The 144,179-nt window shown below is 42.9% G+C and overlaps 1 protein-coding gene across 7 annotated transcripts; it reads right to left on the bottom strand.

Moving 5' to 3' along the window:
• Positions 1 to 23,834: 23,834 nt before the first annotated feature.
• On the bottom strand, positions 23,835 to 128,650 carry DDX4 (DEAD-box helicase 4). 7 transcript variants are annotated; one of them, XM_078852768.1, is made up of 21 exons: positions 128,583 to 128,650; positions 128,018 to 128,105; positions 119,503 to 119,566; positions 105,302 to 105,376; positions 98,579 to 98,629; positions 94,139 to 94,183; positions 79,580 to 79,675; positions 78,869 to 78,946; positions 73,586 to 73,627; positions 65,902 to 65,949; positions 65,752 to 65,796; positions 58,150 to 58,292; positions 51,991 to 52,143; positions 50,478 to 50,632; positions 48,410 to 48,539; positions 46,723 to 46,889; positions 45,891 to 46,036; positions 42,229 to 42,328; positions 34,557 to 34,827; positions 34,281 to 34,388; positions 23,835 to 24,587 (listed from the first exon to the last, which is right to left on the bottom strand). In XM_078852768.1, exons 2-21 carry the CDS (start codon positions 128,087 to 128,089, stop codon positions 24,504 to 24,506), a joined length of 2,073 nt encoding a protein of 690 aa, XP_078708894.1. In that variant the 5' UTR covers positions 128,090 to 128,105; positions 128,583 to 128,650; the 3' UTR covers positions 23,835 to 24,503. The 7 variants fall into 7 exon arrangements, with proteins under 7 accessions (XP_078708894.1, XP_073200059.1, XP_078708895.1 ...); XM_073343958.1 differs by lacking the exon at positions 128,583 to 128,650 and adding an exon at positions 128,518 to 128,570; XM_078852769.1 differs by lacking the exon at positions 128,583 to 128,650 and adding an exon at positions 128,227 to 128,458.
• Positions 128,651 to 144,179: the final 15,529 nt, after the last annotated feature.

Below are 144,179 nucleotides of genomic sequence, written 5' to 3'. Positions count from 1 at the left end.
TTCCTTGCTCTTTTTATTACAGTAGTGTCTGTAATTAGCCTCCCAACAAAGCAGTCTGGACAAGGCATCAAGCACTATCGTGCTTGTAGCCAGGTCTGTGTGCAACAGTAAAATCACAGCACTGCAGTTCCTCCATTCACCTAAAATTGAAAGAGCCATGGCAAAGGTGCATTCTCTGTCCTGACCACAAACTTCCCCTATAACTAATATTGGAAGCGTTCTACAGATTTAACCACTGACAGGAATTCAGTTTGGATGGTGCAATAATTTCTATCTGGAGAACTTAGACTTTTGATGTAATAAACCACTACCCGCTTAAGTCCTTTTTGTTTGTCACGGGATCCACTCACCAGTGTCTCCTGCTGGTTGTCCTGGGAATTAGCTCTGCCAACTTGCGCTCTCCCTCTGGTGGCGTCTTCCCCACATCCTCTCAGTCTGCAGCTCCACTCACTCCTGGATCTGCAGCCTCCTCTTCATGGCTTGGCCATCTGGCCAGGTCACCAAGGTTCTCCCCTTCCAGGGAATTCAGTCTTTCAATACCTGCTGGCTGGCTGGCATCTCCCATGCCCTGGCCACTCCCCAGTGGTGAGTAGGGGAATTCAGGCCCACCCTCAACAGTGGACCCTCAGCTCAGCAGTCCTGGGCTTTCCTCTTCCAGCCCTCACTGCTCCTTCCCTGGACTGCTTCCTACCACTGGTTCCACTCCTCCCCCTTCCCAGGGGGAGGCTGCCCTTTCCCAGCATCCTCTATCTGTAGCCCACTACCTGGCTTTATAGGACCCACTTGTTCCTGCACAGGTGAGCCTCTTTCTAATTAGCCTCCAGCCCAAAACTCTTCTGTTTGCAGCATAATTAGCTGACAGCACGCTCCTGATCTAATTCAGCTCCTGAAGGGCTAGTGTGGCAAACACCCCCCATCACAGTGTTCTTTCAAAACTGCCCCCAAACCATAAATACAAGCATTTGTGTCAAATATGAAAGGGGATTTGTAAGACATGTAATTGTAAGGTAAAATGGGAGCAGTCACAAGAGCCTTTTTTTTTTAAACTGAAAATGCTAAATTGCACACTGTTGACCACAGAAATGCTTTTCCGGTCTCACAACCTATGCAGTGGTTTTGCAATGTTGGCAAACCCACAAATAAGCCTTCTTGTAATAGGAGCAGAGTCCTATTCTGCACATCTGAGTGGGGAAGTGACAATTTCTGTACAATTTCCATTTTCTCTTTCCTCAATGGAAATTACCCCTTCACTGATTGTGTGCCCATGGTAAATATTTTTATAACAACTTTTCTTTGGGTTCAGTTTCAGATTGCCAATCTTAAATTTACCAAAGATTATTTGTGTATAAGTGCATCAGCTCTTGTTCAAAGGTTTTAGCATGCACCAAGGTATCATCTAGGCATAGCAAACTGGCTAAGAGGAGCTTGTCATGTAATACCCTCTCCATTAGCCTTTCAAATGTGTCTGGTACATTGCACAAGCCAAAAGCCAGCACTTGAAATTCCCACAGGCCTTGTGCTGCTGTGAAGCAGTTGTTTCACTGATCTTTGACTCAGTTTCTACTTGCCCACATTCACTTTTAAGATCCAGTGTGGAAAACCAGATTGGACCTGTCACAGCATCCAGGGTAACATCTGTTTGTGGCACTGGATAAGAATCCTTTAAAGTGACTTCATTTAATTTTCTCTATTTCAGAGTCTGGTGCTGCCACCTTTTTTCTTAACCAGAACTATAGGTAAGACCCAAGGACCAGTGGAAGGCTCAATCATGTGTTGCTAATACGTTTCCTCAATGGTTTGCAATGTCTCTTCCCTCCTGGTTACTGATAAACAATAAGGTGGTGGTTTAATTGTCCAGTTTTTCCCAGTATTTAAATGAATCATTTAAATGAACAGCACTGCACTGGAACTAGTCCAACAGAAATTCTGGGCACTCACTTGCACCCCCTTCCCCTTACAGTTTTACTCTTACAATTTATTAGATTCACTGGTTCATATTTTGTAACCATGGTTCTCCTCTCTCCCCCCCACCCCTTTTTTAAAAACTATTTATAGCTGGTCAAAAACCATTCAGCAAAATGGTCAGGAATCTGTTCTGGATCTGAACACAGAATTTTAGCAGCTAAGAATTGCTTGAGCTCTAGGTTGCAAAATGGATTACAACTACTCACCATTTTACTTTTGCTGGAAAGCTACCACAAAATGGAGCTGATTTCTGCCCCTGGAAACAATACAATTAGTTGATTGCAAACCAATTGCCTACAAATCATCTGCTTCACCACAGACAATTTGTAAGACTCCATTCCTGGTATTTATTACTACTATTAGCCATAATAAAATCCAGACTGATTATTAGCTAATGCACCATTTTGGCTATCCAGACTTCCGACTATCCAAATTCGAGATCCAGTTTTCAGACAAGTGCAGGTTCCCAGTCATAGTCTCCATCTGAAACCAATTAGATAGTAGGCTTTATCCTCTATTCGCTAGCCTTTTCAGCAGGTCTTATGCCTTAAATTTACGTTTAACCACCATGTGCTAACCCCATACCATTCACAGATCCTATTACACACGCAATAGTCAAGCTCATTACTGTTTAACTGCCCAGATCTAAAACTGTTGGGCTGATCTTTGTACTTCCCCACATCCCCCATTTCCTGAACTGGATGAAGAATCTTCATAAACACTTGTGATGCTCTGCCCTAGGCAGCCTTAAATTTATAACAATCCTTTCTGAGGCCAATTTTTTCCACAGTACCAGCACATTTAACTCAATTGCTTTCCTTAATTTTTGCATTATTGCCAATTTCCCTTGTTTAATAAACTGAAGTCATCACTTCTTCTAATCCTTCTAAAACAAACCAGATTAGAATCCCTTTTTCCCGCATCATACATATTAGACATGGAGCTGTATGTACAAGGTTCATGGCAATCAGATTCCATCTTTCTCACTAGAAACTGCCTACTCTTCTGGTGCACTGCTGCAAGGAGAGTCAAGTTCCATGGAAAATACTAGGGCCGCTCAAAGTGCCTTTGACCTCCTTTTGCTGAACCTGATCTGCAAGTCTAAATCCAACTGAGAGTGTATAAACTGTCCATAACAAATTAATCCTGGAAGTCCTTAGTGGAAATCTGGATATTCCAACAACAGAAGTCTCCTCCAGTCCTCTGCCAGTTCAGGTGAAGTATCTTCTTTCCCTCACCTCCTATCCAGTTTGGGGCCAGCTTAAATTGATGGCTGGTCCCAAACTGCACATCAAGAGTTTGTACCAGATCTAAACAACAAAAACATCAATTTCACTCTGAAGCTGCCCAGGCTCCTAAAGTCTGCAGCTCCAGAGAAGCTCCACTATGCAGACTCACCCATACTTTGCAGAAAGCGAAATTGACAAGAGTTGTCCAGACAGGCGGTCAGGGAATCGTCATTTTGATTTTTTTGATGGCAAATTGAGTATTTTTGGCAAAAGTTAGGTTTTCTAGTACAAAATTTCCATTTTGTGAAAAGGACATTTTTCATCAGAAAATCATTCAGATGAAAAAAATTTTGACCAGCTCTAATTCCATGATTCTACTGCAGGACAGAGTTAAGTTTGTTTGGGTGCACTACGTGGACATGTTTGGGTCACGTGGTCCAGGAGATACTTTTGTTCTAGTTTGTTTCTGCATTAAAATATATTAAAATACTGCTAAACAGTATTTTAATTTGATAGTGTACTCCAACATTTTAAATGTCTTAGGTTTTTTTTTTTTTAATAACTATTTAGATACTTTGCAAGCCATAAGCTCTTTTGAATCAATAATTTAACAATCGGTGCTGACCAAAATTATGGACTAAACCTGAGCTCACTATTTATTCAGACAAAACTCCCCAAGGTATCACAAAGTTCACGGTTTGGGCCTATGTTTTTATTTTTGTAAAGTCAGCAGCTGTATCCTGGATTTTGTCTAATGATTCTCTGTGCTGACAGATTTAATGTCTTGTTTTAGTTAGTACCATCAAGAATGGCTCAAGTCCTGGTCAGTGCCGAGCACTCTAACCAAATCTAGCAAAGTTTTGAAGCATGTGCTTAACTTTAAGGACTGAGAGTCATCCCTTGACTTCTATGGAACTACTCAGATTCTTAAAGTTAAGCACATATTTAAATGTTTTGCTGGATTGGAATAGAGTGTTAATCACATGACAGGATCAAATCCACAGGCAGTTAGTGAAATCAGCATAAGTTACCCAGGCTGTTAAATCTATTTGTAATGATTCAATGGGAAGAAATTAAGTCTTTTTTTTTTTTTTTTAAAGTGTCTCATGTCATTTACCAAATGGAAGCACTAGAATCTATCAGACTGAAGGACATAGAAACTAATACACTCAAACAATAAAATTAAATAGGAAACGTAGAGAAAAAGTACAATCATTGAAATCCGTACCAGAAACACGTTTTCTGGTCCACAGTGTGCACTTTGGCATTTATGACACAGCTACACAGTGATTTGTGGGAATCCGCTCAAAGGGGCAGACATCTCCTCCCATCCTGAAATTGTCCTACCTGCATGGTGGGCTAGTCAGGCTGGAACTGTATTGGCTAGGTTGCTGTTCCTGCAATGAGGGGGGAAGATGGTGACCTTGCAGGGGAAGGCCCAGCACACACACTCCTTTTCTCCACTACCCCAGTGATGTCCTAGCTGGAATATAGGGAGTGGCTGGGCCATAGCCTTGCTAGTATGGCTGCTGGATCATGGCTGCTGCTCCCCTCTGCCAATTATACCCTTTAAAGAGGGCAGACCCCCATCTACTAAAATTGGCTCTCATAGATCAAAATCAGTATCTGCTTGACAATTTTTATCCTAAGTGGTGATGAGGAGTCAATGAGAAGTTAAATAAAGAAGCAGGAGCAGGCCTCAAATATCACACAAAAATTTATGGAAGAACCAGGAACAGAAACCAAGTCTCTCACTCCAAGTTGTGGTTTAAAACAGTTTTAGCTGAGTTGGCTTGATGGGACCAAATAGTGGTTTTTAAAAAGCAAAGGCCATTGCCCAACATACTATGGGGGGTGTGTGTGCTTCTGGTCACATACTTTTGAATCATAGTTGCTAATCTCAAATTAATGCTGGGTTCCCTTTTCCTTTGAATAAAAATACTCTCTTCTTATAAGCAAACTTGTTGCTTGTGAGTGGGGAAGTACTGCCTTTTAGAGGCACCTAGCAGTGGTGTTTAGTTTTCCCAGATTACTGGGTGGGTGCTTGAGATGGTATGATTTCATATTGCTAAAAGGAAACCCCTGGATATTGAACCAAGAGCTTGTTGCTATCAGCTCTACCTGGCAGAAGGGTTACACAGACTGAAATACTGCTTTCCCAAACTTGGCATCAGACCTAGCTTCCATGTCAAAGGCATAATGTTTCACAAAAGTCAGTGGATTGCTCCACATTGCTGTTCTTCAGATCTCACATACTGGCATGTTCCTGAAGCAAGCTGAAAATACTACCTGACTCCTGGTGGAGAATGCCTGGACATTCAGAGCAAGATGCTCGCCAGCTGATATGGATCATGCAATGTATCTCCACATCTTGGAGATTCTCTGTGATAAGATGGCTTGGTGTTTCAAAGAGCTCAATATAGCCACAAAGACAAAGAGACAATCTGTCCCATCAATGTAACAGAGCAGGGTTGGAAACATCCAAAGTACATAACTTCTTCTCTTCTGGCATCAAGTGTAGCTTTGGGAAGAAGGATGGTAGGTTAATCGGTTGAATGAGATGAAAGTCTGAGACCACCTTAGAAATGAATTTAGAATGCAGTCTCAGAACCACTCTGTCCCAGTGAAAGGATGTGTCGAGAGATCTGGCTTGGTGGGGCTTGGAGCTCACTGACCCTCCATGCTGAGGTGATGGTAATCAGAAGGATCACATTGAGGATGAGGCGACATATTGAACAATCCAATAACAGCTTAAATGGAGGCTCCAAGAGTTTCAAGACAACGATGTCACAATCCCATGTAAGAGTTGGGTCTCTGACAGCTGGGTAAGAATGTAGGAGGCCATCTTGGTACTGTTGGATGTGAGAATACAGAGTATGACAGCACTGAAGCATGACAAGCAGATATTGCTGCAAAGTGGACTGTCAGAACTAAACGTTAGTCCAGTGTGTTTCAAGTGCAGTATATAGTCAAGGATCTTTGACTGGGTCCAAATTACCTTGGATTGTCCAAATGGAGAACTGTTTCCATTTGGAGGAGTAGGTTTTCCTAGTAGATGGTTTCCTGCTCTGTATGAAAATTTCTGAGCCTGTCAGGAACTTTGTCAATAGGGTTCAACCATCCAACATCTAAGCCATCAGGTCAATAACTGTGGTTCTGGGTACAGTAGACGAGTGTGGTTTTTTGAGATCATGTATGGGGGCAGGGCACTAGGTGGTAAGCCAAATGGACATCTACAAGATGCCTAGCAGCCAAAATGCCTTAGCCAGTTATCAATGTGGCTCTATGATGGGGCATACTGGGTCCTTTGAGGCCCCTGGCTGGAGTCCTCACAGTCCTACCACACGCTGCCCCACAAAAGGAGCAGTGAAAGTGGGTCCCCCAGGCCTGATTAGAAAGATTGCAGGAAAGCAGCAAATAAGAGTGCAGCAGGCTCAGTTAAATGAAGCTTCAGGGTCTGAGCAAGTCAACTTCTGACTGGGACCAGAAGGGTGAAGGAGGACTAAAAGGCTGTGAAACTCCATAGGTAAAGAGACTGGGGAGAAGGGACAGGACTGTGAAGCACTCCAGAGAGAACCCTAACTAAAAGGGGACAGACAGACAGCAAAGAGGCCTGAGAAATCAGGTCAGAGGCTGAGAAACTCTCCAGGCAAGGAGGTCTGAGAGAGACCCTCCACAAACAGGGAATAGAGAGAGGATCCAAGGCGGTGATGGGACAGAGTGGGAATCAGTTCAGGGAATGCAGCAGCAGCAGCAACTATTAAAGATAGTAGCAAGGGACTTCTATTTGTAGGGTCCCTGGATTGGGACCCGGAGTAGTGGGCGGGCCCAGGTCCCCCCCATCAGTCACTGGGGAAGTGGCCCTAAGCCCCAAGAAGGGGATAAGACTCAGTATTAAAAGCCTGAGAAAGGGACCAGAATTTAAAGCTGACAACAGAGAATCATGGAGGACAAAGTCTCCAGGGAGAAAGCCCTGGGGGGATTCTCTATACAAGGGCAGGCACAGACTTAGAGTTAGCCCAGAAGGGGCTGAGAACTGAGCCAGGGATGGGGCTAAAGACATCAACAAGGTTCAAGGACAGGCCCCATTGGACCTTTCACCCTGGAAGGGGTTCCTTCATGCGTTTAAGACTATGTGCGACTTAGCCAGAGGCAGAGCCACTGAGAACCTACCTAATAAGATTAACAGCCAACAAAGAGCACCGGGAGCACTCATGTTCATGTGATACTTGGAGAGGGAGAACACTGACCTCAGCCACAGTTGCAAGGCTGACAGGTAAAGTCTGGCAAGCAGCATCATATGCATGCATGCCATGTGGCCTAGTAGCCTCAGATATATATGCACCACTGCTATCAGATTGGATTATAGGACTTGTGTCACTGACTGGAGACTACAGAACCTATCCTCTGGTAGATACGCTCTCACTGACTGAAATTTGATCATAGCTCCTATAAACTCTGCTTTACAATGTCTGATGGTGTAAGACAAAATTTCTCATAGTTCACAGGAGTCTTACTTGGGAGAAAAGGGAAAAGATGTACTCTAGGGCTGCTGCAGTCTCTTTCTGGAACCTACCTCTGATGAGCCAGTCATGCATGTATGGTAGACATGGATTCCCGTTCTCTTTAAAGGCACTCCTATCATAGAAGTCATAGAATATCAGGGTTGGAAGGGACCTCAGGAGGTCATCTAGTCCAGCCCCCTGCTCAAAGCAGGACCAATCTCTGCCCCAGATCCCTAAATGGCCCCCTCAAGGATTGAACTCACAACCCTGGATTTAGCAGGTCAGTGCTCAAACAACTGAGCTATCCGGGCAGGCATTTTGTGAATAATCATGGTGCCATGGAGAAGCCAAAGAACAGTACTCTGTATTGGAAATAGCCAGATCCCACTATGATTCTTCGGTGCTTTTTGTAGGCTTGGTGGATGGCGCCATGGAAGTATGCATCCTGGAGGCTGAGAGCCACAAACCAGTCTTGAGCCTCACGAAAAGGGGTCAAACATTACACCATCTCTGGTTCATGATGGTAATGTATTTGTTTAGTCTTCTCAAGTCTAGGATAGAACAAAGATCTCCTTTCTTTTTTGAGATAAAAGAAATACCCTGAATTCTGGGGGCATCTTTTCCATGGCTCCTAGATGAAGCAACAAGGCCACTTCTGTTTGTAATGGGCTCTTGTGAGACAGTCCCTGAAGAGAACTGGGGAAGCAGGTGGATAAGGAGTAGAGAGAGAAACTGGATAGGAGAGCCATGGCAATGATCTATGAGCTATGGCTGGCTTGTTTAGTATTGGCTAGTCCAATGTCATTCCCGACAAGACAGTGGCTGTAATGGTAGTAATGTAACTGCCAGCAGGCCTTTCTGTGGTGCCATCCACCAATCTCAGAGGAGAGGGTTCTCTGTTTAAAGGTGGTAAGAATATTTGCCTCCAGAGTCTGAGAATGGAGAAGAGACATCCTTTAGGGCTGGTGCCAAGGTATACAGTGCTCTTGGTATAAGGATTCTGTACCAGTAGGTGCCTGGGTAGCAGAGATCACCCTATCTCTTTCAGAGATACATTTTTAGCTTGGGTGTTGATGCCAAAGGTTTATCGCCAGAGTTGGAGTATATATGGGAGGGGGTCTTCCTCTATGTCTCAGGCTGCTCCTTGTCACCAACCCTTGATGGAGCAGGGCTTGGTGCTTCTCCCAAAGCTGTAAGTAGTCTGTCCTTATGGGATGACATGGAGCTCTGCTTGGAACATCTGCCTGTGTTTGGTGTAAATTTCATTCCAGAGGTATCAGCAGCAGTGCCGGGGAGTCTTCTTTGGTGCCAGGTCTTTTCTTGCAGGAGTCCTCTCTGTGCTGGTCTCAGATGTCACTAGCCTGTTAGCTGGAGTGCTGAATGAAGCTGACATGTTCACCACCAGGACTATGGAGCTTGTCTCCACAGGACCCAAACAGACCTTCACAGATTACTCCAGGAGATGAAGCTTCAACCAACCATTCCATGATTTGCACATTCTTGCAGAGAATGATAGGCACAGTGAACACTGATTTGGTATGAAGGACTCTAAGGGCTTGTCTATACTTACCGGAGGATCAACGCTGCTGTGATTGATGCATCAGCGGTCAATTTAGCAGGTCTAGTGAAGACCTGCTAAATTGACCACCGATCGCTCTCCTGTCAACTCCTTTACTGCACCTAGAATCATAGACTTTAAGGTCAGAAGGGACCATTATGATCGTCTAGTCTGATCTCCTGCACAATGCAGGCCAAAGAATCTCACCCACCCCTTCCTGTAACAAACCCCTAACCTACATCTGAGCTTCTGAAGTCCTCAAATCATGGTTTAAAGACTTCAAGGTGCAGAGAATCCTCCAGCAAGCGACCCGTGCCCCACACTACAGAGGAAGACCAAAAACCCCAAGGCTTCTGCCAATCTGCCCTGGAGGAAAATTCCTTCCTGACCCCAAATATGGTGATCAGCTAAACCCTGAGCATGTGGGCAAGACTCACCAGCCAGACACCCAGGAAAGAATTCTCTGTAGTAACTCAGATCCCACCCCATCTAACATCCCATCACAGGCCATTGGGTATATTTACCACCAATAGTCAAAGATCAATTAATTGCCAAAATTATGCTATCCCAACATACCATCCTCTCCATAAACTTATCAAGCCTAGTCTTGAAGCCAGATGTCTTTTGACCCCACTGCTCCCCTTGGAAGGCTGTTCCAGAACTTCACTCTTCTGATGGTTAGAAACAGTGGTCTAATTTCAAGTCTAAACTTCCTGATGGCCAGTTTATATCCATTTGTTCTTGTGTCCACGTTGGTACTGAACTTAAATAATTCCTCTACCTCCCTGGTATTTATCCTTCTGATATATTTATAGAGAGCAATCATATCTCCCCTCAACCTTCTTTTGGTTAGGCTAAACAAGACAAGCTCTTTGAGTCTCCTTTTATAAGACAGGTTTTCCATTCCCCAAATCATCCTAGTAGCCCTTCTCTGTATCTGTTCCAGTTTGAATTCATCCTTCTTAAACATGGGAGACCAGAACTGCACACAATATTTCAGATGAGATCTTACCAGTGCCTTGTATAACAGTACTAACACCTCCTTATCTCTACTGGAAATACCTCACCTGATGCATCCCAAGTCTGCATTAGCTTTTTTCACAGCCATATCACATTGGCTGCTCACAGTCATCCTATGATCAACCAATACTCTGAGGTCCTTCTCCTCCTCCATTACTTCCAAGTGGTGCGTCCCCAGCTTATAACCAAAATTTTTGTTATTAATCCCTAAATGCATGACCTTGCACTTTTCACTATTAAATTTCATCCTATTACTATTACTCCAGTTTACAAGGTCATCCAGATCTTCCTGTATGATATCCTGGTCCTTCTCTGTATTGGCAATACCTCCCAGCTTTGCCTCATCCACGAACTTTATTAGCACATTCCCACTTCTTGTGCCAAGGTAATAAAAAGAATAAATAAGATTGGTCCCCAAACCAATCCCTGAGGAACTCCACTAGTAACCTCCTTCCAGCCTGACAGTTCACCTTTCAGTGTGACCTGTTGTAGTCTCCCCTTTAACCAGTTCCTTATCCACCTTTCAATTTTCGTGTTCATCCCCATCTTTTCCAAATTAGCTAATAATTTCCCATGTGGAACCGTATCAAATGCCTTACTGAAATTGAGGTAACTTAGATCCACTGCATTTCCTTTGTCTAAAAAATCTGTTACCTTCTCAAAGGAGATCAGGTTGGTTTGGCACGATCTACCTTTTGTAAAACCATGTTGTATTTTGTCCCAATTACCATTGGCCTCAATGTTCTTAATTACTTTCTCCTTCAAAATTTTTTCCAAGACCTTGCATACTACAGATGTCAAACTAACCGGCCTGTAGTTACCCAGATCTCTCTTTTCCCCTTTCTTAAAAATAGGAACTATGTTAGCAATTCTCCAGCCATACGGTACAACCCGAGTTTACAGATTCATTAAAAATTCTTGCTCCTGGGCTTTCAATTTCATGTGCCAGGTCCTTTAATATCCTTGGATGAAGCTTATCTGGGCCCCCCGATTTAGTCCCATTAAGCTGTTCGAGTTTGGCTTCTACCTCACATGTGGTAACATCTACCTCCATATCCTCATTCCCATTTGTCATCCTACCATTATCCCCAAGCTCCTCAATAGCTTCATTAAAGACTGAGGCTAAGTATTTGTTTAGATATAGGGCCATGCCTAGAATATCCTTAACCTCCACTCCATCCTCAGTGTTTAGTGGCCCCACTTCTTTCTTTTTCTTCTCTGTTGTTACTGTTCTTCTGTGTGCTGTTTCTGTTGTTACAAAGTATCGCTTTGAGTCTCTCTGCCTGAGTAGTAGTTGTTACAAAGTATTGCTTTGAGAACAAACTTCTTAAAATGTACTAACAATTAGCAGCTTGCAAGTTTCACACAGAGAGGGAGAGAAACAGTAAAAGAGACCAAAAACCAAGAGACCTCCTAATTAGTAATACCCTGCAATTTAAACTGTGGGGAATCAAACTCATTTGTGATTTTAATACAGAACTTCTTTAATATGATCCAACACTTCAATACCTGTACTCCAGTCATGACGACTATTCCATCATGTTTCTGTTATCCCCATAATATCTGGTTTCACTTCCTGCACCAGTAGCTCTAGTTCCTCCATTTTGTTACCTAGGCTGCTCGTATTAGTTTACAAACATCTTAATTTTTTTCTGTTTGGCTTTGCTTACATTCTTTACACAATTAGGCACAGACATTCTACCATCAGTATCACCTATTAGACTGGTATCTACACTGCCCTTCCTCCTTATGTCCATTCTCTTACCCACAGCTGTATCCTCTCTTACTTTGTTTTCTTCCCTCTTGATGTTCAAATCCAGCATGGAGATTACCTGGACATCTCCCAAACATGTCCCCCAAATTCCTAGTTTAAAGCTCTCTTAATCAGTTGTGACAGCCTCCATCCTAGAAATCTATTTCCCTCCCAACTCAGGTGAAGTCCATCCTGAAAGAGCAGTCCTCTGTCCATGAATGCTTCCCAGTGGCCCTACATCCCAAAGCCCTCCTTATAGCACCACTGCCTGAATAGGCAGAATCCCACTGAAGATCTCCTGAGCCTCAATTTCCTTAAGCATCTTCCCCAGTCTGGCATAGTCTCCCTTGATATGTTCCAGCAAGAATCTAGCCATATCATTTGTTCCCACATGAAGGACGGTCAGTGGATTCTTTCCCGCTCCCGTTAGGATCCTCTTCAGCCTCAGGTCCACAACCCATATCTTAGCACCCGGCAGACAGCACACCCTTCTGTTCTCTGGATCAGCTCTGGTTACAGGCCTGTCTATTGTTCTCAGTAAGGAGTCTCCAATCACCTAGACCCGCCTTTTCCTGGTGATGGTGCGATTCTCCGATCTATCCCCTGTTCCCTCTGGCTGCAAGTCCTCTCGATTCCTAGTCTCCGTTGCAATCCTCTGAAATCCATGCCTTATCCTCCTGGGGCTATTTGGTGTTGTCTCCATAGACTTTTCCCCTCTTCCTTCAGGACTAGCTGCTCTTTTCTTCCTTGCCCTCTCACCTTCAGTGACCACCTGCTGTGCCCCTTCATTTTCCAACTCCGCAAACCTGTTCCTGAGCTCTGTTTCTTCTGCACTAGCCCGTCTTTTCCTCTGCCTGGTTCCCTTAGTCACATGCTTCCACTGTCCACTTTCCTCATCCAGCAGTCTCCCCTCAGAGTTCTTTGGTCCTGCTTCCATCTGCAAGTCTGAGCTTTTCCCTTCAGCCTCCTCATGTCTTTGCTCTATCATCCACTCAAACCCTCTTCTAAACTCAACCAGACTTTCCACCTGCATCTCCAATCCTCAGATCTTTTCTTCCATCAGCTGTACCAGGTGGCACTTCATGCAGACAAAACGCTTTTCAGGTACTCCCTCCAGGATCCCATACATGCGGCAGTTTCCACATCCAGTCATCTTCATTGTGTCTTCCACTGCTTGGGTCACAACCACTGCTGCCTCTGTATCTGTCATAGCCTTCCCACCTAAGTCCTGTTAGTCTGGGAAACACAAACCAAAGCAAACCACCACCACCCACAGCAAAACAAACCCCCCAACAAGCACCAAAACACTGCCAGACCAGCACACACCCCCTTCACTAGCCTGTCTGTTCCTCTGCCTGGCTCTCTTAGTCTTCCACTCAAACTCCAGTTCACAGTTCTGTTTGCTGGCTTTTGTGCTGCTGCAGCTGTCTGTGCCACTGGCTGGATACCTTTATAGGATCCTTAGTCAGAGAAGCCCCGCCCCTTGTTAGGGCTCAGCTTCTCTCCCAGCATACTGCCCGTACCAGCCTCCATAAATACAAAAACAAATACCTACAAATACCTTATCCAACAGAATACCTTCTCCTCCAACAGAACTCCCACTCAAACTCCTGTTTACAGCTTTGTTTGCTGGCTCCTATGCCGCTGCAGCTTATAGAATTTTTCATAGAATATCAGGGTTGGAAGGGACCTCAGAAGGTCATCTAGTCCAACCCCCTGCTCAAAGCAGGACCAATCCCCAATTAAATCATCCCAGCCAGGGCTTTGTCAAGCCTGACCTTAAAAACTTCTAAGGAAGGAGATTCTACCACCTCCCTAGGTAACGCATTCCAGTGTTTCACCACCCTCCTAGTGAAAAAGTTTTTTCTAATATCCAACCTAAACCTCCCCCACTGCAACTTGAGACCATTACTCCTTGTCCTGTCCCCTTCTACCACTGAGAATAGTCTAGAACCATCCTCTTTGGAACCACCTCTCAGGTAGTTGAAAGCAGCTATCAAACCCCCCCTCATTCTTCTCTTCTCCAGACTAAACAATCCCAGTTCCCTCAGCCTCTCCTCATAAGTCACGTGTTCCAGACCCCTAATCATTTTTGTTGCCCTTCACTGGACTCTCTCCAGTTTTTCCACATCCTTCTTGTAGTGTGGGGCCCAAAACTGGACACAGTACTCCAGGTGAGGCCTCACCAATGTCGAATAGAGGGGGACGATCACGTCCCTCGATCTGCTCTCTATGCCCCTACTTATACATCCCAAAATGCCATTGGCCTTCTTGGCAACAAGGGCACACTGCTGACTCATGTCCAGCTTCTCGTCCACTGTCACCTCTAGATCCTTTTCCGCAGAACTGCTGCCTAGCCATTCGGTCCCTAGTCTGTAGCGGTGCATTGGGTTCTTCCGTCCTAAGTGCAGGACCCTGCATTTATCCTTGTTGAACCTCATCAGATTTCTTTTGGCCCAATCCTCCAATTTGTCTAGGTCCCTCTGTATCCTATCCCTGCCCTCCAGCATATCTACCACTCCTCCCAGTTTAGTATCATCCGCAAATTTGCTGAGAGTGCAATCCACACCATCCTCCAGATCATTTATGAAGATATTGAACAAAACCAGGCCCAGGACCGACCCCTGGGGCACTCCACTTGACACCGGCTGCCAACTAGACATGGAGCCTTTGATCACTACCCATTGAGCCCGACAAGCTAGCCAACTTTCTACCCACCTTATAGTGCATCCATCCAGCCCATACTTCTTTAACTTGCTGACAAGAACACTGTGGGAGACCGTGTCAAAAGCTTTGCTAAAGTCAAGAAACAATACATCCACTGCTTTTCCTTCATCCACAGAACCAGTAATCTCATCATTGAAGGCGATTAGATTAGTCAGGCATGACCGTCCCTTGGTGAATCCATGCTGACTGTTCCTGATCACTTTCCTCTCATGTAAGTGCTTCAGGATTGATTCTTTGAGGACCTGCTCCATGATTTTTTTGACTGGCCTGTAGTTCCTAGGATCCTCCTTCTTCCCTTTTTTAAAGATGGGCACTACATTAGCCTTTTTCCAGTCATCTGGGACTTCCCCCGTTCGCCACGAGTTTTCAAAGATAATGTCCAATGGCTCTGCAATCACAGCTGCCAATTCCTTTAGCACTCTCGGATGCAACTCGTCCAGCCCCATGGACTTGTGCTTTTCTAAATAGTCCCTAACCACCTCTTTCTCCACAGAGGGCTGGCCATCTACTCCCCATGCTGTGATGCTCAGCACAGCAGTCTGGGAGCTGACCTTGTTAGTGAAGACAGAGGCAAAAAAAGCATTGAGTACATTAGCTTTTTCCACATCCTCTGTCACTATGTTGCCTCCCTCATTCAGTAAGGGGCCCACACTTTCCTTGGCTTTCTTCTTGTTGCCAACATACCTGAAGAAACCCGTCTTGTTACTCTTAACATCTCTTGCTAGCTGCAACTCCAGGTGCGATTTGGCCCTCCTGATTTCATTCCTACATGCCCGAGCAATATTTTTATACTCTTCCCTGGTCATATGTCCAACCTTCCACTTCTTGTAAGCTTCTTTTTTATGTTTAAGATCCGCTAGGATTTCACCGTTAAGCCAAGCTGGTCGCCTGCCATATTTACTATTCTTTCGACACATCGGGATGGTTTGTCCCTGTAACCTCAACAGGGATTCCTTGAAATACAGCCAGCTCCCCTTACAGCTGTCTGGTCAAGAAGAGTAATGGGAGTCTAGAGTCAAGCGTCTCCTGTCAACATCACATAGGGTGGACCCCACGATAAGTAGATCTAAGCTACGTCGATTTGAGTTATGCTATTCGCGTAAGTCAAATTGCGTAGCTCAGATCAACTTTTCCCTTTAGTGTAGACAAGGCCTAAGCAGTAGAGGCAGAACTGTATCCATCCTTTAATGGAATAGTCCATCACAGCATGTGCAGAGATTGAACCATGCAAGTTTTAAGTACCCCATGTTGAGGTGTCCTGTACAAGAGTGTGTGTACAGTGGCGGGTCTGATCACCAGTCTTAAGTTCAGACAGATAGATATTCATGGCTGTCAAACAAATAAACTGGAGAGTTCTGAAGGTTTTTGAAGAGTGAGGTTTAGCCAAACTTAAGAACTAATGGGTCGGACACTTCTGCCCTGCTGCCATGGGTGGTAAGAGGGAATCAAGGGGGGGGCATGGCTGCTCTGCCATTTATGCCTTTATACAAGAACACAAGCCTCCATAGACAACTATGCAAATGATTCCAATCTTATATACATGAGCACCTACAGTGGAATGCATGACACATACTCTAAAGAGAATCTGCTTACCTACATCCAAACTGTTCAAACTAATATTTGAAACTAAATGTTTAGCACAATGGTACCAATTAAGCTCCAAACATTTGTGTCACCTGATTATCTTTTTACACGCAATGCTATGGTCTAATCATTACAATTTTTCAATGAATAATAAAGATGTGACCTGATGTGAATCCTGAATAGTTAATGTATTTTTCAGTTCATATAAAATATCTTTTTTAAACAGAGTAAATAGTTCAATCTACATAACTAAAACACTCTGTACAATATCTTCGTGGATACTACAAACAGACAAAAAAAAATCAGTCAATTTCTTCTGTTTCAGCATACTTCAGTCATCTTTTCAGAAAAAAATATATGAACAAATTACCCCATCTCCTCAGAAGAATGTGCGCATCCTCCATTTTGCTGATGGTAGGAAAAGATAAATAACATCACTTAAAGTTCACAGCTATTAATAGGAATTAGATTAGACATTCTATTTAAATCAGTTTTAGCTTACTCTGTTAAAAGGGAGGAAACAGAAAAACTATAGTGCAAGGAAGTCCCAAATTTATGGTGTTCAGGTGTAATCAATTACCAAGTAGTGCTAACAAATTAATGCTCAAATTGGTTAATCACAGTCACTTACTGGAGCTAGTACTGTCTCCAGCAGGTCAGATGCAGATTTGGGGCTGTATTCCACATATAGCATGTTTGATACAGGAAGATCACTTATCTGTACAGTAATTTTAGTTTGAGATGTTTTGTCCCTATTGGTGCACCAACATATGATGCGCACGTGACCGTGCACTTTTGATTGGATACTTTAGTGTCCTTAGATCAACAACAGCGCAACGGAATCAAACTGCCTGCTTCACTTCAATGTTTTTCCCCATTCATTTAATTTCGCTTTTGAGATTACACAGAGTTCTTCCTTCATGTCATTTCTTAATACCTGAAGAAGAGCTCTGTGTAGCTCAAAAGCTTGTCTATCACCCACAGACATTGGTCCCATAAAAGATATTAGCTCACCCATCTTGCTTAACAGCCTGAGACCGACATGGCTACAACTCAACTTCTTTTATCTTGGGTATTTCTATGCCCCCATTTCTGTTGAATCTGAGCACTTCACAATCTTTATTGTATGTATGCTTGCAATCCCATGTGAAGTAGGGAAGTAATATTTCTGAGGGGCAGCGAGACCAAGGGCCAGATCTTTAAAGATACTTAGGTGCCCAAAGATGAAGGAAGGTGCTTTTGAAAATCCCTATCGGCATCTTTAGGTGTCTAAAATACCTTTCAAATATGGCTCCAGGTGACTTGCGTATGGGCAAACATGTACGTGACAGAGCAGAGAACTTAATGTCAGTCTCCCACAAGCCACGCTAGTTCTTCCATTTTTTGCCCTCGCTGTAATTTTTTCACTTTTGTTCAATGAAAAGAACAAAAACCTACCTATATTTAAGGGTACTACATAACACACTGTAGTTTTGAAGATTAATAATATGACCCATGAAATAATTTTAGTAACACTGGCACAAGCTCTTTGTATTCGTCTGTGCTTGGAAACAAGCGCACACACGTCTAAATTCATTTTAATATTTGCCTAAACTTAAAAGTTAATTAGAAAGTTACAGGAAATGAAGCTGGGGCTCAGTTTTAGCAGAACAAACACCATTTGTATTCAGAGGACTATACATTCTTCGTATTTTACCCACATTCTGTGAATAGCTGGTTTGGTCTTATTGCTACTTAATATCTACAGGGAGACGGGCCAGTCCTTGCTTACAGACAGCCCCCCAACCTGAAGCAAATACTCACCAGTAACCACACACCACACAACAGAACCACTAACCCAAGAACCAATCCTTGCAACAAAGCCCGTTGCCAACTGCGTCCACATATCTATTCAGGGGACACCATCATTGGGCCTAATCACATCAGCCACACTATCAGGGGCTAGTTCACCTGCACATCTACCAATATGATATATGCCATGTGCCAGCAATGCCCCTCTGCCATGTACATTGGCCAAACTGAACAGTCTCTACGTAAAAGAATAAATGGACGCAAATCAGACGTCAGGAATTATAACATTCAAAAACCAGTCGGAGAACACTTCAATCTCTTTGGTCACTCGATTACAGACCTAAAAGTGGCAATTCTTCAACAAAAAAACTTCAAAAACAGACTCCAACAAGAGACTGCTGAATTGGAATTAATTTGCAAACTGGACACCATTAACTTAGGCTTGAATAGAGACTGGGGGTGGATGGGTCATTACACAAAGTAAAACCATTTCCCCCTGTTTATTCCCACCCCCCACCGTTCCTCAGACATTCTTGTCAACTGCTGGAAATGGCCAACCTTATCACAACAACTGGTTCCCCACCCCCGCTCTCCTGCTGGTAATAGCTCACCTTAAGTGATCACTCTGGTTACAGTGTGTATGGTAACCACCCTTGTTTCATGTTCTCTATGTATATAGATCTCCCCACTGTATTTTCACTGCATGCATCTGATGAAGTGAGCTGTATCTCATGAAAGCTTATGCTCAAATAAATTTGGTAGTCTCTAAGGTGCCACAAGTACTCCTTTTCTTTTTGTTAATACCTACCATAAGTTTTAAGATAGAATGTAACTCCATCTCATACAGAAAATTCATTGCAAAAAATGCAAAATCAAGACTAACCATAAGTAATATATTCTGGGGAAAGCGAAATCTACAGCAATAGAATAATCACTAGGTAAAAACAGAGTTTATGTGGTAGAACTGATAATATTTGATGATTTTAGCATACGTCTATGCTTCAAACTGGGGATGTAATTCCTAGCTCAAGGAGACATACTCATGCTAGCATGCTTAAAAATAGAGTGTAGGCATGGCATTTTAAGCAGCGGGAGGGGCTGGCTAGCCTACTCAAGTATATACCCACCCTAGACACTAGTCATGTATACCAGGGTGGGGAGCAGAACACGCTAGTCCCTCCCACTGATTGCGACACCCCAAAGCTATACTATTTTTAGCAAGCTAGCACCAAGCTAGCGCAGGTATGTCTCAAACTGGGTATTACAACCCCAGCTTGAAGTGTAAACATACCCTTAGTGATCATGTCTGTGGTGGTCAAGATCTGACCTAAAGAACATTCACACAACTCAATGGTCTTGATGAGTACTGCTTACTTGTGACAAAGGGATCATTTCACCAGCTCTATGCCACCAAGGGAATACCCTTGTTCCAAAGGAATTGCCTGGTGGCCAGTTCAGGCAAAGCTAGGGTAAAGAGTATACATAACCTAGAATGAGAGCCCCGTATTGTTCTCTTATGAGCCAGTATTCACATGGCTTTTATGGAAAGCCAGTTGACACCAGAAAAAGAAAAGAGCTGGCTTAGCAGCATATTTTGGAGAAGGAAAAATATATAACTATAAATCTCTTAATGAGTTTACAAAGAAAGACTAAACATTCCCCACTGAAGAGTGGTTTTTAAGATAATTGTTTATTTTATTATGGGTTGCTTTCCTGTGCTGCAAACAATCATGGAATGGACTATCTTCAAACAGAGAAATGAAATGTTGCCCGGCAAGGAACTTTGAAATTAAACAACTATTTTTAAATATTTATATTACTTTATTCCATATGCTTTTAAATAAATCTTCAAGTCTCTTACCTTAGTCATCCAAATTTTACATCCAAACACCAGAATTATCCAGATGGTGCAATTGCTGATCTCACACTCGTTCAATCAGACCTGGCATTTTCACTCAAGGCTGGCAAGAGGCTGCAGCATTGACCGTGCCTTTGCAGTAGATGCGGATGACAGCAGTTAGGAGTATTCCATGTGCTGCTGAAGCACAAGTAACATTTTGCAAGTGACCGAGAGAACCACATACTCCCAACCCAAACTATGTACTTCAGAACGCAGACCTCTTAGCAAAATCAGCAATTTTAGAGCAGCCAGAAGGGCTCGAGTTAGTAGCACTTACTGTTATTGTTTCAAAGAACCCAGGAAAAGAACATGCATCATTCAACATATTACTGAAGCTGGCCTGGTAGGATTGTGCAGCAACAGCCGGACAGGTGCATGCAACGTATCACAGAGCTGCTACTCTCAATGAAAATGAGGGGGTGAGAATTAGCACAAGTCACTGGATGGAGTATAGTCAACGTAAGAGTAAACCAACTGTTGTCTTGTACATACATTTTCATTGAAGTTGGAAACTTGGCAGTTGAACTTATAATTGGTCTAAACCAGGGGAGGGCAAACTACAGCTCACACGGGCTGTGTCCGTCCCATCAGACCTTTTAATCCACCCCTCAAGCTCTCCCCAGGGAGTGGGGTCGGGAACTTGCCCTGCTCTACTTGTCCGGTGCTCCCGCCAGGGAGCAAGGTCTTGCCCCACTCTGACACTCCAGCCAGGGAGTGCAGTCGGGGGCTTGCCCTGCTCCACCTGCCCGGCACTCCCCAGCCCGACTCACAATTCCTTGATGAGCGCCATCTTCCCACATGCAGAGCCACACTGCACAGGCTCAACCGGCACCACTTACCCTGACTTCACCATGCTGTTTCTGGGATCAGAACCCCGCCCCTACATGGCAGCACGCCCAATCCCCGAACCGCCATCCTCCTTGCACCAACCTCCACCTAAGCTGGCCAATGATCAAAGCCAGCAGCATCACAGGATACCGAATAGAGTATAATAGTGTAATACCCAATAGTGTCCGATTAGGAACCGCAAGCTCCTTCATCGATCACTCCCCGAAGCACTGCTCCTCCCAGAGACTCTCCTCATTTATCATCAGCCAATCACCTCACCCAGACCCTCCAGGTCTCCTATGGCCCCACCCTCAAGATTCTCCAAACTGCCATGGAGCTGCATCCATCCCAGCTGGGGTGCCTCTCCCTGTGGTGGAGCCTGGTACAGCTGCCTTGGTGTCACTGCTGGCAGGGCCCCTAGGAGTCCCTGGTACTGCCCCGTAGAGGTCCCCTGTGTGCCACACCCCACAAATCCCCTTCCCCCGACCTTGATAATTTTGTGAGCTTTCATGGCTCGCCATACAATTTCCATACCCAGATGTGGCCCTCAAGCCAAAACATTTGCCCACCCCTCATCTCAACCCTTTGAAAAAATACCATCCTTACTGCCATATGTGGGCCAAATGCAGCCTCCATTATACCCATGAATCATAGCCCTGTGAGCATATGACTCTAAAGGAAACTAAAGGTTTAATCTGACAAAAATTTGTGACGGCAAGACAAACCAAGGTTGTGCTTCAAGTACAATATATCTTCCTCTTAACAGAACTCTTACCTCACTAAGATTCCGGGAAATTATTTTTACCAGATTGGACACAAAACTAACAGCAAGGAAGGATCCTACAAAAACTCACACACTGAAGATACTACTGATTTTAGAATAATAGAGCTTTAGACACAACAGTTTTTCCTTTTGTTCAAAACACCAATCCTCCCCCTCCTTCCACTGGTTCCAAGAAAAAAACCCAAACAGGATTCTCAATTTAAAAAAAAACAACAACTGTGTTGTTACCCGAATGTGTTCAGAAATAATCAGCAGCTACTAGTTTTTCCATAGATGAGAAACTAAATAGTTTTATAAGGGGACAGAGCCAAAAACAGTGCAAACTAACTTTGTACAGAAGACGGTACGGTCTATGTAAGAGAATACCAAGTGTTAAATTAATAAAAGTTGTATTTCCTTTGCTAAAAGCAGGATAATCTTCAAAGGCTTAGGAACCCTGTTGCCTCTACAGTACTAACCAGACAGATGCTTTACCCAGCTCTGGACTCTATAACCTCTCCCAATTTGTTTATTTTGTAGAGGGTTCCTGGTTTTGACCAAAAAGGAAGAGTACAAGACATCTCTAACGATCAGTGTGAGACCAAGTATGTCTCTGGGCAAGTGGTATCTTCAGCTAGGTGCTATTTTTATATTTCTGAAAAGATGCCTGATGTTTTGGTTAATGCTTTTGATAAACTAGATATTTCCTTTCAAGACGTGTCTATTTGGGGAAGAGCAGTAAAAACTGAACACATTCCACAAAACCTTGAGGATTATCTTGGTTTTAACAAAGGAGGCATGATTTATTAGAGCATCATGTGTGAACAATTTGCAGTTTCAAGCCAGAATTTTGTGTCCTGATAAGATATATCAAGGAAGTTTCTGTAACACTGAAGCAATCCCGAAATAGACAGGACAAAAAAATTAGAACCACAAGTGTGCAACAGAAAACTAAGTTATAGCTAGTGAGCTGAGACAACAAAATTAAGAGATCAGGACAGACATTCCTTCTGTAAAGATACAAGGTGAATACACACATACAATCTCATGCCCCTTCACTTTTCAAATACCGACCTCTTCTAAATTGGCAATAAAGAAACCCACCACATTTGGTTAGGATAAACAGAACAAGGCTCAAAAGAAAAAGGTATATTTATGGTGAATTACCTTTTTCTGGTTGCCTTTGGTTGGTGCTTCTGTGGACTGTGGCCGTACTCCAAGCTATTTCCTGAAGTATAAGGTGTGCAGAAGACTACCGGCAGGAGGGTGTGGACAAGACCTCATTTGTTCCCTAGGGTCTTAGCTTTCATTTTTAAAAGTTAAGTCTGTAGCCATGGTTGTGAAGAAAACTTCCAAAATGTGAAGCAAATATATGTTATGCTGAGATGTCTGCCTCAATTTGCAAAGCACTTGAAACAGCTGAGGTGTGAACTCCCCCATTGATCTCAATGTGTGCACTTAGCTGCCAGGGATAAAGCTCTGTTAGCCATTTTACTGTATGCAAAACGGAAAGGAATATCACTGTTATAGCAAAATTTGCTAATATTCTGCACATTATAGGTCAGTGATGTATAAACACAAAGGACACAAAAATCAACTGAATCCAGAGCATCATTAAAGCAATCTTGTCTGGCAGTTAAAGCTCAGTTTCTTTTGTACTGCAAAGCAACTGGACAACAGGAGGGCAGACACTCAGTATCACCTTTCTAAGGTATGTGGTCTTGGGGTTAGCCTAAGTGTGGTTTACCCAGATGGTAACTGCATGAGCTGAGAGAGGAAAAATGGGAAAGGTTTGTTAAATCAGATTTGAGAGAGACATTTGAGAGAGAAAAAGGCCCCAGACAGCTGTTCCTTGGGACAGGGCAATGTTACTACTGCCCACTAAAATTACATACATTTCAGTCAACATGAAGGCAAAATGTTTAACATCTAGTAAAATCAAGATTTAAAATGTGAGTTTTGCTATTTTAAGAGAGAAGTTTTTTTTAAAAATCCCTGTGATCAGCTGTTTTGTAAAACAACTTCCCTATAGTCAGCCTCAGGATGGATCCATGACCTTTTGTTTTGTACAGAAATAGTGTGCTTAGAATACAACATGTGATGTTCAGTATTTAGCTGACAGACTTCATGTGTCGGAAATGGATATTATAAAAGCCTACATCTTAACAAAGTCAAGATAAAAGCAATCAGCAATACAAGACATAATCCTCAAGTTTTTATTAAGTATGTTTACAAGCAGACATCTGCAATAGCTCTTTACAGGCCAAAGTGACATGTCATCTGGTGTATACAGTATTTTACCTCTGACATATTTGAAAAGTTAAATTATTTTGCAGTTACAATTTTAAATTTAAGAAAGCCCTTTATAACAGAGTCTTCACTCTCAAAGCATCTTTTTGCAACGTTGTGTAGTTCACATACAGACTATGGACTTGTAACTGGTAACTTGGACCAATTTACTGTTTTGTTTTGTTTTTAAGAACAAAAAAATGAGAGAAAACTGTAAGGGGAATTTCACACATTCTGAAACAAAGAATACTCACTGCCAAAGTATCATCAGTAAACACTCTTAACAGTTTTTGTAATATACTTTCAAGAGTGGAAGTCTTGGTCCAGGATGTATGAAACTTATTACAATGCCTTTCACAAAGTATACCAAAAGTAGCAAGCAACTCATGAAACACTGTACATTTAGTAGATCCATATTTCTGATGGAACCACAACTTTTCAGTAACACCAACAGTTTTTAAACATTTTAAATATTTTACATAACTAAATTCTTTACTGGCTAGTTAAGTGAACATCTCTCACTTTACAAGTCTTTAAAAAACAAAAACTTTTGTATCAAACCAAAATCTATAACTTGGTACTGTTTTAGTCTTAATCCCATGACTCATCAGCTGCTCTTGCAGTATATGACATAGTAAGTCCTCCTGCGTTCATACTGTCTTTGCCTTGGTAAGTCTAGAAAATAAAGTTGATACTAACTTGTAGACATGTTAATTTTAAAAAAAAATTCATCTGTTTTAACCTGAGTCAAAGCTATATAAAATCTTACTCTTACCATGATTGTGTGTATATATTATATATATATACATATATATATATATACACACACACACACACGAGTAGAAAATTTGTTAGTGATTTATTTCCCTTCTGAGGCGGACTTCTCCCCCACAGTCAGACATTTGGGCTGTGGCTGCCTCCCTGCAAATAAAGACAGTTCAGATTTGTCCGTACAATTATGGGGTTTGGCCACGCCCATTCTTCTATTTGGCCAGATAAATTCTTACAAAGTTAAATGGAAATACTGAATTCCTAGGCTCAAGCACCCCCCACCCCCCCAACTGCAATCCCCCAAACAGAATACTGACATTTCCTGGTCTAGTCTGTAGCCAATAGGTCTAATTCTTGGATATTCCCACCTTTGAAAGATGTTGTTCAGGATCTAGTTTTTGACAGAACACTCATGATCACCTGAAAATTGCCTACTGAGCTGATCCTCTAGGACATTCTGTAAGCCTGGCAGATATAGAGCCACTTGATGGGATTTTATGATTGTGCCAATTCCAGAGACTAAAACCTTTATAAAGGGAAAAGGGAGAACTGTGCTCCTTCCTGACATAATTCAGTGCAATTGTGTTGTCTGTCATTACTTGACTTGTCGATACATGCAGCAGGGTTAGACAACTACTGTGCACACTAGGCAAGTGGCTCCGAGTTCTAGAACATTTACATGGAGGTGACTTTTCAGGTGAATCCAGAAGCCTTATGTCTAAGGGTGGTCTATATGAAAGGAATTCTCAGGCAACCTGTACCCTCATGTCCACGTGGTATCTGCTGGGTAGTTACTGATTTCAGCCACCTTTGAATGGATTGTAGGTCAAGTCTGATATGTGGTATGATAAATATACAAGTCTGAGGCATGCTTTTATAGATGTCCATGTGAGAGCATGTAGATGGCTGATTAGGTCTACCAAGGTCTGGAACCTCACCTGTAGTAGATAAATTCTTGCTGTTCTCAGATCTATTCTGGCTCCTGTTAATTGCATCCTTTAGGCTGGCAGTGTGGACTTCTCTGTTGATCCCAAGACCCAGTGTGAAAAGGAAGTTCTAGTATCAAGTGGAATTATTCACCTATTGTGGTTATCTTCCTTGAGTGACCCAATCATCGAGATTTGCGTATAGTGTCCCTTGTCAGCTCACCTAAGGAGACAACTGCTAAATATTTGAATACCCTCGGTGCTGCTGAAAGGCCAATGGAAAAGTTTCTGTACTGGTAGTAGGACACTTCTACTTTGAATTGGAGATACTTTCTATATACTGGATGTAGAAGTAGGCATCTTGCAGGTCGAGAACCATAAATCTGTCCTGGGGATCTAACAAAGGCATCATCAAGGCATGGGGTATCATTCCAAATCTGAAACTTGAAATTTGGAATGGCTCCAGATTAGCTCTTGAAAATGACATCAAACTTGCTGCTGTGAGGCTGATATGGGGTGTGCAGTAGAGGAAGAAGAGTCAGAGGACTGCTCATGTTGAAACCTCTGCTTCTTCCTTAGCAACTTCTATTCTCTTTGTGGATTACAATAGTAAGCAAAGGGCCTCTGTTTGGGATTTGGCCTGCCTTATTTTAAGAGCTGGCACATAGGCTCCAAACAAGCAAGGCCTGGGTCTTAAAACTGAGAGAATCAATAGGCACCTTAAACAGGTCACAACGTTCAAATGGGAAGTCTTCAATGATTGTTTGAACCTCTTTTGGTATTCCTGAATATTGAAACATGGAGCTCTGTATGGGCAACTGAAGTGACCATTCAACATGACACTGTATCAGAAGTGTTTAACAGTCTACAGTAATATTTGGACCACTAGCTGTCCATCAGATACAATAGATTTCAGCTCTTCCCTATGTTCTTGTGGGAGTTGTTCTATAAACAGTGAAATCTTGTCCCAAATGAGGTAATATTTTGACAGACGTGCCTGGTGATTTGAGATGCGCATCTATAGACTCAAAGACCCAGTTATTTAGTATGGAAGTCTTCCTGCCAAACAAATCAACGTTTTGCGGGATCTTTGTCTCTTGGAGTCATCTTTGGAAGCCTTTGCTGTTTGTACAGTCACCATTATCAGTAATCTAGGAACTGGATGGATACAGAAATATTCAAACTCCTTAGCTAGGACTTGATAATGTCTACCTAATTTTTAGATGTGGGTGCCAAAGATTGGCGGGGGGGGGGGGTGAGAGGTGCCACTTATTTGCTGGTTCCAGTAGCCCTTTGTTAATGAACATGGCAAGCCTTCCAGGCCCGGAAGATGTCCAATAGTGCAAAAAAAAATCCTGCAGATTATCTCCACAGAAATCTCCAAGGTGTCTGTCATATGATGTAAAAGATCTTGAAAGATTTTAAAAATAATTCAGCTAACTAGAAGAAGAAGAAACTATAACCTTTTCTGGTGAGGAAATGGACATTGCTGCTGGAATCATAGTCTCTTCCGTTTCCTGCAGGTGTTCTTCCTCACTGTCCTGTTCTTGCTGACGTAGGCTGTGGAACAGTACCAACAGACTCTTCAACAGACAATGGACAAGGACATGGGAGTGGAGACTGAACTCTAGAAGGGGCAAGCAGAAGTCTTCCTAGCTGGCTGCACACTCAAAGTAGGCCAATAAGGCCAAGACCGTATATTGTAGGGGGTAAGAGGCTGGGGCCATGGGGGTGGATATCAAGGTGGCTGCCCCCCATGAAAACCTTGCAGTCTGCTGCAAATTCCCTATGAGACCAGTAGGGCCCATTTAGAGTGAGACCTAAGTAAATGGATGGAGCATTCCTCCCTGCTGCATTCAGAAGGGAAGGAAGAAAAGAAATACTCTTTCTTTAAGTGGGTACCACTCCGACTGGTGTCCTAGGGTGTTCTCGAAACCCCACCACAATCAGAGCACCAGCATTCATCAGTACTGTGGCAAACAGTTTTCTAATGGCAAACGAGAGCAGCAAGGGTGATTGTGTCTGTGCTGTCACTGTGTGATTGCTCAGTACAAAGAATGTCTTCAATGCCTAGAAAGTAAGTACCTGAAGTATCAGCAATAGAGCCATTGGCACAGGAGTCATCAGCACCTCATGCACTGATAACAGTCCCAAGTTATCAGATACAGGGAAGTGTGGACTGACACTTCTGGGTACTTTGTGACTGGTTTATGCCAAGTTATTAGAGGAACCGAATGTGAGCCATGAACTGCCTTTTGGCTGAGCAGCATGAGAAGATGCTGTGGTATGGTTAGGTTTTTGCTTCATTTTACTAGGCCCCACAGAGGATGACCTAGGGCCCTGCTTGGTGTGTGAGGTGTTCTTTCTTATCCCTTTCTGAGGGCTGGGTGTGTGTGGGGGGGGGGTGTCTTAGATGCTCTACCTGACTCTGTAGTTGAAAGTTGCAGTCTGCTGGACGAATGACCCCAGGAGCTTGGAGTAGGGCCACAGTCCACAGAAGCACCAACCAAAGCTGTTCAGGCTTGGTAGGGCCTTTTGTCTTAAGTTCAGAGGAAACTCTTTCTAATCTCTCCAGGAGAAAGTTCAAGATTGACCTCTCTTGCTTCCAAGAAACTGCAGAAAAAGGAGCAGAAGACCTGACTAAATACTGGGGATGTATCCCTCTCCAAGGTAAAAAAGAGGCAGGTAGGATTTGTGTTTTTAAGTGGAATAGCCACACCACAAGAGGAGCCAGTTTTGAACCATAGAGACTACAATTCAGACACTGCTATTTGATCCCAATACTGTGGGTTCACTAAATCTAATAGAAAAAAGGGTAGGGTGGGTTTTGTTGGTGTATTGTTTTTTTGTTTGTTTTTTTAAGGCAATGGATAAACAAGACTACTCTGCTAAATAGCATCAGGGAAAAAAGATGCACAATGTCCAGAGTAACCTGACACTGCAAGGGCCCCCATTTTGCTGTCATGGGAGGTAAGAAGAAACAGAAATAGCTGGGCCCACTCCACCCTTTATGCTCCCAGATGGAAAGTACAAATGCAGACATAGCTCAATGGATATGGCCAAAAAAATCCAATCTTGAGTACATGCACACCATAAGTAGAAACCATGTGGTCAACCACTCAAAGAACTAAAAGACAATTTTCTGACTAGACTGACGAAGGTATTTTAGCTGATCATTTCATACAGTCATACCTTTTATTTGGGGCATTGATGGTTTTGAACAAAATGGGGGAAGAATGAGCTACTCTTTTTTATGGTTGAAGTAAACCTGGTTCTTGAAGATGATCTACCAAGAACCATGACCTCTAAGAGCAGTGATGCTGGAGATTTTTGTTGCTGTGGTTGAAGGTAAGTATATCTTGAAGAAACGAAATACAGGGCATTAGATGCCATTTATTTTAATGGATGAGTCTTGGGATTTTGCAGCCTCGTAATCCTAGGTATGGAAGACAAGGCAGAAACAGCCTGTATTTATAATACTGTTTTACTCAGACATAAGATCTGATGGTGGGAAGCCAAACCCAAGACCAGGCCATACTGTAAGAAACCCAGGAGGAGCTGTAAAATGCATTTTGTTAAATACATTTTGTTATTTTGTTAAAATCAACCTAAAAAACCCTGTAAGAATTCTGTCCAAGTTCTTGATAAGCCATGAGTATGGGAAGACTGTGCAAAGATAAAGGTGTATTACTTTGTAGAGACCAACAATCTCTGGTCCTTTTCTCTAGTGAACACCCTCAACTTTGTGTTTCAAATGGATGTGAATATGTCTGCTTAGCTCCCTGGATATCATCTAGAAAAGTGGTTCTCAACCAGGGGTACATGCATCCCTGGGAGTATGCAGAGGTTTTCTAGTTCTTTGCCTAATTTTACAAAAGGCTACATAAAAAGTACTAGTGAAGTCCATACAAAACTCCAATTTCATACAGGCAATGACTTTATACGGCTCCATATATTATACACTGATGTAAGTACAATATTTATAATTCCAATTGATTTATTTTATTATATGATGAAAATGAGATAAATTTTTCAGTAGAAGTGTGCTGAAACACTTTTGTATTTTTAGGTTTGCTTTTCTAAGCAAGCAGTTTTTAAGTGAGGTGAAACTTGGCATACGCAAGACAAATCAGACTGCTGAAAGGGGTACAGTAGTCTAGAAAGGTTGAGAGCCACTGATCCAGAACACTTCTTGATGAAAGAGCCATCCTGAGTTATCTGCTGATAGTTTATTCAGCCTATTTTTGTTTACTTGATCCACTTGATGTATGGATGGCTTCCATGGAGCTAGCCAACCTTACATTCAAGAGAGATCATTTAGATAAGTTGGGAAAGGATGCTTGTAAGCCTGTCACTGTGTTGTCTAACTCAGCTCAAATGGGCTGCTCTCTGAAAAGCAGACAAGACCACTTGCATCTCTAGAGTATTAATGCTTCAGTCTCTTGGAGTTAAGCCATGTTGCCTGTATATTGCTGTGTCCCAGATGCATTCCCCCATCCTGAAAGGCAGTTATCTCTAACTTTGAGGAGATAATCCTATCATGTGGGCTACCCCTTTACAGCAATTATGGGACTGCATCACCACAAACTCTAATGTACAGTCTTGCCAATGGAGTAATCCCTGTTTGTGAGACCAGAAGACCTAGTAGCCGCAGGTACAGATAATGCTGTTACATGCTGGATCTTTTAAAACTTTGCTATATTAAAAAGACAATGGCTGTCTCCTTATATGTCTCAGACGCAGACATCAGGCTGATAGTCCTCAGAGTCAAAGAATAAGAGCTCCTCCTTAAATCATAAATTCAAGTGCCCGGAGCACTGTAGACAGAGGGCCTTTGGCTTGCTTCCTGAGAGGTCCACAAGTATGGTGTTTTGATTAATATGTTGACTAAAGACAAACTTCTCATTCAGACTGAAACAGACTAAAGGGTAATGTTTTGTATTAGTAATGGTGAATTTCATGAGAAAACTGAAAAAATTGCTTTTGACAAGAGCCATGCAGAATATGCAGTTTCTGCCAGATTCATGGACGTTAGCATAACTCCATTCTGAATTTTGTCTTAATTGACTTGTCCTGTCTTTTGACCCATCTTCACCAACTTTTTAGAACTACGTTAGAATACAGAGCATGACCCTGGGCATCTCTTCTCTTGAGTCATAGGTTCCTGCCCCTAACTCTAGAAGAAGAAATCTTTCAGGATTGTTTGATCTTTCCATTCTTAAGAAATCAGGAAACAAGATGAAGAGAAGTAGAGGAATCTGAAGAAAGTGCTACACAGATACTATCTTCTGTATCCACCTATTTGAAGTTGACAGGAACCAAGTGTTTGAGAAAGGAGACATCCTGGCTCCTCAGGCTTTTTCTGGATGAAGATCTGGTTGTGGAAGTAGGGAATCTGATCTGTACGCAGGTTTTATTGCACATCATACTGTATGTAATTTTTTTTATTTATATATATATATATATATATATATATATACACATATATACACACACACACACACTTTATTATATATATAGTTTTATATATAAATAAAACTAGGAAAGCTGCTAAGGGGAACATCCCTAAAAGATATCAGACCTTCCACTGGAGAACAAAGAGTATCCTGTAACTTTTCCGTTAGAAGTGACTGGACCGGGAGTTTGAGAGGATCTTTGGACTTACCTCTTATGAGATCTTGTTCAGTGTGGTTTGTTGAGTCCCAAGAGATAAAGAGGACTGGACCCCATCCCTATAGAAGCATCACCAAGGGCATCTCAGGAGATGTGGGGTGACAGGGAGGTCCAAAAGTCCATGATCAGAGCTATGGAAGAGCTCCTTTTCTGTGGCTCCTGAGGTGCTCTCCAATCAGCTGTTATTACTGTTTATTTTCCTTTTTTGGCCTGCCAAGCCACGATCAGGGAATGAGCAGATGTAAGCAGGGCACAAAAAGTGAGCTCATTTGGTCAAAAAACAATAATAATAAAAAAATCCAGGAAATTTTGGTCCCATAAGAAAGAAAATGGGGGGCAGGAGGGTGATGGATTTTGGCCATTGCTGCCCCAAAGTTATGCTATGGAAATGACAAAAATAATGGATGAGGTGGGAACATTGACACACTACTTTGTTCGCATAGCTGGACACAGAAAATCTAATGGAAGGGTGAAATGAAAGGTGGCCAAGCCCTGAGTCTCACGGACAAGTCTGAACTGCCCCCAGAATGCACAGGAAGACAGGTATAGCCCAAATGTCTTGAAACCAGAAGTGATGTCGGGATCCAGAATATGTTCTGCAACAACTTTTTAGCATGATCATGGAATTATTTTGCTCCCATCAATATCATGTCTGGATAAGCAGCACAGACAATGTGCTCACTTCTACATATAAGCTCAGACTGGTGAACAAGTGAGCCATACCAAAGCAGCTCAATGAAACTCACCATGCACCTCCTTCATGGAAGGCAGATGCAACACTTCCACGAATGTAGGTGCTTCTGCTTCTAGATTAGTAGCTTCAGTAAAGCTAAGTGTCAAAGAGCAAGGGAATGAGAGAAAAATTAGGGGGCAAAATAAAAAAGCAATGAGGACACTAGGCAAAAGTAGGAGATTGAAACAAAGAATGACCCCCCCCCCCCCCAACACCCAGTCAGAAACACACAAAAGTTGCCTCGAGAAAGGCAAATTCACACTTCTTGATATCATGGAAGCAATTGGAAAACTTGATGGTCTCCTCCGAAGGCAGAAAAATCAACAAAAAGAGCCTCTAAAATGGGAACAATTTTTGGATGTCGATTCATTGCCATTAACTCAAAAAAATTAATCACAATTAAAAAAATTAATCGTGATCAATCGCAGTTTTAATGGCACTGTTAAACAATAGAATACCAATTGAAATTAAATATTTTTGGATGTTTATCTACATTTTCAAATATATTGATTTCAATTACAACAGAATATAAAGTGTACAGTTCTCACTATATTATTTATTACAAATATTTGCACTGTACAAATGATAAAAAATAGTATTTTGCAATTTACCTCAGAAGTACCGTAGTGCTCTCTCTCTATTGTGAAAGTACAACTTATAAATGTAGATTTGTTACATAACTGCACTCAAAAATAAACCAATGTAAAACTTTAGAGCTTACAAGTCCACTCAGTCCTACTTCTTATTCAGTCAATCGCTAGAACAAACAAGTTTGTTTACATTTATGGGAGATAATGCTACCAGCTTCTTATTTACAATGTCACACAAAAGTGAGAACAGACATGGCACTTTTGTAGCCAGCACTGCAAGGTATTTACATGCCAGATATGGTGAATATTTGCATGCCCCTTCATGCTTCAGCCACCATTCCAGAGGACATGCTTCCATGCTGTTGACGCTGATTAAAAAATAATGTGTTTATTAAATTTGTGACTGACCTCCTTGGGGGAGAGTTGTATGTCTCTTGCTCTGTGTTTTACCTGCATTATGCTATACATTTCATGTTACAGCAGTCTCGGATGATGACCCAGCACACTGTTCATTTTAACAACACTTTCACTGAAGATTTGACAGAATGCAAAGAAGGTATTAATGTGAGATTTCTAAAGATAACTATAGCACTTGACCCAAGGTTTAAGAATCTGAAGTGCCTTCCAAAATCTGAGAAGGACAAGGTGTGGAGAATGCTTTCAGAAGTCTTAAAAGAGTGACACTCCGATGCAGAAACTACAGAACCTGAACCACCAAAAATCAACCTTCTGCTGGTGACATCGGACTCAGACAAAAATGAACACTCGTCGGTCCGATCTGCTTTGGATCGTTATCGAGCAGAACCCGTCATCAGCATGGAAGCATGTCCTTTGGAATGGTGGTTGAAGCACAAAGGAAATACAAATATTTAGCGCATCTGGCACATAAATATCTTGCAATGCCAGCGACAACAGTGCCACGCGAATGCCTGTTATTACTTTCAGGTGACACTGGAAACAAGAAGCGGGCAGCATTATCTCCTGAAAAAGTAAACAACCTTGTTTATCTGAGCAATTGGCTGACCAAGAAGTAGGTCTGAGTGGACTTGTAGGCTCTAAAGTTTGATTATTTTATTTTTGAATGCAGTTTTTTGTGCACAGTTATACATTTGTAAGTTAAACTTTCATGATAAAGAGACTGCACTACAGTACTTTTATTAAGTGAATTGAAAAATACTATTTTATTTTTACAGTGCAAATATTCATAATAAAAAATAGAAAGTTAGCACTCTGCACTTCGTATTCTATGTTGAAACTGAAATCAATATATTTGAAAGTATGGAAAATATCCAAAAATGTTTAAGTAAATGGTCTTCTATTAAAGTGTGATTAATTGCGCGATTAATTTCACTTGACAGCCCTAGTATTAATGTTTACGTCACAAAATTGTTCTTGAAGAAACCTCCCCTTCCAAATACAGAATTTAAGTTCAGCCTCTTTTTGGCAACTCCTGAGAACCGGCTGTAATACAGATGTCTGTCTCCCTTCACTTTCTCTCACCTCTGAATTCTACACACATTGATAACATTTCTTATTTCAAGAGCCATCTTGACCAGACTGTCCTAGCCACTCAAACGACAATATTAAAGAACACATAAAAGCCATTTTACACATGGACCTAGGTTATAAACATTTTCCAAAACCAACAATTCCATTTCTTTGTTCCAAAACTTACCTTTCGAGTATCAACAGACGCAAAGATATTTCCTCTTGGATTGCTAAAGCCAGTTCCGTGAGCACTAAACGCAATTTCTTCCAGCCATGATGGAACTTCCTGCTGAGCCTACAGAAGAAAAATTGCTAGTTTAAATTCTGACTCGATTGCCAAATTACATATTAAGAGTTTTTCAAGTGCATCACAGGACTGATGGCTAGTCCATCCACTAAAATTAAGTCTTAATAGTATATGAAATGAGAACATATTTAAGTTTGAAAAAACTGGGCAACATACATCTGAAAGCACTTTAAGCAGAGGTTGGGCTATGTGGCTGTCTGAAACAGAATCAAAGAAAGTAATGGCTTTTCCAATGTTCCCACAGCGTCCAGTTCGCCCAATCCGGTGAACATATTCATCAATAGTGGAAGGAAGATCAAAATTAATAACATGTTGAACATTTTCAATATCCAGGCCTCTTGCTGCTACTGAAGTAGCAACAAGAACAGGACATTTTCCAGAGCGAAAGTCCCCAAGAGCCTCTTCTCGCTCTCTCTGTTCCCGATCACTGCAAATAAAGAAAGCATTGGTTAGAATACAGATTTTTCTCTAAAGGCCAGTGAAACACAAGATTAAGATACTGCAAGTCAAAGATCAACAAGCTATGGATAGTAAGAGACATGGGCAATACTGGTATTTAAGAATAAAGAATGCTTCAAATTTTATAAAACCAAACTGGCAACATTTCACTGAGAAGTAAAACTATTAAAATATACAGCAGGGATGCTTAACTTGCACCTCTAGAGATACATTCAGCTCTGCATGCTGTTTTGATAATATCTCCTCACTTCTGGCCTGGGAGTGCAGTGATCATAGAAGCACTCTTGCAAAATGGCAAGGGGACACAAATGCGGTGGGTGGAAGGAAAGGTCTAAAGTAAACAGCCAGAAAAGAGGTGTGAAGGAGAAAATACGAGATGCTGGAAATTGCAAATCAGTTTTGTGGTTTGAGACACAAAAGTCAGATATGTTTCTATGTTCGTACTAAAGTTGCTTCAATATACATTTGCAATATTATGCTGCATCAGTGTACTGTGGTGATAAACAGGTTTACCTAAGACTACAGATATCTAGTCAAGCATCAGTCTATCAACACACTATTTCTTCCAATCATAGCCAAAACAATTTCTGCCAGCTCCTTGTTACCAGAGCCCGAAGAGAGGATGCCATGGATTCCCAGCTGAATGCCCCCTCTTGACCACTCACTACACTGCAGTGAAGGAAACCATCTGCTCAGTCCTTGGGTGTTTTATGCTTCCAGAGGCTGAATGGAGCCCAGCTACTGCCCCAAGTCTTGGGGCCTATGCACATTTAGGGCACAGACCCTTTGTCTAGAAAACCTAATGAGAGATGGAATCTGCTGTCCAGCTGCTTAGCCCCTGGGCTCAGAGCTGACCCTTCAGACACCACCATAGTTTCAACATACCCTCAGATCTCCACCCCAATGTGTGAGCCTTTTGGATTACAGTTTAACACTCTCAGGAGGCCCTTTGTAACTGTAAACACACTACACAAGATTCTCAACACCACTGCTCTTTCAGTTAAGAGAGCACAGATAAGTTAGAAGATAATTATCCTAGATGCCCCTCACAAGGTCATCCCTCCCTTCAGAGTCCTCGTGAGCACCACGTGTTCAGGAACGTAGGCAGGCTGCCCTGCCTCATCGGGTCTCTACAAATTGGGCTGCTACTCCATCTTGCACTGGAGAAAAATGTCCCCCTGAACAGATCAGTTCCTCCCTTTTGGGTTTATTTATTTATTTTATAACCATGCAGGCGCCTCTGTCAAGAGACTCCATCAGGTGACCAGTGCACCTACTAGGTGACTTCATTGCTACAATATTTATATTCCAATTGATTTATTAATTTTATAATACTAATCTATTTATTGCTACAGTGACCTGCCCAGAGTTCAGATTTGAAAGAATGGTTTGCCCAGAACAGCAGCCATCTGTCATTTAGATGGACAGTCAAAGTTTAATTACTGTTAGGCTTTTGTCTTGGAATTTCAATCCAGCATGGAAGCAATAGCACAAGAGACATGACAACTAGCCCCACATTCAAAATGGAGTTTGCAGCTTGGTAAAGATACAAAGAGAGCCAATCTCAGACAGAGTTAATAAATTGTCACAGGGAGATACGCAGACATTTCCCTGCAGATCCCAGAAGCAGGTACAACTGTTAGTCGGAGGCAAGTGAATGGTGCAGGACTCACCCTTAACCTCTTGACCTTCTACAGCTAAAATTTTTGGCATCTTGATTGACACAGTAACTATTTATATATGTTAGGCCCAAGGAATAGGGTTTATATTTGCATTTCTTTTTTGTCCAAATCAAAGAACAGGAAGTGGTTAGATAAACACAAAAATAGATGTGGAAATAAGATAGGAGGGCAAAACTGAACTAAAAGGAATAAAGCAGAACAATTAAGGGAGAAGGTAAGTTAAAAAGAGTTACTGGAGGGCAGATCTTCCTGCCAAAGATGGCAATGGCTTAATTTATAATGGCTAATTAACTTGTAACTTGGCCATTTTAGATGTTTATTCTAATGTTATAAAATGATTTCTAAGCTCCGGGTGTTATAGATCTGGAAGAACTTGTGCTGATGTCCTCTGGCATTGGTATCATGCAGACTCTTCCAGCTGTAGTTCACCCACAGATGTGGGCATCTTCTGTTCTCATTTATATGGGTGTAAACTAAACATGACCCCTTTGAAGCCAATAATTTCCACAAGTATTAAATTAGAGCAAAATTTGACCTAGAGTCTGTGTGCATGCCTTCTTTGAATCTGTGGAGGGGAAAGGAGAATACGGCACAGATTTCTGAACAGCCCAGATGTCCTAATGTATATTACTCTTTGTTTATTTCCAGAGAGTCTCTCTTTTTTCTGTGTCCAGATAGAGAGCAGAAAGATGGAAGATCTCTACGCTGGGTTCTACAGTAAACTGCATTGCTCCTCAGGATGAATTCTTCTATTGCCTTACATATTAAAAAATGCAATATGGTGATTCTGTAAATAAGCATCATGAAACTCGTGGCCCGCATTATAACCCTTTATCCCCTGCCACTACTATGAAATCTTTTTTTCAAGATTTGTACCCAAGATTGGTAGTTTCTGAATTCTGTAAATCACTTTTCTGTTTCTAAATTTGTGAACAGTGATGAGAATACTACAGATTAGATAGCACAGATTAAAATAGGGTTGGGCATTTGATTTACCCAAAAATAATTGTGTGACCAGTCAAATATTGGTCAAATATTTTGTAACACTAATTTATTAGCTCAGTAACAAAAAAGAGGAAGACTTTACGATCTTCAATAGGCTCAGCTTTAGATACTTATGCCTAATTACAAAAAACAAGTTAATTAACAAGTTGTTTTAACTTTGAAAAAATGTAGCACACAATGAAATGAAGTTCTTAAAAAAAACTTTTTAGCAATTTAAGTTAGCATTAAAATGTGAATGTTATTCGAGACTGAACAGTTACAAATGAAAAGAAATTAATCAGAAATAGAACAAACAGTAGCTATATAAAAAAATTAATTGTAAATGCACTTATGCTAGGTAGGCAGCAGGCCACCTTTTCAAACCACTCAATAGCCATGCACTTTGTGTGTGTATTTGGGTCAGAAGTTTAATGACTGAACCCTCCTCTCTCCCCCCCACCTCCCTTCTAAGTTAATTTCAGTATGTTTGTCTAGTCAGTTTAGACTGTAAGCTTTCAAGGCAGGAAACGCATCTTTAAACGTGTTGAATATCGTTTGTATACCACGATGTACAATGATGGCCTGGCTTACAAGTAAAGGCATACACAGAGTGTTCGTTCTAGGAGATTCCTGCCAGTTAAGATGCTCAATTTTCGATTAAGTTCACCTTCTTTCCAAAATGTGGCATTACCATGTAGTAAAGAGAGTGTTCAAGACATTTAAGCAGGTTTGCTAACAGATGGGGCCACAATGCAATAAAAAAGGTAGGCCACTACCTACAATAGGACATTCTTGCAGGAATAGTTGTCCATGGTCAAACAGGCATTCAAACCAACTGCCTTGCCAAGCCTAGATTAGAAGCACCTTCCTTTCATACTTGATCTGTGTTCTAAGGCTGCTTTAAAAGAGGTTCCTGCTTTTTTGCTTTAAGATTTCTTGTTGGTTATACTGCAAGGCTGCTCCAGACCCATGGGAACTCATCAGATCATTCTTGAAGGGAGTCTGAACATCTGTGTTGGATTTTACTGAACTTAAAACCGGACAGGCCCTCCTTCTCCTGAGATCTGTCTTAAGAGTCTGAAGATTTGGCATATTTATGCAGCTTAGACTTCTGTTTTCTAGACTTGTATTTTGTCTTCAAGGAATTCTTTGTCCCCAGAGATAAACAAATTAGCTATCAATAAAACAGAAGTTCTAAAACTGCTATGAATAATTCCTAAAAAGGCACGAACTTTTGACCAAAAATGTATGCAATAGGTCCTAAGAGAGTCACTATTCCTGAGAATTCTATCTTTAAATGCTGGGAAAGATACTAACCCTCGAAGAGTCCACAGACATAGCTACTCATGAGAGAACTTTAACACTGAGTGGGGAGTTAACAGAGATATTAGGACATTGAAAATTTAGGAAAGAAGAATGTGGGAATCAGGAAAAAATAAAAAGGAGATAAAGGTAACGCATGTAACTATATTTGGTACTTCACTGTTTCCTCCACAATCCAAACCACTGCTCCCAACTTCATTTTTATTTGTTTGGCTACAGGTCTAGTTATCTGAGCTTTTTGGCTCTGTAACCCACCAATATGAATTTGACTCAGGCTGCTACTTCCTGAAAGTACTCCTGAGAAAATTCTGCACCACTGTGTACATGCAGAATTCATATGCCCCACAGATTATTTTTTCTCTGCAGAAAATACGTTCGCCTGGGAAGGTACTGCAGTTACACTTTTCATCCACCAGGGGCTGCTGTGGTGCCAGAACAGAAGGCAGCCAACTCATCTGCCACAGCAGACAGCCATAGAAAGGGAGAGGAGAGACTGCACTCCTCACAGTGCCCTGCCCATGGGGGCAGGTGAGGAGACATGGGATATGGGGGGAGCGGGACAGAGGGGCACACAGGGCTGCTAGGGGGTCACAGCATTGATCCAGGGGCTGAACAGAAGTGATGGTGCAGCGACACATGGGGACACAAGGAGATGGGGTGGCTGAGTAGGGTTTACAGGGACACAGAGGGAGAGGGGCAGATGTGCCTGACTGAATGGGAGAGGCTAGAGATCAGCCAAAGTCTGCATGGGGAATACTCCCCAACTTCCTAACAATGCCGCCCCCCCGAGCACAGACTTTCTTTCCCATACTTCTCCTACCCCCACCCGACAAACCCTTCACGTTCACTCTCAGGCTCCTTCCCAGCAATTACTTCCTTCTCCCTCAGCTCCTCCATTACGCTTGACTCCCCCAAGCTTTTGCATGGCTTTGAGGGGTACAGGAAATACATTTCTGTATTGTAATTTAAATGAATCATTACTCAAAATTCTGTATTAATATACCTAGTAAGGGATTTATTTGTCAAAAAACATTTTCTGAATCTTTTGTTGTCTGTACTGTTATAAACATACTTGGCTGACAGGTATTTTAAAATAAATCATCAAAATAATTGAAAACTGTGTGATTACATTGTGTTATTTTGACATATATGCAGAATTTTGCAGAATTCTAAAGTACTGTTCACAGAACTTAATTTTTTGTTGCAGAATTCCCCCAAAGTACTGAAAGGTAGTCAGACTCATAAGAGGAGTTTCTGAGGACCTGTAAAATTAGCTGGCTCTCACTCCAGGCCCTGGGGGGACATCGCTCTGCATTGAAAATGTCACCATCATAACTGACAATCTTGACAGAAGCCAACGATTAAATATGTAATATGACTACATTACCCTTTCATATTTGGAGCTAAGTGAGCTAAGTATATTTGGAGCAGTAACTTTCCCCTTTATTTCTCATGCTGTAGAGGACCTCTAAGCAGGCCAAAACATTTAGCTACAGAGCCAGAAAATAAGACCCAAATCCCATGAGCTTCCAAAAACAGGGAAATGAAGATAAAGAAGAAAAGCCAGAAATCACAGCAGCAAAATGCAAATGGAAAAATCACATATTGCTCTCACTTTCTCATGTATTCCTGCTCCACCTCCTTGCCAGGTGTTTTTACTTAAAATGAGAAGTGAATGCTAGTGTTGGAAAAGCCAACTCCAGATGCTTGTGCTCCCTCTCTATGTGCTTTCACTGCACGATCTGAATTAAAGCACACCACACAGGGAAGCTGTGAAGTTATCCATGTTTCCTCCACTGTGAGACACATCTGACTTGGTATGGTCTGTAGGCTTTAATTTGACCAGTTCTGATTTCCTGCTTTCTGCAGATAAACAGGACTTCAGTCTGAAGGACTGAGTCTGGTACCTTTCAAGAATTCTAAATTCAATTTAAGTCAATATATTGAAGGCAGCCAAAGCAATTTGGCCAAATAAAGTGTTCTACAGTGTGACAGTTACAAAAGTTTATTTATAAAACCATATATTTTCATGATATAGTGTAAAAAGCTAATCAAACAAGCTATAATTCTGTCATTCAAGTTTCATTAAAAAGTCAACATAATTTTATCAGTCTATAAAATTATATTTATATAGTGAAAATGGCCTCAACATTATGGATTAGATGGACATTATGACCTCAACTACTGCAATGCACAAAGATGGGAAATCACTGTCTGAGGAGAGCACCCCACTGGTGCAGTATACGAGGAAAACCACTTTGTACATGTTATATGTACAATTATATGTAGATCGAGCCCTTCGTTTTCACTTTTTTTATTTAATTTTTCCTGGGACTATATCAGTGTTTCTTACCACAAACAACAAAAACAGGTGAAAATCAGTGCAAAAAACTATTATTAATTTTTCTGGGTAAATACTGGGGTTTATTTTGGTGACCGGAAAGACGGGGATTAATTCAAGTAGGTTAATGTTGTGAATTCCATTCATCAATGTTGTTTGCTGCAGAACTAAAACCCGACTCAAAACACTCCACCTATGAGTTTAAGAAAACAACATCTCTCTAATACCCAAATAAAACTTTTCATTTGAATAAACAGCTTACTGTTGTAGCTTAGAACTATTAGTCTATAAATATTTAAATTTAATAAATTGGGCCACACCATTTGCAACATGTACATTCAACTTCAAAAGTTTACAAAAAAACAAAAACAGGAGCAAAGGATGAATACTTCCTTGTGCTCTGAAATGTATTCTGATTCAGATTTTTGTTTTCTTCCCATTTTAGTGCATGAAATTTTTAAATCGTTATCTGTTAACAGCTTGAAATGTGTACATGATAGGTGTGAGATTCATCAGTACATTCAGATCCGCACGCACTTCAGATCTGACATGCGTGCCTGTTTGTTTATTGTGTATCTTCTCGACTAATACATAGCCTTATTTCAACAGGCAGCATTGCATATACGCAGACTGAAGTATTATCGTAATACATACATCTCATGCAATGTATTGTATTTTCCTAAAAAAGATTTATATATTTGAATGATACAAAAAGAGGGGGAAAAAAGGAATACTTTTTTTTACAACCCCAGAACGTTTTGGTAAAAATCAGTTTAAACTGAAAATGAAGAGGCTTATATGTACACTTTATCGCAGGGAAACAACTGAAAAATATTTAGCCATTTAGCAGTGAGAACAGGATTTCCTCCACTCCCATCTCTTACATTGCCCAATAAGCACTCAGAATCAGAATCCTGGTTCCAAGTGTTTTAGTCCAATAATGGTTTTTGCCCATGACAAATGAGTTTTACAGAAGAGGTCATTTTTAATTTAAATAAAATATAGCAGACCAAAATAATTTATTCAGTAAAATACTTACCCATGAATACTGGTGGTTGGTATTTTTTCTTGACAAAGAAAGGTTGCAATGAAGTCTGCTTTTTTCTTTGTTTCCACAAACACCATAGTTCGCTCATCTCCTGCAACAGATTAAAGACACAATCTGGCAAAGGGGGGACATTACAAACTTCCTACATCTCAAAAGCACTAATGTGTTTTTATCATTTCTACCATAAACATATTGCCATAATTTAAATAGATTCAGAGTTTAAGACCACAAGGAACCAGTCTGATCATCTTGCTTCACCTCCTACACAATAGGCTACAGAATTTCACCCACTAGTTTCTGTATCAAGCACTTACCCTTTGGGGTAAAACATTTGCCAACTCCCTACGCCTCATGATCCAACCTCTGCAGCTTCTTTCTTATCACCCTAAAAACTCTGCTCACTAATAGCAAGAGTAATAATTAGGGCTGTCAATTAATCGTAACTAACTCACTCGATTAACTCAAATTAATTGCGATTCATTGAGGTTTTAATCGCACTGTTAACCAATAGAATACCAACTGAAATTTATTAAACATTTTGGATGTTTTTCTACATTTTCATATATATTGTATTCTGTGCTGCAATTGAAATCAAAGTGTATATTATTTATTACAAATATTTGCACTGTAAAAATGATAAAAGAAATAGTATTTTTCAGTTCACCTCATATAAGTACTGCAGTGCAATCTCTTTGTGCAAGTGCAATTTACAAATGTAGTTTGCACTCAAAAACAAAACAATGTAAAACTTCAGTGCCCACAAGTCCACTCAGTGCTGCTACTTGTTCAGCCAATCATTAAGACAAACAAGTTTGTTCACATTTACAGGAGATAATGCTGCCCTCTTCTTATTTACAATGTCACCAGAAAGTGAGAACAAGCATTTGCCTGGCACTTTTGTAGACAGCACTGCCAAGTATTTACGTGCCAGATATGCTAAACATTCATATGTCCCTTCATGCTTCAGCCACCATTCCAGAGAACATGCTTTCATGACGATGACGCTTGTTAAAAAAACAAAGCGTTAATTAAATTTGTGACTGAACGCAAAGAAGGTACCAATATGAGATTTCTGAAGACAGCTACAGCACTCGACCCAAGGTTTAAGAATCTGAAGTGCCTTCCAGAATCAGAGGGATGAGGTGTGGGGCATGCTTTCAGAAGTCTTAAAAGAGCAACACTGCAATGCAGAAACTACAGAACCCAAACCACCAAAAAAAGAAAATCAACCTTCTGCTGGTTTTAGAGTAGCAGCTGTCTTAGTCTGTATCCACAAAAAAAGGAGGACTTGTGGTATCTTAGAGGCTAACAAATTTATTTGAGCATAAGCTTTCATGAACTACAGCTCACTTCATCGGATGCATTCAGTAGAAAATACAGTGAGTAGATTTTATATACACAGAGAACATGATACAATGGGTGTTACCATACACACTGTAACGTATCAGGTAAGGTGAGCTGTTACCAGCAGGAGAGCAGGAAGGAGAAAATCTTTTGTAGTGATAATCAAAGTGGGCCATTTCCAGCACTTGACAAGAACATCTGAGGAACAATTGGGGAGGGGGGAGATAAACATGGGGAAACAGTTTCACTTTGTGTAATGACCCATCCACTCCCAGTCTTTATTCAAGCCTAAGTTAATGGTATCCATTTTGCAAATTAATTCCAATTCAGCAGTCTCTCGTTGGAGTCTGTTTTTTAAGTTTTTTTGTTGAAGAATTGCCACTTTTAGATCTGTAATCGAGTGACCAAAGAGATTAAAGTGTTCTCTGACTTGTTTTTGAATGTTATAATTCTTGAAGTCTGATTTATGTCCATTTATTCCTTTACATAGAGACTGTCCAGTTTGGCCAATGTACATGGTTGTACAATATACCTTCTGCTGGTGGCATCTGACTCAGATAATGAAAATGAACATGAGTTGGCCCGCACTGCTTTGGATCATGATCAAGCAGAACCCATCATCAGCATTGAAGCATGTCCTCTGGAATGGTGGTTGAAGCACAAGGGAAATATGAATCTTTAGCACATCTGGCACGTTAATATCTTGCGACACCGGCTACAACAGTGCCATGAGAACACCTGTTCTCACTTTTAGGTGACACTGTAAACAAGAAGCAGGCAGCATTATCTCCTGCAAATGTAAATAAACTTGTTTGTTTGAGCGATTGGCTGAACAAGGAGGAGGACTGAGTGGGGTTGCAGTGTCTAAAATTTTATATTGTGTTCAAAAATAAAACAGTTACAAATGTAGAATTATGTACAAAAGTAAGTTCAATTTTCCTGATAAAGAGATTGCATTACAGTACTTGTATTAGGTGAATTGAAAAATACTATTTCTGTTTGTTTGGTTTTTTTTACAGTGCAAATACTTGTAATCAAAAATAAATATAAAGTGAGCATTGTACACTTTATATTGTGTTGTAACTGAAATCAATATATTTGAAAATGTAAAAAAATCCAAAAATAGTTAAATAAATGGTATTCTGTTATTGTTTAATTGCGCGATAAATCACAATTCATTTTTTAATCGCTTGACAGCCCTAGTAATAATGGAGGTATGCTATTCTCTGGCACTAGAAGTACAACCCACCTAGTTTTTGAAACCTTTCTGAAGGGTTATTACTGAGCTTATTTTAAAATAAACTACATGCAAAAACTTATTCTCAAAGCAAGATCAGGATTATTAAAAAAAAACACATTCAAATACTATTATTCTGGTGGGTGGAGGTGAGTTCTGTGGAGTACCGAAACGGTCAATTGATCTAGCTGATTTTGTCTGTCCATCCAGCCATGATGGCCTTCACAGATGAACAAAAGAAGAGTCATGTATATAGTCAAAAGAAGTCAGAGCTGAATACTAGAACACGTCATTAGTTAACACACTTGACACCAGCAGGACAACAGTACCTCCCCACTTCTCCAAAAAGATTTAATAGGATGTGTGTTGAGGCCTAGTAAGAATTTATTACATTTACAAGATACAGAACACATTTAATAATGTAGTATGAAGTATCACATAACTGAACAACACCTATCAATTCTATAAAATCAATTTTGTGATAGAGGTATTGGATTATACCTGTACTTTGCATTTCTGTGAGCGGACCAATGGTCTGTGAACAGAGATGTTCTTGCTTCAGATAGCTTTCCCAACCAATTGGCAGAAACCTTCGGTGCCTTTTTCCCCAACTAACAACTTGCCCTCACTAACTAGTGGTCAATATTCCCCCACAGAATTCCAGTTCCAAATAATAAACTAAAATTGGACCAGGGTAGAAAGTAAGTCTCGCAGGTGGAATTGTAGAGTTCCTTCACAGAAATGACCACAAATCCTTATTTTTGCTCTGCGGGGTGCCAGCAACCTGGGAAACTATTTTTCGTCTAGCAGTACCCAAAACTAGTGGATTATCTATAGAACACCTATATACAACATAAACATGTTTAAAACAAAATTACTTACATTAGGAAATTTGCTAAAGGAAGAAAATACTCTACTGAAATGGATACTGTCTTTTACTATATAACAGTACAGTGCCTAGAAAAGTGGGGTCCTAGACCTGGCTGAGTAGCAGAATCAAGCGCTAAAATAAATTCCTATTAACTTGATTTTCTCTGGAAAAGACAATTAAAAAGCTAACAAAGAAAGTTACTTATGCTTTGCAGAATTTCAACCAGTTTTTCTCTCTTGGAATATTGGGAAACTTGAAGAATGGTCTGTTGAACATCACTACAGGCTCCACCCACTTGTCCAACAGCAACAAATAAATATTCAGGTTTCAAAAATTCTCCAGCCAGCCTTTAAAAAGAACAAGGTTTACATTATTATAGTGGTACCTGATTTGTATTGTGCTAATAAGTAGTTTAAGTAAGTTGCATAAAGCTTTTTATTATATATAAACCCAATCACCACAACACAACAAAGGAATAGACTTTTAGACTTAAAAATTAGACCTTTCAGACCAAATTATATCCTGGGATATACAGTACTCCCATTAATGTTACAGGAATCCAGGGCAGAATTTTTGCCTTAAGTTTTTAAAATAATCAACACAATCTTTAATAAGAAAAATTTGAGAATGCAAAGCACTAACTGCTAATTGTAGGATTAGACGTCAGGATTCCTGAATCTCAGCAAGCTCAGCAGTTTAACAGTCCACCAGACCACACTGCTTCTCGCATAAGTCAGCATCTCCTCTGCTTACATGCCAAGGAGACACTGACCCATGCTGCAATAACTGAAGTTAACTCTTTTACATAGTGAACACAAACCACAGAAAATGAGTTCAACTTGGGGTCTTTTCAATAATAAACTTAATATCCTATAAAGTTTGTTAAATATTAGTGCTCAATTTTTTAAAACAGTATTAAGTAGCAACTTCAAACATTTTTATTTGATTGTCCATATAAGCGAAGTCTGATCACAGATCTTAAAAACACATTTTCTGCAACTACATTTCCAGCTTCACACAAATTATCACACACCTTTGAATTTCTTCCGGGAAAGTGGCACTAAACATTAGTGTTTGACGCCTGTCTTTTGATGGCATGCCTGGGCAAGAGATTAATTTCTTCATCTCTGGACCAAAACCCATATCGAGCATACGGTCGGCTTCATCTAACACCAAATATCTCACTTTACGCAGTCCAATCTTCAGTGGATTTTTAAATAAATACAATAAGAACGAAAACAGCTTTAAAATATTTCAGTAAAGATACATTCAAAACAGAACAGGCTAAAAACAAGAAACTTTTCTGCCAATACCATTTTCTGTGACTATCTGTAATAATGGTAAGGTATTCCTCTCCTCTCAGAAAGCAGGTCAGTCACATTTAAAATGCTTCCTGTTTTCCCCAGAATCACCTTATACCTGTTCATTTCTATCCAGTACACAACTTAAAGATCTTAACTTACTTTACCTCTGCACTATCTACTCTACAAAGTGTCAGGGAATTTCAGTACAAAAAATAATTTCTGATATAGTTCAACATAGTTAAAAAATTTAGTCTAGTTGGAACGCATCCATTTTGTCGTAACCAGACCTCTGACGTTTATTAGTGACAGGCGCCCAACACACCCTTTGTTCCCTGACATGACCCCTTGGTGTCACTAATGCAGACCTCCACCAAGTCACAGAACAAATTAGTGGCTACAGACAAAAGTTTATTTTGTGACTATTGTCACCAATCAGGAGTGAGATTCTGACCAGCTGTCCTAGGAAAACGGATGGAAAACCAACACCAGATGCTTCCTTGGTAGCAAGGAACACAATTCTCCAGGAGGCAATGAGATATCTTCACCTGCCCAGGGCCTTATTTACTGAGCATTACTTTAACACTTCACCATAGGTTTTGTGTTTTTTCTGCCAACATTCACCTAAGTGCAAATAATAGAGTCACAAACTTACAAACTGATTAATGGAAAAAATAAGTTGTTTCCAAATATGTTAATTTAATTCTTTTCATATTAAGAAAATAGTTCCACACAGACAATAAAAGCTGCTAATCCTAATACTAAGGATTTTACTACCAACAGAAGACTAAGCCAGTGTAAATCAGATGGAGATTTGCCCTGAAGAGAGAGACCACTAGGGAGACCTGAATTCATGTCCCTGCACCAAAGTTGTAATTTTCTGAAAATCAAAACAACAAATACGACTGAGCCCATAAGTAAACAAGATTGTCAATACCTTTCACTTCTGTAATCCTTTTCTTGCCATGTCATCTTCCAAACACTTACCTGTCTCCCTGGCTGGTATTATGTCAGACTCCAGTTCCTCAGGGCAAGAATACTGTCACAACTAGATGTCTTAAAGTGCTACATACATTTATGGTGTTACAAGAGTCCAAATATAAATCCTGCTAAGTGCTCTAAATATGCATCTATTTACAAACATATTTTACATTGGCTAGTTATACTACTGCAACAAGTTTAGCATTTTTTTCAAAAATGCTACCTAGTTAGGTCATGCAAATGGAATCACTGCAACCTCATATGACTGCCAAATTCATCCATTCTAATCAATGGTGACAAGTTTGCAAATCTGTCTTTGCTTGCATCAAGTTAGACTGACTAGCACTGATCTGTAATAAATCTGGTGCAAACTGTTTTCAAGGAATTCAAGGTAAATTACACACTTAAATGTAATCGAAACTTTAGGTAAGATCTTACCTTTTCTTTTCCTATGATGTCCATAAGCCTTCCTGGGGTAGCACATAATATATTACAGCCTTGCTTTATCTGACGAATTGAATGACCTGTCTGCGTACCTCCATATATCACAACTGGCCTTATGCAAGTTCTATTAAATTGGCAAGAAATTGTGATTACGTAGTCACAAGTCAATTCTTCGTTACACACCTTCATTTATAAACCCTCCTCCCCCTCATCCCAGGAATTACTGTATTGGTTCATAGTTACAGCATTTAAAGCTTTTCCACAAACTGCTCAAGTCAGGAACTTAAATAATGGGTGACTGTGGTTGATGTTGAGAGAGGCAAGATTTTGTTTGATGATGTACTAGGACTAGCACAAACATTTAGTAATTCGGCATTCTCTCAGTTATTTGCTCATTAATCCTCCATACAATTACTATAGAGCTAAGACTAACAGCTACTATTTTTAGCATCCTGATGCCAGTCCTCTGTATTTTGTTTGAGGCTTTTGTAAATTTCATACATTACAGAATTAAAACATGGTAGCTAAAAGGTCACATTCAAAGTCAGAAAATGCCAACGTTAATTTTTCTTGTACAACTTATCTTTCCCCTTTGTGCATAAATATCATGATGACTGTCTTGCATGGTTACATTACACCTTTTCCCACAGGATCTCTATCTCATGCAGTGGTTAAATCAGCAGTTCAATATCCATTTGCTACATTTTGGGCACTCGGTTCACCATGGGCTTGCACTTGCTTTCACTTACACCAGTGAGAACTGTGACTGAATCTGCTGACAGATTTACTCCAGGCCTACGCTATAATAATTGCGAGAAGAATTTACCCACAAAAACATAGATCCCATTCATTATGTCCTTGCTTTATTCAATATGCACCATCATCCCACAAGCTGAATGAGTAAGGCACTCTTTTACCCAGGACTCCTAAGTAACCTTGGAGCTGAAGTCCCACTGAATAAGTCACACATGCTTGAAAAATTGTACTCCCTTTGAACAACATCCAATATACAATCATTACAACTACTGTAACAAATACACACAAAGGACAGATTTAATGCTGGGCAAGCAACCTTAACTGAGGCACTGAGTGTCCATCGTAAGTGGTTTCCTTAAAAAGGACATAATAGTAACAAATTCTATAGTGTGGAACTTAAAAGCTACTGCACTTGAATGAGCTGTTTTGTACAAGATGAATCATTAATGAAGCAAAGGTAGTAAGTGCATCAAATGAGAGATTTGTTTAAAAAAAGGCATTTAAAATTCTATTTAACTGTTATGCACACGTATGTAGTGCCAACAGAACTTTGGAAGATTACACAATTAGAGTGGTTGTGTGAAACGTTTTTCCAGCTATTCCATTTGCCAAGGGATGGGCACAGATTTTTACGAAATCAAAAAACAAACAAAGACGCTTATCCAACCTCAGGGCTCAGTGCTGAATTTCTATCCCTCTCCTTTGAGGCAACAGAACTGCTGTAAAGAAACGACTGACAACTTTTTTTAAAAATAGCAGCAAGAGTGTTTTGCCTGAAAAGATTCAAACAAAAAACAACCCCCTAAAACACTCACCATTTTTGCTCAGACTTTCAATAAGATCTCTTTGAACCTTAATTTAGAGTCTATTAGTAATACTGAACTGTAGCTACTTTATTTTTATTGTCAAGATGAGTGAATGCCAAAAAAACCTTACCATAAATTATGAAAGCAAACTAGATTATTTCATTTTACTAACAAATTGGAACTCATTTCATAGGAAGCGTCGCTTTGTGCTTCTATAAACATTTGTCACAAATCACCTTACAAACTCTTTTTGCCCATTCTAACTTCTTATCCATATATTAAATGTCAACTAGACTACAAAAAACTTCTTTTGTGGCCTAAATTCAATTCCTTGCTCAAGTGAATGTAGACAAATTGAATTGGATGAAAAGTGTGGGTTTTTTTTTGTTTGTTTTTTTTTTTTTAAAGGAAATGCCATGGTAGCAATTCTTTGATTTTACAGTCATTAAATTAAGCCTCATACTTTTGCAATGTAGCCTGGTATTTTTTTAAAAGCTTACCCATATGAAAACTTTCTTGCTTCCAGAAAGATCTGGTTTATCAGTTCTCTAGTTGGGGCTACAATAATACATTCTGGTTCTTGCTGCTCTCTGAAGTGACTGGCAGTTACCCCATCTTTCATCATGTGAGCCAAAATTGGCAAAAGAAAAGCTGCCTGGAAAGCAAACATGAATGCTTTATTAGCATTGTGTTTAAAAGGTTTGTTTCAGGAGCATGAGCAATTTGTGAAGCAATGAAGTTAAAGAAAATAACTTTATTTGAAGATTGAAAAGTTATAATAAACCTAGCAAGTTCTACAGAAATTCAGAGACGGGAGGGCTGCAGGTACTCAGGAGTGCTATCTGGGGGGGAGGGGGCACACACAGATGGGAGCAGCCTGGAGCACGAGCTGGGGCTGGCAGGCTCCCTACCCGGCTTCTCAGAAATGGCAACATTTCCCTCCCTAAGCTCCTAACTTCATGTGCTGCCAGCTACACAGCTCCCATTGGCTGGGAACTGCGGGGTCAGTGCCTGCAGCTAGGAGTGAGGGAGCGACATATTGCCGCTTCCAGGGAGCCCCCCACAAGGTAAGCAGCATCCAGAGCCCTCATCCCCTCCCACGCCTGAAGCCCCAGATCTGAGCCTCCTCCCACACCCCAAACTCCTCCTGCTGCTGCTGAAGGGTGGTGGCCTGAGACTGGCACAGCAGTGGCCGGTGCTGAAGTCACTGTGGTCGTGGAAAATCACAGAATCCAGGACCTCCCTGACAAACTCTCAGCCTTACTTGTGAGGTATCCACTGAAAACTAAACTCACTGATCAATAATATTCTTGAAAGATGTATGCATGCAGTGGGTTATAAAGGAGTTATGGGACATATGCTGGAATGGTAACTAAAATGTGTTGAAGCCAGGCATGTCAGGGAAGTTAGTAAACAGACCTGCTGAGACAAAGGAATTCGTATTTGAGTCTTTGACCAGCCCAATCTTCAGCCAAAGACACCGAAAATCCATATTTATATATAAGCAGAAACAGGACCATCAATACAGCATGGAAAGGAGATGGTAGGAACCTGAACAATTTGCATTTCAGCGAACACAAATGGGGGAAAAGAGAGCATGGAGCTTCCTTCACCACCAGGTTCCATGTCGCCTTCCTCACAGCTTAAAGTTCTTTGAGCAGCAGCAGTCAGAAGAATCCATTTCAAAGGTTTACTGGTCTATAAAGACAGTGGGTATGAACCTCAACTGAGAAGCAACTGAGTCAACTTATTGTATACAATATTACTATATTAATCAGTGTACAGAGTGAGGTCTTTTCTTAAAGCTAATGACACTGGTGATTCGTATCATTGTTAAATGTATGTATTAACACTACATAAGGAATTATGGATACTCATTGATATTAGGCTGTATAGTCTGCCCAGACAGGAGGGAATGTCATAGCTATCTACCTGTCTCCTGTGTAAATTAAGCATAGGAGAAATCAGAACCAATGGAAGCCCCCTTTATACAGATCTTTATACAGAACTTACCGTTTTTCCAGATCCTGTCTGGGCACATGCCATTAAATCTCTCCCTGCAAGTATAACAGGAATACTATACTTCTGCACTGGCGTAAGTTTCAAATATCCAGCTTTAGCAATGTTCTTGTTCAATGTTTGACAAAGATTAGCTTCTTCAAAAGTCTAGAAAAGAATCAAGAAAAAGTCTATACTGTTGTATATCACCATACTAAAATTATTCAAATTCAGAAGTTGAGAAATACTGATAGGAAGTGGTCTAGAAGCTTGAAACACCAGAACTACTCCACTGCTCCTCAGGATTCAGAACTTTTCATGTCTACGGCTACTTGAGCGTGTCCCATCACCTATTTAATTCCCCTCAACAATATCCTGCAACTGCTGCTGTGACCATTCCTTCATACGAGTGCCATTCAGAAAAAGTTAAAAGGATTGCCGGAGTAACATGGAGAGCTTCAATGATTGAACAAAAAGAAAAGGAGTACTTGTGGCACCTTAGAAACTAACCAATTTATTTGAGCACAAGCTTTCGTGAGCTACAGCTCACTTCATCAGATGAAGTGAGCTAGTGAGCTGTAGCTCACAAAAGCTTATGCTCAAATAAATTGGTTAGTCTCTAAGGTGCCACAAGTACTCCTTTTCTTTTTGCGAATACAGACTAACACGGCTGTTACTCTGAAACCAATGATTGAACAGTTAGGCATTGCAGGACAAGATTCAGATGCCATTTTGGTTCTCTGAATAGGTGGAAGCTCAACTGCCGTATCTGGCTTCAGAAATCTACAGACAAATCTGAAAGCAATTTCTTCGGATTGCAGCACTGTACTGAACTGACAGACTTCCCACAGTGCAAATTTCACTGCCCCACGTCCAAGTGAATTTATGCTGATTCTGCCTTTTGAATCTCATCAACATTCCCCAGACTGATAAGTTGCCTAGTTGCTCCAGAGTCCCTGAGATTGGCTTCTGTAGTGGAGTATCAAAGCAGTTTCTAGGACAACATACAGGAGCATAGAAATTTCCATACTGGATCAGTCCAGGGGTCCATCAAGTCCAACATCCTATCATCAACAGTAGCTAGCAAAAATATTTTAGGAAAGGTGCAAGAAACTCTGAAGCAAGCAGTTATGGGATAACCTGGCTTCAGGGAAAGTTTCCTCCTACCTCATCCACCACCAATAGTCAGAAGCAGGCTTAAAACCTGAAGCATGATGGTTTATATTTCTTCAAAACCTTATTTAATATTTACAAAAATTCTGGATTATTCTGGTTATCCCCATCAATGTCTAATCCCTTTCTGAACCCTGATAAGCTTTTGAAGCTCTTGGCCTCTAATTATCTTGTGGAAACAGTAGACCTGGTGTCTTAGCTGGTCTAGAACCTTGTCTGTTCTAGACTTAAACAGCCCTTCACCATCAAGTGGAGTCTTACCTGCATTCTTGTTTTGAGAGGAAATCCTGACAAACATAGCCACAAGTGGTACTTCAAATTAATCACAGCTGCTACAATTCTAGAGGCCTCATCTGAAGCACTGAATGATGCTCTGACGGCATACTTAGCAACTGACTGACTGACCTTCAGAAATAAAAGGTTTGGCTAGTCTTGTATTGTCTTTCAGCAGTGACTGGAGCACGCGCTGGTGCTGGGAGTTGGCGGGGCTGGCAGGCTCCCTATCCGGCTTCTCGGAAACGGCTACATGTCCCTCCCTAAGCTCCTAACTTCATGTGCTGCCAGCTCCACAGTTCCCATTGGCTGGGAACTGCGGGGTCAGTGCCTGCAGCTAGGAGCTAAGGGAGGGACTTACTGCCGCTTCCAGGGAGCATCCCACAAGGTAAGCAGCACCCAGAACCCTCATCCCCTCCCACGCCCGAACCCCCAGACCTGAGCCTCCTCCCACGCCCCAAACTCCTCCTGCTGCTGGAGGGGGGGAGGCCTCTTTCTTCCATTTGCATATAATCACCTGACAGTTTACCATTCTAATGCCCAGACTGACAGAGGAGAACATATTCCTGCCTAAGTTTCTTATCTTCTCTATCAAAGTATTAGAGTGGATTTGAACTGCTTTAGCACTTTGAACTGCAGTCACATCACTACCAGTGAGACAAGAAGCAGCCAATATAACGGTAGTAATGAATGACTAACTACCCTGACATCTGTTGGAAAAGTAGTACAGCAAAACACAAAATTTCCAACCACCATTCCAAAAGGCGTGAGTCCATGCTGATGATGGGTTCTGCTTGATAACAATCCAAAGCAGAGCAGACCAACACCTGTTCATTTTCATCATCTGAATCAGGTGCCACCTGAAGAAGGTTGATTTTTTTTTTTGGTGGTTCGGGTTCTGTAGTTTCGCATCGGAGTGTTGCTGTTAAGACATCTGAAAGCATTCTCCACACCTTGTCCCTCTCAGATTTTGGAAGGCACTTCAGATTGTTAAATCTTGGGTCCAGTACTATATGAATCTTTAGAAATCTCACATTGGTACCTTCTTTGAGTTTTGTCAAACCTGTTGTGAAAGTGTTCTCTAAAATGAACATGTGCTGGGTCATCATCCGAGACTGCCATAACATGAAATATACGGCAGACAGTTGGTAAAACAGAACTGGAGACATACAAATCTCCCCCAAGAAGTTCAGTCACAAATTTAATTAACGCATCATTTTTTTAACGAGCATCATCAACATGGAAGCATGTCCTCTGGAAAGGTGACCAAAGAATGAGAGGGCATATGAATGTTTAGCATATGTGGAATGTAAATACCTTGCAATGCTGGCTCCAAAAGTGCCATGCGAATGTCTGTTCTCACTTTCAGGTGACATTGTAAATAAGAAGCAGTCAACAGTATCTCCCATAAATGTAAACAAACTTGTTTGTCTTAGCAATTGGCTGAACAAGAAGTAGGACTGAGTGGACTTGTAGGCTCTAAAGTTTTACATTGTTTTGCTTTTGAGTGCAGTTATGTAACAAAAAACTACATTTGTAAGTGACACTTTCACGATAAACAGACTGCACTACAGTACTTTATGAGGTGAACTGAAAAATACAATTTTTGTTTATCATTTTTACAGTGTAAATATTTGTAATAAAAAATATAAATTTAGCACTGTACACTTTGTATTCTGTGTTGTAATAGAAATCAATGGGTATTCTATTGTTTAACAATGCAATTAATTACAATTAATTTTTTTTAATCGCAGTAAATTTTTTTGAGTTAATCACGTGAGTTAACTGTGATTAATCAACAGCCCTAGTAGAAATGTATAACTTAAAAGGGGAGATATAATGGAATGCTAACCTGTATTATTATTGTTCAGTCACTAGGTGGTGTTGAGTGTAAAATACCTTTTAAAGCTAACCTCAGCCATACATGGGAAACCACTAAAGGATCTTATGAACACATCTGGTGTGTATAAGCAAGCTCTGAAGCCACTCCGTATCTGGCACAAAAGTACATGACTGGAAAGTTACTACTGTATGTCCGACATGAAGAATTAGGAAGAGCATGGGAAAAGTTCCATGAGATGCTCTCTCTTTTGGAGGCTTTCTTCCAGCAGATGCATCCTTATAAAGGGAGAGATTTCCTTGTTGGAATTGATTTTGAACTATCTAATAACTGCAGGGGAGGAAACTGAATAATACTGCTTAAGAAGAATGCAGGATAAACCCGTCACAATAAAAACAATTTTGAGTTTAAATAAATTTGGCATCTGACCCTTCTGCTGGCATAGCTACCTTTAACAAGTTTCATTTCTGACATGTTTGTATGGGAGCCCTATTTAAGGCTAAGCTGTTGTCCAACCTGCTTAAACAGTTGAAGAGTTTCTTGCAGAGGGCGCTCACACTACTAGTTTGTTAAATAAGGCAACTTTTCAGCAATATCGTCAAATCCAACTACAGACTAAAATGCCAGTTTTAATTTTAAAAGTGTGTTTAAACATTTATTGATAGTGAGGATTGTAACCTAGAACTCTCTTGTGGCTAGCCTGAGCAAAATGGGTTCAATCGTTTTTCTTAACCTAGTGAAAAGATGCTCAGAGGAGTAGTTTACTAAATATATTTCTCCAAAACATCTTTTCATTTTTTTCAGCCCTTTTCAAGCTTCCCAGCATAGTTTATAATTTGGGTTATAAAAATATCTTCCCAGAACACCTGGACCTTAAAGTAGAAATTTTTTTTCTATAAGCAATTTTAAAATCAAATTCTTTATGCAATTATGAACTGCATGCAACATCAAAACCAGAAGAGAACAAGACTGTAATAAATACCAAACAAAATTGTTATGTAAGCGTTGCCACATTTATTGGCCGAAATATGAATTTTTAAAAAGTCAAGAGTTCCAGTGGTGTCACTTGGAGCTGTGCTGACTTATTTTAAAATAAACAATGTAAAATAAAATCAGATATATTAATTGGCTCCACTACAGGGAGTGGGGAAAAAAAACCACAGCAACGAATAGCTGTAAAGTTTTTGGCTAAAATGTGGTGAGCTGTACTACACTAGCAAGGTCTGGACCTGGCTCTCAGTTCTGTCTTTGGTATTCCTACATCACCCTCTGAAGTTTTATAGTTTTCTTTCTTTCAACTTAACATACACCTGTGACATAGCCAGATTAGACCAGTCTTGAGTATCAGCCATCAGTAACCAACTACAAACACCTATTTCATTAAACTTCTTACCAAACAACATGTATTTACACATCTCGTTTGCATATTAATTCAAGCTCAGCAGAGAAAAACAGACTCCAGTGAGAAACTGCTGAGCTTGAATTAATAGGCAAACTAGATACCATTAACTTGGGTTTGAAGAGAGACTGGGAGTGGCTGGGCCATTACACACTGAATCTATTTCCTCATGTTAAGTATCCTAACACCTTCTTGTTAACTGTCTAAATGGGCCATCCTGATTATCACTACAAAAGTTTTTTTTCCTCCTGCTGATAAAGCTCATCTTAATGAATTAGCCTGTTACAGTTTGTATGGCAACTTCCACCTTCTCTGTATGTGTATATATATCTTCTTACTACACGTTCCATTCTATGCATCCGATGAAGTGGGCTGTAGCCCACGAAAGCTTATGCTGCTCAAATAAATGTGTTAGTCTCTAAGGTGCCACAAGTACTCCTGTTCTTTTAGCGGATACAGACTAACATGGCTGCTACTCTAAAACCAGTTTAATTATATTTACTGTTTCTAATTTTCTGTAAAAAACGATCTTTTCTGAACACAAATAACTCTTATGCTGACTATTTCCATTCCTCAGTGTTGCAGCTTTTTATATATGGTTTCAATGGAAAAAAAGCAGATCTCCTCAGGCAGCATATTGCAAGTGTTTGATTTGGAGAGAAAGTAGTAGTAGTATGTATTTTTGCAGAGCAAACAAAAATTTTAAATTTGTATGATCTGGAACATTAAAATCACCACTTTAGATTTCTAATACTGACAACTGTACCTCTTTACTTTCTCAAAACATGCCATTTTAGTTTTTATGTTCCTCTCATTACGGACAATGGAAACAGACTATCAAAGGTGGACAAACACTAAGTTTACTCTAATTAAGGATTCTTATTTACTTTAAAATGAATAGATTTCAAAATACGCTTTTACCAAAATGTTCCTAATGATTTTCTAGGTCAGTATTTTTTTAATTTTATTTTTTAAGAAAAAAATTATTGCCAAGGAAAAAAATGGGTGTGTACCTTTTGCTTCTTTGTCGTGTCTAAAGAAGGCACCAAAGGTTGCTTTGGTTTTTTACTTTAACAATTTTAGTCCTATTAAACCTGGAAGAATATTATGGAGGAGGTTGTGAAATTTCACTAAACAGACAAAGCAGAGCAATTGAGAGGTGAACGTATTTTTTTTTTAAGTCAGGCTTTGATGTGTTTGACAGCTATTTAATTTCGACAGTAATTTGGAAAAAATTAAGATTCCACACTTACGTTTCTGTCACCCTTCAAAGTTGTGAGAGCTAACAAAATAAGTCCCTGAAACTGCCCCTCAAAAGAGATCTTCCAACAAAAAATTCCGAGTTCTATTTTGCCATTCATTTATTCATTATATTTTTATCAAAAGAAAAAATTTTATACATCATAAAGCAGCAAAAAAGGGCAAAAACTCATTTTTAAAATACCCTTTGCCAGTAACTTTAAGTAATAGAGGACAAGAGTTCACTAACCAGTATTGCTGGTGGAGGATCAAGTCCTGATACTTCCACAAGAATTGTGTCATATTTGTCAAAATTAATTCCTGTCTGGTAGTGTGCAAAGATGGCTTCTTCATTGTCAGGTGGAGGTGGTGGCACATACGTCACCTTTGGACCTTCAGAATACAAAAGAAAACCAATGGTTCAGATACATGAACAATAATTTGAGGGACAATTTTAGTTGCAGTAATTTGTTCCTTGTGGAGCAGCCAAACAATTCAGTAGAACTTCATTAACCTGCACTTTATAATTCATGTCTGAAAAAATCCCTTCCCATTTCTCAAAGATTCAGTAGTGTGCTGCACTGAGGTTACTGAATACTACAACTTACAAAATATACTAGTGTACCTTTATAGCACATCAAACATTTCCATTATTAAAAAGCTTACCTGCAGTTGTCAAAATCAAAGTTTTTGTGAAACATTCTACTTGCTTAGCATTTGTTCACTTTTTCACAAATGGCTCTTCCAGTCAATAGAGAGAATTAGTGAAGTTTTACTGGGCAACTAAAAAACCAGAAGCTGAATTTTACACCTATAAAGTCTTGTTTACACTATAAAGTTTACATTCTGCTGAAATCAAGTCTACCCCAAATTTATCTGGTACATGAGTAAGCCGTATGGAACACTTACATGTGGATGTGAGGTGTTCTACAAGTGAATTAGGAAGACTGAACTGTTTTGAAAAGTACGTTTTAGAATTAAAAAGTTCTTGAAACTATTCAACAGATTTGGGGCCTGTAAGAATTTTTTGAAGACTCATTTGAAAGCTGTCTGGAACACTGGTAAGAGAAGTAGCTGTTGAGGGACTTTCAGTATTGACCATGAAAAAAATTTATTCACAAATTATGCCAAACAATAATTTTAACTGTTGATTATAATTCTGAAATTCTAAATAAAGAGAAAATGCAAAATAATGCATACATTACTGTCTTTTTTAAAAAATAAACACATTGTTCAGTAAAACATAATAGATTTTAAGGCCAAAAAGGATCATCTAGTCTGAACTCCTATATGTCATAAGTACTTAAATTTCACCCATTATCCCTGCGTGAGGCACAATAACTTGTGCTTGTCTAAAGCATATCTTCCAGAAGGGCAAGAGTCTTGAAGACTTCATGGAATGGAGAATCCACATTTTGCTTTGGTAGGCTATGCCAATGGTTAGTCACCCTTTCAAAAACCTGTCTTATTTGCAATATGAAGTTGTCTGGCTTCAGCTTCCACCCACTGGGTTCTTGTTATCCACTAGATTAAATCACCCTTTATTACCCAGTATTTTCTCCCTATGAAGGTAATTATACACCATAATCAAGTCTGCTTTTTATCTTTTGATAAGCTTGCATCATTTGCGGCTTTTTCCAATTTCTCAACATCATTTTTAAAATATAGACACTAAAACTATCTGAAGTATGCCAGTATGTATCTCGTCACTCGCATACACCTCCCTACTCCCCTGTGTATTACATCAAAGGACTGCATTAACCCTTTTTGCCCAATCGCACTGGGAGTTCATGTTGAGTTGTTTGTCCACTACCACTCAAGTCTTTTTCAGAGTCATGGCTTTCCAGGATACAGTCCCCATTCTGTAGAACAGACTCCTCTTCCATGATAGACGGAAGGCATCCCCCTGAAGAGGTGACCCAAAACCCATGCTGGAGCAGAAGAGAGGAGACTTCCTATTCTTGGAGGTGGTGAAAAGATTAAATCTCTGGCTGTCCCCATCTCTGGAATAGGCCTTGGAGGACCCAAGCATTCGACTCCCATTTGTAGTCACGGGAAAAGTGTCTGGGTGGCAGAAGGGAACACCTACATATATGAAATTGCTCCTTTCACTAGTTTAAGGAGTTCTTTACATACAAGAGGACCACACCTGCCTGTCCAAGGCATCCTTATTTGGAGGACAAATTCCAGCCTTGGAAGGAGCAGAGGCACCGCTTTGCATGATTGGTCACAAACATTCACACCACCATATGGCCAAGGAGTTGAAGACAATTCCTTATTGATGTCCGAGGGCATCCTTGAATCATCCCCACTACACCAGACAGTCACAAATCTATGTAACAGGAGGAATGCTCTGGCTGTCACTGAGTCCAAGTATGCCCCTATAAACTATCCTTTGTACCAGTACTAATGTGGATTTCTTTGCATTCAGGTGTAGGTCCAACTCCCAGAACAAAGCAAAGGCCTTCTGGATGGATGACAACACTGCTGGGAAAGAGCGGCTTTTGAGAAGTCTGTTGCTAGAGTACTGGAAGACTAAAATTCCTTCCTGCCAAAAGGTAAACCACCACTACCATTACAACTTTCAAAAAGACCCTTGGGATCGAAGGGAAGCACTTGGTACTGGAAGTGATCTTAAACCACAGTGAATCATAATCATGTCCTGTGCAATGGAGATATAGTTATATAAAAGTAGGCATCTTGTAAGTTGAGGGATGTAAACCAATTGTGTGGAATGAACATAAAATTAAAGTTATTTTAAGTTAGCTAAGGAAACATATATATGTACTGTAAAGAAATGCCCTTGACTAGCAAGTAGAAGAAAGGCCTAGAAAATAAAAAGTGATGCGGCCAGAAGGAATAAAGTAGGAAGGATGTCTGGTTCAAAGAATAACCATGAGATAAGAGGAAGTTTCTAAAAAAAGGCCTCTGACAGGTGCGACTGCAGATGGTTTTGAATCAAACAAAGAGACTATCTTAAAATGAGCCAACACAGCTCTTCCCAACCCACGCTCCAACAGTAGAGCCTATATGAACCCAGGGGCAATGGGAAAACTGTTGGACAGCAAGGAGGAGGGGAGGAAAGGCCTGGGGGAAAAAAAGGAGGTTGTAAATCTTATCTGGACAAACACGGGAAATAAAGGGTGAACTGTCTCCAATTGGTTTTTAGCTAAAGTCAGTAATTGGCAGTGACACCACTTGTTTGTTAAAGGGTATAAAAAGCCAACTCTTAAAGGGTTCATTGCTGATACCTGCCTGACCATGTTTGAGCTGACCAATATGGGTCTAAGCACCTCTGCGTTTAGCTCATTTGTAAGTATACTGATCAAATACTTATAAATGTTTTACTACTATTGGGATGTAGTAAATTGCTTATTATTTAGAGCTTTTAGGCATGTTTAGAGCAATTGTAGAAGTACCATTTGGCCTTTGCATTTAATAAAGAAATTTAGGGTTAAATCTATCAACTTCATGAAAAAAAGTCATACAGATACAGACATCATCTTCCTTTCCAAATGCAAACAGTTGGACATCATACCAAAAGGACTGAAGGTAAAAAATCCATTACAATCTACATACCACAAAGACTATGCTTTGACAGATTGTGCCACACGCTCTCAAAGAAACTGCGGAACCACCTGATCAACATCCTCTACAGCAAACAGAGAAAGATTAAGAATGAGCTGTCAAAAATGGATACTCTCATAAAAAAACCAACCTTCCGCACAAACCTCCTCGTGGCTGGACTTTACAAAAACTAGACAAGCCATTTACACCACACACTTTGCTTCTCTACAAAAGAAAAAGGACACTAAACTATCTAAACTACTACATGCCACAAGAGGCCACAACAGTGGTTCCCATAACCCACCGAGCAATATTGTTAATCTATCCAACTATACTCTTAGCCCAACAGAAGAATCTGTCCTATCTCGGGGCCTCTCCTTCTGCCCCTCCACCCCCAATGAACATGATACAGTTCTGTGGTGATCTGGAATCCTATTTTCGACGTCTCCGACTCAAGGAATATTTCCAACACACCTCTGAACAGCATACCAACTCACAGAGACCTTCCTACCAACACTACAAAAAGAAGGATTCTGGGTGGACTCCTCCTGAAGGTCGAAACAACAGACTGGACTTCTACATAGAGTGCTTCCGCCGACGCGCACGGGCTGAAATTGTGAAAAAGCAGCATCACTTGCCCCATAACCTCAGCCATGCAGAACATAATGCCATCCACAGCCTCAGAAACAACTCTGACATCATAATCAAAAAGGCTGACAAAGGAGGTGCTGTTGTCATCATGAATAGGTCGAAATCCTCTGAGCCCACTGAGGGTTACCAAAAGAAACTACACCATCTGCTCAAGAAACTCCCTGAAACAAAAGCACAAGAACAAATCCGCACAGACACACCCCTGGAACTCCGACCTAGGGTATTCTATCTGCTAACCAAGATCCATAAACCTGGAAATCCTGGATGCCCCATCATCTCAGGCATTGGCGCCCTGACAGCAGGATTGTCTGGCTATGTAGACTCCCTCCTCAGGCCCTATGCTACCAGCACTCCGAGCCATCTTCGAGACACCACTGACTTCCTGAGGAAACTACAATCCATCAGTGATCTTCCTGAAAACACCATCCTGGCCACTATGGATGTAGAAGCCCTCTACACCAACATTCCACACAAAGATGGACTACAAGCCATCCGGAACAGTATCCCCGATAATGTCACGGCAAACCTGGCAGCTGAACTTTGTGACTTTGCCCTCACCCATAACTATTTCACATTTGGGGACAACGTATACCTTCAAATCAGCGGCACTGCTATGGGTACCCGCATGGCCGCACAGTATGCCAACATTTTTATGGCTGACTTAGAACAACGCTTCCTCAGTTCTCGTCCCCTAATGCACCTACTCCACTTGCGCTACAGTGATGATATCTTCATCATCTGGACCCATGGAAAAGAAGCCCTTGAGGAATTCCACCAGGATTTCAACAATTTCCATCCCACCATCAACCTCAGCCTGGACCAGTCCACACAAGAGATCCACTTCCTGGACACTACAATGCTAATAAGCGATGGTCACATAAACACCACACTATACTGGAAAACTACTGACCGCTATTCATACCTACATGCCTCCAGCTTTCATGCAGACCACACCACACGATCTATTGTCTACAGCCAAGCTCTACGATACAACCGCATTTGCTCCAACCCCTCAGACAGGGACAAACTCCTACAAGAGCTCTATCAAGCATTCTTACAACTACAATACCCACCTGCTGAAGTGAAGAAACAGACTGACAGAGCCAGAAGAGTACCCAGAAGTCACCTACTACAGGACAAGCCCAACAAAGAAAATAACAGAACGCCACTAGCCGTCACCTTCAGCCCCCAACTAAAACCTCTCTAGCGCATTATCAAGGATCTACAACCTATCCTGAAGGACGAACCTTCACTCTCACAGATCTTGGGAGACAGGCCAGACCTTGCTTACAGACAGCCCCCCAACCCGAAGCAAATACTCACCAGCAACCACACAACAGAACCACTAACCCAGGAACCAATCCTTGCAACAAAGCCCGTTGCCAACTGTGTCCACATATCTATTCAGGGGACACCATCATAGGGCCTAATCACATCAGCCACACCAACAGAGACTTGTTCACCTGCACATCTACCAATGTGATATATGCCATCATGTGCCAGCAATGCCCCTCTGCCATGTACATTGGTCAAACTGGAAAGTCTCTACGTAAAGGAATAAATGGACACAAATCAGACGTCAAGAATTATAACATTCAAAAACCAGTCAGAGAACACTTCAATCTCTCTGGTCACTCAATTACAGATCTAAAAGTTGCAATATTACAACAAAAAGACTTCAAAAACAGACTCCAGTGAGAGACTGCTGAATTGGAATTAATTTGCAAACTGGATACAATTAACTTAGGCTTGAATAGAGACTGGGAGTGGATGGGTCATTACACAAGTAAAACTATGTTTATCCCCCTCTGCCAACCGTTCCTCAGACGTTCTTGTCAACTGCTGGAAATGGCCCACCTTGATTATCACTACAAAAGGTGTCGTCGTCCCTCCCCTCCCCGCTCTCCTGCTGGTAATAGCTCACCTTAAGTGATCACTCTGGTTATAGTCTGTATGGTAACACCCATTGTTTCATGTTCTTTATGTATATAAATCTCCCCACTGTATTTTCCACTGAATGCATCCGATGAAGTGAGCTGTAGCTCACATAAGCTTATGCTCAAATAAATTTGTTAGTTTCTAAGGTGCCACAAGTACTCCTTTTCTTATTAGGCTTAAATTAGTGTTTGGTGTTTCCCCATATTAATAATTTCAAATATTAATAATTCAAACAAACAAATTTCCTTCCTCCAGAGAAGGAATTGCCAGAATCACCATCCTGAACTTTTGAGGCTTCACAATCTTGTTCAGTCTTAGCTTTAAGATCTGCCTGCAACATTTTTTTTGTTCTAAGAATTATTCTGAGTAGAACTCCCTGCCCCTCTAAAGGGAAAGGACTGGTTCTGTTGCTCCTAGCCAGAGGAGAGTCTCTACCTCTTACCTTAATAGAAGCTTGTGAGAGGAGTCCATGAAGAGGGATGGAGAAACGGGTGAAAGGGACAGAGTGGCAAAAACTGGATGATGTAGCCCTCTATTATGACCTCCAAGACACATTTGTCCAAGGTGATCTGCTCCCAAGCCTGTTGGTAATGGACAAGGCAGTCCCCAAAAGGAAAAAAAGTGGACTAAAGGACGCAACCTTAAAATTGGAAGAGTGGAGGCATAGGGACTGTGCATGGACCAAATGGACACTGCTGGCTAGAAATCTCCTATTGACTCATCAAGAGGCACATGTGCAGCATCCCTACGGGGGACTACTCAAAGAAGAACTTCTGCCTTCTGTCTTCCTCTGTTCATGGGACAGGAAGGATCTCAGAAAAGATGTCTTAGACTTTCTTCTTCAGCATCCTTCAGAGTTCCCTGAAGTCACCTACTATCTGCAAGATATCATGCGATGAAGTGTCATTTGTGCCAATGTGACCCAAGACCAGTGGATCGTTGCCCATTAATTTCAGAAGCCTACCCAATCTTAGAGTGATGTCTCAAAGCAGCACATTGACTTGTCTGTCTGTAGCCTGCAGAATGTTCTTTCTAGTCTTCTAAGGAGAATCTCCAGCAAGTATCATCTGTCTTCCTTGGATGGTTGGAGAGCTCTTTATGGTCAAGGCTGATTTTCTTACAGGTTGGGGTAAGCTGCTCCACAGGTGTGTCCTGGATCTCTCTCCAGTCCCTTGGACCTGCTGGATCTCACTTTACCACTTTTTGCATCACTCCTATGCTCATCTTTGTGTCTGCCTTTCTCCATGATGCCTTTTAAGCCTGGAATACCTTTACCTATCTTGTACAGCCGCTTTCTACCCTTTTGTCTTTCAAGTAAATTCAGTATACTTAAGTGAATCCTATTAATCCAACATCTAGAGAAATAATATTTTGAAGTCACAAAAACTACTGCACCAATGTGACCATTCCAAATTGTGGTCACATGGTGCTCTGTGCAACTGAAATATCTGAAAAGTTTTTTGGTTTTTTTTTAAACAGTCTGGATTGTTTTAGATTATAAATTCCAAGATGGGCACCCTGTGTGTACCTGATGCATTTATAATATGTTTTTATACTATATGCTTGGTACTGTGCAGTCACTCAATTATATTTATAGATTAATGAAATCTAAAACAGAATCAAACTTTACAAGTTTGGCCTTCTTGCCTTATAAGCAATCCTACAAACATGTATCCCAATGAATGTATTAATTTACCTTGATTATCACCACTTTCTGTTTCGCCGTGCGGTTTCCAAGAACCTTAAGAAGAGAAGAAACTGATTAAGAAAGGAAGAAAGAAAAGTCAGGCAATAAAAGAAAAAAAACTGAATTCTTGACAAGCTACCTTATAGCAAATCTACTTACTTCTTCCCGAACCTGCGATTACTTCTTCATTGTAACCTCTGTATCCTCCTGTTAAAATTTGTCAAGTTTTATTTTGATTTACAAAATAAACAGTTCTCTCAGGCTCCACTGCTCTTCAAAAATTAGAAGTACAGTCACAACAGATAAACATGCATGAGGGACAGAATGGAAGATAATTAGGTCCTTGTAGAAGTAAATAAATGGGTGATAGAGCCAGACAGTTGGCAAAGTAAATGGGATGGGATCACAACACAGTGAGCTAAGAGATCAGGAAAGTAAGGTGAGCTAAGATATCGAAGACAAGGACCAAAAGCTTGTATTTAACACAGTGAATAAGGGAGAGTGACCTGACCAAAGCAGTGAGTTGAGAAAAAGCAGCATTCTGACTGGACCTGAAGGAGCAATGTTGAAGTGATGATGACTAGAGAAGAGATGGATGCAGTAATCAAGAAGCAACATGAGGGCATGAATGATAGCTTGGCGGTATGGTCAGAAGAGAAACCAGATGTTGATCCTTTGACCAGAGGATCCTTTGACCCACGTAGTCCAGAATGGGGAGCCAAACCAGAGAAAGCAAAATTCTACCTTTTGATACCTCATGGCAACTATTACCTACATTCTTAGAATTTTTAGTTTAATTATCTGCTTTTTTCTTATGGTCTCCAGGGCAAGGAGCTCAAAAACTTACCTACCAGAACACTTATGTTGCTTACAGTAAAACTCTGGACTCCTCCCAAGAAACTATCACAATCCAAGTGAAGTTTAAGATAAAGATTAAAAAAAATAGCACACACTAACCTACAAGTCCATATTTGTTCAATTGAACATTTCAAAAAAGGGAAACTATGATGTCCAGTTTGGCACAAAATTTAGAATTTGTAGAAAAAGCTTTCATTTATACAAGCCATGAAAAATGGTTACTAATCTTTCCTAACTGTTGTTCCTTGAGATGTGTTGCTCATGTCTATTCCAATTTAGGTGTGTGAGCACGTCGCGTTCACCATCGCTGGAAGACTTTTTCCCTACTGGTAACCGTCAGGTCAGCTCTGGTGCCCCCTGAAGAGGCACTCCCCAGCATAGTACATAGATAGGCACCTGCCAGCCCACCGCTTTCTCAGTTCCTTCTTGCCGGCAACTCCGACAGAGGCAGGAGGGCAGGTTGTAGAATGGACATGAGCAAACATCTCGAAGAAAACAGTTAAAGAAAAAATGCTTACTAACCTTTTCGTGAGTGCTTGCTCATGTCCGTTCCAATAGAGGCGACTCCCAAGTAAACAGTCATGTGGCAGGGTCAGCGTTCCTGCGAGACACGGATTGGAGGACCGCAGCGCCCAAGACTGCATCATTTCTTGCCTGCTGAGTTAGGGTGTAGTGCCCGTAAACGTATGGATAGACGACGAGGTAACCGCCCTCCAGAGGTCTACAATTGGAACATGGGCCATGAATGCCGCTGATGAAGCTTGTGACCACGTGGAGTGCGCCATTAAATGTGGGGGAGGCACTTTTGCCAGGTCATAGCACATGTTGATGCAGGACTTTTTCCAGAAGGAAAACCTTGGAGCCAAGACTTGGCTGGCCTTCATCCTTTCTGCAACGGCCACAAATAACAACACTGGATTTTTGAAAGGGTTTGGTCCTTTCTATGTAAAAAGCCAAAGCACCTCTAACATCCAAAGAGTGCAGCCTCTGTTCGTTTTTAGCTATATGGGGCTTAGGATAGAAGACAAGGAGAAAGATGTCTTGACTGTTGTGCAAATGGGAGACCACGTTCAGAAGGAATGAGGAGCGCAACCGCAACTGCGCTTTGTCCTTGAAGGCCGTGTAGGGCGGCTCGGAGGTAAGGGCTCGGATCTCCAACACCCTTCTAACTGAGGTGATGACCACCAGAAAGGTAGTCTTCCAGGACAAATAAATCAAGGGACTTGCTGCAAGCAGCATGAACAGTGGCCTTGTCAGTTGTGAGAGGACCAAGTTGAGATCCCAGGGGGGCATAGGTTGGCATACCTGTGGATACAGGTTCTCCAAGCCCTTTAAGAACTGAGAGCTAATTAGATTGGAGAAAAGCGATCTGCCGTTCACTGGAGGCTGGAATGCTGATATTGCCACCAAGCGGACCCTACCAGCAGACACGGCCAGACCTTCCCCTTTCAGATGGAGCAGATAGACCAAGGTAACAGAGAGGGTTTCTTCCAGAGGAGAGACGCCCTTCTGAAGTGACCAGAGCGAGAACGCTTCCATTTCGTTAGGCAGGCCATTCTAGTTGACTGCTTTCTGCTGCCCATAAGTACCTCTTGAACCAGTGCCGAACAGGCGAATTCCATTTCGTTCAACCACAAAGGTAGTAAGCCATCAAATGCAGAAATTCCAGGTTCAGGTGAAGCATGTGGCTGTGGCCCTGGGAGATCAGGTCTGGCCACACTGGGAGATCGACTGGGATGTCTATGGAGAGGTTTCAGTACCTTGTCTCTTTTGATGTGGAGGAGTACCCTGTGGATGAGGAGTGGGGGGAAAGGGAGGGGGAAAAGATGTGTACAGGCATCTGTGCCCCCCTCCCTGCCCCCATGGCAGCCGGAAGGCATCAGAGAGAACCCAGACGGTACACCGCGTATGAGCAAAACTGGAGGCATTTCCTGTTGCTTGTGGTTGCAAACAGGTCCACCTGGAGAAACCCCCACCTCCAGAAAATAGCCTCCAGGATGTCTGGTCAAAGAGACCACTCGCCATGACTGATGAAGGACCTGCTCAGGTAATTCGCTAGCTTGTTCTGCAAACGTGGTAGATAAGCAGCCTCCAGATGAATGGAGTGGGCTAAGCAGTAGTCCCAAAGTTTCAATGTCTTGAGGCATAGGGGAGAGGATTGAGCTCCCCCACCTTGCTTGTTTATATAGAACATTGCCGTCGTGTTGTCTGTGAGGACCGATACAGACTCGCCCTGGAGCTTGCGGCAGAACGCACTGCCCTTAGTTCCCCGACACTGATATGCAGGTGTACCTCCTCTGGTGCCCACAGACCTTGTGTCCTGAAGGGCTCCAAGTGGGCTCCCCACCCCATAGCTGAGGCCTCCATGACCAACCCTACCAACAGTGCAGGCCTTGTAGAGGGAACACCTGCACATACTATATCTTCATTTAGCCACCAATGCAGGGCGCCATCCCTTGGGGAAGAATAACCACTCTGTCTAGCAGGTGACACCCCAGTATGTACACCGAGGGCACAGTCTGAGGCATGCATGCTGCACTATGTAGGTGCAAGAGGCCATATGACCAAGGAGTTTTAGGCAGTTTCTTGCCATGATGGTGGGGTACGCTAGCAGGCCTCGAATGAGAACTGAGATGACCCTGAAGCGCCCTTCTGTCAGGGAGACTCTTGCCTGGTTTGCATCCAGGATATCCTCTGGATGGGCATGAGCATGGACTTCTGCTCGTTGATCAGGAGGCCCAGGTTCTCGAAAGTGGACTGTATGATCTGCACATGCTGTTCCACTAACTCCCTGGATCCACCTCTCACCAACCAGTCATCGAATTCGGGGTAGACCTGCCCCCCCCCTCCTTCTGAGGAAGGCCGCCATCACCGGCATACATTTTGTTCAGGCTCTCCAGGCCACCAACAGGCGAAAGGGCAGAACCGTGAACTGAGTGGTCCTGAGTTACTACAAACCGAAGGTATCTTCTGTGCCGCTGGAAGACAGCTATATAAAAATACATGTCTTTCAAGTCAAGTGTGGCATACCAGTCCCCTGGATCTAGGGAAGGAATAATCAAGGTCAGACACACCATGCGGAACTTCAGCTTCTTCAAAACCTGTTGAAGTTCCTGAGGTCTAGGATAGGTCTGAGATCCCTGCTGGATTTTGGGAACAGGAAATAGCAGGAATAAAACCCCTTGCCTCTTAGCACTGTGGGAACCTCCTCTACTGCTCCCGCCCTTAGGAGTAACTGCACCTCCTGGGCCAGGAGATTTTCGTGAGAAGGGTCCCTGAAGAGGGATGAAGAGGGGGAGTGGGAAGGAGGGAAGGAGAAACTGTAAGGTGTATCCCAGTTCTACCATGAGGACCACCCATCAGCAGGGGCGGCAGGTTTGTATAATTTTTGGTGGTGCCCAGAACCCGCCCCTACCCAAACTCCCCCACCACCACCTGCCCAAGGCTCTGGAAAGGAGTTTAGTGGTGGAGGAGGTCTGGGGTGCAGGCCATAGGCTGGGGCAGGGGATTGGGGTGCAGACTCTGGGAGGGAGTTTGGGGATGGGAGGGGGTGCAGTCGAGATGGGGGCACTAGGACCTTGCGTCAGCAGTTGCTGCAGGAAAGTAGCATGGAGCTGCGCAGCAGAGGCAGGAACGCTCGGCTCCGGTGCATGGGGGCAGCAGGTGGGGCCAGGGGACAGACACCCAGCCCCAAATATTGGTGGAGCTGGGCCCCTGGGCTCTGAATATTGCTGGTGCCAAGGTACCACATAGAAATGTAACTCGCCATCTATGCCCATCAGTCAGACGTGATGTTGGCCCACGCCCAGTAAAAAAAGGAACAAACAGCCCAAAAACATACAGGTAAGATCTAGATTGTGAAGTGGTGCATGGTCCTTGGGCGCATCTTCAAAAGTTTTGTGTTGCGCGATGATTGTCTTGTAGGCGCAGATGTCGAGGCTGTTGAGGAGTCTGTCTCTTTTTGAAACCCCTATTCCTCCTTTGCCCAAAATCCTGTCTCTGGTAGGGCTGGTAAAAACAGCCCATAGGCTGTGGCTTAAAATGTTTCCGGGATAGGGTTGGGAGGCCCAATGACTTCTAAGTTGCCCTTGAATCCTTGAGGCTGTGGTTCCAAAAACAAGGACTGCCCTTCAAATGAGAGGTCCTGAACCAATTTGTTGGACCTCATGGGGGAGGCCCAATGACTACAGCCAGAAGCTCCTCATTACCATGCCCATGGCCCTCGCCCAGGCCGCCGCATCCATGGCATCTAGAGCCACCTAAAGGGACGCCTTGGTTATTGCTCTGCCTTCTTCAACCAAGGCCCCATATTCATCCCTACAGTCAGCTGGCAGGAGCTCTTTGAATTGCTGACCAGGAATTAAAATCATAAAAGCTAAACAGGGCCTGGTGGTTAGCAATTTTAAGATGAAGGCCGCCTGCGGAGTAGACTTTTCTCCCCAGGGACTGATCCTCTTTAGGAAAGGCACAGAAGGGGCGCCCTCACCTCCACGGGTACCGAAAGAGAGCGCCCCCCCCCATGGGAGCCCAGGACCACTTGCCTCCCCAGTGGTCAGTGTGGACCCCTTGGCTGCATCTGCCATTGGCCAGAACCTCACCCTGTTGGGACAAGCCCCTAGGTCTTGCCCTCAGGACACCTGTGATCCACTCTGGATACAGTTCCTCACAAGGCATATGATTGCCTGCAATTCGAAGCCAAAAGACCCACCCCTAGGCGACCAAAGCGGTGCCGTGAACAGTGGTGCTGAGCGGCCTTACCTAGGTGGGGAGCGGCGTTTCCAAGGAGAGCGGTACTGCAACGAATAACGTTGCCACCATGGGGAGTGTTGCAGTGATGAAGAGCCACATTTCAAAGACGAGCGATGCAGAGATTGCAAGCAGTGCCACGGGAGAGAGCAGCATGGAGACTGATCGGTGCCAGGAGTACGACCAGCGTCTAGGTGGGGTGTCATGTTGCTGCGGTGACTGTGGTCTCTGTGCCAGGTCTCCTAATGATGAGTGGGATGGACAGAGGTGCCTTGACATCATTGCAGGCTTGCTCAGGGCTGGTGCTTGCCCTTTTGTGGCTGGAACCTGTGGTGACTGGTCTATTTCCTGCAGGCCTCGGCTTGCGGACAGTGATGCCGAGCAAGTGAAGAGGTTTTGTTTCTCCTCATATGCCTCTGGCATCGAGGGTGCTGTCAGGGTCGTGTCCCCTTCTTGGCTCGCCCTATCTGGAGAGCCTCTCAGTGCCAGACTCAACGGTGCCAGTTGAGCCGCCTCCTAATCGAGAGTGGTCTGCCACAGATCACACTCTCTCAGCAGTCTCTCTCAAGGGGAAACGTCCCGATCAGACTTTTTTGACCACTTCTTCAGAACTGGTGATGGGGATTGGTGCCAAGTCGTCAGCGCCGGGAGGACAGTGCTGAGGAGCCCAAGCCACACTGGTGTTCCGAACATACACCGGCACACTCCTGTTAGAGGTGATGTTTGGTATCGGGTCCCGTAGCTGCTCTGAAACAGGACGGCGTGCCGCCTCCATAAGTAGGAACTTCAGACCAAGGACCAAAAAAAAAAAGAGAGATGATCAACTGAGGTTCCTACAGATCTGGCACTTAAATATGACCCTCTCCCAAGCACTTTAAACAGCTCTTGTGAGGGTCACTGACTGGCACACCGCAGGCTGTTTGAAGCCCTGGGACCGAGGCATGCCCCAAGGCCCGGACGGGAGAGCCCCACAGGGTGGATGCTTTCCAACTAACTATCACTCTACTTATGCTAACAAACTATTTACACTTATCTACTATCTATTTACAGGAAGACCACCACTACAGGAATCAGTTGCTGAGCAAGAGATAGGAGCGTTCCAGCGACTGTCACAAATGGGAAGGAGGAACTGAGGAGCTGGCGATCTGGCAGGTGCCTATATACTGCACCATGGAGGCATCACTCCAGAGGGCACCAGAGCTGACCCGACAGATACCACTCGCAGAAAAAAGTCTTCTGGCGACAGTGTGCACATTAATATTGGAATGGACATGATCAAGCACTCAAAGAAGAACCATTAGAAACCTCTTTTCTTAATGTAAATAAGGTATTCCAGCAAGTTCTAAAAACAAAAAACAAAACAGTGCTCCATAGTTGCTAGTGACAAAATGAACTGGCATGCTTGGGATACTAGAACTATCCTACGTCTGTCTGGAAAGTGGTCTATATTCCTTTGTCTGTGGGATTACTGACTGTCTAAAAAGTTGAATTGTGAAGGAATCTTGATGGATAGAACTAAACAACATTGGAGAATTAAGAATCATACCTTTCTTAATGACATACAGCAGCTAATCCTCATGGTTTGATGGAAGGAAAAAGATGGATGACAACCAGGACTAGAGATTAAGCATATGCACAGTACTCTGTACTTTTAGTGTAGCATCTTAATATAATAAATAGCTAGTTTGCCCTGCCTGCAGCCACATTGCGAACACTGCAGCCACATTGAAAACATTGAACATTTAGGTTTGAAAACAGAAACAAACAGAAATGGACTGAACGGATTAGAAATCAAACTGGCTACTATAATTTCATTATCCAAGATGAGAGAAATGCAATAGTAAATAAGTACGTTTCAGTTTTAACAAAGTTACTTGGTATATAGTGGACAAGAAAATTGAAGACACCAGTGAAATTTAACCTGACAATGTCACTTTCAGATGCTTGTGCTAAGTTCTAGCAAATGCAACTTAATATTTTTGTTTTTCTGCATTTAAGGCAGTCACAAGCACTTTCCAAAAATTAATAAAATAAATCTCAGTCTCTCAAGGTAGGTATTACCCCATTTATAAACAGGGAAAATGAGGCATGGAGTGACATATGATTTGCCCAAGTTGTCAAAGAAAATAAGTATCAGAGCTAGGAATACAAGACCCAAACCTCCTGACTCCCTCCCTTCCTTTCAATCATTATTAAACATACACAATCTTTGTATAACCTTAATACATAAGAACCTGACCTTTGCTTCCAAATCCTCTGCTTCTGTTACTGTCATTATCACCTGAAAAAAAAAAAAAAAGGCAGAATTATTTACATGTAATTGGGTGTAATAGTGCTTCACCAATTTTAATACAACATCTTAAAGCTGTTATGACTACAGATAGCAGAAAGCAGGATCCCTTCCCAGTAAGAAGAATCTGGCAGTGGTTTTGTCAGCCCTTCATTATCCATCCACCCAGTAATTCTTTATGTAAGAACATTAACTCCTCCTTTCAAGCAGCAAAGGATTGAAAAAAAAAAAAAAATCAGTAACAGGCAGTTCATAAACTCATTCCATGCCTTCTCTATTGTAGAGACTTTCAGGTCATATACAGTTATGGGACAACAGGATTTAGGTCTTGTCTACACTAGAAAGCCTTTCACAACAGTTATTCCAGCAGAGCTCTGTAAAAGACAGGAGGAGTTGTTCTGCTGGCATACCTACACCATGTGCCAGACTAACACCAGCTAAGCCAAAAGAAGCACACTGTCGGTACTGTGGTGTCTGCACTGAGGGTTTTGCCAACATAGCTATGTAATTTTTTCCACACTACTAGCAGACATAGCTGTGCTGGAAAAACTTTGTAGACTAAGTCTGAGTGGAAAGGAAGGACAATAATAGAGGTACTTGCAATTCTTTGTCTCCAGTTATCCCATCCTATAAGGAATACCTCAGTTCATGTGACAAAACTCCCACCCAAAAAGCCACCCTGCATTTAATTATGGCACATTTTTTCATTTTGTTCACTAACATTTTTCATCCTAAAATGTCACTGAAGAGAACCAAAGGCCCACGCAATGTTAAACATCTGGCAAATACCAATAGGATCTCTTAGTGAGAATAGAAAATACAATACAACAATCATTAACCTGAAGACCTACTAGAATAGACCTCTCACCATTCTATATCTACTACATTAAAAACTACTTTGATTATCCAAAGCATTTCAGATTATTGAATATCAAACTCCACCAAGACATATGAATAAAAAACTCTGACCTGGGCAGTGGGTATTTTAAGCTGCCGGACCCCCGACCGCAGGCTTTTGAGGGGGAAGTTTGTGTTTTATTATGCCCAATGCAGGTTCCTGGGCAGCTGAGGAGGGCGTATGTGCTATTCAGCTTCCCCGGTTTTTATTTTTCTTTCCTTTTCTCTTCCTGTTTCCATCCTAGGATGCTGATGTTTTGTGTGTCATGGTACACCAAGTCATCTTGAAATGTGACCTAATCACTTCAGATGTGGTAGAAACCCTCCTAACCTACTGGGCTATCCAGCCTCACAATTGCAAAGTCTCTGCTGCTTCTGCAGCAGCTACAGTTTTGTTGCTGTTGCAGTCTATGACTTGCCCCTTGAAGACACAGAGGAATGCCTTTTTATTTTAATCATATGTATAGACATAGGGGTGATACGGAAAGATGGCAGGAGGGGAGAAGAGCAGAGCAGGGCTGGCCATAAACACTCACATTTGAAACCACTTGCTCATAATGCTGTGAGCTGAAAAAGCCTTACTGAAGTAGCACACCTGTACCACAAAATGATATATTCTCCTCCCTTAATGGCGGGACTGATACGCTGCAGTGTTTTCTCCGAGAACACAGGTTTCCTACAAGCTTCTGTCCTCCAAAACTCCTCTCCTTACTGGCTAGGCACCATGAAGAGGGATAAAAATTAAAAGTGCAATGGAAAAAAAGGAGAGGGCCAGAGGAACCTCATTGCTTCAAGTGGAGGCAAGACACCAGGGGGTTAGTGAGGCAGTCAGTTCTCCGAACAGCTCCATCAGCTGGCAGTAAATTGAGACACTAAAGGGATGTTTAAAAAGGAAGAGAGGAGGCTGAGGAGTAACCCAGTTTTAACGGCTCACAGGAGCACTAACAAAAGAAATCACAGGCCTAAACAAAAAACAAATCTCACCCAAACTGTGTTGGCTTGTGTATTTCTAATTATTGGACTCTCACAGCACAGTGACCTTTTTCCTTGGCAAATTGTTCTATGATGCTCTTCAGCGCCAATCTTGCTGTTTCATCTTTCTTAGTTGCAAGGAGAGCAAGGTCACTCAGTTGTGTCTGACAATGCTGAATGCATGTAGTTTGACACGTCAATGTACTTATTGGTCAGAGTCAACACAACGTTTCCGGAAAAGCATCAAGAGAACTTGACACTATGAAATTCAAGTAGCTCTGGACTCCAAATGACAAACTGGACACCTCCGTGACCTTTGCAAAGTAAGACATCTTGAAAGACTCATGAACCAAGTCTAAAGAAAAATATGAGTATTTTCCCATGAGTTTAAGAATTTCCTCCTTTGACTCTTCTAAAGCTGTATTTAAACCCATTGCTTCCCATCTGTTCTGATATTCTTTAACAATTTCCTTATAACTTTCTTCAGATCTGAGTTTGCTGAACTCATTCACCATGTTCTCAAATATCTGTAAGACTTGGAAAAGGTAAATTTTCTTTAACTGAAGTATTCCATCGACTGCAGTCCTGATAACTAAGCAATCCCCCATGAGCTCTGAACAGAACACTAGCCAGCACATCCCTGGCCAGACATGTATTTGGCGTTTAATCCACACTTGCCAAATAAAACATTAGTTAACTGATCAAACAAGGATTCAGCATCTGCCTCACTTACTGCTATGAAGCTTACAAAATGCGCTTTTATATCCACTTTTCTTTTGATTCAATCAATATTAACTAAGTTAAGCACAATGGCCATTTGATCAAGATGGCTAATATCCATGATTGCATCTGCAATGACAGTTAACCCCCCCCCCCAAAAAAACCACCACTTAGCTTCTTTGCAAATAATAAGTGTGTCTCCTTGTATCTGATGTTAAGAGACTTAATTCACCAGTAACTGTCTTGCTCAAGTACTTGATTCTCTTGGCATCACTGATATGATGGGCAAAAGTTGTATTAGGTCTAGCAAGTAACTGAAGGATGCTCAAGTAAACATCACAATTGTTGCTCTCCAGCACTTCACGGTGGGCTGCAGAGGGACTAAAATTTTGATGGTGTCAAGCAATATTTTAAGTATTTCTTGCCATTTCCTAATATTTTCAGATTTGTTTATCAAAACATGCATTGATACTGTGACCCTATGAACGATATACTAAGCCACTGGATATGCAAATCCTCAAGCAGTACATTTTTCATTGACGGGTTTCAGAGTAGCAACCATGTTAGTCTGTATTCGCAAAAATAAAAGGAGTACTTGTGGCACCTTAGAGACTAAAATTTATTTGAGCATTAGCTTTCGTGAGCTACAGCTCACTTTCATTCTGTAAATGAAAATGAAAAATGGCAGTTTGTTCATTTGGGCTGGCAAGGACCAATCATACAAGGATACACAATTGTTTAGGTTATAAAGCTGAATCTTGAAAGTAACTTATCAGATGGGGACTTGAAACCTATTTCAGCAGGAAGACTGGTTTGTCCTGTTTCATTGTTGACCTGCTCATCTACAAGGCCTTTGGTTTTGTTCCCTTCAAGTTTGTCTACAGGTTTTAAACAATTAGCCTGTCAATCAGGCTTCTAATTCTGTAACAGGAATGTACAAAGACGCAGGGAAATACGACACTTCCTTGAAAATCAACTCTAACATAGGAAAATTACCAAAAATTGCCAATTCAAGATGAGAGTGGGGGAAGAAAACTTTTCAGAAAAAGAATGTAGGGACTGAAAGAAAGAAAAAAAAGTAAGTTTGTAGGCCCCAGACAAACCTGTGAAGTTCAGCCCTGGAACAGTAGCTAAAGAGTAGGGCTGCCAATTAATCACAGTTAACTCAAAACAAATTAACTTGATTAAAAAATTCATCGCAATTAAATTGCAGTTTTAATCACACAGTTAAACAATAATAGAATACCAACTGAAATTTATTATAAAGTATTTTTGGATGTTTTTCTACATTTTCAAATATATTGATTTCTATTACAACAGAGAAAACAAAATATACAGTGCTCACTTTATATTATTTTTATTACGAATATCTGCACTATAAAAAAGATAAAGAAATAGTATTTTCCAATTCACCTCATACAAAGTACTGTAGTGCAATCTCTCTTGTAAAAGTGCAATTTACAAATAGATTTTTTGTGTTACACAACTGCACTCAAAAATAAAACAATGTAAAACTTTAGAGCCTGCAAGTCCCCTCAGTCCTACTACTTCTTCAGCCAACCGCTAAGACAAACAAGTTTGTTTACATTTATGGGAGATAATGCTGCCCCCTTCTTATTTACAATGTCACCTGAAAGCGAGAACAGGAGTTCACATGGCACTTTTGTAACCAGCATTCCAAGGTATTTACGTATGCTACACAGATATGCTACACATTTGTATGGCCTTTCATGCTTTGACTTTTTAATCTTGTTACAGTGCAAATATTTGTAATAAAAAAATATAAAGTGACCACTGTACACTTTGTATTCTGCACTGCAATTTAAATATATTTGAAAAATTAGAAATCACCCAAAAATATTTAAATAAATGGTATTCTATTCTTGTTTAACAGGGCAAATAAAACTTCAACTAATCGCAATTTTTTTTTAATCTTGCAATTTTTTTTTAATCGTTTGACAGCCCTACTCAGCAGCCATGCTAGTAATAGTTCTATTGCCTGATAATAAAGAATCAGGCCACAAGCTCAGATAGCCACCACAACCATAACCAATTGCTACACACTGCTGGACAAACATTCTGAAAAACTAACTAAGCTAGATGCCACCTACAATTTAAAGACCTGAAACACTGATTCTCCGAGGACCTGTAAATTTAAAGTACTAATTCTAAGCCAGTGATCAGGAAGAAGGAGATGTTTCAATCCTTATTCAATCCTTGAATAGTTAAAAGGAATCCAGCCTGCTTTTTTGGGGGGTAGAAGTAGAGGACATCATCATTTCAATGAGTGATTCATGTATTCTAACAAACAGAAACCAGGAGGGCCGGGAGTATACATGTATTTGAGCCAACATATCCAATGTCAATATAAATAAAATAATTCTATAATCTGGCTCCTGCATGTGATACCCCAATTACAGACACCCTGCTTTTTTTCCTCTTTAAAGAGAGGCAAGACTAAAAGCTTTGCAGACCCCTCCCATGTCTGTTAGGTTTCTTCTGTGTTTGAGTGTAGAGATAAACTAAGTTAATACAATGCTTAGGGTTAGTGAAAAGGAAGAGAATGAGCCCAGGAGCAAGCAGCTCCAAAACAAAACAAAACAAAAAAAGATTTAAATAACTTTACAGAAAGTATCATCGTACCTGTAGGACCTCCAAACCCTCCTCTCCTCGAGATAAAGGCGCTACCAGACTGCTGAACTCGTTGCTCATTTTCATTATCTGTAGTAATTCATACCCAAAGTAATCAGAAAGCAATTATACGAAGTGTAAGTGTTCAAGCCTGAATTAGCAATTTCAACTCAATGAGCTTAAAAACAGTGGCAATCCCATCAGGTTATCAAACATATTATTTCTAAAAAACTCCCACTCAGCAATACCAGAAGTGAACCTGTTCATGTACATTTTAAGTTTCCATATATTTCTGAAGCAGTACCTTCGTTTATTTCTAAAACCAGGAAAGCCCTCTGTCTACTCAAGTAGTAATTTAATTGAATTTTTGCTCCATGATTTTGTCCAGATGCAATAAGCTAGATGCCACACAACAGGGATTGGCAACCTTTGGCATGCGGCCTGCCGCACCCGCAGCTTCAGCCAATCGCAGCTCCCACTGACCGTGCTGTTCGCCACTCCAAGCCAATAAGGGCTGCGGGAAGCGATGCGGGCCTAGGGATGTGCTGGCCGTCCTTCCCGCAGCCCCCATTGGCCTGGGATGGCGAACTGCAGCCAATGGGAGCTACGATCAGCCAAACCTGCAGATGCTGCAGGTAAACAAACTGGCCCGACCCGGCCCACCAAGGGCTTACCCTGATGGGCCGCGTGCCAAAGGTTGCTGACCTCTGCCATACAACTTACTCTGACTTTGTCCAAATCCTCCACGGCCACCTCTGAAACCACCTGCAACACCTCTTCGTGTGCCAAGATTTTCTGAATAGCTTCCTTCTTGAAAACCTGCAATACAGAATAATAGCAATTTCGCACCTTAGTTTACACTATTATTTTGCATCTGCAGACTTCAAAGCACTTTTTAGAAAGGAAAATAAACATCATGATCCCAAATTTACAAGTGGGAAACCTTAGGTGCAGTGATTTTAAGTGACTTACTCACAGTCTCAAAGAATCAGGTCCTTTTCAGTATGCTACTCTTTACATTCAAGTAAATTTACATAGAAGGTATTCTGAAGCAATTATTACAGTTCGCAAGACAACAAAAGTGAAAAGCTACCCTTTCTGTGGGTATTCCTTCTTGGTACTACACATTGACAGATAATACAAGTGGAAGGAATTAAGGCCTTGGTGTATTCTTTCACACTGCACTTCTACATTTGTGGATTAAGATACACAACTCTCTACCCTCCAATCTTCCACTTTGGTATAGATTCTCCAATAGTTAAAACAGAAGACTGAGTCAGATCAGGATGCTATACTGATCACCATCACAGTACATGACACTTCTAATGAATCACTTGTCTCAGTGCACCAATGAGATAATGAAGTTCTCATTTTATTAGCGGCCAAGAATCCTGTGAGTCTGTAGACTAACAGACATATTGGAGCATAAGCTTTCGTGGGTGAATACCCACTTCGTCTGATGCATGTAGTGGAAATTGCCAGAGGCAGGTATAAATATGCAAGCAAGAATCAGGCTAGGGATAATGAGGTTAGTTCAATCAGGGAGGATGAGGCCCTCTTCTAGCAGTTTTGGTATTAACTGTCTAATCCTGTGTACGTGTACTTTAATTTGATTTTATTTGTGAAAAATGGCTAAGAATATGGAAGGAAGTACAGCAGATAGTTTCAGATTTCTGAAACTTCTTGTCAAGTTAGGGTTTTGGATGACACCACCAAGCAAACCTTGCTCCATTTTGCAAGGTAAATGTGTCTGGTAGTCCTTTCTGCAGTTCACTAGAAAATTCCAGACAGGTGAAGAGCAAAACTGCTCTGCATTCAACGTTTATCCAGCAGATGAGCTATGGGAGGAAGGAATTTGAGATCCCTTCACTCTGTGACAGTATATATAAGAACACAGGCAAGGTCTTTGGCTAGTTCAAAACATCTGGGAACCAAATTGTCTGGACCACACAGAAGCTATCAATATCAGCTTGGTAGAGTCCTGTATAATCTTGCGGAGCACTCTAGAAATCAGGGGACCAGTGAGTAAGCATACATCAGAGATGATCACATGATTAAGAAAACGTCAGACAACAATTCTGGACTCAGACCTCTCCCTCAAGTCAAAAGCCTGACACTTGCTTTGCACTGCAAACTGGTCCACTCAAGAGTAGCCCACTCAAAGAAGATGTCCTGGAGGATGGAGTCTGACCTCACACCCGTGACTGGAAAAGAAGAGCCCGCTCAATTCGCCTGCTATGCTGTCCTGCAGGCCAGTAGGCATATCATCAAAAGGGAGATTTGGTATCTGATGCACTAGCTCCATAGTCGGATTGCTTCTTAACTTGGGGGAAGACCTCACCCAGTGCTGCAGGTTGGCATAGACCATAGTACGCATATTGTCCATTGTTATCAGTATAGAACATCCTCTGATGTGATGGAAAAAAACAAAGCTTTGCACACTGCTCTGAATTTCTACAGATTGATATGCGTCTGCGTCTCTCATGCAGTTCGAAGGCCCTGCACTTGATCTTGAGGTGGGAAATTAACAGGGATGGTCTGCAAGGCATGATCACTAGATTCTTGGTATGGGGGGAGAGGTGCAAAGGAGACTCTGCAGACTTTTTGGGGTCTTTCTACCATTTCAAGGAGAACTGTATTATTGGAGAACAGAGATGGGCATATCCACATGATGCTTGGTGGGGGCATACACTGACCTCAGTCAGACCTGCATGCATCCAAAGGTATAGTCTAGCACAGTGCTAATCAAAGTGGTGGTCTGCGGACTGGTGCTGGTCTGCAAGCCATCAGCTGCCAGTCTGCACGCACATTGGGGGAAAAAAAACACCAGTCCCCCACATCAGATAGCTTGAAAAGCACTGGTCTAGCATGTAACACAACAAAGGGCACAAAGCCATGTGCCTAAGTAGCATGAGAAATCCTCACTGTGGACTCCGGGTTATACATCCCAATTGTGCTAAGATGGTCAGGTTCTCGAACATGTCCATAGGCAGAAAGGCTGTGGACTTATTGAAATCCAACACTGGAATCTTTGAGCAGTAGTTAGGTTGGACTTCTGCATGCTAACTTTCAAGACCAGATGCACCATAACTGCTAACACCTTGGTGAATGCTGTCAAGAGTCCAAAGGTAGCAACTCAATACTGAAAATGCTCATGACCTGCCACCAACCATTAGGTATTTCCTGTACGATGGAACAAATATATGAAGTATGCATTTTGGAGGTCAACAGATGCAAGTCAGACCCCTGGATCCAGGGAGAGAATCATCAAAGCAAGCACATTCATCCTGAACTTCATTTTCAATCTATGAACATGTTAAGCGTCAAGTCCAAGATGGACTGTCATCCCCTTTTCTTTTTTGGGATAAGAAAGGATTTGCTGTAGAATCCCCTCCTTAGGTATTGAGGTAGGACCCTTTCTTTCACTCTCAAAGAAGCAAGAGGACCTCTTGATGTAGCAGATCCTCATAAAACAGATCCTTGAAGAGGGTTGGGAGTAGGCACAACATGAACCTGGACAGAGTATTCTGTTGTAATCATATCCATAACTCACTGGTCTGAGGTGATGCGGGAATGTGTGCCTGAGAAGGGGTAGATGGTCCCCGAAAGAAACTCAGTGGCTCTGGATCAATGGGAGTAAGTTTGAACCTTCTGACAGTCCCAGCAAAACACATGTAGATATAGAACATTGTGGGTTCTTGTCATAAATATACACAGGGCAGCTGTACTGAATTGTCTTACCTATAACAGGTTAATCAGTTCAATTAACCTAGTTGGCACCTGACCAGAAGGACCAATAGGGAAAGAAGATACTTTCAAATCTGGGGTGGAGGAGGTTTTGTTTGTGCTCTCTTTGTTTGCTGCCTCACTGGATGGAGAGAGGGACCAGGCAGGAAAAACATCTCCTAAAAACCCACCTGAAATGAGCATCTAAGATTACAAAAATGGTAAGTAAGGCAAGGAAATGCATTAGATTATCTTTTGGTTTAGCTTGTGAATTTTCCCTATGCTAAGAGGTCATTTCATTCCTGTTTTGTAACTGGAAAGCAGAGTCAGAGGGAAATCCTCTGTTTTAAATCTTTTTATTTATCCTGTAAAGTTTCCTTCCATCCTGATTTTGCAAGGTTTTTTTTGTTTTGGTTTGGTTTTTTTTTTTAATAAAATTCTTCTTTTAAGAACCTGATAAATTTTCAGTGTCTTAGAAACCCAGGGGGTTGGTCTGTGCTCACATTGTAACCAATTGGTTTGTGCATTATTTTCAAGCCTCCCCAGGAAAGGGGGTGAAGAGGCTTGGGGGAAACAGGGACTCCAAGTGGCCCTTTTTCCTGAATTTTTGGCTAAATTACTTGGTGATGGCGGCAATACCGTCCAAGGACAAGGAAAGGATTTGTACCCTGGGGAAGTTTTAACCTAAACTGGTAGAAATAAGTTCAGGGGTCTTTCATGCGGGACCCCACATCTGCACCCCAGAGGTCAGAGTGGCAAAGGAACCCTGACAGTTCTATATTATGTTTTGCTGGGATGGAGACTGCAATGAGTGAGCTACAAAGGCTGCCTGTGTCCTCTGGAAAGATGCCAGTTTCTGGAAGGCTCAGCCAGTCTTTGGTGACAGAAAGAATATGGAGCTGATCTTTATGAGACGTATAACTGTGGTCTGATGTGCTCTCTTTTAGGGACCAGCGTGAAGACCCTGAGGGATCTAAGGTGCCTTGGAGTGCTTCAGTGTGAAGGGTTTCATCAATTCTGGAGCTGAACAACTGTGATCCTTCAAAAGGCAAGTCCTCCACTGTAAGTTGCACCTGCAGGTTAAGCCCCATCCTTGCAGCCACAAACCCACTTGCCAACTACACCTCTCATCACCGAGTAAGATACTGTATGCAACACACCCAGCACAGCTGAGAAGCTGGTCTTGGCAATTAGATAGCCTTGCTGACCACAGTAGCAAACTCCTACCTTTGCATCTGCTAGTAGCTTGTTCATAAAAACACATGAATTTTTCAATTCAATTCAGGAAGTCATACTTGCCCATCAGGCCTGGTAATTTTTAATACAGCATTGCAAACTAGTGTCCAAATAAACCATCTTTTAGGATCACAGTCTTTTGTTCTGATGTATATGATGGGTTGATATATTGATTAATCAATCTTAGACTGCAGTGGTCAATAAAGGTTCGGTCTCCTAAAGACTACAGCATCTGAGTATCATCATCAGTATCATTAAAATGAGAGACCCTAGAAGTACATGAGAAACAACTGCAATTTATCAGAAGTCCCTTTATTAACGTATCTACCAAGCAGATAAACAATCCCACAAACAACGAAATACAGGAGCAGAGAGAGAAATAATCCAAAGGTGTTCAGCTCTACAACTGGCATCCCTCACATCTCCTGCTGTGGGACCCCAAGTATCAAGTCATTATCTTCCTCATGATAATGACTAACAAAGATGACAATCTTCACCAGTTGTTGTCATGCTAGCATTTCCCCAGGTGTTCCCGCACAGCAGAGAGGCCGGGCAACACCTTTTATCCTGAGTTACTCTTATGCCTACAAAGGCTCATATTATACATAAGGGTTCCAACCCTCTTTTTCTTATCTTCCACATACCACTTCCACATACTTCCACATACCACTTGTTTAGGAGTGCCCCATTTTCATACGCTACCTCATGAGTTCCTTCTTTGCTCATTAACATTTACTTCAAATAAATAGTTACCATTGCAACTGGTGGTCAAGCTAAAATTCTCTAACATGTTAGTACTGGTCATACTGGAATATTAACTGATACACTGTGACATTCTCCAATCTATTGTTGCACAGCTTCCAGAACCTAAGCCCTTCATCTTTCACTGTAATTTTATATTGTACTGGTACAGGGTTCTCTCTCTGTCAACTAGTCATGCCAACCTGTTTCAGCCATGAGGCCCTTTATGGCCAAGCTACATATCTTACAGACCTAAAGCCTGTAGACCTTGTTACAGCCTTGTATTACTTACACACCTAATATACCATTGTCAGTTATACAAACTTATTGGTCCTATACCCCTGTAGTGAAAGTCAAATCTAATCCATTACTCATGCACTGATTACATATTATATTTAGCTGCAGATATGACTTTTCATTAGCAGCTATCACTGCTACTAAGGACAGTACTGCATAATTATAAAATAACTCAGCCCCTTCCTCTCAACATTTGATATTTCGTCTGCTTTGTAGGCAGCAGGGCCACTTTACATGGTGTCAGCCAGATCACTTGTGCAGGGTCCATAATGGCCTCATTCATCAGAAGGGCTATCCTTCCCTAAAAAAATATATCTATTAGTTTACGAGTAGGTTCCTGGATCTCCTCCACCGGGATCTGTAAGAAAATCAGACTGAGTCCTGAGAATCCTCAAAGTCATCCCACTGAGGCATACTGGGGATGAAAAGGAGATCATACTGGTTCCCAGTAGATCCACCAAGGAAGAAACTGTGTTTGGTAAGTCCTAACGCTGGGAATAAGGCTGAGCAGGTGGAAGTTCAGAGGCAGACTGCATAGCCAGGGCCTTAGGTGGAGCATTAGAAAAGGCAGTTACCTTTTCCGTAACTGGTGTTCTTCAAGATGTGTTATTCATGTCTATTCCACAATAGGTGTGTGTGCTCGCCACAGGCACCAGTGCTGGAAGTCTTTCCCCTAGCAGTACCCGTAGGGGGTAGCGCACCCCCATGACCCCTGGAGCGGCACCTGCCTGGCACAGTATAATGGGGGCTGCACTCCTCCCACCCTCCGTTCCTTCTTGCTGGACAACTCCGAAAGAGGGGAAGGAGCACAGGATATGGAATAGACATGAGCAACACATCTTGAAGAACACCAGTTACGGAAAAGGTAACTACCTTTTATTTTTTGAGTGATTGCTCATGTGTATTCCACAACAGGTGATTCCAAGCTATATCTGTTGGAGGTGGGTAGGAGTTCACAAGTTCTCGGGACGGAGTACCACCCTGCCAAACCCGGCATCATCCCTGGGAGACGATCGCATAGTGCGAGGTGAACGTGTGACCTGAAGACCACGTGGCAGCCCTACAAATGTCCTGGATGGGGACATGGGCCACGAAGGCAGACAACGAGGCCTCCGCCCAAGTTGAGTGTGCCCTCACAATGGGCGGCGGGGGAACCCCCGCCAGCTCATAACAGGAACGGATGCACGAAGTGATCCGCTTAGAAAGCCGCTGAGCAGAAATCAGCTGACCCTTTGCATACTCAGCCGAGTCGATGAACAGTTGCGAAGACTTTCTAAACGGCCTGGTCCGCTCAAGGTAGAAAACCAGAGCTCACCCCACATCGAGCGTGGGGAGACAGCGTTCCTCACTAGTCACATGAGGCTTGGGGCAGAGGACTGGCAGAAAAGTGTCCTGACCCATGTGGTAGGCGGAGACCACCTTCCGGAGAAACACAGGGTGTGGACCTTGCCCTTATGAAAAACTGTACACGGCGGTTCAAAGGTTCAGGTCCTGAGCTCCGAGACCCGCCTGACCGACACGATAGCCACCAGGAAAGCCACCTTGCACGAGAGGTGAGACCAGGAACACGTAGCCAGTGGTTCAAACAGGGCCCCCGTGAGACGAGCCGGCACCAGGTTCAGGTCCCACTGTGGAACCAGGGGCTTGGAATATGGGTAGAGATGGTCCAAACCCTTAAGGAACCAGCCAGTCATAGCATGGGAAAACACGGTGGGATGAAAGGCTGATATGGCCGCCAAGTGTACCCTGACTGACAAGGGCGCCAATACCTGGGCCCTCAGGTGGAAGAGGTAATCAAGGATAAACTGGATCGAGACGGCCATCGGGGAAACACCCTGGCCTGCCGCCCACCTCGAAAACTGTGACCACTTCACCACATGGGAGCAGCGAGTGGAGGGCCATCTACTTTTGAGGAGAACGGGCTGAACCTGAGCATGTCCTTTCCTCGCTACCTAGCCACTGAGCAGCCATGCCATGAGGTGTAGCGTTGCTAGGTTGGGATGGAGGAGGCGGCCCTGGTCCTGAGAGAGAGCAGGTCCGAGCAAAGCAGCAACTGCCATGGCCGAGCTACCGCCAGCTCTGAGAGGGTCCCATACCAGTGCTGCCTGGGCAATGAGGACTCTGGCTTTGTCCATCTTTATTTTTTCCAGAGCCCTGCTGATCAGAAGGAACGGGGGAAAGGCGTAGAGGAGCTGGCCTGACCAGGACAGGGTAAAGGCATTGGAGATAGCACCCCTCCCTAGGCCCCCCCGGAGCACTGTGGGTTCTGCCGGGTCACAAATAGGTCCACCTGGGAGTGCCCCACCTTCGGAAGAGCTGGTGAGCCACTTCCGGGTGTAAAGACCACTCGTGCTGAGAGGAAAAATCCCTGCTCAAGCAATCCGCCCTCACATTCCAGGGGCCCACCAGATGGAAGGCTTCTAGGTAGATGTCGTGGGCTATACAGAAGTCCCACAGACTGAGGGCTTCGTGGCAGAGGATCGAGGCCGTGTTGTCCATGAGGACCCTGACTACCTTGCCCTCCAGGAGCAAGTGGAAGGCCATACATGCCAGTTGTACCGCCCTGAGTTACTTGACATTTATATGAAGGGGTAGGTCTTGTAGTGACCACAGGCCTTGGGTCTGAAAATTCCCCAAATGGGCCCCCTCAACCCTGGTCTGACACATCAGTCACCAGCTCCAACAATGGGGCCCTGTCCCTGAACGGGACCCCTTGGAGCATGTTTGGGGCGGACCACCACCGCAGGGAGGTGATCACCAAGTTCAGCACAGTGAGGACTTTGTCCATTCTGTCCATGGCCTGGGAGAACTGCGAGGCCAGCCAGCGCTGGAGGGGCCTCATTCTGAGTTTGTGCATGCAGACATGTGACCCAGCAGTTGCAGGCAAGCCCTGGTTATCGTCACCGGGAACCTTGTGACCGAGTTGATGAGCCCTTTCAGGGTCTCAAACCTGTCTGGTGGGAGAGAGACCCTGGCTGATGTTGCATCCAGTAGCGCCCCAATAAACTCTATGTGTTGGACCAGGACTAAAGTGGACTTGGCGTTCTTTATCAACAGGCCCAGGGCAGTACATGTGGACAGGAAGAGTGCCACATGATCCCTCACCTGCGACCAGGAGGTGCCTTTGACTAGCAAATCATCCAGATATGGGAATATTTGGACCCCCTGGTGCCTGAGGTAGGCCGCTACCACCACCATACACTTCATAAAGACCCTGGGGGCAATGGACAGACCAAACGGTAGGACCGTGAATTGTAGTGACTCTGTCCCACCACAAAACTGAGGAAGCGTCCTTGCCCCTCGAATATGTGGATGTGGAAGTACGTGTCCTGTAGATCGAGGGCAGCGTACCAGTCCCCAGGATCCAGGGAGGAGATGATGGAGGCCAGGGAAACCATGCAGAACTTCAGCTTCACCATGTAGTGGTTCAGACCTTGCAGGTCGAGGATGGGCTGGAGCCCCCCTTTAGCCTTTGGGATAAGGAAATACCAAGAGTAATACCCCTTGCCCAGGAACTCCTTGGGTACCACCTCTATAGCTCCTAGGTCCAAGACCACCCCACCTCCTGCTCGAGCACAGCCTCGTGAGAGGGGTCCCCCAGGAGGGACGGGGATGAAGGGCGGGATGGGCAGGGAGGAGGTAAACTGAAGGGTGTAACAACGGGAGATGGTGTTGAGGATCCATCGGTCCGAGGTGAGTTGCAACCATTCCGGGAGGAAAGCGCACAACCGATTGGAGAAAGGGAGCTTTACTGGGGGTAGGTCCCTGATGAGAACTGGCAGGGTAGTCCTGAGCGTCCCATCAAAAACGCCTTTTGCCCGCCTGCTTGACCTTAGTAGACCCAGGCTGGGGGGCAGGCTGGGACTGCCGTTGCGGGCGCTTTCTATAGTCCCGCTGCTATTTGGGGGCGGCCTTGTACTTCGGGAGGGTGGCATGGGTGGGAGCCCGCTGTGGCCTGAACTTGGGTTTTGCTGGAAGAGGGACATAGAGGCCCATGGTCTGGAGGGTCATGCTGGGAGTCTTTCATGCCAAGCAGCTTTGTGTCTCTTTCCTCAGCAAACAGTCTTCCCATTGAAAGGGAGATCCTGCATTGATGACTGTGCTTCGCTGGAGAGCCCAGAGAGCAGAAGCCATGATGCCCGACTCATGGACACTGCTGAGGCCATGGACCATGCAGCCGTGCCCGCTGCATCCAAAGCGGCCTGCAGGGATACCCTTGTGACCACCGCCCCTTCCTCCACGAGCGCCTTAAACTTTTATCATGCTCCTGGAAGGAATCCTCAAGCTTGGGGAGGGATTCCCAGAGGTTAAACTCATAGCGACCCAGGAGAGCCGGATGGTTTGTTACTCATAGCTGAAAGCTTAACAAATAAACCCTCCTCCCAAAAGTATCCAGCCTCCAAGAGTCTTTGTTCTTGGGGGTTGGGGCTGGTTGCCCCTGTCGCTCCATGTGGTTGACCGACACGACCACAAAGGAGTTGGGCGCCGGGTGGGTATACAGAGACTTGTATCCCTTCATGGGTACAAAGTACTTGCGCTCCGCCTTTTTAGAGATGGGAGCCAACAAGATTGGTGTTTGCCACAGGGCATTTGAAATGCTTGCCACCCCTTCATGGAGCGGCAAGACCACCCTGCCCGGTGCTGAAGGGAATAGCACATTGAACAGGGAGTCTGAGGGCTCTTCCATCTCCTCAGCCTGGAGGTGGAAGCTCGCTGCCACCCTTTTTCGGAGGTCTTGGTGGGCCTGGTAGTCCTCCTGTGGGACAGAGGGGGGCGAGGCTGGTGCACTGCTTTGGGCATCATCCGGCACTGGAGGATCCACCATCTGGTCAGACTCCGGGCACGGTACCAAGGACACAGGTCCCACTGACCTTTTTCCTGACGGTCTAAAGACGGACGCCAACGGTGCTTCCGATGCCCCGGCTACTGAGCAAGCCCCCACCAGGGACTGCGCCGGAGGCCCCGGTGCCCACTGGTACTACTGAGCTGGCCACAATGCTTGGTGCCATTGCACTTGCTAAGGCACCAGCAGGGCCGGCTGCTCAGGCTGGCTAGCTTGGCCTGTAGACTGGCAGCTATGAGGGGAGGCCTGGCTGGCGTATGATCCGCTGCTGCCTCTGGACCAGGAGTCAGTGCCGGGATCTACATCGGCCAAGGGACCATGATCTCAACGCAGAGGAGCAGCACCGGACAGTAGTAGCTGCTCCATGAATGGCCTTGATGGGCGGACCCGCGTCGGCGAGATGCCGGCAATCAATGCCCGGGGCTACGGTGCCTTGGTGGAGACTTGGAACAAGAGTCCGAGCGGGAACAGCATTGACAATTGTGCCGCGACCAACTGCGATATCTCCTGCGAGACGAGGACCGTTGGCAATGTCTGCCACAGTCCCGTTGATATTAGCTTCATGAAGACGAGCAGTGCCGGGAGTCCCAGTCAGAAGGCACCCATCCGGACAGTCTGGCCGGCGTCTAGGGCGATCTACACGGATTGAGCCCTGAACGGTTGCTAGGCGGTGAGCGGTGTCAGGAATGTTCCCTCGACCAAGACTGGTACCAGGCCGGTGGGGACTATGGTGATCCCAGCGGCAGCTTGCCTCTGGAGCATGGGGCAGACGTCGGCGGAGCTCCGGGCACTGGCATGGACATGACGTCCCTGGCTGCCTGGAGGGCTTCGGGCGTAGATGGCGTCCGGACATCTGGAGGGGCCTGCTCCGAAGGGTCCGTGCTAGTCCGTTCAACGTGAGTCGGAGGCCTAGGGCCCGATGGGGATTGAGGACTAACCGACATGGGCCTAGCCTCTGTCCCAGGCGTCCCTCAGTGCCGTTGTGAAGAGGGAGTCTTTCCGGTCCTCTTGGCATGCCCCGTGGACGGGAAGCGGTGCCGACTGGACAATGATACCAGAGGTACCAAGTACCGACGCTGCTGTGGTGGGTACCGGTTCGGAGCGGCGTGCCGGAGTCGGGGCCAGCGCCAACTCCGTCAGGATAACCCGGAGCCTAATGTTAGTTAGATGAAGCAGCTTTCAGCAGTGGCACTCAACTCATCCAAGTGTAGTCTGCTTGTGCCAAGGACTCCACACGGTCATGAGGTCAAGCTTCAGTATAACCACGTAAGGCCATGAAGTCTCAGAATTGGAGAAAGAGGGTAAAGCTCTTCAAGCTCGTTGTTTGGAACCTATTCCTGGAACTCCTTGTGACCTATTCAATTTCTGAGAGTGTCTTCTTGTCAGATTTGGTTGATCTTGGAGCCGGGACTGAAGATGAAGCACTGAGAGTCAGCACCCACACTCTTCAGAGCCAAGACATCATGTTTTCGGGGTTTGGAGGGGTTTTTTGGGGGTGGGGGTGGGGGGAGAGAAGGGGCCTCTTGTGACCTGGGGTTTGATGACAGCCTCATGGACTTGCCCATTAAGTGGATTTATAGCTGGGTTGTAATGATTTTCCTTGGATCAGCTAGTCATCAAGATACAGGAATACTATTATTCCTCGTTTTCTGAGGCAAACCACCACCAGTACTAGGCATTTGTTGAAAACCCTTGTGAATGCAGACAAACTCAAGAGTCAGACCCTAAACTGATAGTGGTTTTATCCTTCTTGAAACCTTAAGTACTTTATGCACAGGGTATATGGTGATATGAAAGCAAACATGCAGGTCAAGAGCTGCAAACCAGTCCTGTGGCAAGAATGAAGGAATTATGAAGGCTAGAGTTACCACTCTGAACCTGATGCAATAAATGAAGGCACTGAATGCCCCAGCATCCTTTTTTCCCTTGAGGATTAGGAAACAACTGGAATAAAACCCCTGCCCTCTCTACTGAGGCAGTACTTCCTTTACTGCTTCCACAGAAAAGCAATTCCACTTCCTGCTGAAATAATCTCTTTGAGAGAGAGTCTCTGAATAGAGACAGAGAAGGGAGTGGGCAATAGGGCTGGAATTGTAGGAGGTATATCATTGTTTCTATAACCCAGACATCTGATGCTACCACATTCCATGCTGAAAGAAAAAAACCACTGTGGAAAGGCTGCCTCCAAATAGAGAATGGATGAAGATTAAAGATCCATCTGCACTGTTGTAGAGCAGTCGTCTCCAACCTTTTTACACCCAAGACCACTTTGAATTTAAGGGCAACCCAGGACCTACCCCGCCCCTTCCCCAAGGCCCCACCCTGCTCACTCCATCCCCCCTTTTTCCATCACTCGATCTCCCCCACCCTCACTCACTTTCAGTGGGCTAGGGTAGAGAGGTGGGGTTCAGGAGGGAGTGCAGTCTCTGGGCTGGGGCTGAGGAGTTGGGGTGCAGCAGAGGGTGAGGGGTGCAAGCTCTGGGAGGGAGTTTGGGTGCAGAAAGGAGCTCCAGCCTGGAGCTCAGCGTTCGGATGAAGGAGGGGGTTGGGGTGCAGCCTTCTGCTGGGCAGCGGCAAAGAGGGGCTGCCACTAAGGCAGGCTCCCTGCCTACTCAGCCCCACACTGCTCCTGGAAGGGGCCAAGGTGCCCCTGGAGAGGGGGGGCAGATGGCTCCACGCACTGCCCCCTCTCTACAAGCACCATCCCCGCAGCTCCCATTGGCCACAACTCCTTGTTCTTGGTCAATGGGAGCTGCAGGGGCGGTGTTTGCAGGCAGGAGCAGCGCACAGAGGGAGACCCCTGAACCCAGGGCCACACTGGCCACTTCCAAGAGTGGCATGGGGCTGGGGCAGGCAGGGAGCCTGCCTTAGTAGCAGCCCCATTGCACCAACGGAGATTGCGATCAACTGGGAGATTCTCTAGGATTGACCAGTCAATTGCGATCGACCAGTCGGTGACCACTATTGTAGAGCGCCTCGAGACCAATCCATCAAAGTGATCGCTTCAAAGTGGTTGCAGAACAGGATGTGGATGTTGAGGCCAAAGGACTCCTCTTTTGAAAGCACAATCTCCTTCCATGGAGGGTCAGCAGATAAAAATACCAAATAATAGCCTCTATGTGGTGTATGGCAGCTTTCCCTGCTTCCCTCTAGGAGTTAGTGTATATATTCCAAGAGAACAAAGTGCAGCCCAGGAGTCCTTGAACAAATTCAAGAGCCTCATCTTTTTTCCTCAGTGAAAAAAGCAGGACTCAAAGAGAAGAATGTTCCACCACTGATTGTATCTCCCTTGTGATGCTGGAAGATATAAGTAGAGCTTCCCGGCTCCAAACATTTGAAATTTTCATGGAATGGAATATGGAGTCAGAGGCATCCAGAGCTTTCTGAAGAAATATCCTGGTTATCCACGGTCTCTTGGAAATCAAAAATGTAAAGTCCGCCATGCCTCTTGCAGTAGTTTGTCAACAAAATCCAGGAATTTATAATAGCAGATTATGATTATATGAGCTAAAAACACGTGGCAGTCGGTGATCCTAAATTATAGGCTGGCTAATGATTAACTCCTAACAAATCAAGCTGTTTTGCTTCTCTATCCCAGTGGTTCTCAACCTTTCCCAACTACTGTACCCCTTTCAGGAGTCTGATTTGTTTTGCGTACACCACGTTTCACCTCACTTAAGAACTATTTGCTTACAAAATCAGATATAAAAATACAAGTGTCATAGCACACCGTTACTGAAAAATTGCTTACTTTCTTTTACCATATAATTATAAAACAAAGAAACTGGAATACAAATATTGTACTTACATTTCAGTGTACAATATGTAGAGTAGTATAAATGTCATTATCTGTATGAAATTTTAGTTTGTACTGACTTTGCTAGTGATTTTTATGTAGCTTGTAAAATTAGGCATATCTCTTAGAGGAGTTCATGCACCCCCGGAAGACCTGTGCATACCCCCAGGGGTACAGGTACCTAGAGTTGAAAACTACTGCCCTACCCCATCATTAAAAGGGATAGCCACCTTTAGGAGTGAGAGTTTTTAAATCCCAGGGATTTAGAATCAGACAGGGCTAAATCCCCAGGAAAAAAAATCTTCCTGTCAAAATAAAATCAAAAAGAGCTGAACTATAAAAAAATATTTACCAACTCATAAGCTATCCTAACTATGTTAAACCTAACCACACTATTATATACACACATCTACATACACTAAGATTAGAAAAAAGCGTGTTGCGACATGGACGCTGGAGTTCCATCTCACAGGCCTGGGCAGTAAGAAGGAACTGAGGGATGACTGGGCCCAGACTGCTCTACATGGGAGCATGTGCACCAACAGTAGAATTTATAGGGACAGTCACTCGAAAAATGTTAGACTCCCTTGGAGATAGCAGATCTGTTTGTTCTATCAGTGTCACTCCATCTTTGTTGCCTTACCTCCTCTCCTTGAAAGCGCTCTTGATTGGCCATCTTCAGTAGATTCTTCAAGACAAATGCATTAAAATTAAAATTTTAACAAACTTGTCAGGTCTCTGTGCTGTGTTTAATTGTACACATCACTAAGTATTTTGCATCTTCAAAGTATTAAACTGGGTTGAAACGTACACATTAACAGCTAGCATAATTCTATCAGACAAACAAATAGTATGTCATTTGCAACACACACATGGCTTGCCACAACACAGAAACCAACTTCCTACAGCCTTGCTGCATTAAGATCCCACTATCAGGAAACACTGGGAGAGGATGCAAGCAGAATTTACACAAGCGTTCCTGCAAAAACCTGACCATTTAATTTAATTGTGAGTGTTACAAGTTTGCAGAGTAGATGGGATGGACTGGAAATTAGGCCTGAAGGTGGTATAATCACTCCACCACTAGAGTCGACCAGAATAATATAATTAGTGAAATCATTCTAAGACTCTTTTATAGCTGGCTTTTAGTAAGTGAACAATTATATGTTGCCTTTAAACACTGAGGAATATGCTTGATTCCTTCTTCCAATTAATAATTTAATTAAAAATAACTACCCACTTTTACGTTACTCTTTGGTTTACACTGTTGTAGAATACATGCTTATGGTCGAAATAAGACTTGCCAAGTCCATAAAAAAAATGAAGTTTTCCATGCTAGTTTTTTCCCTTAATTTGAAATGGAAAATAAGTTACCTAATTTTTTTTTTTTAAATAGGACTGAGCTCTTACCTCATTATGAAAAATTGGGGCTGTACTTGTCTTCCTGAAAATCCTAAAGGCAATTCAGACTCATCCATGAGGTTCTGTATCACATTCCTTTTGTTCTCACAGAGTGTAATAGAATAATTTAGTAGAGATACCTACAGGACTTAGCTGGGATGGGTGGTGGAAAGATCAGCCCCCAGAAAGTATAGGTAACACGTTCTTCATTCTGGATCTTGAACTCTTCCCACTTCCAGGTGTCTGACTAACAAAATGCATAAGGCAGGAGAAAGAAAAACCCCACACTCCCTTCTTTTCACCCTAAAATCAGTCGTACTATTCTATTTTGGGACCATCCTTTGAAGTGCCTTCCTGCTAAAGAATGCTTTCGCAAAGCAGTGATGATCAAGCCTGATGGATGATCAGTTGAGAATGTTAAGAGATTTCAACTCTGATGGCTGACACCTTTTCTACAAAAAGAAAAAAAGAAAAGGAGTACTTGTGGCACCTTAGAGACTAACCAATTTATTTGAGCATAAGCTTTCGTGAGCTACAGCTCACTTCATGTGAAATACACTGAATAGGTTCTAATAGCTTCTGGAATTGGTTAATTAGGGGCTGCATATGCTTGAGTGACAGCATTTAATTCTCTTAGTTTTGGAGGACTTGGATGCAGGCACTGATATTTAAGGTGGATGGAAACAAATAGAGGTGATGTTCTTGTGAACTGATTGGCTCTAATAAGGCACATTTCAACTTTTTACATAGAAGATGCTTTTTCTTTCAGGTATTGAAACTCTGGGTAACAATGAAAAGTAAAATGGATGAGATCAGAAGACCTAGGAACTTCAAATGAAAATTGATGGATACTCTCTTCCACAATACTTAAAGTGATCAATGATATGATTTGGCAAATTTTACTTCTCAGGAAGATTGGCTCTTGCATCAACTCAAACAAGGTGCAATTATTTTTATTTATTTACAGTTAGGGTAATTAGCCACTGTTACCAAGGGATATGGTGGATTCTCCTTCCCTTTAATCTTTAAAGCAGGACTGGATGTTTTTAATTAAAAGATAAAGGCCTTTGATTCAAACAAGTTACTGGGTTTGATCCAGGAATTACTGTATGAAATTCTATTACTTTTTTGCATGAGGTCACACTAGATCAGTGGTTCTCAACCTATTTACCATTGTGGACCGCATATGCAGTTCTCTGTGTGTTATGTGGGCTGCATCCACACAATATCATCATCAATCATCATTATATACATACACAGACTAACTATATGGCCCTGAGAATGTCACATTGGCAGCAGCTGTGTGCTGACTGGGCCACAAGTGTCCTGCAGGTTGAGAACCACTGCACTAGATGATCACAATGGTCCCTTTTGGCCTTAAAATCTATTCTCCTAGGAATCAAGATAGGTTGATAATCCTGAGAGGGGATCACAGAGCTATTTTAAATTAATCAACAAGCATGCATGCTCAAGTAAAGGTCACCTTCCGCAAGGTCCCTGGGGACAATGCCTCTGACTAATAAGTTGAAGAATATGTATAGATGATTCCCTAAAGTCCTAAGAATATCTTGTCAAAGATCCTGGGAATTGACAGGATCTTTTTTCTGTGAATAGTGGCAATTTTCACAAGTAAACTAGGCATAAGCAAACTATTTGAAAATTCCATATTAGACCTAAACTTCTACCAGATCCACCAATACCAGACAATCTCCCTGAGAAAGTTCAGAGAGAATGAAAACTGAGGTCTCCATCTTGAATTTAATCTTCATTGATCTATTTCACTTATTTTGGTCATAGGCAGCCAAAGGGATATCCTTTCCCTTAGGCCTATTTCTAGAGGGAGACAGACAGAAATGGAGTTATTACTGTTGGCAGGGTTTGAAAGTAGTATTGAATCCATTCTCTGATCAAAGTTTTCCCATACAGGTTTTATCCCAGACCTGACAGCTCTCTTGTGGGTATCTATTTAAGATACATATAAGGCCACCATTACTATACCTTTCAACTGCCACTATCTTTTTAACATTTATCCTCAGCAACCTGTGAGATAGGGAAGAACTGTTATTATGCCCATTTTACAAATGGGGAACTGAAGGGCAAAGACCAAGTGATTTGCCCATGGTCGCATCAGAAGTCTGTGGCGGAACAAAGAATTGAACCTAGACCCATGGTGTCCCAAGTTTGCACCTTAACCACTAGACTATTCCCCTCTCAGAACAAAAAAGAAGCTTTTGCCCATATGAGCAATCCTAATCCTTTGATTTCATCAGAGGTGACGGAATGCTTAGGTCCTTGGTGGTGGTAGCTACCACCTTTATGAAACTTCTCTCAAAAAAGAGGATTTAACCTGAGAATTTTGAAGCAGAGGATTTGATGCGAACAATTATATACTGTCCAGAGTGGCTATGGTCTTTGCTGCCAACCTTGAGTCTATGAACTCAGCAACGAGGCATATTTTCTCTCGTACTGACTTAAATTTGTCTTGGTTCAGCAAGTACAGGTTCTTTTGGCTGTCACACCAGGACAATGTGGTTCTAGTCAATCAGGTGGTTGCCAATGAATCCCTGATGAAGCTTTGAAGTCCCTCAAAGGGTGTCTATTTTTCTGTTTGCAAGGCTTTTTGCTGAGGATGATATCTTCGCATGAAAAAGACTTTGCTTGCTGCTGCCTCAAAACCAGATTTAATAGCTAGAACAGAAATAGGTAAGTTGGAAGTGCTAAACAGTCACAGGCAGAATCTGACAAAGATTGAAAGAGAACGGCTGTCTGAGCTACACTGTTATTTGCAGGAAGAGAAGTACTACCCACACATCTGGAGGAAAGTTCAGGACCCATAAAAATGACTGGACAAATCCTGAAAGTAATGGCATACAGCTAATTCAGTTACAGAAGGAAGCTACAACCATTCTGTGTTTGATTCAAAACAGGACAGACAAGACTATACTTGACTATCACAAGGAACTTCCTCTGAACCACAACCTCCAGAGTTCACTTTTAAAAGTTAGGAATATTCTTCTTTCTGATAAGCATTAGCTTAATTTTATGCTTTTCTCCAACCAACAATTAAGACACGTTTTTGCTAAAAGGTCACATTTTATTGCAGTGCGGAACAGGGAGTTTTCTCTAAGTTTACTGCTAAACTGCACCCTCAGCTCTGACCACATTATTCTTAATCTGGACAAAAAAGGTTAAAGTTTTACATTTAAGATTGGTACTACGAAAAACTGCATTTTTAGCATGTCTAAAAATGTCCCAGTCTTTCAGTTTAAACATTTCATAGACATGAAAACACTCAAAGAAGTCTCAACATGAATGCTTTCAGAGGCAACACTGACATACTTTCAACAGGAATTACAAAATACACTGTATAAAACAGCTCAATAATTGCCCTCCAAATATTTAATACATGATCATATCTACACAGCAAAATAATGTCAGGCACAACTATATCAAACCACCTACCACACTGGAAAGAGACTGACTGAAAGCTATTATAGTTCAACATGACATCTCTACAATATGTACACATGTACTGATGTCCGATGAAGTGAGCTGTAGCTCACGAAAGCTCATGCTCAAATAAACTGGTTAGTCTCTAAGGTGCCACAAGTACTCCTTTTCTTTTTACATGTACTGATGGTGAATTATGCTATAAAAAACAGACTGGAAGAATCAAGCTCACCTCTCTCAAATCCAGAGCTGCTTCTTTCTTCAAATTTATTCCCTAGTGAAGCTATAGGGAAAAACAGACAAATAAGCTATAGCAGAAGAATCAACACAGGTATTACCATAGACTCATACCGATAGTATTTTAAAAAGTCAGAAGGGACCATTATGAACTAGTCTGACTACCCAGACAGTCCAGACCACAGAACCTCAACCAATAACCAGAACGGAATATTAGGATCAGAGTAACCTGAACTTGAAGGCCTTTTTCAAACCTTTCCACATCAGAGGTTGTCATAAATATAAAGGGAAGGGTAAACCCCTTTGAAATCCCTCCTGGCCAGGGGAAAGCTCCTCTCACCTGTAAAGGGTTAAGAAGCTAAAGGTAACCTCGCTGGCACCTGACCAAAATGACCAATGAGGAGACAAGATACTTTCAAAAGCTGGGAGGAGGGAGAGAAACAAAGGCTCTGTGTCTGTCTATATGCTGGTCTTTACCGGGGATAGACCAGGAATGGAGTCTTAGAACTTTTAGTAAGTAATCTAGCTAGGTATGTGTTAGATTATGATTTCTTTAAATGGCTGAGAAAAGAATTGTGCTGAATAGAATAACTATTTCTGTCTGTGTATCTTTTTTGTAACTTAAGGTTTTGCCTAGAGGGGTTCTTTATGTTTTTGAATCTAATTACCCTGTAAGATATCTACCATCCTGAGTTTACAGGGGGGATTTCTTTATTTCTATTTACTTCTATTTTTTATTAAAAGTCTTCTTGTAAAAAACTGAATGCTTTTTCATTGTTCTCAGATCCAAGGGTTTGGGTCTGTGGTCACCTATGCAAATTGGTGAGGCTTTTTATCCAACATTTCCCAGGAAAGGGGGGGTGTAAGTGTTGGGAGGATTGTTCATTGTTCTTAAGATCCAAGGATCTGGGTCTGTAGTCACCTAGGCAAATTGGTGAGGCTTTTTACCAAACCTTGTCCAGGAAGTGGGGTGCAAGGTTTTGGGAAGTATTTTGGGGGGAAGGACGCGTCCAAACAGCTCTTCCCCAGTAACCAGTATTAGTTTGGTGGTGGTAGCGGCCAGTCCAAGGACAACGGGTGGAATATTTTGTACCTTGGGGAAGTTTTGACCTAAGCTGGTAAAGATAAGCTTAGGAGGTTTTTCATGCAGGGCCCCACATCTGTACCCTAGAGTTCAGAGTGGGGGAGGAACCTTGACAGAGGTACTGAAGGCAAATCAAACAGAATTTTGGCCTGGCAATCAAGATTACAGCCGTCCCAACATCTTGTGAAAAAGTGATGGACATTTTCTTTTTTTGGGGGGTGGGGGGTAGGGGCGGGAAGCAACAGACAAGTCTATGGCATGTCAACTCCATTTTTGGAGATAAACTCTAAAATCTTTGTCCTTCAGAGACCATTCCCGCAGGTACTATCTCAGTTTACATACTCTAGCTCAGGGATCATCAAACTTTTTGGCCCGAGGGCCACATCTGGGTGGGGAAATTGCTTGCAGGGCCGGGACAGGGGGTTGTGGTGCGGGGTGTGCAAGAAGGGGCTCAGGGCAAGGGGTTGGGGCAGAGGAGGGATGCGGGGCATATGAGTGGGTTCAGGTCAGGGGGTTGGGGTGCAAGAGGGGGCTCAAGGCAGAAGAGAGATGCAGGGTGTATGGGGGGGTCAGGTCAGGGGGTTGGGGTGTAGGAGGGGTGTGGGGTGCAGGAAGGGGCTCAGGGCAAGGAGTTGGGGTGCAGGAGGGGGTTCAGGCTCCAGCCTGGCACCGCTTACCTAGAATGGCTCCAGGGTGGCAGCGGCACACACCAGGGCCAGGGCAGGCTCCCTGCATGCCAGCCCCACGCCACTCCGGGAAGAGGCTGGCACCACATCCCTGCATGGCCACTGGAGGGGGGGAGGGGGTGCCACAGGGCTCTGCGTATTTCCCACGCCTGTGGGTACCTCCCACAAAGCTCCCACTGGCTGCAGTAACCCATTCCTGGCCAACGGGAGCTTTGGGGGAGGTACCCACAGGCAAGTGTGGAGCTCTCTGCTGCCTCCTCACCCGCCGCCCCACCCCACCACCACCAGCTGCAGGGACCTGATGTGGCCGCTTCCCAGAGAACATGAAACAACGGGTGTTACCATACAGACTGTAACAAGATTGATCAGGAAAGGTGAGCTATTACAAGCAGGAGAGCGGAGGTCGGGGGGGACACTTTTGTAGTGATAATCAAGGTGGGCCATTTCCAGACTGTTTCACATTTGGGGACAATGTATACCTTCAAATCAGCGGCACTGCTATGGGTACCCGCATGGCCGTACAGTACGCCAACATTTTTATGGCTGACTTAGAACAACGCTTCCTCAGCTCTCGTCCCCAATGCACCTACTCCACTTGCGCTACAGTGATGACATCTTCATCATCTGGACCCATGGAAAAGAAGCCCTTGAGGAATTCCACCAGGATTTCAACAATTTCCATCCCACCATCAACCTCAGCCTGGACCAGTCCACACAAGAGATCCACTTCCTGGACACTACAGTGCTAATAAGCGATGGTCACATAAACACCACACTATACCAGAAACCTACTGACTGCTATACTTACCTACATGCCTCCAGCTTTCATCCAGACCACATCACACGATCCATTGTCTACAGCCAAGCTCTACGATACAACCGCATTTGCTCCAACCCCTCAGACAGAGACAAACTCCTACAAGAGCTCTATCAAGCATTCTTACAACTACAATACCCACCTGCTGAAGTGAAGAAACAGATTGACAGAGCCAGAAGAGTACCCAGAAGTCACCTACTACAGGACAGGCCCAACAAACAAAATAACAGAACGCCACTAGCCGTCACCTTCAGCCCCCAACTAAAACCTCTCTAGCGCATTATCAAGGATCTACAACCTATTCTGAAGGACAAACCTTCATTCTCACAGATCTTGGGAGACAGGCCAGTCCTTGCTTACAGACAGCCCCCCAACCCGAAGCAAATACTCACCAGCAACCACACAACAGAACCACTAACCCAGGAACCTATCCTTGCAACAAAGCCCATTACCAACTGTGTCCACATATCTATTCAGGGGACACCATCATAGGGCCTAATCACATCAGCCACACCATTGGCTCGTTCACCTGAACATCTACCAATGTGATATATGCCATCATGTACCAGCAATGCCCCTCTGCCATGTACATTGGCCAAACTGGAAAGTCTCTACGTAAAGGAATAAATGGACACAAATCAGACATCAAGAAGTATAACATTCAAAAGCCAGTCGGAGAACACTTCAATCTCTTTGGTGACTTGATTACAGACCTAAAAGTGGCAATTCTTCAACAAAAAAACTTCAAAAACAGACTCCAATGAGAGACTGCTGAATTGGAATTGGAATTAATTTGCAAACTGGATGCAATTAACTTAGGCTTGAATAAAGACTGGGAGTGGATGGGTCATTACACAAAGTAAAACTATTTCCCCTTATTTATTTCCCCTCCTACTGTTCTTGTAAAGTGCTGGAAATGGCCCACCTTGATCATCACTACAAAAGGTTCCCCCCATCCCCGCTCTCCTGCTGGTAATAGCTCACCTTAAATGATCACTCTTTACAGTCTGTATGACAACACCCATTGTTTCATGTTCTCGGTGTATATGAAATCTCTCCACTATATTTTCCACTGTATGCATCTGATGAAGTAAGCTGTAGCTCACGAAAGCTTAGGCTCTAATAAATTTGTTAGTCTCTAATTTGCCACAAGTACTCCTTTTCTTTTTATGGATACAGACTAACACGGCTGCTACTCTGAAACCTGTCAAAATATTATGAGGAATTTAAGTTGCAGTAAAATTGCAGCCACCATTAAAAGCCATAAAAGTTGAATGAAAAGCATTCTAGAAAGCTCTCTTAACCCCCACTTTGTATTTTACAAATTTCCATTAAGACTGAAGTTTCTTACATAGCCTCGGCCCTAAAAGTCTTTGGAATAATTTCAACAAAAAGTCAGTCAAGTAATTTTGGTATTAGAGTGTGAGGGGAAAAAGCAGCATTTAAAAAAAAACCAAACAAACACACCTCATCCCTGATAGGGCTCCATCCTTGGTTCTCTTCTCTATCTAAACCATATACACCTTATCAACATAACTTGTTCTCTTTACACTGATCACTCAAATCTATCTCTACCTCCCTTTGGCCAAATTCACATCTTGGCCTGTCTTTCTGACATCTCCTCATGAGTCTTTCAACTCAGCCTCTACATAACTGTCACCCTCAATCCAGTCATCCAGGCCCACATTATGGGTGTCAACTTCATGTTGCATTCTCTCGCCACACCTACACAACCAGGTGTGGTCAAAACCTTGTAGCTCTCTCTTACAAAAGATCCAAGACTCTACATACAGCATTTAACACAGTCAGATCTCAACTGATGTCCATACACCTAATAAAAAGGAAACACATCAAAGTACTTTCCTCTCTCCATACCACCAAAACTCTTGCCCATGTCATCATCTTATGCCTTGACTCCTGATCTGTCCCTGAGTACTGCAACCTTGTCTCCATATTTTAAAAACTGCCATTAATCTCTTCCTGGCTATGCCACCCTCTTCTGAATCCTTCCACAGACTCCCCATCTCCTCCGCATCAGACACCAGCTTTCCTTCTTTTACCATTTAGCCCTATCCTAGCTAGCTATTCTATTAGCTTATTGCTACTTAAAGCACATTTCTTCCACACTAAGATTCCCAGCTTTCACTAGACACCAGTTAGCACAAAAGCATTTGAGGGAGGAACTTTCTCCAATGTAGCCCCAATGCCTAGGTGATACTCTGTACCTCAAAGTAGAAACCTGGAACCCCCGTATTCACCACTATCGTATAATTATGATCTATTTTGTATTAAGTATGCCATGTTAAAAGTTTTGATCTGTTGAACATTAATATCTTGTTCGATTGCACGTGCCTTCATTATCCATGAAGTTATAAAGTCAAATTGCCGTGTGTGTTACTGAAATATGTTGTCAGGTTGGGAGATGTCCACAGCCTTTCAATTGCAACAAAATTTGTTCAATTGCAACAAAAAAGTCAGCCAAAAAAATATGCTGATGGCCCATTAAAGGGAATCTACTCTCCCAATAGCCATTCCTGAAACTTCTCATGGCTAATCTACACTGACAGCGCTTTAACATGGTTTGTGTGGTCACGGCAGAGTGCTGGGAAAGAGGTCTCCCAGAACTCTATTTAAAAAAAAACCGAAAAACAAAAAAAAGCCCAGCCTCAACGAGAGGCGTAGCTTCCAGCGCTGGTGCACTGTCCACACTGGCGCTTTATAGCACTGAAACTTGCTACGGTCAGGGGTTTTTTTTCACACCCACACCGGGGGGGGGGGGGAATCGATCTAAGTTACGCAACTTCAGCAACGTGAATAACGTAGCTGAAGTCAACGCACTTAGATCAACTTACTGTGGTGTCTTCACCACGGTGAGTCGACTGCTGCCGCTCACCCGTCGACTCTGCCTGCGCATCTCGCGGTGCTGGAGTTCAGGAGTCAACGGGAGAGCGCTCAGGGATAGATTTATTGCATCTAAACTAGACGCGATAAATCGATCCCTGCACGCCAATCCAGCAGGTAGTGAAGACATGCCCTGAGACTCTATGCTGGTGAACAATATACTTATTTCACTGAAACCTCATCCTCTTCCTTCACCCCACTGCTTGTTTTGACCACTTGTTGCATTATATTTTGTCATAAACCAAGACTGTAAGCTCTTTGAGGCAGGGACTGTCTAAATCTTACCTGTACAGCACCAAGTACAACAGAGTTCTTATTCCCAATTAGGGCCTCTAGGAACTACTATAATACAAATAACTAATTTTAGTTTTCCTGCATTAAATATTTTCCTGGCAATTTGATGTTTGTCCACTTTCCCAATCTTCCCCCTTCCCACCAGTAATTTGTTTCTACTGCAGCAAAGATGGATTCATGAAAAAACACTACATGGGAAAGGAAAACTCGTACAACAGGAAGAAGCCACTTACATACCTCCCTGCATATGTAAAATAGCACTTTTCCAGCAGTGCGATACTACAAACTATTATGCATTCATGATTTTTTCAGATGACAAAACTACTACTGTGAAAGGTGCAAATGTGATCACATTGATTAAAATGGACACATTTATTTTGAGTCATACAGCACCTTTTAAAAGTACAGAGGAAATAAAGACACATTAGCTCCTAGAGTAATAAAACATACTAGAGTTAGCAGTACCTTTCCATACAAAGTACAGTGAATACCTGACATTGCAACCAACCAATTTTTAATAGCAACAAGTGTAAATGAAGTATCTGAGAGCTGTTACACCGACAGAAAGAAATATTAAATTAACCTACTTGAAAACTGAAGCAAACAAAGGAAGCAGATTAATTACATTTTGTCATAAGACAAAATGTAATTAAAGTTCTCAAAATGTTTTCACATTAAGCTACAACTATTCCACAGACATCTGCAGCAACATTCAATGATAGATAATACTAATAAGTTATCAGAGTTTACAAAATAAATTAAATTTCTTCTGCTCTCAGTAAGCAAGGATCAATATATCTAAACAAGTACAAAAATTAATTTGTAAAAGCAAAAGTTCTGGGGCACCAGTACCAAGGCCTTTGTTTTTCATTACAAATTAAGAATTTACATGAATACAGCAGGACTTTAAACAAACGTTAGATAATACAGAACTACCTCTGTTCCCAAAACTCCTTCCAGTACCAAACCCACCCCGCATGGGTTGACTTCTGTTAGGTCTCACACCAGCATCTGGGGGAAAAAACAAAAAGAATTATTGATTCAGATAGCAATACATTAAGTTTTTCTATTCCAAAATATCCAAGTTAGGACTCGGCTATACCTACAGCCATTAGAGAGATATCAACAACCCTCAACTCAAGAAATAATCTAGTTACTAGCTATGCTAAGAGGAAACTCTTCCCTTCACTTGTGTCACAATATAGTAATACACAATGGGCTAGGTATCAGATTTTGATTTTGTCAGGCATCAAACAGACCACTTTTGATAGAGAAAACCAGACTAGATGGACTCTCAGTCTGTTCTAATAAGTGATTTTTTTTTCTGAACTACCAAATTCAAAGTTGTTTAATTAAAGTGGTCACTGGAGACATTTACTTTAAATTGCCATATGTACATTCTCAGACATACCAAGATATACCAGCCAATATGACTTCTGGGTGGAGTCATTTGTGCATGAAAGAGTGAAAGAAAATTAATCTTAATTTAGAAAGATGCAAAATGCGCATAATCAGAGCATTAAAAACTGCATTCTGTTATGTGTTAAGCTGCCCTATCAACAGGTGTTTTGGTGCTTTTACTAATTACCTGAACACTGCTCCTAATGTATATTGCCTTAGAGTTGGGATAGGGTGGATAATTTATGATAAAGTATAATGTTATTGGTGTAATTATTGCAAAATATTTTCTAAAGAAAGCTTGTATGGATCTTTACATAATTATTCAAAAGAAAAAAATAAAGCAGAACAAAAAACTTGTTACTTCATGAATAGAATGGAGACTCACTGCATGCTTTAAACTGCAAGCAAGCATAAAAAAAGCTAATGATTGCATTATAAGATATACTGTAAACCTAAACTACTAATGGAAAAAGTAAAAGTGTACATATGCAAAAAAAAGAATCACTACATGCTGTAGAAGTAATGAAATCTTGGGGTCTTCACTACAAACGCCACTATGGCAGCTGTTACATTTTGTTTTGTCCAGGTTTCTCACTTCACTACTCTGAATTATAACATGGTTCTACTTATTAAATGGAATGCAACTTGAAAAATTGTTTTAGCTACTACATCTGTTCCGATCTCTCTGAAGATGTTTTGGATAAGTTTCTCTTCCCTGTGCTGTTTGAACGAGACTCGGAAAACTGACTTAACTGCCATAAGAACAAGAACATAAGAATGGTCATACCGGCTCAGACCGAAGGTCCATCTAGCCAAGTAGCCTGTCTTCTGACAGTGGCCAATGCCAGGTGCCCCAAAGGGAATGAACAGAACAGGTAATCAAGTGATCCATTCCCCACCACTCATTCCCAGATTCTGGGAAACATGGGCAGGGATAGTGTCCCGAGCCTCTCCTAGCTAATAGCCATTGATGGACCTATCCTCCAAAAATTTATCTGGTTCTTTTTTAAACCCTGTTATAGTCTTGGCCTCCACAACATCCTCTGGCATAGAGTTCCACAAGTTGAGATAGCAGCAAGGTGTACCCTGATGGATGACCCTGCCAGGCCCTGTTTCAGATGTAGGCGGTACTCCAGGATGAGTGGTATAGACGCCTGGAGCGGACGTGCGCAATGCTGGGCACACCAGCAAGTGAACCTCTTCCACTTAGCTGATAAGTGGCCCTGGTGGATGGTTTTCTGCTTCTAAGCAGAACCTCACTTCCTGGTTTCGAGCACAGGAGCCCCAATGGGTTTAACCATGAAGCTTCCAAGCCATGAAATAGAGGGACTGGAGGTCTGCATGGGGAAGGTGACCGTGGCCCTGGGTGTTGAGATCTGGGCAAAGCGGTAGCAGGGGTGTACACAGACATCTCCAGAAGTGTGCCGTACCAACGTTGGCGTGGTCATGCTAGGACCAACGGAACTCTCTGGTTTCAGAGTCGCAGCCGTGTTAGTCTGTATTCGCAAAAAGAAAAGGAGGACTTGTGGCACCTTAGAGATTAACAAATTTATTTGAGCATAAGCTTTCGTGAGCTACAGCTCACTTCATTGGATGCATTCAGACGAAAGCTTATGCTCAATAAATTTGTTGGTCTCTAAGGTGCCTCAAATACTCCTTTTCTTTTGAGGATTATCTCTGCAGATTTTGAGCAGTACCTTGTGTACAAGCGGGACCAGTGGAAAGACATACATGAGGCAGTCCCCCCAGGGTAGCATGAACATGTTTGAGAACAAGCCTGGGTTTCCCCCCCAAAAGGAGCAGAACATTGGACACTTTCTGTTGCAGACAGATCTACCTGGGGAAACCCCCACCTTGGAAATGGAATGTATGACATCTGCTGAGGTGATCTGCTAGCTCATTCTGCACTCTCGGGAGATAGGATGCCTCCAGATGAATAGAGTGGGCTATGCAGAACTCCCATTGCTGAGGGCTTCTTAACACAGGGGAGAGGAATGGGCTTCACCCTGTTTATTGATGTAGAACATGGCAGTAGGATTATCGGTCTTGACTGCCACGCACTAGCCTTGTAGTCGTGACAGGAAGGTCTGGCAGGCTACTCGCACCACTGAGTTCCCGGATATTGATATGGAGTTAGAACTCATCCTGTGACCATAGGCCTTGTGTTTGGAGATCTCCCAGGTGAGTCCCCCCAAACCAGAGCTGACACGTCCATTACTGTGAACGGAGAGGGTTTGGGGCTGTTGGAGAACTCCTTCGCAGACTATCCGAGGGTCGAGCCAACAGAGGGACCTGAGTACGTGCTCTGGCACGAGCACCACTGAGTCCAGGCTGTCGCACCCTGGGCGATAGATCAAAGTGAGCCACGCTTGGAGTGGTCTGAGCCTCAGTCTGGCATGTCAGACCATGTAAGTACATGCTTCCATGTGGCCGAGGAGACTCATGCATCCCTTTGCTGTCATGGTGGGGTATCTCGCCTAAGGCTTTGGTCATGTCTGTCATTGCTTGGAATCGGGTCTCTGGCAGGACCACCCTTGCTTGTATTAAGTCCAGCACCGCCCCGATGAATTCTATTCTTTGGGTCGGTGACAAGGTCGACTTGTTCACACCGAGGAGGAGTCCAAGTCTCTCGAAAGTAGATCTCTCTCGTCCAACTTGAGACTCTACCTGCTCCCTGTAGCGCCCTCGTAACAGCCAGTTGTCAAGATAGGAATAAACCTGTACCTGCCTCCTGCGAAGAAAGGCTGCGACCACCGACATGCACTTGGTGAACACACGAGGGCCCGTTGATAAACTGAACGGGAAGACCATGAACTGATAATATTTGTGGTCGACCACAAACCTCAGGAATCATCTGTGTACAGGCCGAATGGCTATGTGAAAATACGTGTCCTTCATGTTGAGAGCAGTGTGCCAGTCTCCCAGATCCAAGGAGGGGATGATCGTGCTCAGTTAGACAATGTGGAACTTCAGCTTGACCAAGAACTGGTTGAGTCCTCACAGATCTAAAATGGGTCTGAGATCCCCCCTTTGCTTTGGGGATTAGGAAATAATGGGAGTAGAATCCCCTGTTCCTTAGCTCCCAAGGAACCTCCTCCACTGCCCCTATGGTGAGAAGTGACTGACTGCACCTCCTAGATAAGGAGTTGATTGTGAGAAGGGTCCCTGAAGAGGGACAGGGAAGGGGGGTGGGAGGGAGAGGAGGAGCAGAATTGGAGAGAATATCCCGCCTCTACCATGCAAAGGACCCAATGGTCTGATGTTATTTGGGACCAAGCACGGTAGAAGTGGGATAGCCAATTCAGAAAGCATGGGGAAGGATCTGGTGTAGTGACAGGTACGCTGTCCTCGGGTGCACCTTCAAAAGGCCTACTTTGAGCCCGACAAAAGTTTGGTTGGGTCCTGGCCCTGACTGGGGGCGTGCCTGCCATTCCTTCTATAGAAGTCCTGTCTGGGTCAAGGCGGGTAGGAATGCTGCTGTTGAGGCTGCGGTTTGAAGTGTTTACGCTAGGTTGCAGGGGTGTGTATACCTAGCAACTTCATGGTCACCCAGGAGTCCTTCAGGATGTGCAGCTTGGAGTCCGTCTGCTCTGAGACTAACCCCATGCCCTCAAACAGCAGGTCCTGAAGGGTTTACTGCACTTCCGGGGGCAGCCCCTACGCCTGCAGCCATGAACCCCTTCTCATGGCTAATCCCGATGAGAAGGTGCGGGTGACAGAATCCATCGTATCAAGGGAGGCTTGAAGAGCGATTCATCCCACAGCCTTCCCTTCATCAATAATGGCCATGAATTCAGCCTGGAGTCTGATGGAATTAGCTCCTCCTTGAACTTCAACATGGAGGCCCACGATTTGAAGTTCTATCTGCAGAGGATAGCTTGTTGGGTAGCAATCCTCAGCTGCAGGTCCCTCGTTGAGCAGACTTTTCTACCAAAAAGGTCTAATCTTTTAGACTCCTTGGATTTCGGAGTCTGTCCTTGTTGGCCCTGCCTCTCCTTCTCATTGACCATGGTCACTACTTTGGAGCAGGGCTGCGGGTGCAAAAACATGTCCTTTACATGGGACAAAGTACTTGCACGTCACGCCCCTCAGTGTAGGCAGGATCGATGCCGGGGTCTGCCACAGCACTTTGATATTGTTCTGTATAGTTTTATTAGGGGCAGAGCTACCCTGGATGAACCTTCCAGCGTCAGGATATCGACCATGAGGTCCTCTGGCTCAATAGCCTGTTCCGCCTGCATTCCCATGTTGCGGGCAATTCTGCACAAGAGGTCCCGGTGCGTGTGGTGGTCTATCGGGGGATGTCCCGAGGCCGAAGTTCCTGCAACCATGTCGTCCAGGGACAAAGATGAGGAGGCTAGAGGCAATACCAGGTCCTCCTGACCATCCAGCTCTCTAGCCTCCTCCTGGTCAGTGCCTATGGGCTCTGCGCTGACCGTTATCACAGCAGTGGTAGTTTGGCCGGCTGTCAGGGCTGTTGCCACGGTTGCTTCAACTGTGTCCTAGACAGGCTGTGGGGCCTGTGCTGGCGTCGATTCTGATCCCCGAGGTGCCAGGCGATCTTTGTGTGGCTGGGGTGCTTGAGCTTCCAAGATTACTGACCGAGAGCCCCTGGAAAATGAGCCCTGGGCCTGGTGATAAACCTTCCAGAAGGAATCCAAAAGGGCCATCAAGGCTGCGGCTACGAATGTGGAGACATGCCACCGGTGCCTCATTTCTGTTCCAATCCAACCTGCACCTGCTGCAGCATGAATAAAATGAGTTCCCATCTGAGTCAGACAACACTGATCTAGATTGTGATGACCATGGCGGTGCCAAGCGGTACTGAGCTAGGACCGGTGCCGCTCCGCCGGGACTGAGCACGGGGTCCCATGCTGGAGAACGGTGCCTCGGTGATGGTGAACCTTTGCGGTACCGAGGTGAACGGTGCCGTGTCAGAGAAGATGATCGCTGCATCATGGCCGGCTTGCATCTAGATGGCACCACAGGTGGCAGCACCGGAGGCTCGTCCCTGATAGCCAGAGGTTGAGGGGCCGCCACGGTTATTCGGTCCCTGGTGGCTTCAAAAGTGTCTGGGATAGAGGGGGACTCCAACTTCTCCACCTGGCACTGTCTGTCCGGGGAGTTGCTAGGCACCAGGCTCAACAGTCCCCCTGGTGGGAACCGAAGTCAACAGTGCCAACTCCTGGTCCTCGGGCGCTGAGTGCTCCTTCATGGGACGTATTGCTGTTGCACCTGGCACTGCCTTCGGCACCCAGGAACAAGCCCCGTCCATCTTCTTGTGCCGCTTGTACGACACTGGTGAGTGCAAGCGGTGCCTGGCTATCTGCGCCATTTGCAGTGCTGGGAAGTGCCGGTGCCGAGGGTCTCTGAATCAGAGTCTTTTGTCGGCGCCGTGTCGCGCACCAAGGCCGGAGCGCTCTGCACCGAAACGCTCAGTGCCAGATCCCAGCGCTATGTGGCAGGCTATGGATGGAGAGCAGACTTCATCAGAAGTTGTTTCAGACAGAAATCCCTCTTTCTTCGTCCTAGGGTGGAAAGACCAGCAGATTTTGCACCTGTCTGTTTGGTGCTCTTCCCCCAGACGCTTCAGGCACGTGTCGTGGGAGTCACCCAGTGGCATGGGCTTACCATGGGTCCCGCAAGGTTTAAACCCTTGGCCCCAAGGCATGCCCCAGCGCCAAGGAGAGGTAAGGGATAGTGGAGGACCCTGTACCCTAACCCAAACTACTCTATACACCATGTACACGAAACTAAAAACTAACTACTAACTGAAACACAGACTAAGACTGCAGACTAAAGAAGAAAGCTAAGGGAAGCACTTGCTAGGCAAGCAAACACAGTTCCATCGGCCATCACAGAGAGTAAGAAGGAACTGAAGGGGGTCGGGTCGGCAGGGTCATATATTGAGTGCCATGAAGGCGTGACTCCAGGGGGCTCCACAGCCGACCCAACGGGAGCTGCTAAGGGGAAATTTTCCAATGACCGTGCACACGGCACACACACCCCTGACTGGAATGGACGTGGACAAGCACTAGAAGAAGTAGCAGCTTTTCTTGCTGATCCATCCCATCTTCCATTTCTTCCGAGGCTTTCTGCTTTCTCTTAATCACCTGTTTGAGATGCGTGCTTGTCTGCAGCCCTTCCCTACAAATTTCTCCCCTTGCTTGGGATGAAGGCTTCAGATAATTTCTGCAACTTCGACTTCCAAGCCTCCTCCACATTCAGATCCTTGAGTTCTTCAGTCCAGTCTTCTTCCCTAATGAAGTCCCTTAATTTTTTTTTTTTAAAGTTTGCCCTTTCGAAATCAAGGACTCTAGTTGCAGATCTATTGCCATTTATCCTTCCATTTAGGATGTTGCCACCCCTCCAAGGGAATGCGCCGTAAGTTACTGTCATCAGCTTTTAAATGAGGTCACAGCAGGACTGGATGCACACACAGCTTGAGAGCTTTAGAAACTACAAATAACCTTTTTTAGATATCTGTTCAGTTTGTAGAGACTGAAAATAATGTGTAAGACTTTTTTTCTTTAGAATAAGAAAAATACCAGGAACAAAACTTCATCCCCTTTGTATGGTTCTGACACAACTGCTCTATCTTCTATATTTTAGCAGGACCATTTCCCATAAAATTAAGAGAAGACTCTAAAAAGAAAAGGGTTTGGAAGATAGTTGGGATCTGACGCAACCTTGCCCTGAGGGGTATATCTTGTTCATTTCCTAACAGCCAGCAGCCAAAAGAAATAACCAGGAATGCTGTTGAAAACAGGGGAAGAGAACTGAACAGTCAAAGGAAGTAGTGCCAGTCCTGGAGCTTATCTTTAGATACACTGCCATGACAGCCCTGCCCTCCTTAAACTTTCCTTTGCCATGATGCCTACAAAAAATGTTAAGCCATTAGTGCACTGATGCCACTGCCTGCCATGCTGACTAATACGGTCTGATTATACTCCCCATTCTTTTATCGTACTCCCATTAGCCAGTCTGTATCCATCTTTTGTCTTATACTTAGACTGTAAGCTCTACGGGGCAAGGACCATCTCCATTCTGTGTTTATCCACAGTAGGGTCCTGGTCTACAATTAGAGCTCCTAGGTTCAATGGTAATACAAAGAATACAACCTCTGACCCCTTTAATGAGATCTGAACTAGAGCTGGGCAAATAATGGATTTTTCAGTTTACTAACCATTTTGCAAAACTGAAAACATTTTGGGTTAAAACATGTTCTGAAATTTTTGGCAAAACAAGAAATGTAAAACATGTTGAGTCAAGAGATTTAGTTTCTACTTTCAGGCATTTTGAAAAGAGGCAAGAGTTTACAAAATGAAGATAGAGGGGAGGTGATGGCTTTATAAGCTTTAGCCCTGCGGTTAGGGCACTCACCATCACGGTGGGTCACTGAACTAGGGAAAGAATAAGAATGACTCTTACCGCCTGGTAATTAGTATGCCCACCCAGGATGTAGGAGACCTGGATTCAAATCCCTGCTCCAATAACTAAGTATTAGAAAAAAAGAAGAACAGCTTCGAGATAAGAGACTGAGAAAGATCCATACTCAAATATTCCATAGCCCAGTGGCTAGGGCACAATCCTACAATGGGGAAGACAAGTTCTAATCCCCTTTCCACATAAATAAGAGGAATTGAACCTGGATTTCCCACATCCCAGGTGAGTGCCCTAACCACTGGGCTAAAGATTATAAAGGCAGTACCGCCACTTGCTCCTGGTTTATGAATCCTTTGCTTTTGTTAAAATGCCATTTTTCAGGTGAAAAAGTTTCATTTTGACATTACCTAAATGTTTTGACTTTTAGTTCTCAGAACATTTGGACAAACTACACGAAAACAAATTGTTCCATTTGACCTGAAACAGCATTTTTTGGCAAATGAACTATTAAATAGCAACAGTTCATTCATCTCTAGACTGGACTACTTCCCAGAGAAATTGAATCCCTTCTCCTTCCCCTCCAAAAGGTTACAGAGATCTGGACAAAACTGAGGGACAATTTCTTAGAAACAAAAGACTTACTCTGGATCAGAGTCCATCTGATCAGGTCCATCTAGATCAGGATACTTCTTTGCAATATTTATTATAACACATTCTTGTAATTTATTTAAAGAGGAAGTGGACCTTTGTATCTTACTATGTTCTTGGCTTCAGTGACATCTTGTGCCAATGAGTTTAATAGTCTCCATGTATTATTAGTATTGTGTTTTATCTTTGCCACTTGTCAGTTTCAGAGTATCCCCTGTGCTCATACTGTACTATGAGACAAGGAAAACAAAGTGCCTGATCAGCCTTGTCACAAATATTCATTACTTTGTACTCTTATCAAGCCCCTCTTATGTGTCTCTCTAAAGTAAAAAAAAAAAAAAAACTATCTTCTTAGTCTCTTTATAGAAGAGTTTTTCCACGACCACAGACTGTCAACTCGTTTGACTTACAACAGTCCTACTATACCTGCAAGGTAATCTTGAGTGCCTTCAGCTTCTTAGGATCGCAGCTCATCTTCACGTTGAAGAGTTCAGATCCCTCCAACAGAAAGTTAAGCAGCTTTGCTTGAACTTCCTGAGACAAGCCGTAAGTATGAAGCCCAACAGGGCTTTTCAGAAGCATCGCAAAAATCAAATGATTTGGTTGCTTTATCAAAAAGTAGCAAAGATGCTCTTGGACAGCAGCTTTTCAAGCATTCCTTCTCAGGACAGAGGTTAAGGAACTCCCTGTCATCTAATATGTGATTAGCTCACGTGAATACCCTAGTACACAAGAATTTGTAGTGAGCCATGACAGCCTACTAGCTGGAAGCTATAGCAGCTGCTAATTAGCAACCTTTCTGCACAAATCATTCAGCTATCAGAACTCTTTGCTGTGTGTAGCAAAGATTATCAATGATCATGGAAATCATCAGTGAACCAACTGCTGAGTGTTAACATCAAACCTTTCTCTTGGAACCTAATGAATAAAGTTTCTGAGCAGTCCACAGAAGTAGGGTGCCTCCAAATATCCTTGCCCAGGTCCAGTAAGCCCTTCGTGGAAAGGGCTGCTCCACCCTTTTCCTAAAATTCTAGGATGTCAGAGTGTTTGACATCACTGAAGGAGGAAGGCCCATAAAGGAATTTTCCAGAGTACCTGCCATCATGCACACCATTGCATGAGGGTGAAAAGGAAGTTCTAATCCCCTCCCAGAGAGTTATGGTGAGGAAGCATGGGTGATCCTGATGAATCATGTGACTAGGCACTGCCGCAAGATCCCTCCCAAGCAGTGAAGAACTTGTCCTAACCCCAAGCTTGCTGATTTGACAGAGAAAATGTGGGATAAGCCCAAACAGTGGAGAGCAAGAGCCCAAGGAGTCTGGGCCTTCTAAGAATGGACAGCAAAAGAAACATCAAGACCCAGATTTTCCCAACCCCCAGTCCTCCTTGGCATCAAGCCCAGCACAGAGGCCACCATCAAATGTCCAAAGGCTCTCACAGAAGAGGTAGAAGTTCAGAGGAAACCTAAAAGGACAAAACTCCAAAGGGGAATAGTTCCAACTCAGCAGCAAACAGTGCTAAGTCTTCAGAGATTCCCTCCTCCCCCCCAGTATGAACCCTTGTAACTTGATTCTCAGAGATCATAGTAGATGAATCTGACAGGGATCCTGGAGTATTTCAAACAGCTTGGATCCAAAGGGCTGCTTTACTTGCTACAACTCCTGGTATATGCAAGGCTGACACTGAGGCTCAGATAGATCTTTCCCACAAACAGCTCCCTGAAATCACTGGTAACTGAGTAGAATCCCCTAGCTCTAAAGGAGATTAGATTTCAGGGCCTCCAGCATTTTTTAAGAGGACTCTTTTCAGGGCATTTCCCCCCCTACAAGAATGACTTCTCGTCCCATACTGAAGAAAGCAGGCTAATCCCATTTAATTCTGAAGCAGTGCCCTTGTGCCTAGAGAAGCTTCTTTTCCACATGTTCTCTCTGAAGCTATCCTTGATAGTCACCCTCACGAGGAGAGTTTGGACATCTTTTTGCACCCTCCAAGGAGAGGCCATGCTTTTTCCTGCAGTTTGCTCTACTAGACAAAGAAGAAAGTGTTCATGGGCACATAAAAAAATTGGTTACCACAAGAGGAACGCTTCTTAAACCCCTTTCCTCAATACCAGGTTCTCCACAAGGTAGGAATTAAAAAAAACAAAACACCACACACACCTACCCAACTAATACTAATTTAATTAAAAAACCACTAACTATTCGAACTATTTTAAATGGAAAAGTGTTTGGCAACCTTGGACTATAGTTATCAGCACTGCATAGAAGTTTTTAAGGTCAACACCACACAATAAAGAAAGTAGCATGGGGTAATCCTAAACTGGTTTGTTTGAAAGAAAAGAACTACTAGGGGACAACTGCAAACCCCTCTTTATCTACTTAGCCCATGGGGGGTAAGAGCCTGCGGGATACAAGCACACCATGCACTCATTTCTCAAAGTTTCACAGCCATCCCCCTAAGCATGTGAATCCTAAAGTAGCTCTGTGGAGGACAATCTAGATAGTTAATTTTTTGGCATTTTATGTTAACTAGTGCAATCTGATTTAATGGGTCAGGAAAGTATTCTTACCCATACCACACACAAAAAAAGGAGAAAGAACGAGCATCCATATCTACTGCGTTATATTTGCTTTTTTCATACCCAGATTTATGAACATTTACCATCTGTCACTCAGAATTCTAGATACCTTAAGATTTTAAAGAACCAAAGTTCTGATATACTACCACCAATCAGCAAATGCACTGTGCATAAATTACTTACCAGACACCAAAAATAACCTCAGAATGCCATCTGAACAGTTCCCTAAGTAGCACTTTACAACACTATGTACTGGGTCTTGCAGTCATCTGTTTTAAGATACACTGGTACAACACAACCAATCTTCAAAGGTTTTTCCTCTTGAAGAGGGTAACACCATTTTTCTAGCCACATTCACAAACAATTTGGTCTTATCCAACAACTATCTCAACATGTAAAATCATGTTAGTTTTAAGCAATTTTTAAACTCGGCTTAAATTTGCTTCAATAAACAATTAAAATACAAGTGTGAACGAGAGGCAATGTTACAAAAAAGGTGTAGAGTGGTAGAAGTGAAATTTTACTCCAGCACCAACTAGAAATGATCTTTCAAAATACTATCATTGGTAGCAGAATAGATTTTTAAAAAGACAGAAGAAGAAACTGACAACTAAGCACTACTCAGTGCCTTATACCAAGAAAATAATCAGCAATTACATGTCAGTATTGCATGAAGAGGACTGCTACAACAGAAGCAAGAAAGTTAAAAATTCACTTTAGAATTGTTTGCATGAATATTAAGTTCAAAGTCATGTCTTGCTTCAGTAAGATATAAGCCATACAAGCATAACAAGCATTATAGACCCCAGCACATTTCATAATGAAACAGAGTACTTTTCAAATGATGCATACAACAGCCACTTAACCACTTAAACGCAACCAGCTTTTGTGATGAGCTAACAACTGGTACACGACATAATGTACAACCAGGTGAGAGGAAGTTGATTCAGGGAAGTTGTGACATGGGAAAATCTGGCCAGTTGAAAGCTGCAGAGAAGACAACTGCTGGAGGAAGCATGCCTCAATTTATATGGGAGTTTTTCTTTTTCTTTTTCATACGAAGTGTCTCAGTTCCATACTTTGTCAGTTATCTACATCAAGTCATTCTGTTGTTAAAATGGTATAAGTAGACACCCTCAGGCCATGTCTACATTATGGGGACTAAACCAGCATAGCTACAGCACTGGAGCAATGCCGGAACAACCCCATAATGTAGACGTAGCAGCTATAGATAAAGGGATTTTTCCCCATTGGTTTAGTGGCACCACTTCCCTGAGCGACAGTAGCTAGGCTGACAGAATCATTCTTCTATCAACCTAGCTGCATCTACACTTTATGCATAGGTTGGCATAGCTACATCGCTCAAAAGTGTGGATTTTTCAGCACTTTGTGCATAGCTAGTTTCTCTTTGAGGATGTTTCACACATCAGCACAGGAGAAAACACAATTACCATTAAAGAAATTTTTTAAAAGGAACACTAATGTATTAAATGTCTCTAACAGCTCTCCTAAATATGGTTCCACTCAGATTCACCTCCACTAAAGTTTCACAGAAATATAAAAATCATCATACCAGCTCTCAATTTAACTTTTTAATCTTTTCTCTTTTTATGTCCAGTATCAGAAGCTCCAAAGGAGGATACAAAAAATCCTAACACCTGTCAACAGTCAGACCTTATGGGGAAGAGTTTTCAAAATCACCTAAGGATTAGGAGAATAAGTCACACTAACTGTTTTAGGGACAGATTTTTCCATAATCTGGTTTCTCAGGGTATGTCTACAATGCAATTGAAAACCCACTGCTGGCTTGTGCCAGCTGACTCTGGCTCACTGGGCTCAGGCTGCGGGGCTGTTTAATTGCAGTGTAGCTTTCCAGGCTCGGGCCGCAGCCCAGGCTCTGGGACTCTCTTATCTTACAGAGGCTGGAACCTGGGCTCTGGGGCCAAGTCCAGAAGTCTACACTGCAATTAAACAGCCCCACAGCCTGAGCCTTGTGAGCCTGACTCAGCTGGCATGGACCAGCCACAGGCATCTAACTGCAGTATAGATATACCCTAACGAGTCCTGACCTACATGTTACCCTCCGATATTCATTCTCTATACCTACTGCAATGCCTTGTCTGTTCAGTATTGTTGCATGCTAGTAAAATTTTCAGAAGTTTTTAAATCCTGTTGACTTTCAATGAGAACACTGGGCTCCTGAGTTAGTCAGGTGTTTCTGAAAATTCCACATGCTAGGCACAAATTGACACAAGGCACAAATTGACACAATACTGAAAAAAGGTTGAGACCTGTATAAGACCATACTAGTGAACAGCTTTTACTATCCAATTTTCAAAAATTGGACCATCAACTCTTCTTGTAGGGTTCAAATGAGATTTCTTGAATAATGATATGAAGTTTTTTTAGGAAGTCAGGCAAGCACAATTAATGTTTAAGAAATGTTACTTCTGTTAAAGCATTTTAAGCTACTACGTACAGTGCCTTACAGACTTACACACTTCAGACTAAGTTTATCTCTGTGCATCCTTTTGCTATCAGCTGTAGCTGATTAGGTGCTTAGCTGTTGCTTTGGGGAAATTCTAAAATGGGAAATATGCACAAACTGAAAAAATAAATATTTTTCTCTACTCTTTCACTTAAAGATCTTAGACATTACTTGTTTATACTGCCTAGTGTAACAGAGTGAAGTGCAATTTTTAAGTTGGTTTCTCTTTGCAATCGTGTTAAATGTGTAAGTCCCAAAATGGGAAACTATGAATTTATACTGGTTAATCCCCAATGTTACAACATTTACAAGCAGTTCTTTAAACTTCCAGAGTCATCACCTATTTTATGAATTATAAAACAAACACTGACAAATATTTTTTTTCCTTTAATTTCAGCCCTTAACAATAAGAATCAAACCAACCTCACTGCATCTGTTTACATTCTTTAGGAAACAGATCATAATTTTGCAAAATTACAGAAAAATGGCTGATTTATACTAAATGTTCTTTACTACATTATCATGTATTGAAATACACTCATACAATCCTTTGACTGAAAACCTCCTGCATCTCTTAAGCCCACTCAAGTGATCCAAAACACAAATGCTTACTATTAGAAATTCCGTAACACATACCTGCTGAATTTATGCTCTGATTGCAGCTAAATGAGGGGTCATTTGCTCGTCCAGAAAAGTTATCCTAGAACAGCCAGCAAGATACATTAGATCTATTATAATAGTTCTGGACCAAGTAAAGAAAAAACACTTCAGTTGCAAATACATCTATCAATGTGGAAGTTACACTTCTGATGCACCAAGAATAAATATTATAAATGCTCTTTTAACAAAATCATGTTTCAAGTCTAAAAATGTTTTGCATTAATATGTTTTGCTAAATATATTAACATCTCTTTCAAAATCTTTATCTTCTACAGTTGCTAAATGATTAAACTGAGAAACATTTTACTTTTCACACACTTCCAGGACACAATGGGTAACACTTGCATGTTAGAGGCTCCCAAAATGCACATTTATTTTTAATATGTCCCTTTAACACAGGAATACTGTCAATTCCCTGGAACAAGTGCTACAATTTTTTTTTTAATGGGCCTTTAATCTGTTTTTTCGATGCACAAGTTCTGAAAGTTGTTTGGGTTTTCTTTTTTTTTTTAAAATAAACCGGAAGGAAGTTCTTACTTTTACTCTTCAGACAGATTACAAATGTTATGCTTGATCTTCTCTGGTTCTGCTGGTGAACATCATGGAGTATGTTTATTGTGAGCTTTAATAATTTAATTGAAACAGCAGAGCTGTTGAACATTTAACACATTTTTTAATCCAAACTAAGTTAAATGTTTGCTAAAACAAACCAGTGTAATAAGTCTAACCAAAAATCCAATTAATCCTTTAACATTCATTCTTGATTTCTGTGATGTCATCACTGGCTGTACCTCCACTGAAAATTCTCTAATTATACCACCTCTTGTCAAGTACTGGTGCAATTCCAACAATGTTAACAGTGGCAGTGATAGAATAGACTATTTGCAGGGTTGGGGTTTGTTTTACAAGGTGTATTGATTTAAAATCAAAGCAATCTAAATTACAGATTTTAATGATGATTTATATCAGCAAGCAGGAAACCTTGATTTAAATCATCAATATTAATCTTGTTTCACCTTTGTATTTTTAGTTATTTTTCTAAAGAAAAAATGACTGGTCAGTAACCATTTTAAACGTGTTGACTGGCAACTACATATAGACTTTACACAAAATTTGGTATTTTTTTTGCTTACCAGAACAATACATTAATATCTATACACATTTAATCAATTATATAGCTTAACATACATTTATTCAGAATCTTAGTTTTTATATCATTATGTTAGAAAATGGTGAATGATGCATTTCTTGTTTACATGATTAATTTTTTTATTTATGACTTGTGTTAAGCTGTATTTGGATGGAAACTGGAACCCAAACGGACAAACACAGCATTTTAATTTTTGTATTAAATAAAACTACCTTAAGTGTGCTGGATACCTAAGAGAAATTATCAAAACATATTTTGCATTTAAAGTTAACTGATTTATGAAAACAAGGAAGTATTGGCTGTAGTTAATGAACTCAACTGTTTCTGTTCACCGTGTCCTTCAAGATTTTAGAACTAGTAGATCTCCTCTCACACCTTGTTTTTAATCCATAGACTGAAAAAGGAAAACAAGCTTTTGTCTTTTTTTCCCCCTTCAACTCCCAGTTTCTCAATGAACTTGTAATTGAACTGAACTAGTTGCATGAACTGAAATGAAGAAAATATCTCTGCACTTGCAGAAGAGACTACTGCTGTCAAAAGCTAGTTTAACACTTCACCAGCTTAGAGGCTTGGCCCTCTTTAAAACTTCAGCAGCAAATATGTTCTGCTTAATATATTTTTAATACAAATTATTTTAGGATATTATAGTAAATTTAGGCCTTAACCCAAATTACCATAATTTCAATTAAATTTTAAAATAATTTTTAAAAACAAAATTTAGTTTTAAAAATTTGACTATTTGCAACAACCATTTTATCCTCCCTGCTTGTCTACCACATCATCTAACCCTTCTCAAAGCAGACATACTGCTGACCACTAAAGCAAAACAAACTTAAGGTGTAATTGCTACTTTGAATGTCAAATTACTCCTCGGGGAAATCTGCACCACTGCGCAATGCAGAGTTTTACAGAAATTCAAGTTGTGAGTGCAGAATTTCCGCCCCGCCCTGAGAAATGGGCCCCAGAGCTGTTGGCCACCACGAGGTGGACCCGGAAGAGCCCAGCTTGCAAACAGAAAACAAGGCCAAAGAGAGCAGGAGGGGGAGGGAACTAGAGGGTTCCCAGCACACCCTGAAGGAAGGAGGCAGTGGTGGCATGCAGGAAATTCCATGCAAGCCTGGGACCCACCATTAGGCTGTTTCTCCCTCTGGATCCCTAGGGAGGGGGGCATGCATGAGCTGGGCTCTGGGGGGAAGGGAGCGTGTGTCTGGGCCTTCCTGCAGCTAGCTCCCAAGGGATAGGAGACGTGACTGACTGGATTGCGGGGGCCATGCCTCGGCTCTGGGGAATAGGCAGTGCGAGTGTCTGGGCCAGGGATGGGTCGGATGGGCTCTGGGGAAGAAGGGGTGTGAGTGGCTGGGCTCTGGGGGGAGGGGGGAGGGGGAAGGAGGAGGAGGTAGGGCAGAGAAACAGGAACTGGGCTGTTGTAGGGTTTCTTTAACTCTCTATTTCTGGGGGAATTTGTGTGTGTGTCTGTATTGTTACATACAGTACTTGCTAACCATTATTTTGAAATAAATTACCAAAATAATTATGACTGGGGTGATTATATAGTGCTATTTTGACAAATAAAATTTGCAGAATTTTAAAATATTGTGCACAAAATAAATTTTAATGTTTTGGCACAGAATTCCCCCAGGAGTAGAATGTGTATACAGAAGTCAGTTTCTTTGATAATCTTAGCTTTACCACATTTAAATGTATGAATTAATATTTTTCGTGTAATCCTGGTTAAAGGGAAGGCTGAATTTTTAAATTTGCACATAATGCTGTTGCAGAGCCAGTATATGGTAAATTTTGTGCAACATTCTTTTTCGCTGAATACAGCAAGTGTTGAACAACACTTCTTATCTGCTGCCTTTAGCGGTTTATATACCTGTACAATGATTTACAGATCTAGAGAGAAAACAGTGAAGTAAAATATTGAACAGATCAGTTAAGTGTTTCACCGCAAGCACAAATTTAAGCAAGTTAGAACAGCAAGGATATTACGTTTTGAGATCTGGGACCTTACTGAACGTAAAAGGAGAGGTGCAAAGAGCCAGGTGAGTTGCTTCGAAGGCTCTGAGATTCTTCCTTTCATAGTTTTAAAACATTTAACTTTCTGGCTAAAGTTATGCTCCCAGTGTCCTCTGGTAAAACCACATAAAACCATCAGACTGTGCCAAATCAAATGAGGAGAACCATGCTTTGACACCACATCCTTGAACACTCACAGCTCTAAGCTGGAGAAGGTTGTTGTGCATCTTTCTTTCGGGTCTGGACCATCTCCCATGCAACAGGAGTTGTTCCTTCAAGCACAAAAATCCCAAATATTGTTCACATTGGAGTTCTTACAATGGCATACTTTTCAATAAATTCTCTGGAAGTTCTCACCAGAGGTACTGCCTGACCACAGAACTGATATAAATTAACACTTGAGCTCCTCTAACTGGAAGTCATACAGGCAGGGGACGTGTTTAACCCAAAGCACTAATTTTATGAAGTGAGAAGCGGTGCATTTGTGTAATTCATGAGATCTGTCTCGCCCTGAGCATCATTCACTAGATTGCAAAAAAAAAAAAAAGGAGTGATGCATCTGATGAAGTGAGCTATAGCTCACGAAAGCTTATGCTCAAATAAATTTGTTAGTCTCTAAGGTGCCACAAGTACTCCTTTTCTTTTTGTGGATATAGACTAACACGCCTGCTACTCTGAAACCATTCACTACATTGATGACTTTTTCCTGTGTCTCCTGAAAAGGGAAAACTATTCTATGGCAATGTCAAAGATGAATTCTAGAAGAACCATCGGTCAATTTGGAATTAACACACTAGTCCTGGATGAAAGTTTAGCTGACATAAAAGAGATACTACTCCTTAAACTGCTCACAAGGCAGATTGTCAGTTTAGAGATTTTATGAGCGGCTCATTCAGATAAAAAATATATTATATATATATATATATATTTTTTTTTTTAATTTTTTAACCAAGAGCTGCAGTCATACCCACCAGGATCTTGTGAGTGCTTAAGAGGCTCACATTACATTGCAGGGCAAAACATATTCCTGAACAAAAAGCCAAGTTTGTGTATGAGTCAAGGTCCATGTCAGAAAAGTATCCTCCTCCCTCTAAGCTGAAGATTTGGAGTCAGCAAGGTAGGGCCTTGGACAAGCCCCAGTGTACGGCACAGACAACTCCATGGAGAGTGAGAGGAGTGGGGTACACAACAGATGCAACCTCTAACCATGACGTGGGAGATTTCTGCCTTCCACCTGTCCGTCCCAAGGGGATATGAGAGAAAGTAGCCATGATCACTCAAAAGACACACCTCTCTCATCAGAGCGCATGAGAGCCTACTTACAGAGCCCCAAATGTCTCAAGTAAATGCAGATGGAGAAAACAGAGAGATCCCCTCTGCTTTGACCTCTTAGCTGATAAGCCACACTATGTCAGGGCCCGGGGTCCTCCTGTAGTGCCTACCCATGGACAGGGGTATGGCCCTCAGGTTTCCGAGGGGTTCCAGGGAGAGGAGTAAAAGGGCCTACTACATCAGTACCATGACCACTCCACATGAGGGGACTCATAAGACAATCCTTTTGAGTCATTGCCACCTTGAGTCAGCAAGAAATGAACTGAAGAGTTTGATCCTGGGACCAGAGGCAGTGTTGCCAACTCTGATTTTATCCTGAGTCTCATGATAATTATTGCTTTCCTTAAAACCCCAGCTCCTCCGGGGTCAAGTGGATGTGTGATGATTTCAGCCTTCATTCTTAGAGAAGAAGTAAGTTTCTATCCCTTATGGATGTGGAGAAAGCTTCAAAATGTGACCCCAGTGCACCCTAAAGGCTCAAAAAGCAGAAGGCAAATAAACACCAAATCTATTTTACATAATCCCAGGATTTTAAAGCCAAACTCATGATTTTTGAACATTTGGGGTTGACAATACTGAAGAGGACAGCCAAGCCCAAGGAGATTGTAGAGCACGCATGTCCATATTTTGAACATTTGCACCAATTACTGTGGGTGGCATCTTTGTGGGTGCAGTTTCGTTTGCGGGCAGAAGCTGGAAGGGTACAAGGATATTTCCCACCTATTCAACCCTGCTTATAAATAAAAGAGCTTTGTGAAGTAAGAAGTGCACATGCCCATTCGGCCTAAAATTCTAAATAAAACCTTCCCTGGTACAAACAGTATAAAGTTTCTTTAGCTCAGATCATGAGCCTCAACATGACCCATCCAAAGCCCAGTCAGGTCAAAACTAGGACAAGTGTAATCATGGTCCTTAACCAAGCCATAGCAAAGGCTAAAGTTACTGAGCAATCAGGGCCACAGCTCACACATCAGAATCATTTGGTAGTTCCTGGGAAGTTCCTTCAATGACCAAAGTCCAAATGGAACAAACAGGGCAGAGCCCTCAAGATGCCTATAGGTGCTTCAGAGGGTCAAAAATCATAAGAGCTAAAGGATTTTCCTCAAAGACAACTGCTGAAGGCACAAAACTCTAAGGTAAAAATCCTGCACACATTATCTTTTAAGAAAAATGCTCATTTGATGTTTCTCCACTTCTGTAAAAATAATGTGCCCTGAAACAAAAACTTTTGATTATTTATAATCTGTTTAAAGAACACCATAGGCAGAGATTATGCTTTACAGACAAAAAAAATCAAGTCCCTTCCTAAAATGTCATATGTAAATAAAGCTTTATAGACTAACATTTCCCTGTCTCAAATGTGAGACTTTACCCTACCAAATTCACGGCCATGAAAAACACGTCACAGACCATGAAATCTGGTCTTGTGTGCACTTTTACCCTATACTATATAGATTTCACCAGGGAGACCAGCATTTCTCAAATTGGGAGTCCTGACCCAAAAAGGGAGTTGCAGTGGGGCTGCAAGGTTATGGAGGTGGGGGTCCATGATATTGCCACCCTTACTTCTGAGCTACCTTCGGAGCTGGGCAGCTGGAGCGGCTGTTGGCTAGGTGCCCAGTTCTTAAGGCAACACCCTGCCAGCAGCAGTGCAGAAGTAAGGGTGGCAATACTATACCATGCCACCCATAATCCTGCGCTGCTTCCTTCAGAGCTGGGCAGCTGAAGAGTGGTGGCTGCTGACTAAGGGCCCCTGTCTGCAGGCAGTAGTGCAAAAGTAAGGCAATACCATCGTCACCAACTGCATAGGTGCTCTGGGGCTGGAGCACCCACGGGGAAAAATTAGTGGGTGCTCTGCACCCACCAGCAACCAAGCTCCCCTCCTCACCCCCCCGCCCTACCTCACCTCACCTCCACCTCCTCCCCTAAGCGCACCACGTCCCCGCTTCTCCGCCTACTTCCCAGCGCTTGCTGCCACAAAACAGCTGTTTCACAGCCTAACAAGCTCCAGGGAGGGAGGAGCAGAAAAGCAGCATGCTCAATGGAAGAGGCGGGGCCGGGGTGCAGATTTGGGGAAGGGCTTGGAATGGGGGCAGGGCCAGGGCAGGGCAGGGCAGAGGGTGGTTAAGCACCCACTGGCACCAGCAGAAGTCAGCGCCTATGGGCAATACCATACCATAGAATATCATGGTTGGAAGGGACCTCAGGAGGTCATCTAGTCCAACCCCCTGCTCAAAGCAGGACCAATCCCCAACTAAATCATCCCAGCCAGGGCTTTCTCAAGCCTGACCTTAAAAAATTCTAAGGAAGGAGATTCCACCACCTCCCTAGGTAATGCATTCCAGTGTTTCACCACCCTCCTAGTGAAAAAGTTTTTCCTAATATCCAACCTAAACCTCCCCAACTGCAACTTGAGACCATTACTCCTTGTCCTGTCATCTGCCACCATTGAGAACAGTCTAGAGCCATCCTCTTTGGAACCCCCTTTCAAGTAATTGAAAGCAGCTATCAAATCCCCCATCATTCTTCTCATCCACAGACTAAACAATCCCAGTTCCCTCAGCCTCTCCTCGTAAGTCATGTGTTCCAGTCCCCTAATCATTTTTGTTGCCCTCCGCTGGACGTTTTCCAGTTTTTCCATGCCATCCTTACTTCTATGGTGCTGCTGGTAGCAGCTCTGCCTTCAAAGCTGGGCTCCTGCTGCTGCTCTCCTATGCCCAGCTCTGAAGGCAGCACCACCAGCAGCAGTGCAGAAATAAGGGTAGCAGTACCACAATCCCCCCCGACAATAACCTTGTGATCCCCTTCTCCCAAACTCCTTTGGTCAGGATCCCTACAATTACAACTCTGAAATTTCAGATTTAAATAGCTGAAATCATGAAATTTACTATTTTTAAAATCCGATGACTGTGAAATTCACCAAATGGACCATGAATTTGGTAGGCCCCTATTCATCACTATAGTGTGCAAGTGCCTGTGAGCATACGGTGAAAATCAACGATGACAACATTCAATGATTGAAGTAATGGAAGGTGTGAGAATGGATGACAAAAATGAAGGCAAGGACTTCTGGGAAAAATGGGTTTAAGACAAAGAAAGAAGGCACTTGCTGTGGATGGATCTAGACTGTTCTCAGTAGTAGCAGTTGACAGAACAAGGAGTAATGGTCTCAAGTTGCAGTGGGGGAGGTTTAGGTTGGATATTAGGAAAAACTTCTTCACTAGGAGGGTGGTGAAACACTGGAATGGGTTACCTAGGGAGGTGGTGAAATCTCCTTCCATAGAAGTTTTTAAGGTCAGGCTTGACAAAGCCCTGGCTGGGATGGTTTAGTTGGGGATTGGTCCTGCTTTGAGCAGGGGGTTGGACTAGATGACCTCCTGAGGTCCCTTCCAACCCTGATATTCTATGATTCTATGATAAAGAGACTGTTCCAAGTATGGAAGTAAACATCCCTAGAGAAAAAGCTAAAAATCAAAAATGAAGGGAACAGTAAACTGCTATTATTGGGAAGGACATAGAAAGAAAGAACAGAGGCATTAAAACAAATGATTGAGGGAACAGGATTGCGTAGGTACCCTGCTTATAGGCGAAATCAAGTTGTTAAAGAGACAGGACTTCAACTGAGATCAAGGGGAAGGAACTTGACCTGCCCAGCAGGAACATTTTCTCAGTACTTCTGATAGACTGGAAGGATAAGAGTATTTTATTTACAGAAGTCATGGCAAACAGTAAAGATTAAAAACAGTCTCTCCCTATTAACAAACACTTAGGAAATCTAGATAAATACTACTTTGTCCTTCCATAAAACCTTGGCCTCTAATAACACAATCCTCTACCAACAGTCTATCACGGCAATGCAAGGCAAGAGAGGCTTATGGGATCGTGCTTGTCTCCCCCGGCCCGGATCTAGGTTAAAAAGAGGTTGTGCAAGGCATGCTGAAGTGTAACCGGGCCCCAGCCACCCTATGCCCCAATGTCATGGTCTCGTACCAGCTGCTGGAAGTCTGGTACGAAGGATGCCACGCGGTCCTGGATCTCGGTGTCCCAGTCCTCATCTCCCATGGTGCAGGCTCTCAATCTGTACGGAGAGGGCAAGACCTTATTACCGGCGGCCACGGGAAGCTGCCGCGGCCCGGCAGAGCCGACAGACAAGGCAGCCGCGAATCAGGACTGGAGGAGCTTGTAAAGCCCAGACCCACCAGCACCCGCAGCACCACACGAGTCCCGCAGCTCCTACAACCCGGCGTTGCCCTTCCCGGCCGCCCAAGCCCCCCCAACAAGCTCTTCTCCGCGGAGCCCCACGCTTTCCACTCTCTCCCCCCGGACTTCCCACTGGTTGCTGTCCCAGGCGGGCCGCCGCCCAGCTTCCTTCCGCGGGGCTTCCCACCCAAACGCCACCCGCTCCCTTAGGCCAGCGCTGCCCAGGGACGCCATCGACCCCACCCCGGCGTGGCGGGAGAGCAGGCGGCAACCGCCCCACTCCCTCTCACCCCCTCCGCTCCACGCCACGCCACACCAGCCGTCACGCGCCCCAAAGGCTGCGCGCGCTCCTTACAACGAGCATTCTTCCACTCAGCAGCCGCAGCACGTGCCGCTACCTACCAACCGCCACGCAGCGGCCCGTCTTTGTGTCACGTGCCACCCGCCAATGGGGACGCAGCAGCCGTAGCGCCCTGGGCGCGGAGCGCTGCTAGAGGGTGTGAGTCATTCTCAGCCGTGAGTTTGAGCTTGTGCACGTGGTGCTGGCTCGGTGTGTGTCTGAGGCTGAGCCGCTGGCTGGGAGGGCTCCAGGGGCTGTGGGGCTGTGTGACGCTAGGCACGGTGCCTGGCGAGGAGCTCGGGGGCGGTGGGCAAGCAGAGCTGCGTGTGTCGCTGTGTAATGGGCTGCGGGTCACCCTATCGTCTTATTTGTATTACCATCGAGCCTCGTAGCCCCAGTCAGGGACCAGGACCTCCACTGTGCTAGGTGCTCTTCAAAGCAAAGACAAAGCCCCTGTCCTGTATGTCGCTGTACTGGTGGTCTGGAGAAGGTCATTATACAGCTTGCTTTGTGAGAGAAAGGGGGAGACCGTGCAAATACAGTGCTTCTGGATGTATGTGTCAGCGTACAAGAGGTTTGTGTCACTAAAAGTAGAAAAGTCACTGCAAAGAGCTGTGAATGGATTACTGTACATAGGTTGCATGGGGGGAATCATTGTCCAAGGAGGGTGGATTATGTGTGACAGTGTCTGCACAAGTGATGCAGGGGATGGATCACTGGTCAGCTCTGTATATGTGTGTGCTGCAGAGCATGTGCAGCATATTGGAAAGATTACTGCAACTATAGACTCTCAAAGCTCTTTGTCCCTGTGCAAGTGGCTGTTACTGTGCAAGGAGTCCTCTATATCACTGTGCAAGAAGTGGTAGGGAGCTCACTATTTAAGGAACTGTAGCCTTGATTCACAGAGATGCCTAAACCTCAGAGCCAGTTTTAGGCTCCCCTGCCATCCACAAAAACCCCATCAAGCCTTATAGGCATCTAAACGGTTTTAATGCCTACATTTTCAGGGTGAATTTCCCACAACACCAGTGCTTTTGCCTCTGGGTATGGGTTGTAGGCCCTCGGATGCCTAGCTCCTGCCTAAGCCCCAGAGCAATCCACAAATTGGGGGAACATTGGCAGACTAACCCCTGTCTCACATATGGGGTTGATCTAGTGGAAGTTGTCTCAGAGGCCACCTACCAAATCAGGTCCCATTCAAAATCTGGGGGGAGGTAGCAGAGCTCATGAGATTTTTAGCCCAATGGTTAGAGCACTCACCTTGGATGTGCAAGATGGAGATTCAGTTCCCTCCTCTGCATAAGTTGGAGAAAGAATTTACATCAGGGTTTCCCGCACCTCTGAAGAGAGGTGTACTAACCACTGAACTATTGGATGTTCTGATGTGAGGTTACCTCAGTCTCTCCCTAACCAGCAAGCTTCAGAGTCATTGCCCTTTTGCTCTTTCTAACCCAATACCTGTTTAAGTATCCACAATGGAACAGTCATTGGGCAAGAGAAAGAGGGAATGATTCTTTAGCCTGCTGGTTAGGGCACCCACCTTGGTGGTAGAAGACTCAGGATCCCTCCCCCCGTTCTAATCACTTTTTTGTTAATTATCCACAGTGGAATAGCTTCAACAAAATATCCAGTACCTGGGTGGTTAGCGTATGCTCCTGAGAGCTAGGAGAACTCTGTTTAAATCCTTTTTCCCCATCAGGCAGGAGAAGAACTGAACCTGAATCTCTGACATCCTATGTAAGTGCCCTAACTACTGGGCTAAAGTTAACAAGATGGGTGGTTCATTCTCCAGCCATTTTGCATCAAGCAAGGCAGGTGCCTAACTCATTCCCACAAGAAATGATTTAGATACCTGACTCCAGGAGTTGGGTTCCTGTTTGTGGCTCACTAAACAGAGATAAGCGCCTCCCTGAAGCCGAGGTTTAGACACCTATCTCCCATAGACTAGTTTAGGCAGCTCCCTGCCTAGCATGCTAGCTGTTGTGGATTCCATTCTAAGGTGCATATCTATCCCCATTCATTGTATTAGGAGCTTAACTCAGGCTTTGTGGATTGCAGTTTTGTTCCTGTGATTTTCTAGGAACCTACAAGTTAGGTGCACGATGTGCAGCATTACAGTGCTGTGTCCCTTCCTGGATCCAGGCCTATGTGTATCACTTTACAAGGGGAAGAATGGGGGTCACTGTGCAGTAAGCTTTGTGTGTGTGCATGCCACTGTGCAGAAGGCTAGGAGAGGGTCATTCTGCAACTAATTTCTTGTGTGTGTAATTGTCGGGCCTAATTTATGCTGGAATAAATGATTGAGTGCATCCATTGTACCCACCTGAGTTGGTGCAAGATTTGCCCTAGAATCTATGCCAGGACTGCTTTACACCAATTCAGGCGGCATTTATCTTTGACAACTCTTATCCTTAATTTTCTGGCTTAAACCAGCCACCAGCCACACCCCCATCAGCCTTTGTATACCCCCTGTTATAGAGTGTTTGGGGATTTACTCATTATTTAAATTCCTTGGGAAAAGATTAATTGCTTGAATGGAATTAGCAAACTAAGACAGTCTGTAAAATGCAGTAATTGAGCTAGGTGGTTAAGCCTTTGAAAGGCAGTTAATTAAAGAGTCATCTTCTCCTCAATGGGCCATCTTTTTCAGTGTGAGTCATGTATCTGCTCCACATTCCATATTGTGTTTGTATAGTCTGGAGAGATAATGTGGGAGGAGGATGACTTAGGGAACAGTGAGAGGGAGTTGTCAGCCCTGACAATTGTCAAAGAAGACCTCTTTAAGAGCTGATCACCGATTGTGCCAGGATGTTGTGGCCACACTGGGACACACAATCCATTGAGCATGCACCAATTCAGACTACCCTAGTGCTTACCCATATAATATTTTGGGGTAAATTATGCCAATTGCTGCCTCCCCAATTGACTGAAGCACTTTTGTGTTTGGATACAAGGTGCTTTCCAGATGACTGAGAGGGAGCAATTACTCTAGTGTAGACACAAAAAGAAAAGGAGAACTTGTGGCACCTTAGAGACTAACAAATTTATTTGAGCATAAGCTTTCGTGAGCTACAGCTCACTTCATCAGCTGCATAGTGTAGACAAAGCCTCTGTAACCAAGTTAAAAAGATGACTAACATACTGTAAAATCTTAATGTAGACAGGTCAAGTTGCAGTTTTACCTCAGTTTAGCTAGTCAGGATAAACCAGGTCATCTCAATTAGCTAACACAAAGTATTAACTACAACTTGCCTTGTCTACAGTAGGATTTTACAACATTACCTGTCTCCGTTTAAAAAGAAAAAACACTTTAAAACTCTAGTGTAGTTATAGTATCTGTGTGTAGTAATGTGGAGGGGTATGGGTTGTTTGTCAGAAGAAATTCCCTTCTTCCCAACCCTGCCACCAACCTTTTGTTGTGAGACACTGCTGTGATTAATGGAGATGGAGTTCACATTGAATTCTGTTGCAATTTTCCCCCTTTTTCTTTATTCTGTTTTTTGACTTGTACAAATAAGTATATTATATGTATTGCATATGTCTTCAGTTTCATGTGTAAAATACAGTATATTACAATGCGCTAGTTAACTCTAGCTGCCACTTCAAGTCTTTAGTATGGGTTTCTCTCCCTTCCATTCATAGGAATTTTACAAATAAACAAGATATTTAAAATATACATACATGTGTGTCTTCTGTCTATTATTAGAGCAATCAAGTCTTCCCCTCAGTGATTTATTTGTAGAAAAGTAAGTCAGCAAAATCTTTCACGTACCTCAAAATATCTTTTCCCTATACCTATAATGTTAAATAACATACCCAAGGAATGTATTTCCTCCCCCATTTGCTGTGCATTCATTTGCATTTGAATTTTATGAATATATTAGAACATAATGTTTATCTCAGCACATAGTTTCAAAAGCTTTGTATGGCTATCATGATAAAGAAATGTATAAAATAAATCAGAGTTAAGTCATGTTTCTCATTCCCTTTTGACTTAATAAATTTATTTACACTTTATATTCAGGTTTTTTCTGTGCTCCTTGATTTGATTTATATCTGACTGTGAATAACTTTTGTAAAACAAGACATTTATATAATTGTAAGAAAATATGTATGTGCTTCTTGTGCACTTAAGAGCAATGAATGGGCAGTATGCTGGAATCCTAAGCAGTTTAGTTTACTCCCCTCTATGAAATGCACCATTACAGGAGCTTACAGCATGAGGTTCTAAGACCCTGCATCAGAATATAAGAGTATTAATATTATTTATTTACTCACTCTAATGTCAGGATTTATAATAGAGACACATATTTAGTGTTATTGACTCACCCTGATGTCAGGTTTGGTGGGTCTTGTTACCTCCAGTCCAAGTTGGAGTAACTTCCTCAAGGAAGTGTGGGTGGAAGGGAACATCACAAGACCAGCACTTCCATCCTAGGGACAGCTAAGCTCTGAAGAGAAGTTTTTGTTTTTTATGTTAACAGTAAAGGCAAGCCCTAGAAAGGGAGCAACTTTGGACCATATTCACTGGGTTTATACTTGATTTGGAAGGGGGTGGGAGGGAGCTACCACTGCTTATAATCACTTGCACTGACTGAAAAAAACCTTGGCTTTGTGTTCTTTTTATGGCTGTATGATGTATAAAAACATTTTGAAATGTTTTTATACAACTTTAATACTTTGATGTTAACCTTACACATGTGAGGAATATCAAGTCTGGTCTTCCTTTGCTGGAAGATTTCTTGGGACACCAGAAATGATTATTCTAATCTTAAAAGAAAGGGTGAGGCCTGGTCTACACTAGAAAATTAGGTCAGTTTAACTATGTTGGTCAAAGGTGTGAAAAATCCACACCCCTGAGCAGTGTACTTAAGCCAACCTAAGTCCCTTTCTTCCACTGAATTCTTCCATTGATTTAGCTACTGCCTCTCAGGGAAGTAGATTACCTACACTGAAGAAACTCCAAAGTAGAGGGGAGGAGGGTAGGTTGTGGAGTACCCATAGTGACACATATCTCGAAGAACCATCGTCACTGCAAAAGGTGAGTAACTTCCTCTTCTTCTTCGAGTAGTGTCCCTATGGGTGCTCCACTTTAGGTGACTCTGGAGCAGTACCCACCACTGGAGGCTGGGATTTTGGAGTGGAGTATTTTACCACAGAGAGTACTATGGAGTCGAAGATGGTGTCAGCGGCCAAATCTTCAGTGATCTGATAATGTTCTGCGAAAGTATGGACAGAGGCCCCAGTCATTGCTCTATAGATTGGGGAAATAGGTGTATCCTTATGGAATGTGACTGAGGTAGAAACTGATCTCATGGAGTGTGTATGGACGGAAGCAAGTTGCGCCCTTGCTAAGTGATTAATGCAACTAGAGACCCATTTGGATAGTCTTTGAGGAGATATCACACAGCTTTTGGATCTTTCTGTGGACAAAAGGAAGAGTTTAGGGGATTTCCTGAAGTCCTTAGTCCTGTCCAAGTAGAATGCTAATGTCGTTCTAATATCTAGCATATGCACAATTGTCTCCCAGTTGTCACAATGTGGTTTTAGGAAAAAACAGGGAGATGGATCTGTTGATTCATATGGAAAGTGCAGAAAAAGTAGGGAGAAACTTGGGATATGGCCCTAGAGTTACTTTGTCTTTAAAAAAAAAAAAAAAAAAGGCCGTGAATGATGGGTGTGCCATAAGGGTCGCTATTTCTCCTATGTGCCTGGCTGAGGTGATGGCAATTAGAAATGCTGTCGTCATGGACAGGTGTAAAAGAGAACAAGTTGCCCTGGACTCGGAGGGAGGTCTAGTCCAAGCCCTGAGAACTAGATTAAAGTGCCAGGGTGGAGTGGGTGGTGTCACATGGGGGAAGAGAGTCCCAATGCCCTTAAAGAATCTACGCATTAGTGGTTGAGCAAACTCCAAGTGGGAAGCCATTTTCGCCATGAGATGTACCTTAAGGGAGCTGAGGGAGAGTTTAAAATGTAGTGCAAAATCAGAGGGAGGAAAAATGAGGTTGGGTCTGTCCATTTGGAATGGTACAAACTTGGAGTCATTTACATTTTGTAGATAGGTATGTGGAGTGGTCAACTTATGGTTGTGCTGCAACATGTGTTTCAGCTTGTCAGAGCATTCTTCTTCTAAGCCTTGGAACAAAGAAAGATCCAAGCCTGGAGGCGGAGGACCCATGGGTTGGGATGAAGGGTCAGCCCATTGTTTTGAGAAAACAGGTGAGGAATGGGCTGACATCAGAGGAACAAGAGGGCATATTGCCATCTGTGTCAGGTGAGGGAGCCAGACTCGTCATAGTCAAGAGGGGCAATCACAATAACTCTCGCTTTGTTTCGCTGAATTTTCAACAGAATCTTGGATAGAGTAGGAAACTGGGAAAAGACATACAAGTGGGCCCTGTCCTCTGGGAAGATGAGGGCAACTGCCTGTGAATGCTTCCCCAAGCCGGCCCTGGAGCAGTAACAAGGACCTTTCTTGTTCCGATAAGTAGCGAAGAGATCCATACTCCGGGTTCCCCGCTATATCTTGAAGCACCTTTGAATTGAGTATACACTGGTTGTCATGAGAAAATTCCAACTGAGACTGTTGGTTGTCCCGTTCTGTATCCCTTGTAGACAGACAGCTGAGATGAGCACATTGTGATGGGTGCATCAATTCCAAAGTTTGAATGCTGTCTTTCAGCGGGAGGGCGATCTGGCAACTCCTTGGCAGTTTATACAAAATATACAAGTCAGATTAAGTCCATCATAACCTTTGTGTGTTGTTTTTGATGAAAGGCAAAGTTTGTGCACAGGCACTCCTGACAGCCCTTAGCCCCAAAAGAGTGATATGGAAGGTCATTTCTGTGGCCTTCATTTCTGTGGAAGGCCATTTGTCCTGAACCTTGTTGTTGTGTAGGTGAGGTCCCCAGCATATTAGGGAGACATATGTCCCAGGGTGGTGAATGTGGGTAGCGAGAGGAACACTCTCACTCATACTGCATCAGGTTGGTGCTGATAAAGTCCAGTCACTGTACCAGGGTTAGTATGCCACTACAATGAAGTGAACCTTGGAGAATACCCTGTGTGGAGCAGTCTGTTCTTATAATGATCCTCCCCAAAGGTAAGCAGTAGGAAATCTCCTGTATGATGGTTGTATTGAGATATGGAAGTAGGCACCCTGTAGGTTCAGAGCTAGAAATCAATCTCTTTTCTCTAGAGCTGGTCCTAACTGCTGTGAAATAAGGTAAGGTGACTTCTGAGTGGCATGACAGGTGTATAGATGGCAGCTGATGCTGTAAGGTATAATTGTTCAGGCCCCCGACCAACTCATCAAAGTGCTTATAAGAGGCAGTTTGAGAGGTCATGGATTGGGGTGCAGACTGTTCTCACTTTTGAGCCCTGGGCCTCTTACGCTGTGGCTCATAACAGCACAGAGATGGTGAATATTGAGAAGATTGTGATCTGTGGTGTGGTTGAGAGGTATGTCTTCTCTTCTGTTCCACAGTGTAGATTCCTGTCATAAATATAAAGGGAAGGGTAAACACCTTTAAATCCCTCCTGGCCAGAGGAAAAACCCTTTCACCTGTAAAGGGTGAGAAGCTAAGATAACCTTGCTGGCACCTGACCAAAATGAACAATGAGGAGACAAGATACTTTTAAAGCTGGAGGGGGGGAGAAACAAAGGTTCTCTTGTTCTGTGTTGCTTTTGCCAGGACCAGAGCAGGAATGTAGGTCAGAACTCCTGTAAAGGGCTAATAAACAATCTAGTTTGATATGCGTTAGATTCTGTTTTGTTTAAATGGCTGAAAAAATAAGTTGTGCTGAATGGAATGTATATTCCTGGTTTTGTGTCTTTTTGTAACTTAAGGTTTTGCCTAGAGGGACTCCCTATGTTTTGGATCTGATTACCCTGTAAGGTATTTCCCTTCCTGATTTTACAGAGGTGATTCTTTTACTTTTTTCTTTAATTAAAATTCTTGTTTTAAGAACCTGATTGCTTTTTCATTGTTCTTAAGATCCAAGGGTTTGGGTCTGTGTTCACCTATGCAAATTGGTGAGGATTTTTATCAAGCCTTCCCCAGGAAAGGGGGTGTAGGGTTTGGGAGGATTTTGGGCGGGAAAGACGTTTCCAAGCAGGCTCTTTCCCTGTTATATATTTGTTAGACACTTGGTGGTGGCAGCAATAAAGTCCAGGGGCAAAAGGTAAAATAGTTTGTACCTTAGGAAAGTTTTAACCTAAACTGGTAAAAATAAGCTTAAGGAGTTTTTCATGCCGGTCCCCACATCTGTACCCTAGAGTTCAGAGTGGGGAAGGAACCTTGACAATTCCTAAGGAGTGTAGTGTGGTCTGAGAATCCTTCAGGATGTGGAGAGAAAATCTGTCTTCTCCGCAAAGAATTTGGCCCTTCAAATTGGAAGTCTGTAGCTTTTTGGACAATCTAGAGAGGTGTAGCAAACAAAAAAAAAAACCCCACAAACCACCTCAGTACCACTGTCATGGAGACTGGGCGGGCAGCTGTAACAGCTACATCCAGTGGTGTCTCTAGGACCGGTCTGGCTATTAACTGACCTTCTCTAAGAATGGTCTGAATCTGTTCTTTTTGTGTTTCGAAAACATCTGGGTTTCCCAAGATTAACAAAATTGTTTTGGCCATGACAGTTTGGTAATTTGTGACTCTAAACAGTAATGTTGTCAATGAATAAGCCATCTTGTGAAGCCTAATCATATGTATTTGACTTGGCGTTATGTTGCTTGCTTCATGCATTCACAACATCTACTATGATGGAGTTGGGTTGGGGATGTTGAAAACAAAGTCTGTCTCTTTGGGTAGAAATGTAGGGTTGTTTTTGTTTACACTCTGTTGCTGGTTGGTGCGATGGAGGCTGGTGCTGCCAGATGATTTTGGTAGGATCTAGAATCAGCTCATTAATTGGGAGGACAGTTCTAGATGAAAAGGTAGTGTGCAGAATTTCCACCAACTTGTGATGTGTATCTACCACCTCCTATAAGGGAGTCTGCAGCTCGTCTACCACCCTTTTGGTAAGATCCAGAAAGTTCTTAAATCTTCACCTAGTGATGAGGGGTGGGCAGCACCTCCTCATCTCTCCCAGATGAGACTAAGTGTGCTGAAGAGGTAGCTTCCTCTTCAGGTGGTTTTTTTTTCCCCCTTCTTTCCTGTTCTGAAAAAGCTTTCTCCTGTCCTGGCTCAGGTGCTTTCCTTGCCCTGGCTCAGGTGCCAGGCTGTAGCAAACCATCTGGTGGACTCTCCCTGAGAGACACCAGAGACGGTCGCATCACATGCTTGTATATGCCCGAAGAGTTACAATATGGTCTTGGGAGGGAGAGAGAGGAAGGCAGGCACGGGCGGTTGGTGTGATGGAATTGGGGATGACCCTTGTAGTGTGGTGGTGGGCCACCTTGAGGGGCCAGGGAATGATCTCCTCCTGGCCAGTGTCAGATTCATCAGTGGGTAAGGGTGCTGCTGACTGGGGTATTGGCACTATACGGCCCAGTGCTAAGAGCGATTCTGGGTGCCGAGATATGCTCGATACCGGGGTCCTGGTACCAAGTAATGGGGATTGTGGTTCTACCCCAATCATCAGGTCTCCAGGGTACCAGAGCTCATTCAGTACCATGGGTTCATTTGGTACCACAGAGGAGGGTCCGTGGTACGTTGTCAGTACCGATAGTTGGGCAGAGCACTCCCTAAATGAGAGTTTTGCCCAGTACAAAAAGTTTGTTGGTGCCACTTTTTTAGAGACAGTATGGTAATTGTCTGTTCCTGGGTACTGAGGCCACAGGTCTCCAGAATATCAGAGCACCTGTGTTACCATGGGCTCATGTGGGACCCCAGAGGAGTGTCTGTAGTTGGTATCGATGGTTGGGAAGGTGCAGAACACTTCCTAGATGGGAGTTTTGTTGCATCTGGTACCAAATGGTTTCTCTATGCTGCTCTTTTAGAGATGGTACGGTAACTGTCCCCTTTCCTTAGCGGACAGTAGCATTGCCTCAGAGCATGAGGGTGGAAACCTCTGGTGTCTCGGTGCAGAAGCAGAGCTGACAGCAGGGCTTCTCTGTGCCGCTCTTTTAGAGATGGTACGGTAACTGTCCCCTCTCGGTGCAGTAGTTGCCCAAAGTAGAGCTCAGAGCAGCCCAGGGCTTACTGAAGCCCCTTGTCCAGGTGGAGAGCAGAGCTCCGAGCAGGGCAGAGCTCACAGCAGGAAGCCCCTTCTCAGGTTTCAGCTTCCAGAGCTTCCTGGTGCCCAACCCTGCGGTAGCTGAGCTCACAGCAGGAGGTTCCTCTGCTGAGGGAGGTGGCCGCTCTGGGGAGTCCCACTGGCTGGGCAGCTCCCTGATCGGTGCCGAGATGGCCGCACTAGGGAACACCTCTCTGGCTGGCCAATTGCTCGGAGGAGCCTTTCCAGGGGGAGTCTGCTGGTGGCTGCTTTTTTTTTCTTCTCCCCTCCCCCCCTCCTCCTCTTCACCACTGGACCCCTTTTGAAGTGAAGGCTCTGGGGATGATCCGGGGTCAACACCCACCAGAGTCCCCTGCAGACTGAAGAGTTTTCTCCATAGGGAGGAATTTTTACTTCAGCTCATAGCTCCTGTGAGGCTGCAGTTTTAGCTGTGGCAGATAAAGCACTTCTGTGAGGGTCTGCCAGGCACAGTGTCTGGCCATTACATAATGCACCTGCCAGGAGTCAGTTCCTGAAATTACTGAGGGCCTTTGCAAGCAATATGTCCAAACTGTCCTGGTGCTATATAAGATATAGCACTGATAGTCCCATTTTGTGCCTACCCAAGGAAGTAAGCATAATATGTGAACCAAAAAGGCTGCTAGCCCTGCAGCATCAGTTATGCTATTTCCTGGACATTTATAAAGGCTAGCCAAGCAAAGTACATGTCATATGCATTTTCAAGAAGCTGTTTCCAGGCTACCTGCATACCTATTTTTGTCCTCACTACATTAACAGAGACAAGTCTCACTATTGCTTCAGCAGAAGCCAGATGGTGACTGAATGTCATTAATACCAAAACACTCAAGTGTAGATGTGGCTAGAGAGTTCAGCCACCAGACGGGGACAGGATTTTTCTAAGGGTATGTCTAAACTATGGAGACTATAACTATTTCTGCAAGGCATAACTATGCTGGCATAGCCCCATAGTGTATACACAGCCTACTCCAACAGAGGGAGTTTTTCCATCACTATAGGAACACCACCTCCCTCAAGGACATTAGCTATGTTGATGGAAGCAGTTTCTGGCAACATAGCTTAATTTACACTGGAGGGTTATGTCTGCATAACTAAGTTGTTCGGGGGGAAGCGGGGGGTGTTTTTGTCACATCCCTGACCTACGTAGCTCTGCCAATATAACTTTCACGTGTAGACAAAACCTAATACCACTCACCTAATGTAAGCAGTGGAATCAGAGCACAGGTTCCAGGAGATGTTTTCTGGGAGTGAAGCTTCCTGAAGCTCTGAAATAAGATCTATTCTTGGGTACAGATTTATACTAAATTGTGATTTTTAAAATAAAAATATGGGGCCCGATTATCTTTTATAATCAGCAGTGCTCAAGTCCTAAAAAAAAAAAAAAAAGAGTGCCAGAATTCCGCAGACCCATCTCCCTGCTCCGGAAAGAAAGATGGGTCCAAACTCTGAGGGGCACCCCCTGGACACAGCTACCTGCTCGGGCAGGAGAGATTGTTACTGAGCGACCATCTCTTCTTCTGGAGCAGACGAAATGCTGCACTTGCCTCTTCCACCTCTTCTCCTTCAGGAACAGGGAGGCAGGTCAGAAGTACAAGAATGCCATGTTGCCACTCAAAAAAAGTGCTGGAATGCCATTCCAATGTTCTGGCATGACTCGGTCACTGATTATCAGGTTCAATAGCACCAATCAAGCAGTGCAGAGGAGACAAAATCTGTCTGTAACTGTCCAGCTGGGATGTCCACCAGCTGCCCTTAGGCTACTTTAATTCATGCCAGTGGTTTGAACAGCTGTGAACTAAGAAGCATGGGCCCCTTTACCTCCTAACAATTGCACCAAATGGATCTTGGTCCATAAGAAAATGTGACCCATGAAAAGCAGCTTTTCCCTAAATAATGTATAAAAAAATGCTGAAAATTAGCATGCTTTAGGAAAAAACATGTAGATATTGTAACACTGAAAAGGCACAGCAAGTTTTGTATGTACTGGAATACAAATTCAAACTGCCTTATTTCATAATAATTTAGATAGTGAGATACAATTTATATGTGATCAAAAGTGAACTTTGTTCTCAGTTTTGTTTTTTTGCATGTTAGTCTTTTTTTTTTTTTTTTGGCATCTGCAAACACCCTTGATCCTTTCACAGGCTCTAGTCTAGAATAACTCCTACAGCCTCTATCCCACATCTCTTTTCCAACCACACTGCTGAGTATGCAAGAATTGATTATTCAATCCAACTTCTCTTTTTCTTTTGTACCACCAAAAGTTAAAGTAGTAACAGTCACTGAAAAAAAATGGGGTCAGTGATTAAATTTCCTTGGGGCACTAGATTCAGCCCAGGTTTGAAGTGAACTGGATCAGCCTGGAAGTTCTTGCTAACACTTTTCTGGCAGTACCTTGAGTTTCAGTTTCCCTTATTGTTGCAAAGAAAAATCTTTTTAATGCTCTAATGTAACGTTGAAACAACCAAGGCACTAGCCTCATTACAATAAGATGGTTAAGTCCTGTCCATGCTAAAAAAGTTAATCATGTTGTAAATGAGACCTGATTCCATTATATTTGTAGCGTAGCCTAGGCCTTCTTCAGTCTGCAGAGAGAGACCCAAAAATTATAGCTCTATAAAAGGTTTATTATTATTTGTCCAACCTACTCCTTTCCCTCCCTGTTACATGTAGAATGTGTGAAGGGGCAGAGTGTAAGGGGCCAAGACATAGGTGGTCTGGCCTAGTGGTCACAGCTGGGTTGAAGTCTGCCCACCGGGACAGTAGTCATCAGGCACGAGTTGGAGGAATTGCAAGAGCCAGGTTCTGTAAGCAAGAGTCAGGCCAGGGTTGGAGACCAGAGATAGTACCAGGTTGGAATCAGGATGCAAGAATCAGAGTCAGTCTGGAGTCAGAGGTCAGAGTCAGAGACTAGATACCAGGAGATCAAGTAAAGTCCGACATGGCAGCAGACCAAAATCAGTGTGGTTGCCCAGGCAGCTTCCTAGGCCAACCCCTGAAGTTAAATAGGGCACGTAGTCAATCAGAGGGCTGCAGGGCACCATCACTCTGGCTATCTTGGGTGATGCTTTTTGTGGTGCTTACTCTCCTTAGTGCTCTCTGGGTATGCCTCCTGGTGGCACCATGGGAATACCGGCAGTCTCACGAAAGCTTATGCTCAAATAAATCTGTTAGTCTGTAAGGTGCCACAAGTACTCCTTTTCTTTTTGCGGATACAGACTAACACGGCTGCTACTCTGAAATCAGCACACATAGAGGCCTACACTACAGATCCTTTACCAATAATGGTATAGCTTTACCAGCAGGACCCCCTCCCCAGTGGAGATGAATCTTATGCCAGCAGAAGGAGTTTTTCTGTCAGTATGGTAATGCTACTATGCCCCCCCCCCAAAGAAAAAACCATTATCTATGCTGCTAGAAGCACTCTGTCAGCACATCTGCATCTAGACTGGGAGTAGGGGAGGAATATTTGTTTCACACCCCTGAGCAACATATCTATGCTAACAAAATTGTGTAGTGTAGACCTGGATGGAATCCCTGGGTATTTTAGGTGCTAAACTAGAAGTCTCTACTGAGCATGTGAAACTGAGACTTTTTTCAAAGGTTTATAACTTGTTCAAATCTGGGTGGATTTTTGAAAGAACAGCAAAAGATGCCTCTCTGACACACAGGCCAAATTTTGAGTCTTTGTTTCAAAGCATAGGAATGCTGGAGTATCTCAAATAAAAGTTTACCAGAATTTTTATATGGCAAAACAACATGTTATTCCCTAGACTCATTTTCAGAAATGGCTGAACTGTTTTGGCTAAAACATTAAAAAATGTTCGCCTGAGACAGACAACTGGCATGGAAAACTTCAGCCCAAACACTTGAAGTTTGGCAAAGTTATAAGAAACTGAAAACAGGTTCTTATCATGGGAAATACAAGGCAACACTCATAATAGATGGTGATAACAGCTCCTCTTATAACCTTGATAAGATTTGTAAATACCTCATTGGAACACACACAATTTTTTTTTAACCTCAAGAAGAATTAGACACTACTTTAAAGTTAATTTATAATGAGGGAGTATTTATACACACTCATCCAAGACAATGAGATTTGGTAGCAGGTCTGCCTACCTCCTTGAGGAACAATAATTAGGCAGGACTGAAGACTTTGGTAGTATGTCTCCAGTTCACAGTGGACATATCAGTTTGTAACATAGAGATCTTTATTGGTCTTCTCATAAGTGGACTTTGATGGATTAGATTTTTAACAGTAGAATGATGGGGTTAGAAGGGACTGCAAGGGTTATCTAGTCTAAATCCTGCCAAGATGCAGGATTTGTTGTGTCTAAACCAGTAGTTCCCAAACTGGGGTTCGCAAAATGTTACAGGGGGTTCTCGGAAAAAAATTTCCTAATGGCGGCCAGAGCTGTCCCTAGGAATCCCGGGCAGCACAGGGCCAGCAGCCCGGAGCCCCTGGTTTTCTAAGCAGATCAAAGCAAGCATATCTCACACTGAGGAGATTTAAAGTTCAAGACTCCTTACACAAAATGGAAAGGGAGGTGGATATTTTTTGCTGTTTTTAAAATTAAATAGGCAGCTAGTATTGCTTTTAAAATTATTATGAAGAATAGGTTTAAGCTTTGTTGTAATGTGCGTTGTTTGCCTGGACTGCTCAAGGCCTGAGTGCTTGTGTAGGGGAACTCTTTGAGTTGGCTTCTTAAATACCTTCATGCTGTTTCACATCTGATACTCCTTGATGAAACATAGGAGCCTTGTCTTATAACTGGCTTATTCAAAGTGATACAAACTATGAAAGTGAGATCTTGGAAGAGTGTTGCTGTTTTCATAATGTAATAAAAATACTGTAATGATAAATAATAATAATAAATAGTGTGTAATAAGCATGTCATAAAATAAATTTTATATTTCCAAGATCACTGCTTTTATAATTTATACTCAGGTAAAGGAGAAAATCCATGGAAATATTCATTTTTAGGCAGGGGTTCGTGAGACTTGACATTTTAGTGAAAGGGGTTCACAGGTGGTTAAAGTTTGGGAACCACTGGTCTAAACAATGCAAGACATAGCTATCTAGCCTCCTTTTGAAAACCTCTAGTGAAGGAACCCCCCACAGCAGTCTGTTCCACTGGCCTACTGTTCTTATAGTTAGGAAGTTTTTCCTGAGTTTTAATCTAATCTAAATCTGCTATGCTGTAGGTTGAATCCATTGCCTCTTGTCCTGCCCTCTGTGGCAAGAGAGAATAACTTTTCTCCATCTTTTTTATGACACCCTTTCAAGTATTTGAAGACCACTATCATACGCCCTTAATCTCCTCTTTTCCAAACTAAACATACCCAGTTCCTTCAGCCTTTGCTCATAGGGCTTACATTCCATCCCTTTGATCTTCTTTGTTGCTCACCTCT

Source organism: Lepidochelys kempii, chromosome 5, assembly GCF_965140285.1.
Source record: "Lepidochelys kempii isolate rLepKem1 chromosome 5, rLepKem1.hap1, whole genome shotgun sequence".
Lineage (NCBI taxonomy): Eukaryota > Metazoa > Chordata > Testudines > Cheloniidae > Lepidochelys > Lepidochelys kempii.
The sequence above is the reverse complement of the archived record's forward strand: the minus strand, read 5'-3'. Positions and strand labels throughout refer to the sequence as shown.

Bases quoted from the DNA above. Each gene is read 5' to 3' on its own strand.
- DDX4 (XM_078852768.1), bottom strand. From the start codon at position 128,089: ATGGGAGATGAGGACTGGGACACCGAGATCCAGGACCGCGTGGCATCC. The intron at 73,628-78,868 runs GTACGATGATAC...TTTTTTTTTCAG, and splicing joins AGGGTTTGGAGGTCCTACAG to GTGATAATGACAGTAACAGA. The intron at 50,633-51,990 runs GTAAGTTCTGTA...TTTGCTTTCCAG, and splicing joins AGACAGGATCTGGAAAAACG to GCAGCTTTTCTTTTGCCAAT.